Source organism: Ictalurus furcatus, chromosome 7 (genome assembly GCF_023375685.1).
Source record: "Ictalurus furcatus strain D&B chromosome 7, Billie_1.0, whole genome shotgun sequence".
NCBI lineage: Eukaryota > Metazoa > Chordata > Actinopteri > Siluriformes > Ictaluridae > Ictalurus > Ictalurus furcatus.
The window spans coordinates 24615327-24745887 of NC_071261.1; the positions used below are offsets into that span (position 1 = coordinate 24615327).

The 130561-nt window shown below is 39.4% G+C and overlaps 4 protein-coding genes across 6 annotated transcripts; 2 read left to right on the plus strand and 2 right to left on the minus strand.

Moving 5' to 3' along the window:
• Nucleotides 1-805: 805 nt before the first annotated feature.
• clcn5b (chloride channel, voltage-sensitive 5b) lies at nucleotides 806-30430 on the plus strand. The gene is made up of 13 exons (XM_053629402.1): nucleotides 806-1403; nucleotides 2796-2933; nucleotides 12291-12439; nucleotides 12520-12619; nucleotides 15125-15312; nucleotides 15899-16021; nucleotides 16716-16922; nucleotides 17436-17516; nucleotides 19884-20459; nucleotides 21235-21403; nucleotides 22510-22908; nucleotides 23248-23458; nucleotides 26888-30430. Exons 2-13 carry the CDS (start codon nucleotides 2804-2806, stop codon nucleotides 26976-26978), a joined length of 2424 nt encoding a protein of 807 aa, XP_053485377.1. The 5' UTR covers nucleotides 806-1403; nucleotides 2796-2803; the 3' UTR covers nucleotides 26979-30430.
• A 3680-nt stretch (nucleotides 30431-34110) lies between these two features.
• tnfsf10l (TNF superfamily member 10, like) lies at nucleotides 34111-57197 on the minus strand. Its single transcript, XM_053629403.1, has 5 exons — nucleotides 56125-57197; nucleotides 48971-49120; nucleotides 42307-42343; nucleotides 42080-42172; nucleotides 34111-38743 (listed from the first exon to the last, which is right to left on the minus strand). The coding sequence occupies exons 1-5, from the start codon at nucleotides 56317-56319 to the stop codon at nucleotides 38286-38288; spliced, it is 933 nt and encodes a 310-aa protein (XP_053485378.1). The 5' UTR covers nucleotides 56320-57197; the 3' UTR covers nucleotides 34111-38285.
• Nucleotides 57198-62434: 5237 nt separating this feature from the next.
• Nucleotides 62435-69325, minus strand: si:dkey-171c9.3 (uncharacterized). 2 transcript variants are annotated; one of them, XM_053629404.1, is made up of 3 exons: nucleotides 69274-69325; nucleotides 67376-67444; nucleotides 62435-66992 (listed from the first exon to the last, which is right to left on the minus strand). In XM_053629404.1, exon 3 carries the CDS (start codon nucleotides 66858-66860, stop codon nucleotides 65895-65897), a length of 966 nt encoding a protein of 321 aa, XP_053485379.1. In that variant the 5' UTR covers nucleotides 66861-66992; nucleotides 67376-67444; nucleotides 69274-69325; the 3' UTR covers nucleotides 62435-65894. The 2 variants fall into 2 exon arrangements, with proteins under 2 accessions (XP_053485379.1, XP_053485380.1); XM_053629405.1 differs by lacking the exon at nucleotides 69274-69325 and having other exon boundaries at nucleotides 67376-68081.
• A 4432-nt stretch (nucleotides 69326-73757) lies between these two features.
• On the plus strand, nucleotides 73758-86768 carry ccnb3 (cyclin B3). Of its 2 annotated transcripts, XM_053629406.1 has the most exons (13): nucleotides 73758-74005; nucleotides 74309-74410; nucleotides 74920-75003; nucleotides 75083-75157; nucleotides 75793-75896; nucleotides 76044-76164; nucleotides 77456-77554; nucleotides 78332-78424; nucleotides 78619-78756; nucleotides 79894-80049; nucleotides 83965-84114; nucleotides 85097-85227; nucleotides 86332-86768. In XM_053629406.1, the coding sequence occupies exons 2-13, from the start codon at nucleotides 74336-74338 to the stop codon at nucleotides 86396-86398; spliced, it is 1293 nt and encodes a 430-aa protein (XP_053485381.1). In that variant the 5' UTR covers nucleotides 73758-74005; nucleotides 74309-74335; the 3' UTR covers nucleotides 86399-86768. The 2 variants fall into 2 exon arrangements, with proteins under 2 accessions (XP_053485381.1, XP_053485382.1); XM_053629407.1 differs by lacking the exon at nucleotides 75083-75157 and having other exon boundaries at nucleotides 73838-74005.
• The last annotated feature ends 43793 nt before the right edge of the window (nucleotides 86769-130561 follow it).

The window sequence follows — 130561 nt, forward strand, 5'->3', positions numbered from 1 at the left end:
ATGTTAGTAGTTTAACTGGTCACATGACAAGAGACTTTTACTTCAAGAAAAAAGACCTGAGAAAGATTTCTGCAGCGGCACTCTATAAAAGTAAGTAATAACTTGTAATAATAATATGGGCACAAGTACTGTCATTGGTACATAATGTATAACGATGGACGAGTATTGTTAAAACTTTAATAAGATTCACTGCCAAATTTATATCATCCTCAGAGAAGATAGCTGAGTGGTATAACTCCTGGCTTATCCCTGCTGGAAAAAAACCCCAGTAGAAACCCTCAGGGATTTTTAAAATGGTTATAATGATTATAATGGCCATTATATTGGTTTTAATGGAAAGTGTAATCGTCCCTGTGGGTCTTTATTGGTAATTTATTTATTTCTGTTGGTCGCATGTTATGTCTAGTGAAGACCATTAAGCACCAATAATGCTAATGGTTTTAACATTTAGCTGATGGTCTGTAATGGTATTTGTAGTGGAAACCATTAAAATTTCTGTGAGGGTTATTATTATTGTTTGTAAAACAACTGCACTATGTTTTATTGGGAAAAAAAGGAATAAAGTTACTTTAAATGTAACAAAAAATGAAGTTACAGGAGGCTGAAATACATTGTATTTGACTTCATTTTCTTCACTACTGTTTACATTCGAGCAATAAACTGAAACCTAACTTGCTGTACAGTTGTGATTTGACCAAAACTTAATTCAAAAAGCTATACAGTTCATGTCTGTCCAGTGTGTAGATATATATTAGCGTGAGCTTAAAAGACACAGATACAGAGGGTGGCAGCATCGACCAAACAAAACAAATCAGCCATTTAATACAGGACGCGTCCCAATCTTCATAATAGGGCGCTCAATTCTGGTAATATAGTACACTCTTTAGTACGGTAGTATGCAGTTTTGGACGGAAGAACAGCTGAAACCCAAATGCCTCCTTTTTTTTCTTCTATATAAGAGCACTACTTAGGGTTTAAGATGATGGCGTCTATGCTGTATGTAGTGCACTACATTCCTGACAGTAGGCGGTTTGGACGCGGCCAGGCTGCTGTCATCAGGGAGGAAGTTTTTGTGCGCTACAAGTTAGTTAGTCAGTTGGAGGATTTACCTGCAGAGGAACTACATTACTTTACTTGCTTTTGTGAAAGAACCAGTCGATGTGAAAATGAGACAGTTGCATGATAACTCTTCAGTTCATTAGAGGAACTGGCAACAGGGAAGAGGATTAGTGGCGGCGCTCTCTCTCTCTCTCTCTCTCTCTCTCTCTCTCTCACTCTCTCTCTCACACACACACACACCCACACACACACACACTATCACAAATCCGTATCACAAGAGAAGTTGTGTCTCAATGGAAGCTGAAGCATTAGTGATCCTGTGACGCCTCTAAAACCTGCAGAAGGTATGTACAGAAAAGCTTCTGTTAGAAACTCCAACTTAACTCTAAAACTTAAAAAAAAAAAAAAAAAAATTCTTTTTTTCAGTGCCGTTTAAATGTAACTTCATCCTCATGCCATTCAACTGTGTAATAATCTTCCCTGTACTACAGTACAGCTGACCTCTCTTTCAGTTTGGAGCTCTTAGTTCAGTCCACACAGCTGTTATTTAAAGGGTGGGAAATAAATCCACTCTGAATGACGCATATTTATTTGTTGTTGTTGTTGTTGTTGTTATAATTAACACATGATCTTCTGAGTTGTCTGGTTTAGTTTAAACTGATTTCATTGGCAAGTTGGTCTCTTCAGATTCCTACAGTGGGAGTGCCAGCTGTGTGAGAGTGATGCAGCAGCGCTTTAGTCCTTTAGTCCGTCCCGCTCCTCATCTGTACACCCTGTGCTCAAACAGATCAGCTTCCAAAACTTCAACTTTCATACCAGTACCACCATCAACGTCATCATGCTCGTCATCTCATACTGTAGGTCACTAACTAGCTGAGCCACGTCGCTTGCGTATAGCTGTGACCTAGTGAACCAGTATCGGGATGTATTTATCGATAGAGACTTCAAAGCACTTCTGTAAGTCGCTCTGGATAAGGGCGTCTGCCAAATACCGTACATGTAAATGTCAATGTAAATGTACATCTCTGGAAAATGGTGAAGTTAGAAAAGAAGCTCTTGTTCTTTTGTTTTTTAGGAGCTAACAGTGAAACCTGACTGTTACACTGTCATGCACACCATTGTTACTCCACTGAATAAAGTCTCCCTGTTGTATCAGAGCAGCAGAGAACAACTGCAAACTCGCAGGAAGAATGAAAATACAGCGTTAACCAACAAATTCACACCACGCTCACTAAACACGTCACACATATTCCAATATAAAGACATTTAGTGTGTTTCAGGGTGGAGTTTTCCTTTAATGAACAATATTTTTTTCATTAAGTCGGCTCGTGGTGCGTGAATCATTTGGGTTAAGAGTGTCTATGGGGTTGGAAAAAGTGTGTTTTGTCGGAGTGTGTTTGTAATAAGGTGGAAGAAAACCATTATTTTTTTCAATGTTTCACAACCTTAGTATATAATCTAAACTCCTGCCTCAGATATGTCGCTGATTTTGTACATGCATATGAATGTATATAACATGTTTCCTGCTTCTTGTGCCTGTTAGCCTCATGTTTTGTTTCCCAGGTTCATAGTTTGTAGATTGAGCACATCACATTTTTTATGGTCATTTATAACTGGGAATCAACAAACATTCCCACACTCTGGACATCCAGAAGCAGGAGTCAGGCTCCTCTAGTTTACACCGTGTATCTGTGATTACTTCTCATAATCCCGTTTGCTTGTTTGTGCCTTGTAAGGAGAGAAGATGGAGAACAATGGCTTTTGTAATGACAAATACGGCAATGAAAGCAGTGATGATGACCTGGTTGACGTCAGTGCCAGTGCTCAGGATCTCCTGGAAGATCTGCCTTACGATGAGCAGTACTATGGTCAAGGTATGCCTGCAGCACCGGATCTGTGTTGTACTTCATCTAGAACCTTTATTGAAGGTTCTTGTGGTCTTTGCTATAGTCTGAATATAAATGGAGAAAAATATTCTTTGCTTAATCTCTGGTGACCGCTATTGGAGCACTGACAGGAACAGTGCATGATAATTTACTGGAAAACTGGAAATTGGGAAGATTTGAATTGAACAGAAAGCAGACTTTCTTTTTCTTTGCTCCATTCCTCTGCTTTTATGCTGCACATACACACAACATATCTTGTATTTCACATTGCAAAAATTCTCGAGCACACCAGATAAAATCTCGGCAGGGTACGGAAAGCACGAGGCGAAAAAAAGGGCATGGATCGAATAAAATCGGATAAAATAAATAAATGACATTTACTCACTTTGCTGTAGGATGTTCTAGTTTGTATTTTACCATGCACATAGTGTAATGATTTTAACAGTTCGGATATCCTGCTTGAATATCAAACAAATATAATTTTCGGGGAATTCTCCTATTTCAACTAGTCAATTTTTTTAAACCCTGTTCTACAGAATTATTGTAAATACCAGTTCCCAACCTAAAAGATGCAAGTTTTAAATTGCAAGTTTGAGATGATTGTGTTTATGACCTGTTACTAGCCTTTATTCTGTAGTGGACAGAAGTGTGGTTTTCATATTTCATATTTTTACATTTTTTTTTCTAAAGTTAGTACTCTCTGATTAGTCCTTAAACACTGTTCTACATCTCTAACTGTTGTATTGTGTACATTTACTATTTTTGGTAAATTGGCACAATAGACCAGTCTAGTTAATTAGCACCTAATAATGGTGCATGTTTAAAAACCGAGCAAAACCCGTTTGTAATTACAATTAGTCACATGAAGAGTATCTACACATGGAAACGTCAAAACGATGAGATTTGGACTCGGAGATTGTTATTCTCTCAGGTTGGTGTTATTTTGTCACCGTATCCTATTAAGACTGTAAACTTATCAGGCTTTTAATGATTGTGCTTGTATTTCATGGTTATCTAATTGCACTGTTCCATAACACAAGGCATATATCCAGTGCAGACACCATGTTCTCTCTCCAAGTTCCTGCTTCTTAGATACTGGTGACATTTCGATGACGTCAAACACATTTCATTAGATGACAAGGCAAATTCACTCATTAAAGATTGAAACGTTAGTTTCCCCGCCTGCATGAGGATAGGCACGGTTTTTCTTCCTCATTTCTCTTCCTTCTGTCACTGACACTCAGTTCCTGCTCCTCATTAAGTCAGTACAGTATTCAAATGAGAACCTGTACACCAGTGTGTGTGTGTGTGTGTGTGTGTGTGTGTGTGTGTGTGTGTGTGTGTGTGTGTGTGTGCGTGCCTTAAGAAACATTAAATCTGAATGTCCCGGTTGAGCTCAGAGCAACGTGACCTCGTCCTTGCCCAGGCAGGGGAAATTCTCAGCTACATTTTTTCTTTCAATGACTAGATAAAGAAGGAGAAAGTAAGTGAGAGTATTGTGAAAAGGTTTTTTTTTTTTATGATTTGTGGTTCTGCTATTTCATTGTAATGTAAAGGTGTTGAGTTTGTAACATGTCTGTACATCCTGCAGTGAGATTAGATCACAGTGTTTTGTGGTAAGATCTGATGGCTACAAAAGCAGAAGAAGAGGAAAGGACAATATGAGTATGTGGTGTAGGGGTGATAGGCTATCCTACCAGTGATAATTGTTAGGAAGGTTGTTGATGTGAACGTTGTCTGCGTGATATTTATGCATTGTGCTGCTGTCACATGATTGCTGGATTGGAGAATTACTTGAATGAGCAGGTGCTCAGGTGTTTTCAAGTAGGCAGAGAGTGTATATGGTACAAAAAGATGACTTTAATAGTTAATGAAAACAGGACTCTATTTTGATTGTGCAACTGAGAAGCATGCAAAGAAATGAATTTGTTTCTGTAACAGAGATTGATCTGTTTGGTAAAATTTCCAAATTATGTGGCCTCTGCTCTCAGGCCAGCAGCCAGCAGCTTTTATTATTAACAAATGCACATCACAAAATGATATTTTGTGATGTCACTTTGATTGCAGTCAAAGGCCCAAATGAAAACCAGTGATTGGGTGCTACTTCATGCACCTTTTGTTTGTTGATATAGGGGATCAGGGTTTATGAATGCATCGAACGCTGCGGGCACAATACTACTTCGTAATGGTTGAGATATAGCACTAAAAACTGAGGCCAAAACACTGAGGATATAATTATCTGATGCTGTTTCGTCAGTAATACTGGTTTTGCAGAATAAAATAACTTTATTATACACATCAATGTGCCTATCACAGTTCCTCAGTGAGGTGAAGGACAAAAATCTCTCATTTGCTACCATAATCTCACAGCGTGCTGGTGTATTTGATTGTGTCCACTAGTCCTAGAACTAGCATAGAAACTATTAACTCTAGTCGCTTCATGTGTGTATATTATGTTCTCACACAGCAACAAATGTAAGTAGACATCCTGGATGACTCATATTTTCCCCTCGCTGCAACACCACCTATTCTCCCCCCCATCCTCCCTGCTCTCTTTCTTTTGAAAAAACCCCCCAAAAAACAACTTCTATTAGTCACTACTGGACATCATGAGTTCACTAGCTAAAACAGTTGGGTAATGATGTCTTTTCCAGGACAAGGATTAATCAGCTATCATCTCTCATTCACCAGCTTCGCTTATAAGCTCCCCTATAGTAGAATATCTCTTTCACTCTCTCAGCCCTGGTTTGTTTATTCTCACCCTGTCGCTCTTACTCTGTCTCTCCTGATTGGCTGCTATCCTGACTCTCCTGACAGTCACCGTGCAGCCAGACTTTTTTCATGCCTAAGTTTGGGGTTTGATGATGTTTGTCATACAGTATATGAGCTGCTATATGGGTACAAATTTCCCACCAGTTTTAACCAGACGCCCCTGACACTGACTTTGAATTACTAGAACAGGATTGTCAGGGTGTCAGCTTTGCTCTACTAACTCATTAATCAAATTGAAAACAAAATAGTATGTGCGCTGTATCTTTAATGCAATTTGACATTAATATATTGCCTAATATAGATGTAACTCGATAAGATATAGATAACTCATAACTTGATAAGGAGAAAGACAATACTGAGGAGGTTAAAGACACTGCACCCACTGCAGAGATCAGGAACTTGCGTTTTCATTCGTTCCAGGAAAAACAATTAGTCAGAACTTTATTCTGGTTGCAACATAGCAGAAAGAACAGATCATGCAGGGAGTCACATAAATATTTTTCTCTCCCACAATTCCTCTTCCCTGTGGATTGATCTGGTCATCATCACAGGTCAGGCAAAGTCAAAGGTCACTATGATTTCTGATGTAGTAGTCTCATAAGGAAAGTTATTAACCACTCCGAGCTGTTTCCCATGCTCCCCGGGTTGTGTGTGTTTGGGTATTTCCAGGAAAGAGGAATTAGAATTGCACAAGAGCATAGCCCTGGAGGACAAATGACTGAGAGTCAGCACATTCATAGTGAATGCGCATTTCCAAGCTCTGTATTTAATATTTCTTTCCTTCTCCTCAGATCTCATATTACTGATGAGATCACACACTCAGACAAGATCATATTGTAACTGAACTGTGTGATGTTTGCTGACACACTTGTCAACACAACTCAACTGTCTGCTACAGTATATGTTTTGTGGACAACCGGTTATTCTTTGGCCACCTCTGACCTGTATAGATGTCTTTGCTTTGTTTTAACTGCACACTTCTTAAGTGTAATTCAAAATAAAGGCTCGATTAAAATCTGCGTTGTTCTCATAGTACTGTGTCATTCTTAAGGGTAAAAAATAAGAACTGTGTTCTTACAATGTGTAAACAAAATGTCCAAATGTAAGTCCTTCCAGTAGTGCCCTTGAACATAAATATTTTAATAACTCATAGGATCGTCACTTTAGAGTTTAGCTGAGATTTTGTTAGCAAAAGGCCAGTGAAGCTATATCGTAATAAATGGTTAGTACTGAGTTTTTTTATTTTTATTTTTAAGTTAAAGATTTATAAAGCTAGTGGTATGTAGTAAGGAGAAGGAGGGAAATTGAAACAATTGTCCAATGTTGAATCAATTATAATCTGATATCTGTTTATAGTGAATGGTCTCTTGTGGTTAATGATAATGAGTCTTTATTAATCACATATACATTACAGCACATTTACAGAAATTCTTCACATACCCCAGCATGTCAGGAAGCTGGGTTCAGAGCGCAGGGTCAGCCATGATACAGCGCCCCTGCAGCAGAGAGGGATAAGAGCCTTGGTCAACAGTGGAAACTTGGTAGCTTGAACCCCAGAACTGGGGGTTGAACCCCCGACCTTCCGATCAGTAACCCAGAGCCTTAACCGCCAAGCCACCATTGGTTGTGTAGTGACCGCTACTGTACTTACTACTGTACTTACTTGTGGATGTGGTTTGTAGGTATTCTGATATGTTATAATAGTAGCCATAATATAAACAGGTTATCTCATTACAATGGCTTCTTTCAAGGGGTGGGGTATATTAGGCAGCAGGTGTACAATCAGTTCTTGAATTTGATTTGATGGCAGCAGGAAAAATGCGCAAGCATAAGGATCTGAGAGACTTTAATTAGGCCCAAATAGTGATTTTCTAGACGACTGGGTCAGAATATCTCTAAAGCGGCAGGTTTTGTGGGGTGTTCCCAGTATGCAGTGGTTAGTACCTACCAAAAGTGGTGCAAGAAAGGACAACCGGTGAACCGGCGACAGGGTCATGGGCGCCTAAGGCTCACTGATGCGTATGGGGAGTGAAGGCTAGCCCGTCTGGTCCGATCCCACAGAAGAGCTACTGCAGCACAGATTGCTGAAACAGTTCATGCTGGCTATGAGAGAAAAGAGTCAGAACACGCATATGGGGATCTGCTGCTAATGCATTGGTGCCACAGCACACCTTCAGAAGTCTTGTGGAGTCCACGCCTTGACAGGTCAGAGCTGTGTTGGCGGCACACGGGGGACCTACACAATATTAGGCAAGTCCTTTTAATGTTATGGCTGATCGGTGTATACAGTTTACTCGTCAGTGTGTTAAAATGCTTCAAAATGGATTTTAATGTTGTACTAAAATGTACAAGCTCACAGTTACAAGACTCTCTTTGATGTTTCAAAGGTGCTGAAAAGGAACTAATCGCAGGAACTGAAGTTTTTAGAATAGATATTCTGGAAGACATCAGATGACTGGTGACATAGGACTGGTCTGAATTTTTACTGGATTATACTGCAGACCATAAAATTGAGAACTCTTGTCTCTGAAGTTGTGGCTCTGATATGGCATGCTTATCTAAGAATGGTCACCTGGTAGGGTTGCAAGATTCTCAGTGAAATCAGACTCATGAGTTTTGGGCTCAGAACTGAAATCACAATTCTCACTTCCATTTCTTTAACCAATTTTGTAAGCCAGTATGTATATCTATTATATTTGTGCATTACTGTAGTAGAATGTGCCATCTACGTTCTCCTAGCAAATGTTTGAGAATGATGGCTTATGAAGTAACTACTAATTAGTATAAAACTGGAATCATGTTCAGTGTGTCCTCCCAAGTTTAAATAGAAACGAGGAATGTGACAGTGACATTCATGGGTGTGGAAATTGTCCTTGAGTCATGCAGCCACAATTCACCCCATTCATTCATTTCATACATTTAGTCATTAGTTGTTTAGTAATTGGCAATTTAATGTTCAGTACATAATATTAAACATTTGTTCAAATGCATTCCTTCTTACTACAGCCAGGCATTTGGGATTTTTGGAAAAAAAAAAAGGTCACAAAACTTGTTTCTCTCCTTTTTGTTGTGTAGACCTGCTCTGCTTTAGGTTCCGTCTACATTAATCCGGATTGCATTTTTTCATTTTTATTATGCTCTCTGTCTACACTGGCATTTTCAAATGTTTTCCAAAAATTGCTCGTCCACACTGCAGCGTCTGACAATGCTTACACCCCTATACTGTGCACGCGTAAAAACATAAGCATTGGCCTGCATCATGTCCATCAGGCATTTATTTAAAAATGCAACTGAAGGTTGTGCAAAGTGTGATTAATCTTTAACAAAGCTATCAGACTGGAGAGCAGGCACAACAACTCCAGTGCAACATCGTCCACCATCTTGTTTGTTTTGAGTTGGGTCATGTGACTAAAAATACATCATTGTTTGTGAACATACTCGTTTTCGCTGGACAAAAATGCTGGCTCAGTGTGGACGGAAGACTGAAACGTAGAGGGGGAAAAAGATGCGTTTTCAAATTTATCTGGCTTAATGTGTAGCCTTTAGTTGTGTTCATGTGGTCGCGTGATACAACATCTACGGTCAATGGTTATAGTGAAGGAAGAGCAACAGTGCTGCTCTGTTTTAGGCAGTGGTTGCCTGAATGCAAATGCTGTCCTTGAATCAAATTATATTGAGAAATGTATCAAGATTGCAATCTGAATGATTGTCTTGTGCAGCCCGACTGCTCGCTAATGTTTACGCATGTCTAGCGTTATAAACTCGCTGACACCTGAGGATGTTGAGTGTTGAGGTTAATATATCATTATAATGATGCCAGAATTAAAGTAGAATCCAATATGAATAATCACCTAGTCATTTCAAGGAAGCTGTTTTAAAAAGATATGGTATTAGGCTTCACCTTCCTCAGAGGGCATATGCGCAGAGCTGGAACTTCTAGAAGTACAGTAGTGTCTAATTACAGTGTGATGAGTCATTGTGTCAGGCCCTACTCATGAGTTAAATATGACGTTAAAACAAAAGTCTGATAATGTTTGACACTGATGTGTATTTAGTGCTTCAGTTCACACAGCAAGCACTGGGGCTTAAGCTCTTTGCTGTTAAATAGTATACGATATACTGTCAACACCTTCAGTTCCCATTTTGTAGATATTTCCGGAACAGATTTTCGCTCGATATTAGCTATATATTTGTTTCATATATTAAACATTAACATACATTACGGTATTGTTTTGTATAAAAAGTCATGTTTTTACTAATTAAACTATTTGAGGTGGAATTAATTTGTCTGTGCAGGTTAGCCCAAGTATGAAAATTGTTATTGCTGCATTCTTTTAATTAACAGGTATAATATTCTGATAAAATATTATGGGCAAATCCGATGTAGTACTGAACACAGGCTATTATTATTAATAATAATAATAATAATAATAATAATAATAATAATAATATTATTATTATTGCATCATAAAATATAAGAGCCAGTCAGGAACCAATATGCAAAGTTTTATACAAATTTTTTTTTTTTTTTTAGGGTGTGTTTACAGTGTGCATAATCTTATAAATATGGCCTTCTTAATAAAGTTAAACATATAGGCATGTAGGCTTCTCTATCCGTGCTATGTTGTTAAGAAACTGCCATATCAATCAGTTTATTAGAGAAACAAAAACAATAACGTAAATGATATTTTATACATTTTCATTTATAAAATTTGTCTGTATGAAATGCTCTAAAAAAAAAAATAATAGCAGACTGAATGAATCTGTATTGAAGATTTATATAAATACGTGAGGTGCAGTTGATTATCACGATGAATATTTTAATCCAATGTTCTTTAACACATTACTTTCACACCCTTAATGTCACTAATCCTGTGAATTACAGAGCCTGCTCTACTTGTTTGTTACATCTTAAAGCCTTTCGATAATAAGCTTGTGTGTACCTTCGTTTTACATGTGCAAGGTCACATGTTCCTTATTTGATTTAGGGTATTAACATGGTGACGAATAAGATTGTAACCTTGGCACCCTGGTCAGTTTTCAAGCCATGGTTTTAGATAACAGCATGTTCAAGCTGATCTTCATTCCTAATGTTAATGTTGGCATCTTTTTTTGTTCAGTTATAAAGAAAGTTCACATGATTTTCATCTCTTGACTTCTTGTCGCTTTGTCATTTCTTGTGGTGTCATTGTTAGCCATCTAACTATGGGTTTAATGAATGTTGGAATTCCTCTTTTCATACACTGTGCCTGTTGGCACAACATTGATTTGGACTGTCTCATATGGTCGATAACATATACTCAGCAAAAAAAGAAACATCCCTTTTTTCAGGAGACTGTATTTTAATGATAATTTTGTCAGATCCAAATAAGCTTTACAGATCTTTGTTGGAAAAGGTTTAAACAATGTTTTTCATGCTTGTTCAATGAACCATAAACAATTATTGCTCATCCACCTGTGGAACAGTCCTTAAGACACGAATAGTTTACTGGCGGTAGGCGATTAAGGTCACAGTTACAATAAGTTAGGACACTAAAGAGACTTTTCTACTGACTCTGAAAAACACCAGAAGAAAGATGTCTAAGGTTCCTGCTCACCTGCGTGTACATGCCATAGACCTGCTGCAGGGAGGCATGAGGACTGCAGATGTGTCCAGAGCAATAAACTGCAACGTCTGTAATGTAAGACGCCTAAGACAGTGCTACAGGGAGACAGGGAGGACAGCTGATCGTCCTTGCAGTGGAAAATTACATATAATCGTGTGTCCCCCTCATAGGTGATGGAGAACTTGTAAATGCCTTGGTGGAAGAGTGGAGTAACATCTCACAGCAAGAACTGACAAATCTGGTGCAGTCCATGAGGATGAGATGCACTGTAGTACTTAAAGCAGCTGGAGACCACACCAGATACTCACTGTTCCTTTTAATATTGACCCCGTCCCCCCTTTGTACAAGGACTCGTTATACCATTTCTGTTCGTCAAATGTCTGTGAAACTTGTTCAGTTGATGTCTCAGTTGATTTCACATTACAGGTATATAGTGTCTCAGAACTGTGCATTTTATAGTACCCAAACCACCCCCCCCCCCCCCCCGCAGCACTATTTATTTATTTATTTATTTATTTATTATTTACTTATTTCGTGTTGTATTTATTTATTTTATTTTATTTTATTTTATCTTGTTTAATTTTTTGTACATGTTGGCACGGAACAAAAAGGAATGGCTCTTAATTTCATTGTACACGTGTATAGTGACAATAAAAGGCATACATTCATTCATTCATTCATTCATTCATTGTTGAATCTTTTTTATGTTCATACAAATATTTATACATGTTGAAATTTGCTGTAAGTAAAAGCACTTGCATGTGAGAGGTTGTTTCTTTTTTTTTTTGCTGAGTATATTTGTGGTGATTTGTACATGCCTAGTTCCTTGATTGAGTCTGTTGGAAATTGAGCAGTTGTTCCTCTTCAGGAACAGATGTGTGTTTTTGCGCTGCGGTCACATTTTCATTAATATGGCATTTTCTATTAATCAAAATGCGCTGCTGCTTTTTATTTTGGTCCCATTCAGGCTACAGTACAGGAGGCCGAGGACAGAATGGCACTGCTAAGCTGCTGGATCTGTTAGACGATGGGTTGCACGGGTTGGGAACGTACGATGATTTCAACACCATCGACTGGGTGAGGGAGAAATCCAAGGACCGAGACCGTCACAGAGAGGTAAGACTGCAGGACACAACCTGTGCCAGAGGTACACGGTATTCATGTGGTCATTAACAAACACTCTGTGTCTCTCTCAGATCAGCAAGAAGAAGAGGCAGTCTGTACTGGATCTTCTCTTGAGTGTGAGTGATGCTTTCTCAGGCTGGCTCCTCATGCTCCTCATCGGCCTCATGTCTGGTTAGTGATGCCTTACCCCACACGCACGCACGCACACACACGTTCATTTAACAGACGTTTTTATCCAAAGTGACTTGCAAATGAGGAAATACAAGCAAAGCGATATATCAAGTGGAGAACAATACAAGTAGTGCTACCGTGCAAGATTTTTAATTATGTTCTAGAGAAGCAAAGTGCGCAGAGTAGAGCTGTAAGAGACAGTGTGGGGTTTTTTATTTTTTATTTTTATTTTTTAAACAAATAATGCAGGGGTTGGCAGGTTAGGGGTTAGTTAAGTGTTCATGGAAGAGGTGGGTCTTTAGTTATTTTTCGAAAATAGTGACAGATTCTGCAGTTCGGATGGAGGTTGGAAGTTCATTCCATCACTGAGGGACAGTTAGTTTGAAGGTTCTGGAAAGGGACCTTGAACCACGCAGAATGGGTTCAAGGTAGGCACACACACACACATTTCTTCCTGCTTACTTTTTCCCACTTCTTTTTACCTATATTACATCACCACTTTCTAGTGGTTAGTTGGTTGTTCAATATAGAAAATGTCTTTTTAGATGTTAAATTGAAATTGCTTGTATACTGAAACCCCGCCTTGTGCCCGATGTTCCCTGGGATAGGCTCCAGGTTTCCCCGTGACCCTGAAGGAAGGATAAGCAGTATAGAAGATGGATGGATGTATACTAAAATCCTCTGTTTCATTATTTCACTCTACACAGTTGCTTCAGTCCACTCAGTCCTACAGAAGTACTGAAAATATTCAGATGTCAATCAAATACAAAAGAGTAGAAAATAATCTAAATGCTGTTGATTGGTAGAGACATCGGTAGAGACATTGCTTGGAGATAAGAGCAAGTGTACTATACACAGAAAAACAGATCTAATGGACATTTCTCAGCCAGCAGAGAGTTTCAAATACCGTTTGACAATACTTTACAAAACAGCCAGTAGTAGAGATGTAAACCAACTCCATTTTCTTCATTTTTAGTATGTTTGTGAATATCAGCATTTGGTGGTTTTGACCAATAACTGATTATCATCCAGTGCCGACATCCTCTTTGTGGCTCGCCACTTTCTAACTTGAGGCCAGTATCGGCAATGAGAACAATACTCCGTATCAGATTAATGAATTTCTACTGATTACATCATTTTCACAATATGACTACTCATGATGGCAGTCACTATAAATACACGCTTATAGTGAGTCTGTCAAGCATAAATTAAATGCCATGTTCAGCTGCCATGCAGAAAAACAAAGTGGGTATAACATCCACATTACCACAAGAAGACCAGGACTGGTTAAAATTGAGATTTTAGTAGGATTTTAGTAACGTATGCTGTTTTGCACTGATGCTAGATTGGTTTGTAGTGCAGTTTCTTTTGTTTTGTTTTTTTTATTGCGTATCTGCTCTTTGGTTTATGTCATTGCAGTTTACATGAAATAGATAATTACTGAAATAGAAAATGTCCCTCCAGGATTTTGTGATTCTTGAAATGAATGCAAAATCAAGGAAACGCTGCAATATAAATAAATTACAGCAGATTTTCATCAGATTTGGGCCAAGATGTGTCATGTAACATCATTATAATACATATTTGGTCAAAGCCCTCTTGATTCACATGCATCAAAAACATGAGTACAGCTAAAAGACCTCATTTTCTAAATACAGTGCAAAACAATTTCATGCAATTGCCCTTTCGCCAATTCAAGTAGTTTTCTGCAATTTTATCTTTTTTTTAAAAGCCGCAGCAAAATCAAGCATTTTTGGCCGCAACAAAAAAAAAGACTCGGCAAAATCCTGTACAGACTGATTAAGTTTGGGGTAGAGGTGCTAGTTGTTTGATTTAGTGTCGATTTAAGTTACTATAGGGGCCATTATTAGTAGCGATGAGTGAGTCGTTCACAAGCGATTCACAGTCGTTCACTTTTTTGGTCAATGAAGCCAGTATCGAATGAATTTTCTTAATGAAGCTCAGACACAATAACATTTGCGCAGGGATTCTCAAACATTCACTTACCTTGCAGATTTGTCAGTTATTTAAATGAACTTTATGAAATGCAAGACATAGTAAGGTTATTCTGTTATTTGGAATATAGAGGAAGATTTTAGGAAATAACTGCCACCAGAGTTATACAAAGAAATATTTTTGAAAGAATATTTTGACCTCTGGTCAAAATATCCCAAATGTTGTCCACTTCAAGAGGTGAAAAAAATAGCCAATCAACCATTTGAGAGATGAAAGAGTCTGCTCTTATTGGTGAAGTGAGCCAAATGATCCGACTCACTGAAAAGAGCTGGAATTTCCATAACTGGTTATAGGAATGTATTTTTTTTAAAAAGGCATACAGTGATGTATTATGTTACCATCTGATATTTTGAAAATTTTAAATTGTAGCTATGTGGCCAACTCCTATTTGATTATTGTGATACTTCTCTGATTGGGTATTAATTCTTCCTTTGCTCTCTCTCTCTCTCTCTCTCTCTCTCTACTCTCTCTCTCTCTCTCTCTCTGTAGGAGCATTAGCTGGAGGCATAGACATCGCAACTCACTGGCTAACAGACCTGAAAGAGGGTATATGTATGAACGGCTTCTGGTTCAACCACGAGCACTGCTGTTGGGACTCCAAAGAGACCACCTTCCAGGAGAGAGAAAAATGTCCAAACTGGAAGAGCTGGGCCGAGCTCACGGTGGGAGTCAATGAGGTGGGTGCTGATTAACTAGTACACACACAAATACAGGCAGACCGACAAGCTACATTATTACACACAGGTGCACACACACGGTTAATAAAATAAATAAATAAATGAATAAAAAGCTTGCCTAAAATCTAGTTTAAAAGCACACATACAGGTTTTTCACTGAGAAGTGAGTCTGGTTTCCGATGTGTGGTGGTCGTCACTCCCTCTAGTGGCGTAGAGTTCAAAACCACAACAGGAAATGACTGCAACTGAATATGTGAAAGTACATTTTACTTGCTTGTCTGAAATGTCTGCCCTAGAGCTTACAGTACAGAACGGATACAAGCTAAAGCACTCACTGATTTCAATTCGATTCTGATTTATTATGCGTTTGTTCTGATTTTACAGTAAAGCATCCAATCACTGGATATATCATCTTTTATATATTAACAAAAAAAGTCATACAAAGTAAGGAGTGATCCCCACCCCCTTTATATATTTATTTTTAGATAAGTGTGCTTTATCCAACATTACATTAGCCTAAATATTGTGCTTGTGCATACACGCACTAAAAAGTAAGAGATTGCACTGTTCCATGTGTGTGCACTAGGGGGCGAGTGCCTATGTGGTGAACTATCTGATGTATGTGAGCTGGGCTCTGCTCTTCTCCTACCTGGCTGTGGTCATCGTCAGAGCCTTCGCCCCATACGCCTGTGGCTCAGGAATCCCTGAGGTAACACGCTTGTGTGTTTGACCGTCTCACCCACTGATACACTTGTGCATACACACGCTTGTCATTATTATTAGTGACTGATTAGCCATATTTAAATGTAGTCAGTATGGTAAAAATGCTCTGTGGGTCTGTGTGTTCCACCCAATGTGCAGAGCAGCTGTGACTTGTTTTAGCAGCATGAAAAGAAAACTCGTGTGTGTTTTTAAAAAAAACAAAAAAGAAAAAAAAACCTTTGCCACTTTTATTTCAGAAATCTAGCAAAGTGTTTGCAGATGTTAAACTCTCATTATTTGCATACTATAAACACACACACAAAATGTTTTGTTTTTTTCCTGTCTGTATCAAAAGCCCCGAATGTCCTCTTCCAAATGTCATACATTTTTTTAAGATTTATGGAATTTCTCCTCCTTCTTAGCTGAGATCTCAAAATGATCCATTTCCTCAAACGGCCTTTTCAGCACTTGGTTCCTGCCAAGAGCAAGACACTGTCACATAAATGATGATCCAGGGAAAGTGAAAACTTTAGTTCCTCCCTTTCACACATCATCCTGAGTGGATTAATGGATTAGAGGTTGTTGACGATCATGCGTTTCCCAAGACACTTATTCATTAGTCTCTCCTGTGTTAAGTCACTCTCTGATAAGTAACGTTGAGAGAAATGGCTTGGTGTTAAACCTTTCTCGCTCTCTTTCAGATAAAGACTATCCTAAGTGGGTTTATAATCCGGGGCTACTTAGGAAAGTGGACTCTAGTGATAAAAACGATCACTCTGGTGCTGGCCGTGTCTTCAGGGCTCAGTCTGGGGAAAGAGGGCCCGCTGGTGCATGTGGCCTGCTGCTGTGGAAACATCCTCTGCCATCTTTTCACCAAGTACCGCAAGAACGAGGCCAAGAGGAGGGAGGTAGGAGACACGGGGCGACCGCGGGAGGGAGTGGAAAATGGAGAGGAGTGATTGAAAGATATGGAAGAAAGGGTGGGAGATTGATGTAAAGCACAACAAGATAAGAAGAAAGTGGATTGGGAGAGATTTGGGAACGGATGAGGAGGAAGACAGGACCCTTTGTGTCTTAAGCCAAGAAACAGTAATATAAGATAAAGAGATTTACTCCAGACACGGCGGTAAGAGAACACGGCAAAAGTTAATCGAGCTGGACGGATTACTGAGCAGGCAGATAGCTACGCTCTACTGCTTAAATTAGCTCCATTTACACTAGAATGTGAAATGAAAATAATTACTGTGTTTCATGGATGTGCCTTAATTAAACAGGATGTTGGGTGTATGGGTTAATTAGTTGGGATAATAAATTGAGGTAATCATTTGTATGCATTCTTTTTGTATGTGTTTGAGTGCTAATATATTTGTACGTTTGTGTGTGTGTGTGTGTTTTGAAATGTTTCTGCTGGATTGTCTCAGGTCTTGTCAGCAGCCTCCGCTGTGGGCGTGTCTGTAGCATTTGGAGCTCCTATAGGAGGCGTGCTCTTCAGTCTGGAAGAGGTCTGAATTAAAGCCGTGAATATTTCCAGTATTAATGTATTGTTAAAATGCTGTTTCATGTCATGCATACAGAATCTGTGTACCGCTCTGTGTACATCAATAATATGTAGAGTCAACTCCATAATTATTGGTACCCTTTATGTGCCATTTTGAGCTTAAATAGAGTGGAAAGTAAAAGTATGTGAATCCCAGTGGAATTGATTTTGGTTGGAATTGGAGTTGGTTTTCTGCATGAATTGGTCATACGCTGTGATCTCATCTTCATCAAAGTCAGAAGTGTAGACAAATACAATGTGCATAAACTAACAACACACAAACATAATTATAATCTTATAGTTTATATACTTCTAATCGTTCATGTCTTTATTGAAGACATCCTATTAAACCTTCACAGTGCTGTGGAAAAAGTTGGTCAATACTCCTTTTGGCAGCAGTAACCTCAACCAAGTGTTTGGACCACTCTTCCTTACAGAAGTGCTTCAGCTCAGCCATATTCTTAGGATGTCTGCTATAAACAGCTTTTTTAAAGTCATTTCTCGGTATCTCTATGGGGTTAAGGTCTGGGCTCTGAATGGGCCACTATATATAAAAAAAAGGCAGATTTTCTTATATTGAAGCCATTCTGTAGTGGATTTACATCAATGTTTTGGATCATAGTCCTGCTGCTTCACCCAACTTCTACTGAGCTTTAACTGGCACTCGGCCACCCTGATATTATCCTATAGGATATCTTCATAAACTTGGGAATAAATTTTTTCCTCAATGATGGTAAGTGGTCCAGACCCCAAAGCAGCAAAGCAGCCCTAAATCATGATGCTCCCTCCACAGTACTTAACCATTGGATGATGTTTTCACACTGGTATGTGTTGTCCCCTTTTTTTTTTTTTTTTAAACCAAATACGTAATGATGCATGTTCTTCCCAAACAACTTAATCTTAGTTTCATCAGTCCACAAAACATTTTCCCAAGTAGTGTTGTGGAGTGTCAAGGTGGCCTTTGGCAAGCTTCAGGCATGCAGAAATGTTTTTTTTTTGGAAAGCAGTGGCTTTATTCATGGTGTCCTGACATGGACATCATGCCTGTGTCTTGTTTTTCATATAGACTCATGAACAGAGATGTTAACCAGTTGCAGTGATTTCTTCAAGTCTTCAGCTGTCAATCTAGGGTTTTTTGTGTTTTTTTACCTCATTGAGAATTCTGCGGTGTGCCCTTTGAATAATCCTGGCTGGACGGCCACTTCTAGGGAGAGTAGCCAGAGTACAAAATCATCTCCATTTATAGATGGTATGTCTAACAGTGGACAGATGCATATTCAAGCTCTTTAACTTTAACTTTGTTCCAGCTTTATGCAACTTGATCATAGTCTTCAGAGATCTGATTTTTGCGAGGCATGGTTCACATCAGCAGATGCTTCTTGTGTGTAGCAAATCGAAATGTTTGAGTGCTTTTTATAAGTCAAAGTAGCTCTAACCCACACCTCCAATTTCGTCTCATTAATTGGACACCAGGTTTGCCAACTTCCGACTCTAATGAGCTTTTGTTGACGTCATTATCCTAGGCTTTCACATACTTTTTCCATCCTATACTTTGAATATTTGAATGACATGCAGTATGTGCAAGAACAATGCAGTCATTTGTGTGTTATTAGTTAAAACAAATTGTGTTTGTTGATTATTGTAACTTAGATGAAGATCAAACCAGATTTTAAGACAAATTTATACATAAATGCAGGTAATTCACATATTGGGTTCACATACTTTTTCTTGCCACTGTATATGGGTAAATTGAATAAACCCCCCCCCACACACACATAATTTTTGTGTTTCTGCAGCAATTTTTCGCTGATTTGTATCCACGTTTGGGATCATTATCTTATTGCAAGGTTCATCTCCAGTCATCTTTTAACCTTCTGGCGGAAGCAGCCAGTTTTGGACTGATATTACCTGGTACTTGGTAGAATTCATAATCTCATCAGTCTTTACAAAATCTGCTAGACCACCAGCTACAAAACAGCCCCACCGTCTCAAGGAGCCACCATCATATTTAATTGTAGTTATCTGGTTCTTTTCCATGTATGCATTTACCTTTTGCTAATGATAATGAAGTACAGGTGCTACATTATGTGGGTTGCCTTTGAGATGAACTTGTGCAACATATAGGTGTTTATAGAGTTTGGTTATTTTATACATTTATAATTTCAGCTAATTTTCTTGAAGGGTGTGAATAATTCTGGAGATGACTACAGCATCCCATGAGTATGTATCATTAGTGTCCACTGAGTGTCATACATCATTGTTATATTCTGAGAACTGTTTCCTGCTATAATGTCATATTGAGTCTTTTCTGTATTTCTGTCCCCTGGGCCAGGTCAGCTACTACTTCCCCTTAAAGACAATGTGGCGTTCATTCTTCGCCGCTCTGGTGGCCGCCTTCACCCTACGCTCAATCAATCCCTTTGGCAACAGCCAACTCGTCCTCTTCTACGTGGAGTTCCACAACCCATGGCACTTACTGGAGCTCTTCCCTTTTGTTTTGCTTGGTATTTTCGGTGGCCTTTGGGGGGCATTTTTCATCCGTGCCAACATGGCCTGGTGTAGATGGAGAAAGAACACGCGTCTGGGTCAATACTCTGTGTTGGAAGTGGTGCTGGTGGCACTGGCTACAGCGCTGTTGGCCTTTCCAAATGACTACACACGCATGAGTGGCAGTCAACTCATCTCCGAGCTGTTCAATGACTGCAGTCTGCTTGACTCTTCCCAGCTGTGTGACTACACCTCTCAAGTGAAGGGTGGAGCAATGAATGGTAACTTAAGTCACGGTGCTAACTTCAGCAACCGCCTGTCTGAGCGGGCAGCTGGGCCTGGAGTGTACACGGCCATCTGGCAGCTGGCACTAGCAATTGTCTTTAAGACGCTGACCACTGTGGTTACGTTTGGCATGAAGGTATTACTGCAGCTAGCAATATTTTTCAGACCGTTTTTTACAGCCGCATTTGTTATACTGGCCCCTTTTCTATCCAGTATAAACTTTGCAGACACCATAGGCCAGGTTAGAAGGTAGGGTAGATGTTATTTCTACATCGTTTGGGGCAAATATCTTTATATTTATTGAAGGCAGAAAATCTTTTGCCATTTTTGCCAGATTTCAGGCTTAGTGACATCCAGTGGGTTTCTGTCCCCCAGACCCACAGACATACATGATCAAGTTTATATTATTGTACATATGATAAAATTTTACATATGGTAAAATTTTTGGGGTCAATAATACTTTTACAACTACAACAATAAATTATTCATCAAAAAAGAGGCCGGGAAAATCTAGTACAAAACAGTTTTAATGTCCGAAAAACTAACGACGATGCTTACCTTATCTTTTGAAAATTGATGTACAACCCCAATTCCCCAATCGCCCCTGTCCCAACTTTTTTGGAACATGTTGCATGCATCAATTTCAAAATAAACATTTAAATTAAAAAAAACTATGCAGTTGATTAGGTAAAACATCAAAAACCTTGTCTTTATATGTTTCTGTTTAAATACAAGTCAAAGTACATTTACAAACCATTTCGCTTTGTTTTTATTAGCATTTTCCCTACTGTCCCAACTTTTTCGGAACTGGATTTGCAATTCATCACAATATTGACATTATATCATCTTATCGCCCAGCCCTAATCTCGGCTCCATCCATCTTCTGTTTCCTTTGCCCTTCTCTGTCATAGGTGCCTTCTGGTCTATTTATTCCCAGCATGGCGGTGGGGGCAATAGCAGGCAGACTGCTGGGCATCGGCATGGAGCAGCTGGCATTCTACCACCACGACTGGTCCATCTTCAGCGGCTGTTGCATTACGCCAGGCCTTTACGCCATGCTCGGGGCTGCAGCATGTCTGGGTATGTCTAACACACATCATTAAAGAAGATCACAAAATCACCCCATTTCATCTGCTTTCCACTAACCGGAATGTGCCTGCTCATACATTTAATCACAAGTGTTTGTTTCATCCTTACTGTTGCTCGTTGCTGCCCAATAAGTCCACAGCACAAGTTTCACAGCTCATAAACCTTCAAACTGGCAGGCACGTTTAAATCGTAAGCCATGCTGGAGACGTTACATGGAGGTCACTGGAGTATGAAAGCCCATCTGATGAGGAAAATGCCTGCCTGGCTGTTTGGATTTATAAAATGGTCTGTTGTAGTTATGGTGTAGCTGCAGCTCTTTGATGCGCAGCCCGAACGACATTTTCAGTGCTGGTCTTCCGTGACAGTGCAGGAACATTACACACTTCAGCATGGGACTTCAGATTCAGTCTGGAACGCTTGTTAATTCTACAGGGACAAAATGTTTGCATGCTAAATTGTTTCACATGGGTTCACAGTGGTTTTTGCACTCATTCATTATTTTCATTTCTTTTAGTTTTTAGTCTTTTTCTCTGTCTCTTTCCAGCCCTGATTGATATACAACATTTTGCATCTGATCTTGTTTTTATGGAGCCAAAAATTCTGATAATATAAAAATATATGGACAGAAATGATTCAGATACCAACAGCTTTAGTTAAGTATAGTTTTAGCGCCATGGTTAATCCAGTAATTCAAATCGAATTAATAACCTAATTCAAGTGGACTCTATGAAATGGATCAGTTTTTTCGGTGAACCCGTGCACACTGTAGCATCAGATTCCGGGTTAATGGCTGACAGGAGCGGAACCCGATGTCTCCTGCTGTTGTAGCACATCCACCTCAAAGGTTTGATGTGTTGTGCATTATGAGATGCTTTTCTGCTCAGCACGGTTGTAAAGAATGTTTATTTGAGTTACCAAAGTACAGTTTCTGAAATACTCATTTGGCACCAACAACGATACCAAAGTTAATGTCACTGAGATCACATTTTTCCACATTCTGTTTGATGCGAACATTAAATTGATTTTATGCATTGCTGCTCCTTGGCTAATCACATTCCTTTCCACTTCCCATCGTCTCTCTCCAATTCCCTTTACAGGTGGTGTAACTCGGATGACGGTGTCTCTGGTGGTCATCATGTTTGAGCTGACCGGAGGACTGGAGTATATCGTGCCCCTCATGGCAGCTACTATGACCAGTAAGTGGGTGGCGGATGCGCTAGGCAGAGAGGGCATCTACGAGGCACACATCCGGCTGAACGGCTACCCTTTCCTCGAGCCCAAGGAAGAGTTTGAGCACAAGACCCTGGCCATGGATGTAATGCGTCCACGGCACTCTGATCCTCCACTTTCTGTCCTCACGCAAAGCGGCATGAGCGTGGACCAGGTGGAGGCCGTGATAGCTGATACGTCATACAGCGGTTTCCCCATAGTCGTGTCCCAGGAGAGTCCAAGGCTGGTGGGCTTTGTGCTGCGGCGGGACCTGGTAATATCAATAGGTGAGAAAGGCTGACAGAGACGTGTGTGTGTGTGTGTGTGTGTGTGTGTGTGTGTGTGTGTGTGTGTGTGTGTGTGTGTGTGTGCGCATTCAATTGACAAGCATATTTTGTTTTTTTTTGTTGTTTTTTTATCTGAAGTACAATGAATTTTCTTTTGTGCTTTGTAGAAATATTATTATTATTATTATTATTATTATTATTATTATTATTACTCTGCAGTTTTAAAATATTTGTGTATTTTATATTTTTATAGTAGCTTTATCATCAGGACTGTGTAAGGTTTTCCTTAGACTTATCTGGTTCCTCATTCCCGTCTCATTTCTGCCTCCACTTTACCAGATAACGCACGGCGCTGCCAGGAGGGCATCGTGGGAGCATCGCAGGTCCTCTTCACCGAACAGACTTCGACTCCTGTTGGCCCTCCTCCACTCAGTCTGCGCAGCATCATAGACCTCAGTCCACTAGCCATCACTGACCACACACCCATTGACATCACAGTGGACATCTTCCGCAAGCTCGGATTACGTCAATGCCTCGTCACACAGAACGGGTGTGTGTGTGTGTGTGTGTGTGTGTGTGTTAGTCCTATAGTGCAATATTCCTTCAAATATACAGTACTGTGCAGAAGTTTTAGGCGGCCTATCTATTTATATAGTACTAACTTTGTTATAGATTTTTTTTTATTTTATGACTTCTACATTATCGAGTCGGTACAAAAACATTTTAGATCCAAACATTAGTTTTCCAGAACAAAATTAAATGTTACAGAAAAATGTTTGTATGTCATTAAAGAAAGCAGCAGATTAAGTGGTAAGAGACTTTTTAGACAAAAAACACAATGAAGGCTGCTGGGTTTTGCTGCAAAAATAAGAAGCAAAGTGCAACAGTCAAAATCTCCAGAAGAACCGTGACTGATTCTGCAAGATGCTCAATAAAACTTACAGCTCATTTCCTTATAAAACTACAGTAATTGTACTAGAGACTACTTTTTACAATTTATTTATTTATTTGTCACACCAAATATAGACTTTGTTTCATTTATTACTTTTTACTGTGCTATATGGTATTTTTTTAATGTACAAACATTTAATTTCATTATTTTGAAGTCATCTTTGCTCTACAGCATTTCTTCGCCTAAAACGTTTGCACACTACTGTACAAGTCAAATCAAGACACCGAGGGAGAGAGAGACCAAGAGAGACACCGAGAGAGAGAGAGAGAGAGAGAGAGAGAGACTGAGACAGAGAGGGAGCGAGAGTGACCGAGAGAGAGAGAGACAGAGAGAGAGAGACCGAGACACAGAGAGACAGAGAGAGAGACCGAGACCATCAATAAGAGGTCGTTTCTTGATAAACTGTTAAGGCATTTCTTTCGTGGGTCGGTAGTGTATGATAGTCGTCTGATTTATCCTCCTTATGGAATTTGTATCATTAACAAATTGTAAAATAGTTTTAGCTGAATAGAAAATGAAAGCTGGCAAGTGAAATGGTGTTTTGTGTGCTTCTGTGTTTTTTGCACTTCTAACTCTATTATATTGCAAACAGTATTTGTCTAGTATTTCACCATCCAGATGGGATTGTTTTCCCTACACTGTACTTTAGCTGGTTATCGTACTATCATTGGCCTTGGTCATATGTGTATCCTGTAGAGAAAACCGCACATTCAGCCTGTGGTCTGGCCCCAAGAAGCATGCTGTGAGATTACAGTGGAGCGACTAAATAGTATGCAGTATGCTGTTTGGAATACAGCCTTGAATTGTCTCTGACTGTGTATTGAATTTGCACTCATAGCCATGAGATTAATTCGTGCCATGGACAAGAGTGCAGCACAGCCCATGTTAATAAAATATTCTTCTGGATGTAGTTAGCAATAGCAGGGATAACAGAATTCCCAAATAGTGCATCCAGTGGAACTGGTCTTTTAAATGTTGTATATAAACAAAAATTAGACACTGAACAAATAGACAAACCAACAGTGGTGCAACCAAAGAGGCAACTAGAACCTGAATAGAAATCTTGTGATTTAATGTACTGAAGTTAATAATAATAATAAAAAAGATCTCTAATATTAGATAATTAGGTAACGTTAAGCAAACTCCTCAACATTGCAGATATTTTGTTTGATTGAGGAAGCTAAAAATTGTGATCCTGATTCAAATATAATGAATTATGCAATCCTAGTTAATACTGAAGTTAAGCTGCCTCTGTGTTTTAGCTGGTATACAATCTGTGCTATAGGCAATCACATACAGTTGCAATCAAAATGATTCAACCCCCAGTGCAAATCAGGTTTATTGTCAGAATTTACAGATTTTCAGCTGTTTGCAATGTACAAATCAAACAGAAGCAATTGAAATAGTTCAACACAACAAATGCTTCAATGGTTTCCCCAAATTCAACTGAAAATGCAACTTATAATGATTTCTCCAGTTTCAAAATTATTCAACCCCTTCATGGCAAGCATCTTTAGTACTTAGTAGCATACGCTATTGCTCTTATGACCTGCTGCAAACGAAATGCAGAGCTTCTGGCAGCGTTCCTGAGGAATCTTATCCCATTCCTCATGAGCAATAGCCTCCAGTTCAGTAATATTGTTCGGTTTGCATGTTGCAACCGCCTTCTTCAAATCCAACCAGAGATTTTCTATGGGGTTCAAGTCAGGAGAATCTTCCTGGACTTTTTCTGCAAACAAGCCTTGGTGGAATTTGAGGTATGTTTGGGATCATTGTCCTGTTTGAAGGTGCAATGACGCCCAAGCTTTAGCTTCCTCACAGACGGCATGAGGTTTTCTCCTAGGATTTATTGATACTTCAATGAATCCATCTTGCCTTCCACACACTGCAGGTTTCCAGTGCCAGAGGATGCAAAGCAGCCCCAGAGCATCACTGAGCCACCACCATGCTTAACTGTGGACAGAGTGTTTTTTCTTCATTCTTCTTCCTCCAGACATACCGCTGATCCATCATGCCGAAAAGTTCCAGTTTTGTTTCATCACTCCACAGAACAGAATCCCAAAACTTCTGAGGCTTATTTATATGATTTTGAGCTGAATTCTCTTGTGTTTTGGGTCAAACCTTCTGCGTTTAGTACACGCTTTACTGTGCTCACTGAAACCTCAGTGTCTGTTATCACCAAGTCTTGCTGCAGGTCTTTTGCAGTCACTTGAGGGTTTTTCACAACCTGCCTTCTCAGAATTCTGCTTGCAGCCGTTGATGGCTTAGTTTTCTTCCCCGTCCAGGTATTTCATACACTTTCTGCCCCTAGCCAGTTCAGGTATTTCATGTGTTCCAGCTCAAGCACACCTGGTGCAACTAAACAAGCCCTTGATTAGCTGCATCAGATGTGCTTGAGACAGCACCTGCTTTGCATATTTGTGCTGTTGTGAGGGATTCTATTCAGGGGATTTAATCATTTTGAAACTGGAGAAATCATCATAAGTTGCGTTTTCAGTTGGATTTGGGGAAATCACTTGAAGCATTCGCTTTTGTTTGATTTGTTCATTGCAAATAGCTGAAAGTCTGTAAAATTTGACAATAAACCTGATTTTCAATGGGGTAGAATGATTCTGATTGCAACTGTGTGTGTGTGTGTGTGTGTGTGTGTGTGTGTGTGTGCGCGCGTGTGTGCGCAGACACAAAAGGGAAAGATGAGCAGTCTGTTTATCTTTTTCTCCCTCCCTGGAGCCAAACTTCTTGCCAGCAAATGGAAATGACATCTGTGAGCGATTGAGGGTTGACTGACTGCTTAATACACACAGACACACGCACGCATGCACACACACACGTGTGGATTGCATATTCATTTATGTAGTCATGTGTACAAACATATTATATCATGGCTTTTGTCAGTCATGCTCTAGTGAGGACCTTTGTTCTTGTTTTCTGTTATTTATATGGTGCTGCCAGATGTTTCAATTAATGTGATCATCAAATAGATTTTACTCATTCTTTCTTTCTTTTCTTCCTCTTCTGTCTTTGTAGGCGTTTGTTGGGGATTATCACTAAGAAGGACATTTTGAAGCACATGGCCCAGATGACAAACAGAGACCCCGAGTCCATTCTTTTCAACTGAGAACCTGTTCCACCCCACTCAGCAGGAGAGACATTAAATCCCATTCCATCACATGGACACACTTCCCAGACTGGATCATCCCAATTACTTGGTGGAAAGTGTGTGAGTGTGTGTGTGAGTGTGTGTGAGTGTGTGTGTGAGTGTGTGTGTGAGTGTGTGTGAGTGTGTGTGTGAGTGTGTGTGTGAGTGTGTGTGTGAGTGTGTGTGTGAGTGTGTGTGTGAGTGTGTGTGTGAGTGTGTGTGTGAGTGTGTGTGTGAGTGTGTGTGTGAGTGTGTGTGAGTGTGTGTGAGTGAAGGAGAATGTTTTCTGTGACTGTCCTGCGGCTTTGGCGTAGATAGAGAAGCGGAGTTGGGCGACATGCCTGGACGGGAAGTCCTGTCTTCCAGGGGATCTGACTTTACAGCTTACCCTGAAGCTGTCACACACTCCACTGCTGCCTACTGCACACACACACAAGCGCACCACTGATCCACATCTTCCTTGGAAGACTGTCACAAAGACATTCCTGTGAACACTGACTTTGAACTTTGCCTTTTTTTTAATCCTGCATATGTCATTCCTGGATTCTCTTTGAGGGAAGCCATGGCAAGTGAAGGGCATTTTTGGAACGTCATGCATTTGGCTCTCTCTCTCTCTCTCTCTCTCTCTCTCTCTCTCTCTCTCTCTCTCTCTCTCTCACTCTGTCTCTCTCTCTCACTCTGTCTCTCTCTCTCACTCTAGCTGACATGCCTGAACTTGCCCAGGTCAGACAATCACTGTGGGAAGTAGATGGGAGATGAGACGAGAGTGTATCATGTTAAAAAGTCACACACTCTGTCTTCCTCAAACTCAGCCACCCTGTCAGACGCTCACGCAGATAAAAGCCAGAGACAGTGTTGTGTTCGAGCTTGGTAGAATCGAAGTGTTAATTTAAAGTGTCAGCGTCTGAATGTTAACGATCGAATGTAACTTGAAATTGAGCAGCCATTGCTGTTCTGTATGCTGAAGGGAATTATATAAGCCACTGTGGTCAACTTTATATGTTGCATCATTCAGAAAGATCTTTTGAGGAGATACTCTGCGAGGATCTCTTAGCATCTGCCATTCAGCTCGGATTATTTTACAAAGTTGGTCAGTTTGTGTAAAGTGTGTTAACAGTCGGTATGTCCTGCAATATCCTTTAGATCATGTTGGGATTTCTACCATTTTGTAGCAAAGTATACTAGAGAACATTTCTTGCACTGTGTAAATATGAGCAGCCACAGAATATCCACAGTATGTTTCTTGTGTTTTATGGACATGGGGGTTCACCAGTGGACCTGTGTTGTCTTTCCCAGCCCAGGCCAGTAGAGGTCACTATCTCTCTCACGATCTCACACAGCTGCACTGTGACTATTCTGATCCTTTTTGGCGAGCTTTCCTTCTCTTCTCATGACTGCTCACGTGCCCTTGTGTTAGCGAGTTACATGTCTCTGTCTCACTCCAGAGAACTGAAGTTTAAGGGAGTCGAAGTTTGTCCCTTCTGCGCCGCTTATCTTCCTGTGCTGCCCTCTGAGCGTGATCGTCTCATCTTGGGTGTATCCTCCATACTCTGTTTATCTCGTTTGCATTCATTATGACCCTGGACAACCTTGGTTGAGCATCATGTCTTTCCGTTCCCTCCTTTTGTTTTAGTGGTTGTGACAATCCAATAATGACCTAAGACGAGGCTCCTCCCAAAGGAAGCGTAGGCGGAGTGCGGGAGAGCTCCCTGGCCTTTATTTACTCTACTCCCCGTCCTCGGCACACTCACGCCACTTCTATTGTACTTGCATGTTTATCTACCTTAACATGATGTTAAAAGCATGTTAGTCCTTTCAAATGCATTCCGCGGCCACTTCTACTCTCTCTTTCTTTCCCTAATATTCCCGCGAGCAGGAGCGAGGGCGCGGAGGTCGGAGAAGGCTATTGTTCCCACTCATGCTCGTCTGGGCTAGTGGTCGCCAGGATGTTCACCGACGGCATTTCCCTGCCGCCCGGCCCTCTTCCACTCTTAGAGAGCCAATTTCCGTACAACAACAGCCAATTCTGCATTATTGTAATATAATAGAGGCGTGGAACGAAACGATCTCTGCCTCCGCTGATTGAAAGTAAATGTTTGTGTGCGCGCTTGCAAGGTGCGCGGGAATGAGAGATTAATCCTTTCTTTTCTGACCCCCTGAGAAAACAAGGCGAGAGTTGCTGGGAGAGGCTAGAGAGGAGGTTAATTAAACAGCGTGGCCGGGTCACATTCACAAAGGTCCCTTTTTGTGGCATCAGGGTTATGAGAGAGAGAGAGATTTGGCTTGTTGGCTTGCTCATTGCTGCTGGGTTACCGAGTGTCCAAGCTCTCTGTTGTAATCCAACCCTTGATTGGCTTTAAGGGCTCGGTCCAGGGCTGAATGAAATGTCATCTAGAGCAGGACATACCACAGACCCCCCCCCAATCCCCAACCCTCCGCCTGCCTTCTCTCCTCCTCCCCGTTCTTATCTGTACCAAGCTGCACACCACCCTGTGGAAGAATGTTCGACTTAGTGCTTTATCCAGCTGTGGTTATTAACCACCTGCCAAAAAAGCACTTTTGTATAACAAATGTGCCATTCAAACCCAGGAAAACAAACAAAGAAGGAAAAAAAAGGCTTGTTTTCAAGGCGCTTGTTTGAAAAGACGCCTGTTCTTGCTCTGAGAGCAGCAGTGACAGGTGGAGACATGGCAAACAAATTGTCGTTGCAAACACAAGACCAAATGCTTGTGTGTTGCGTCTGAAGCGCTGAAGATGCAGATTCTGGAGCGAGCAGTATACAGAGACTCCACCTTGCAGATGGATACACCTCTCAGAGTTACTGGACCATCAGTAGGTTTGTTTTATCCATGCACACGGCCGAACACAGACCTGCTTCCCATCCGAGCATTAATACCGTTTCAGTTTAAAGGTGAACGAGAACACTGAGTCCTCACAGTGTTCACAGTAGTATTATTCTGGGAAATCGGTCCACAAAGAACCTGAAGGTCAGTGTAATGCATTCTTTAGGACCTTTACACAAAATGGATTTCTAACTTTATTTATTTTGTAAAATGCTGACTGCACTGTGGAATTTGTAATCAAAAGAGTAAATGTGAAGCGTTTCGATTCTGGCCTATGTGTTCTTTTGGGGTGTGTGTATGTGCATGGTCAAGTATGTGAGGAATCAGGAATGCTTGGTGTTTTGTTTCAGTCAATCAAAAACTTGTTGAAGAAATGAAATAGACTGTAATATTGACATTAACTCATGTTTCTGCTCCAAGGAAAATCCCCAAAATTGTCAGCGCACTTCTGGCCAATTGCAAATTGGCCCCATATGCCGCTCTGTAAAATATGCATTATTTAAAGCAAATTGCAGAGCACATCCTACAAAGGATTACAGCTCTGGCTTCAGTCCAGAAATACCTCCTGTCAACCCCCGCATCTCCTCCCCAAACCCCCCCCCCTTCCCACCCCCCACCATGAGATATTGATCTATTATTTTCACTTGTTCATAAAGTAGCGAGTGCTTTTGACATCACGTGATGGAGGTGTCCTCTTTGAAAGAGTTGAGTTATTATTCCCAGGAGGAAATTCACAAACATGATGAACCACACACACACACACACACACACACACACACACACACACACACACACACACACACACACACACACACAGAGGCTATTTTAACCCATAAATCGAGCCCTTTGTCATCCCACATTCTTTTTCTGTTCAGGTGCAGCTTTTCTCTTCATGTGGCTTTAGCAGCACTGCGAGAAGTACAGGCCTAAAGGCTGTATCCCTCATCCTGTCTGATTCTCACCATTCCACAGTTTCACCTCAATGAGGCTTGGGTCTGTATCTCTTAGAATTCACTTCTGAGAATCATGCCAAGAGGTGTTTTTATGACTAAAATTCCTCACAGCTCAGAATAGAATCACTGAGTTACTTTATCATTGCTTACATTTTATCAAGGACTAGGTGCGACACTTATTATTAAAGAAATCCTTCTTGTTCACAACAGCATCATGATGTAATGGAGGATCTCCGGTTAGACTTTTGTCTATTTTAGAAATGTCTACCCCTTTTTTTTTTTTTTTTTTTTTTTTTTTTTTTTCTAACTTGGAAGTACAGACCACACCCTCTACTAAATGACATGAAGAGGTATTGTGAAACTGTAAAAAGGTGGAAAAACATATGAGAACTTGAGGGCTGATGATCTGGGTGCTTAAAGAGTCTTGAGTAGGAATTGTGAAATAGGGAGGACGTGGGGAAGTAGTGGGTGTGGAAACTCACTAGAGAGAGAGAAAGAAAGAAAGAGATGGGAATTTACAGGATGGTAATTAAGAAGTAGATGGAGCTTCAGGTGTGGTCTTTCTCCCAAATTCAAGTCCATTTTTGGCATGATGTACACTATATGGCCAAAAGTATGTGGACACATGACCTTTCTACAAACTGTTGGCACAAAGTTGGAAGCACAATGTCTTTGTACACTGTACCATTAAAATTTCCCTTCACTGAAATTAAGGAGCCTAAATCTGTTCCAGCATGACGGTGCACAAAGCGGTTTATAAAGACATGGTTTCCCAAGGAAGTGTGGAACAATGTTACGACCCCGGTCTAGGGTCGAGGTGTAACATAAAAAGTATTAAACATAAATCATAATCAAAATAATGAGCTCGACACATGTGTCATTCAATTTTTTGATTACCTTGCCAATTTAATGATTGCAAGAAAGAAAATAATCCCAAACAAACAGAATAACTCAGAAAGCAAAATCTCTTCAGGGTTGGGCAAGGCCAAAATAATAAACAAAACAGGTGCTATCTTGCCCCGTATTAATTTAAATAACCTAACAACAGAAAAGGTAATTCAAAGTAAAATACAGAGTCTAACCTAACTCCCTAGCTGATTCAAAAACAGAACAAAAGATCGACTCAAAATAAACGGCACCCAACCCCTACAGCTTTTGTGATACCCAGAAAATAAATATTTACAATAGGTACAATAGGTGTATGTACAAATAAGGTGTACACTCAGCCACAACATATAAGGCATTACAGGGGAATGGGACAACACAATATCCTACCTAAACACCACGATATGAAACTTCAGTCATTCGCTTCTTTCACTCGTACACAGTATAACGAACAAGCGAGTTTACTCAAGCACCAAGAAAACATTCGCTACTCAATCGTCCCAAAGTGAGTGTCCAGAAGAGTGGAGGTTATCATCACAGCAAAGGGGACTAAATCTGGGATGGGATATTTAACAAGCACATACAGGTGTAATTGATCAGGTGTCCACTACCTTTGGCGATATAGTGTACACTGTGTGTGTATATCACAAAGATTACGCCATTTCTAAATGGTATTACTTAACTAGCATTTAGGCTGTCAAATGTCTCTGTTCATGAATTTCTTTGTTCAGGACAATTCTTGACAATTTGTTAAAATTTATGTGGACTCTTATGTGGGGTTGAAAAGAAGTACTGAAAAACACTGAAAAAGTCTTATAGCCACTCAAAAACCAACATGTTGGGCTGTCAGCTGTCATGTTACAGAGACACTAGAAAGTGTAAAGTCATTTGTCCTGAAGATTCTGCAAGGGTAGAAAACTTCCATTTATCTCTCTACTGCTGATTGTTACAAAGTGCTGTCACTGGAGACCAAAAGTGTTCAATAAACGTCTCCTCACAGAAGGCATCATGATGAAACCAACTGCACACTCTGTTTATGTGGCATATCCACCATACAAGTTAATATGGAAGCAATAACATATTCGAAGAAGAGCACTGACAAAACCATTTTAATGTCCGAAAAATTACTGACGATGGTTACCATATCATTGAAAAGTGATGTACAACCCCAATTCCCCAATTGCCTCTATCCCAACTTTTTTGTAACATGTTGCATGCATCAAATAAACCTTTACCTTCAAAAAACGATGTTATTTGCCTTACAGGTGTCAGAGCTGCTGTTATAGAAAACTAATCAACACCTTCCGACTAATCAGAATTGATAACTCTGTGGAATAAATACAGTACATAAATAATGTGCATAAGTCATGCATTTGAGATGTGGAACAGGTATTTGGAACGTCTCCTCCAATGATGCTCAAGCACTTTTACTTCCATTTTTATGTATTATAAATCTTGAGAACTTGCTTTTACTTGTAACAGTTTCCTACTCAAATGCTTAATGGATATGGCTTAATGGATTACCACAAACCCTATTCAAATACTGAATATTTTTACTGAGGGATTTTTTTCATCAGTTACATACATTGTACACTCATTAAAGTCGCTCACTGGGTGTCTGCATGAGTTCTCGAGAGAACGAGACGTTCGGGAGCTGCTCTTGCACTGCCAGCTGGTCTCATCTGTTTGTTTGTGTTTACTGTCTGTCAGGGGAAGACGAGGTCGGTGCTTGTGTGTTGAAAGTCTGAGTGGTTTTAGACAGGTCTTGTTCCTGCGCATGGTATCTGATGGCATTCCAGCACAAGAAAGCAGAAGGATGCATTTATCTGACAGAATGTCTGGCAGTCTCGGAGAAGGACTCATGATGGGTTAAGATGACACATGCGTGTGCACAGTCGAACAGGCTGGTGAACAGAATGAGCCGGTGAGACGAGTGTGTGGGGTCAGTGTGTATATGAGGTTGAGTTGGACAAAGACAGGGTGTGTATATACATGTTTGCTTGATAGACAAAGAATAAGTAGGTGTGTGGTCACTGCTGAATAGGTTGGATTGGGGGTTTGTGTGAATTGGTTAGATGTGTGTGTGGTCTGTCCCTGTGTAAATGACCAAGTGTGTGTGTGTACAAGATTGCATGAGGGAAGATGAGGGGGTTGGGTCAGGACCCCCAACAAGTATGAGACTGATGGTGACTCACGTTTGGCTTGTCTCGGTGAGTTATGAGAGATGTGGGGGTGGGAGATGGACGGGGGCGTGATCTGAAACTCAGCATTAAGTCGGGGGGGGGGGGGGGGGGTATGTGGGGGAGAATGTGGGGGAGAGAGAGGAAAACTTTTAAGCTCTAAGAGAACATGATGTATGGCAACCAGATGAGTAAAACAAAATTAATGAACCCGTCTAGACTTTTAAAACACACTCATGAGTAAACTGTCTGCTGGAAAACAAGCAGTTTTATTGTTAGAAATGACACATGTCCCTCAAAATCACAGATCACAAAAGATCAAAGGATTGCTTTTTTTTTTTTTTACATTCATATAGAGAGAAAACAACAGTGGTAAACAGTGCATGTTATCTTTCATCAAAGGAAAAATGAGACCCACATATTGGTGATTTTAAAGATTATGAACAATTCGAAAGGAGAAAAAAAAAACATACACAGCCCTGGGCAGAAGAAAAACAAAAGCCCCTTTGTTCGGTATTGCTCACGGGGTTCGGACTACATTCATTTTTTTCCGCAAGGAATTTCACCGAAACACAGTCTGGTATCAAATAAAACTCATACAGTTCATGAATATTTCAGATCTGGGCATTTTAGGAATTACATCCACTATTTTGTGGATGCACTATTTTTACACACATTCACTTTAAGACACATTTCTTCCACCGATTTCACATTTGGTTCCTCACTGTATGTCGAGAAGGTGATCCTGTTTGGAATCTGTTTAAAGCCGCGGGGATTCTGCAGAGTGTAACAGTTTCAGCCTTTCCATGGAGACCCGCTACCTGCCACACACTAACGCTCGATATCAGGGTTAAAGGGTAGTGTTTGCTTGTTTGTAGTGGAGTTTGTGTGTTTAGCCAGTATTCCACAGTGAAATTCTAAATTGTTCAAACTCACACAGATACATGTGCTTTAGATTGGTGTGGGGTTACTCTTAGGTAAACATGTGGCCCTGTTGGGCTACTGTGCAACCAGACCTGACTGTTTCTAGTGAGGATCTTGACACACCAAGCTGACTGTCGGTAATTTGAGGACATTATATATGAGTGGCTAACTATCAGAGTTTTTATGTGGTTTGTTCTGTACTGTTGGTTCTCATCAACACCAGTTGAATTGGTGGCACAGAAAAAGGAGAAGAGAAGAGACGAGCTACATCACAAGACAAGAAACTACAATCACAAGACAGCACGTGTATATAAAAAAAAAAAAAATGAAGTGTCCAGCTAGGCTAGTTTGTCCCTACACACCAAGCAAGAAAGTCCTAGCAGGTAGAGAGAAAAAATATATTTTACCACAAAAATCTTTGCAGAAACTATATGGCCAAAAGTATGTCGAGACTTGACCATCACAAATTGATGTGCTTTCTGAACGTGCTTTTTCAGACCCCCCCCCCACTCTTTTGGGAAGGCTTTCCTTGTTTCCTTGCTCATTCAGCCACAAGAGCATTAGAGAAGCCAGGAACTGATGTTCAGTGAGGAGACCTGGGGTGCATTTGGCGTTCCAATTCATCCCAAAGGTGTTCAGTGGGGTTGAGGTTAGGGCTCAGTCTAGGCCACAAATTCTTTCATATCAACTTTGGCAAACCATGTCTACATGGAGCTCATTTTGTCTACAGAGGCATTGTCATGCTAGAACAGCTTTGAGTCTCTTGGTTCCAGTGAAGGGAAATCATAATGCTACAGCATACAGAACACATTCCATACAACTGTGTGCTTCCAACTTTGGGGAAGGAACACATGTGGGGGTGATGGTCAGAAATCCACATACTTTTGGCCATATAGCATATGTCGATTAAAGAAATGGCTTCATGCTAACAGCATAAATAATAAACAGCACCATGCACTTTTACACACACCAGAAAACATAGCTCCACCCACTTGTTTTCTATTGGCCACAAAACCACAGTGAATTCACAGGTCAAAATCCTTCATCCAGATAAAGATAGCGCAAAGCAAAAGTAATGCAAAAAATCTGCTACCCGGAGAAAATGTGTTTCTTTCATGCCCAGTGTCCTTTCCCCTTCAGTGAATAGACTTTTTCTGCTGCACGTATTTTATTTGTTTGCTCTGACTACTGCTTTAGCTGACGACGTTTTGATGGATCTCCTGTATTGTCATAGCAAGGAATCAAAACTCGTAAATAATATGGCAAAATTACAGATGTTGGCATCTCTGCATACTACTGTACTAAATCGTATGCTACTTTAGTAATCCAGGATACCTACTCAGTAGATGATGTGTGGTAGTTACATACTATTTACTGCAGTAGTGTGAGATGTGAGACCTAACTGAAGAGTCTTTGATTATGAAGACAGACTACTGCCACCTGCTGGTATGGAGAGTTATTTTCTTTGACACAAGAAAGGAACAGACATGCATGCCTACATGCTTTCAGCTGTAGTTTTGTGTTGTGTTTTAGTGTGCAGGATATAGGGCATCAGGAAATGATCACCAGTTAACCTTGTTAGTGCTAGTTCTTCGACTCTGACTTGGTGTGCCACGGCCCCAAGATTCACACAAAGCTGTAAACCTTATGTGTAGCTTTGCTAAAGATTTAGGAAACAAGTTATAGTTTAAACAGATAAATCCTAGCATACATGTTTGTGCCTTGTGCCTGTAATATGAATCCTAACACACTGTTTGAATCTGTATAGTCTTTTTTGTTGTTGCTCAGCCTCTGCCAAATCACTTGTAACACCTTCTCATAACCTCTGTTATACTGATTGTGCAGACCAAGTCCAATAGCCTCGCACGCTAACACATTCGGATCAATGCAGCACTGAAAGGCACTTCGGCATTTGAGTCTACAATGACTGATCTTGCGCATTCATGCTTACTCGAATCGATTATGCCTGTTGCACAATACGTCTCCTTGATGCATTTACTCCTTCCAAGATGTCGTCCCAGATGGAGATGATGATTTATAACGTTTGTTGTGGCTCACAACCAAGTCCTTGGGAAAGGAAACAGAAAGTGCCCGGGCTGTGCATTTCACTCTTGTGTGTATTGTGTATTGGCAGCAGTTGCTTTTTAAGCCTTGAGAATAGTGGCACTATCAGGGAAACTTCAGGCTGGAGTCCAGTCAGGAAGAAACATTTTTTTTACATTGAAGTCCAGCTTGGCCCTTTATCAAGAATCTGGCCATTTATATTACACATTATTGCCTCACCCTTAGCTCTGTTGTCCATCAAATGATATGTACAGGCAGAGACGTTGGCCTGCTGATTTTTCTTCTCATTTGCAGTCACACATTGCTTATTCAGAACCTCAGTACGTTGAAGTTGAGGTCACACTCCCAATATATGAGGCATGTTGAAAACTTAAATATCCATCATGTACTGTGTGTATATATAGATATATATATACACACACACACACAAAACTGAGAAGAGAAAGAGAGAGAGAAAGAGACAAAGGGTTACATACTGTACATACTGAAAATGTTTGCGATCATGTCCTTGTTGTTTTGGAGAAAACAAAGCATTAAAAGGCCACGGGTGTGACATTTAAACTGTATGGCACCCTGTGTGTTTAACCTTTCATACACTCTTATTTTTTAAATCACAGATGTCCAAGCTGAGTGGACTGCTTTCTTGTTGATTGAGGGCGTGTTTGTGTTTGGGTGAGTGAGGCGTGTCTGCTTTTAGAAAGCAGGACTTAAGCGGGAGTATATGATTTATGTGTATTCGAAAATAAACATGTCGCTGCCTTTGATTTATTGAGTCTGACTACTTAATGAAAGGATCAACAAATCTCATGTGCCTCCGTCTCTTGCTTACTGGGTTAAGTAAGTGCATTCTGTATTGTCTGTGTTTGTGGGTGCATGTGTGTCTGAGAGAGAAAGAGAGAGTCCAGGTGGTGGTATCTGTTTTTAGGTCTCTATCTGGGATTGTATGCTGCTCTACTGGTTGGACGGGCCACAGAGAATTCCTGCATCTGCACAGCATACGCCTCTCCTCTTTCCCCTGGCACGCGTTCCTCTTCTTGTATCTCAGTACATTTGAAAAAATGCATTATATCCGATGCCCAGTGGCCTGAGGTGAAAGCACAGTTTTTCCTCATATGTCAGACATGCACATGATTGGCACAGATTAAGCCTCGCAAAGTTCTGGCAATCCTACTGTCCTTTTTGCTACCATTTCCAAGATCCACATCTTTGATGTGCTTTTAAAAATATACATACATTCTTCCGCCTTAAAAAAACAAGGGGGGGTCCAATTGTCTGAACCACTTCCTTCACATATAATATAAAAAAAAATCTCAACCTGTTAAAAGAAAATAAAACAATGCAATGTCTGAGCTGTCTTCTGGGACCACACAGAGACAACGAAAGCCTCCCAGTGCCTCTTGGGTAATGTAACCTTGGCGCAGTCTCTCTGATCTGCCCTCAGAGGTCCAGCCGGAAAGCTCCGAAGTAGCTGGAGGAGTCCTCGGCGTGTACCATTGAGGGGGAGGAGACAGACACAAACACCTCGTCGCCAGCACGCAGCTCAAACAGACCTCCCTGGTAGACGGAGTGCAGGGCATATTCAGCGTCAGGTGCCCAGCACTTGGTGCCTACACCCTTCAGCAGCTGGATGGGCCTCAGGTATGATGTTTTCTTGTAGACACACTGAACCAGCTGGTGGCTGGTGCCCTTCTGCTCGCCCTCGCTAGGTGATGGGTAGCGGAAGTAGACCTGTGCGTACAGGTAGTAGCGACCGTCCTGAGGCACGCGGAGACGCCCATTGGCCAGTGTCATGTTGTGCAGGTGGGCGCCGAAGCTCTGATTGGCCCAGGAGCGCACGGGGTGGCGGCAGGACTGGTGCAGGTCCGCCTGCGGACTCGGATACTGAGAAGTGGCACCTGGAAGAGGGAGATATGTTCAGATTCAATGCATGTCTAGAATGCAGGCCATCTGACGGAGATGTTTTTACAATATGTGATACGCATCGTGATATTCATATTTGCTGAGTTTACAACTGGAACGACGCATAAAAACCCCGCAGAATCTCAATATAAAAAAACACAAATATTAATACGATATTTCATATTAATAACAACGTATTAAAAAGTCTAATATTGTTTGTTTTTATTCTAAAATACAAAAACAATTTGTAACACTTTCTTATGAATCTATTATTTATAGGACAGCATACATAACACCTTATGATGCCTGACATAAGCCTGTGTAAATGTTCATATAATGTTCACATGCGTCTCTTTTTTTTTCTCTCTTGATGTTAATAAGTAGAAAAAAGCTGCTTCTCATGTTACAGAGAAACTACAAAGCCCCCCTTCCTGAAAATGCTACCGTGTAACTAGAAAACTACAAGTTTTTCACTGACTGTTACAAAGTGCTGACACTGGTGACTCCTTCCAAAAATGCTTTATAAACACCTCTTTACAGAAAACTTCACCACATTAACAGTGCTTGTGTATCATCTGTCATACAAGACATTAGTTACTATGGAAACGATAGTAACGATAGTAATATTAGAACTAGTGCATTGATATAAACTTGTGATTTGCCATATACCTTCTGACCAATTAGACGTTTAAGAGTTCAACAGGATATAGTAATGACTTATATTTTTCGTCACTGTGCCTAACAACTCCATAAAAAGGAGTGACATTAAATGGTACAAAACTGCAGCAACTCTGTTCTATAGATTTGGTTAAAATGGACTTCAGAGAGTTCTCTTAAATTTCAGTAGATAACCATGCGAATGCAGAAATCTGACAGATGTTTAAGACGCTTTAAGACCATGTTTCTGAAAACCTTGCAGCTTAACATTAATGATGTAACTATTACAGATTTCCTCATCATATTATCGCGTAACAGGGCGAGACTGAAGAAAACAAGTGCTGGGATGTAAGGAGGACAGGATGGAGCTCAGAGAAGCTTGAGTGATGAATATAGAGGATTAGTGCTTAGAGGAAGGTATGGATCTGAAGCTGACAGAAAGCAGAAGAAGAAGAAGAAGAAGAAGAAGAGGAAGAATGTCCAGGACAAGTGAGGAGTATGTGTGTGTGTGTGTGTGTGTGTGTGTGTGTGTGTGTGTGTGTGTATGTGGGAGACACAGTGGGAGGTTATTCAAACAAAACAAGCAGAATTCCTCAATAAAGATCAATAGATCACGCAAGACGAAATCCATGACTTATATTCCAAGATTCAAAAGATTTCTTAACTGCAAGCTGCCTGAGACACAGAAACAAATCTGCAGATGAGCAGCAGATGTCTACATTAGACTTTTGCTTTCATCGCCAGCTCTGTGATATAAACATTTGCAGAGTCGTGGCATTTTGAGGTTTTTGAATTTAATACATGCCTGTAAGTGAGATTACTTACATACATGTTATAGAACAATTCTTTACTGTCTGTTGACATTTTTTTTGGAGTGAAATCAGTGCATATCTTTGCAATCAAACAGGAAAACACTTGAGGAAGTGAAACTCCAGCTTCAACTCTTTCGCAGTTTAATTATCATGCTTGTGACTCACGGTGTGGAACCACAGCCGTTTTGGCTTGCTTAGCATGTGTGTGTGTAACACTGCTGGCTAACAAAGATCAGCTGGTTTACTTAAAATCAGTTGAGGACCGTGCTTTTTGAATTGATATATGAGGTAATAAAGTATATTTATAAACTTATAAAAGTTAGTATTTACAGATACAATTGGAATCTTTTAAACAATGAATTCATAAATGTGATGGGTTTTTCTTCTTAAACGACCTTTTAAACTCTGCTGAAATGAAATTCAAATGTGTTTGTCTTGACCTTTAAAACTTTTTCAACAATTCTGAAAACAAGTTTCATCTCATTACTGAAACATAAAGGAATAATATTCTCTGCAGTATTTTGGCACAACCCTTAATATTTGACCAGGGAGAAGTGTTCAACCTTTTCCTCCATCTGGATCACATGGTGGGAGTATGTCCGGTGAAGATTTCGAAATAAAGCTTTCCAATAACGAAAATCTGGATGTGATTTAACAATATTTTACTTGCAAAAACACCTTTCATTTTGTCCTCATGCAAAATACAAAATGCATGAAAAATAAAATTCAACTGTGTTTATCTTCACTTTTCTAACAAAATCAATTGATGATAGTTTTATACTGTGTACAAATCTTACACAGTGATGCATTTGCTTGAATTGTCATAACCCAAAACCCATGCCTTCTCAGTACTGAATGCTTGTTTCCAGAATGACATTCAGTTGTCAGTTAAAGTGCTGTGTAAACGAGAGTGCATTGTACATAACGTTAAAATATGATGACACGTTGTTTCGCCCAGTGAAAAAGCGTTTCAGAGGCACTTAAACCAAAGCAAAGATGTCTAAGACTGAAAGATTGTCTTAATAGAGGATTAATACAGGATAGCACTATGTAAAGATTAGAAACAGAAAGGAAATAAATGTAAAGCAAAAACAAGAGTGAACATTGGGTCTGCAACTAACGATTATTTTCATAATCCATTATTTGCCCAATTTTTTGTTCTTTCTTTGATTCATCTGGGGGGGGGGGGGGGCTTACTTTCAGTACCATTTTCCATTTATTTAAAATAAAATCCACAAACTGAGTGTTGCAAATATAAACTTCAGACTAAAACTTTACACGACTGTCGGTCCAATTATATAAGACCCAATTATAGAAGAACTCAATACACACACACACCAGAAAATATATTATTCATTTAGGACTGTAGTTATTTCAGTGCTTTTTGTGCATCCATAAAAAAATAACGCATAAATACTAATATATAAAATAAACTAAGTATATAACTAAGTATATAAACAGTAAACTGAAGAAAGTCATTGTCGGTGACTCTGGGTATTAGGCTAAAGCTAGCGGCGTCACGTTACGTGCGTATGACGTCATGCGTCATCGACTAGGAAGCGGCTTATACTTCCGGGTAGTAAAAAAAACCGCTATTGATATATTTGAGACGATATTATCTTTCTAAAATTCATACACTAGACAGTAGAGTACACAGTGCATAGAGTTAATGTCTGAAAGTAGTTAAACTTGTAAATGTACATCAACTCCTTTCAGTGTATGCTTAGGCTATTTCTACATTTTGGTTACACTCCAACACAAAGCGGGGGAAAAAGTTAACTGGATATACAGTAGAATTAAAAGTACAAAACAACGACCTTTACTTATAAAGCTTAATTCTTAATTAAAGCAGACATGACTCACCTTGTAGGCTGCTGAGTGTAAGGTGGGCTGAAGGTCTCTGTGTCACAAACGTTGCCCCTGTAGTGTTGTAACTATGTGGTAAGGTTCTCGCTTCTGGAGTAGGAAAGAATCAAATCAGTGCAGGACTGACAAAACAAACCCATGTCCGAAGAGAAGCCTTGAGTTAATCAGTAATCAGTTTTACATGGCTGAATGAACATGATTACATACAATAATTTGATGCTCACCTTGTAATGTTTGTCTGGAGATGATATTCTCTGTTACCTGTGACAGACAAGACATATCTTGTTAGTGCAGGAAGCTCAGAGAGAACATGCAATGACTCATCAACATTCCTGACCATCTTAAACACCTGAGGATATTTTATCTGTTTTGTTTGTGTCTCTGTCCTGGCATGCAGCTCTGTGCAACCTAACACAGTACATTTCAGTTTTCTGAAAGTCCCCCCCGCCCCCCCAACCTTCTGTCTTATATCTCTCACGCATTCCGGGTTACTGTGTGCAGTTTTGGTTTATCTCAAGCGTGCCAACATTACAGCTGTATTTTAGAGTTTATTATACAATAGAAATTAGATTCGTTTTTGCAGCTACATGTACACAATTTTGGAGCAGTTTTGTGTTTGGGTACTTGCCAGCTGTGTAGGTGAAATTGGGGCCTGAGGTAGTTCATAAAGGCTGGAATTAGTTTTTTTTGTGTGGGGGTTATATTGCTCAGGGGGGTGAAATTTGCAGTAACCTGTGACAGTCATATTTTATACCAGTCATCCTCCAGTATCCAGTCCATTTGTCCCTGTCAGGCTGACCAGGATTTGAACCAGCAACTTTCAGCATAATGGGCTTGTGTTCGCATGCCTCAAGGCCAGTCCCAACCTATGACTTCATTTTGTTTTAACCCCACATGGAAACATCCGATTAAACTAATCACTCGCTTAATGACTTTTTGATTGTGTAGCTAAATGGAAACGCTCGCATTATACTTAAAAATGTGTTGTGAGCACAACTGTACGTTTCAACAAAGGCACGTGCGTTTAATGTCTTGCAGGTGCCTGAAAGTAAAAGTTTGGAAGAAGGAAATCTCTGAACATAATGCCAAGCATAATGCTGCAAGACATACAGTATGCCTATGTAGCACACATCAGTCTTCAAACTGGTGTCGAATGTGAAGTCTCAGCACACAATGGTGGGAAAACAAAATGGTGACTTGAAAAGCAACACTCAAAAAAAAAAAAAAAAAACCTACTCAAGGGCTAAAGAATGTCTTCTGTATGTATCAGATTTCAAGAAATTACTAAGTAGCATGTTCGGTGAAGCAACTCCTTTATGCTGGATTAGAAACCGGTCTTCCTTCTATCTACACAGTGTATTAGGCTGATACAGTGACAAACGTAAAACCCATGACTCTGACTAGTTTTTACCAGAAATGTGAAACACTTGGTATATTCCTAACAAGTGACTGCTTGCAGAAATGCAAAGCAATCATTTTTCTCCATAAGTAAAGTTTATTATCATTCTCTATTTATGGTCTGTTTCTGTTCTCTCCTGCAGATGCAGAACTCGCCCCCTCCTTCAGTCTTTTCTTCCTTTTCTCCGTCTAGCCTTCAGCGCTCTGTGTAAGTGCACTATGGAGACTCTGTTGATGTTGGCGCGAAGCTGTCTTGCTATTCATCAGACATAGAAGCGCCTACGCACACACTAAAATGACATAATCTCCCCGTGACAGCATGAGAGCCAGCGGATGGAGGCACGCTCGCCTCTGGAGTTCCTCTCCGTCGACTTGACATGAAATCTGCCAACACTGTTTCACACATGACACTGATTAAGACTATTTTGATTGTAATATACTGTAAATGTATTGTAATGTGATGAACTTACACGCAAGCTGTTTGTACTGTAATGGCAAAGATTTAGCTGCAGTACCGTCACATGCTAGTGTTGTAATCAAGCCGTTTACCCTTGTCTATGTTGAGTCTAAGTGATCTCACCCTTACATCCCAGTCAAGATGTTACTCACATCAAATTAAGTCCAGAATGGGGCTTCTGGCATGGGAATAATAGATTGCAGTAGACTGTAGCAGTGCAGTTTGGGCAAAGCTATTGATTGTTAAAGAAACAAATATTGATCAATCCTTCTTAAACAGCTTAAGTCGTATATAAATGAGTCCAAGTTGAATCTCTGGTCATATGTAAGTGAGACAGAGTCAAGCCTCAAGTGGTTGATAAGTGAGTCAGAAGTCATTGATAAGTGACAAATCAAGTCTCAAGTTATATATGTGTCATTATATAAATGAATGAGTCTGATTCAAGTGTCAATTCACAAATAAATGAGTCTGATAAGTGTGTCAGGGATGGGGTATCTCAAGTCATAGATAAGCGAGTCAGAGTTGAGTCTCAAATTTTAGATAAGTGAGTCTGAGTAGAGTTTCAAGTCTTACAGAAGGGAATCTAAGTCGGCTCTCAAGTCTTATATACGAGTCCAAGTCAAGTCTGAAGTAATAGATAAGCAAGCCCAAGCTGAGTATCAAGTCTTAGAGAAGTGAGTATGAGTAGAGTCTCAGGTCTTAGAGAAGTGAGTATGAGTAGAGTCTCAGGTCTTAGAGAAGTGAGTCTGCCTAGTGTCTCAGGTCTTAGAGAAGTGAGTCTGAGTAGAGTCTCAAGTCTTAGAATGATAAAAAAGTGAGTCCAAGTCTGAGTCTCAAGTCATAGATTAAGCAAATCTTAATCAAACGTCAAATCATATAAAAATGAGTCAGAGTACGAGTGTCAAGTCATAGAACAGGTGTGTATAAAAAGTCATTACTAACCAGGCTAAAAATTTGTGGACACCTGCTCATCACACTCATATGTGCTTGTTGAATATCTCATTATAGATTCAGTGCCCTTTGCTATTATAATAACCTCCACTCTTCTGGGAAGGCTTTCCATTAGATTATGGAATGTGACTGTGAGGATTTGCTCATTCAGCCACAAGAGCATTAGTGAGATCAGCCACTGATGTTGAGTGAGGAGGTCTGAGGTGCAGTCTACATAGAAAATTCATATCAAAAGTGTTCAGTGGGGTTGAGGTCAGTGCTCTGTCTGTGCGAGTTCTTGCCAAACCATATCTTCATGAAGCTCGCTTTGTACACAGGGGTATTGTCATGTTGGAACAGATTTGGTCCTCTTAGCTCCAGTGAAGGGAAACTGTAATGGTACACAAACACATCCTATACAATTGTGTGCTTCCAACATCTCTTTCGCATGTGGGAGGGGTGTGAATGGAGGTTTACAAATTCTACTCAGTGTTGCTATGTACATGGCTATGTAGTCCTGCTGGACTATTTTAGAAGATATTCAGCAATAAATATTCTCTGTGTCAAATGTATGACATCATTGTTAAGTAGCCGTGTAATAAGTGGGTTAATATCAACTCCTCCAGGGCAAGACAAGACCTCTGTGTTCTGCACCACGGTTTACTTTGTGATAATCACTGACTGTCTGTAGGTTATCCCTTGCCTGTTAGAGTACATAATGTTAATTATTCGGTCCACAAAAGAACGTTAATTCTGTTGGATGCTGGGCTCCGTAAAGCCTTTGAAATCTGTAATCCCTGAGTTTATACTCATAGGACTTACAGGAAGTTAGACAGGAAACAGGGATAATTGGTGTGCAGAGAAAACAGCTGTTTTGTAAACTACAAGACGCTGACGGTTGAGGTCAGGAATAGGAACTATAAATGCGCCCCAACAATAACAATAAACAAACTCGACGTGAAACCTTTGACCGCAAAGTGAAAGAGATGGGCAGAGGTGCTGGGGAGTATTTCTCGAAACACACACACACACACACACACACACACAAAAGCACACACTGTGGAGAAAACTATTTAGCTTCTTCTCTGCCTGAGCTAAGCAGATAATCTAATTCCTTAATATCAGCATGAGATTGGGGTTTGGAGTCAATTTTATTTTTCTAGATAACAATTTCTCCACTGTGCATTCTTAAGGAGAAGCATTAATAAGTAACAGTGGCTGTGCTTCAGGAAGAGAGTGACTGAGTTAACCATAAATCTCAAATAGCCAGACTTTGCACTGTGGAATGCACCAACAGAGATTGATCACAGTGTTGATTAGACGAATGAAAACACATATACACATAAAACTATGTCGTTCCTATGTTTTTCATGCACATGTATATGTGTGTTCATACACTGTGTATTTCTGCTCTGTTTTTCGGGTCAGTGCAGTTTGGCATTCACGGCTGCATGATGAAGCTGACCCAAAAATGGCGTCCCGCTCTGTTGCCCCTGAGCAGAGACCTCGTTGTTGATCTGATACACACTTTTTCAGACTTTTTCAATCTTGTTCGAGAATGCACCCTTGTCTCGTCTGGACTCGTTCCTTCCCCTTTACTTGACTTTTCAACACTTAATGCGGGTGTTAAAGACATGACAGTTTGCCTTCGGCCTTGGCAGTACACAAAACTGTCACGGTGGCTTCCAAACATTTTAAAGCGCTCTGCCTCTCTCACTCAGAAGGTCGCTGTAGTGGGTTAGTGAAATCTGACTCTAAGTAGAACCAGCTTTGAGCACTTCGAGAACATTTTTGGCAGGAGGCGAGCCCTCGCGTACTCCGCAGCAGAGCAACACGAGAGCGCCAGCAGGCCCCAGCTCCATCACCTTATTAACTTCTCCTTTTTTCTTCCCTGGCTTTTTGCGTTTCTTTCTAACTTTTTTTTTGTCCCTTCTCTTTCCCAAATGTCTCTTGCTCACGATCCCTATGCACACTCTCTACCTCAAAAACATCCGAAAAGAAGGTTAGAAAAAATGCATATCGCTGAGTGCAAAAGTTTGTATACCCTTAGGATAAATGAACCTCTTTAACCAAAGTGGCATTTAGTGTGTTGTGTTTTACAGATGTTCTTTTATGATCACAAATAAAAGAATTGTTCAAATAGTGTATGTAATAGGTATAGATTGAAGGACGGTACATAACTGTGCTTTAAGAGACAGCTATTGTACTTTACAATGCATTCCACTGTTTGTACCTTTGAGGAGAAAAAAATCATGAGAGATACAATTTGCAATAGTATATTCTTCCCCTTCGATTTTACTTATAGGATTTTGCTGTGGCATTTGAGCATTGCTTCTAACATTTAGACAGAAGGAGATTTTTTTGTATTTTTACTTTTGGATGGTGGAAAAGTGATTCTTGAGCTTGAAGAAGGAATGCTTTCTCTATGATTTAATGAGTCATTAGACTGAATCAAAGATGGACATGGGACCAGGATGAAGGGACAAAAAGTCCCATTGAGCAACAAGGGGGAAATGGAGCCTGGATTTAGGGATTTTCAGAGGGCTTTGTCGGCTTCTCCTCTGCTCCCACTTACTCAGGTAGAGTCAGTGTTCATGATATTAACTGGCACAGGAAGGCTGATATTATCAGTCTCGCCCTGGTGCATTCTGATGCATTTACAACTGCTCATTTCTACTCGAGGATATCCGTGCAGGTCTCTGTGTGCAGGATTAAACAGAAAAACTCTCTTTATATTGAAGTTGAGCAGCATATATTTGTTTTGGCTTCACATCAAATTTGAGCACAATTATTGCCGCAGTAACAAAGGCCTGGGTCGATGGTGTGTGTGCGTGTTCGAGGGGCGTTATAGCAATCTCACACTCTGCTATGTAATGTGTAAGAGTGAGACTGAGATTTTTTCTTGTTTCAATCCATTAGTAATAACTACCACGTGTGCTGGCGTTCACAACATTCTGAAGGCCTACTCTTAATAAACATTCCTCTCTCTTTCACTGCTTCAGTTGTTTTCTTGACTGTTCAGTTGTTTTGTTTCTCTTTCTCCTCCCTCTCTCTCTCTCTCTCTCTCTCTCTCCCTCTATCCCTCATTCCAACTGCTTACAGGACCTGTTTCTTTCTTCCTCTAAGCCCAAATCTCACTCGCTAACTTGTGTAGGCACGCAAGCAAATACAAACACAGAGTCATGTGTATCCATATATAATATTACATATCGTTCTCTGGTCTTGTGTCAAGGACATATATGTGTCCTCATAAGTTTTTTTTTTCCAGTGGCTGACCCCTAAGTCGATCTGGGTATTCTTTTGGGAGCCATAATTGCGTCCACATCTCTCTGAAAATGGCACATGTGTTTTGAATTAAGTGCCAAATGCCTCAGTCTCCCAGCACCAATAAATTGTTTGCAGCCTCACTCAATTAGTAGCGAAAGATTTGACAGAGCGGGAGGGGGTGACATGCGTCATAAAGTCTGTAAGTGTGGAGAAATGGAGGTGCTGGACTAGAGCAAACAAAAGAAATTGATTCAAACCATATATATTTGGTGCTTATGATGGATAGATGCACTTTTACACACAAAACACACGTGCGGTTAAACGTGTGGTCCTCCATCACCTAAAGATACTCGATGACAAAAACTTGCTCAGCGTTTTTCTACAGGATAGAACATGAAATAACTGAACACAGGATTAACCAGATGTTCCTGGGGAAAACCAAGTAGTTCCCTTTGAGCTGGGATAGTGAAGTAGTTCATGAATAAGGCACACTGGTGACTCACTTGGCATATTGCTGAGAAACACAGGCACAATCATGAAGCGCCTTAAAGCAATTAATGAGTCAGGCGTCTATATTTTATGCACTAAGAAATGACTGACTTGCTTTGACACATTTATGGTAACAGTAATGAAGAGCATAACTAGAAACCGCCTACTGGTTTCGCCACTGAGCCCAAACACTCGAGTGAAACATATTATTTAAAAAGCACTGATCTGTCGAAGTCAGCGAAATGAGCCGCCTGTTGATAAACAGGCCTGGCGACGGCACGGATCGGCTTCACAGGTTGTGTAATGGAGCGCTTGTGCTTCTTAACTGGTTCCAGATGTAGACTTACCTTAGAGATGTAGGCCTTGATGCCTTCAGCCAGTTTGATGCAAGATTCTCCTAAGAGCTGGGCCAGGTCCTCTGGAATATCCCGGTTTTTATCCAGGGCGTTGAGCAATCCCAGACATCGCAGCTCTTCTGTTACTCCTTGGTTCTTCACCTGTCAATGCACCAATCACAGGAAGGTTTCAATGATCAAGCTGAGTTTCTTATAGTTTGCCACAAATGATTCTTCACCCTTATTACCAATACCAATTTTTCAGTTAGCTATATATATTATTTTGGATAATGAAAAATTATAGATTGTGCCTGTGACACACGGAGCACACTGACATCCATTATATATTATACATTATATATGACCCCTTATAACTTTCACTCATCGGCTCTACACCCTCCAATACACCAAGTTTTATAGATCAGGCTGGCATTTCTTATTGTTTGACAGATTTGACTTCTTTTTTTTTTTTTTACACTTCTTTTTATTCGCCAGTTGCATCACACTCTACACCTGTAAATATCTTCATCTTTTATTGTCTATTCATTTTTATGCATTTCATATCCCCTATCCATGATCTGATTTAGATTTAGAGACATGTACCTAGAGAAATCAGTGGTACTATGTGTGCTTTGGCAAAGGAACACTATAACCGACTCAGATTGCTTTGTTCTCCCGCTGTCATGAATCTAACGCAACAAATTCTGAACAACAATCAAAGAACAATCCGAACAAGACCCAAGGGGTGGTTAACAATCGAGCAGTCTGAAACCCAGGACACGATTTGTGGCCAGTTTGAACACAATTCTTGACCTTTTCTGTGAGAAGTGCATATGAACATGCTAGGGCAAATAAGATAGGACATGTTAAACGCAACGACTGTGAGCTAGCTGAAGAGCTGTTACATCCTCGAGGGGGAAGATTAAGTGACCTTGCTAAGAGGCAAGTCCTTTCTCTCCCTTTCTCTTTATCCACATTCGCAAATCTTTGAAAATGATCTAGGAAGGAGGTCTGCATGCAATTTGAAGCCTAGAATCAGAAATTGCTTAGCGTCACGGTTGGCATTTGCTCTTAATGATTCTTTAGCAGTTGCCTCCAGAGCATGACAGAGAGGGCATGCAGGGTGAAGGGGTCTCTTTTTCAGAGCCAATGATGTTAAACAAATCAGGCAGTGTGAATCAAGCAGCTAATGAGTGGGCTTTACCCTTGCAGCATGTAGGGCAGGGCTGAATCGAGGCCAGTTTTATAGGTTATATCATGATTTTAGGGCTATGACTTGGGAGGCGAACAGACCCTCAATTAAAAACAAACGTTGGTTTACACTGGACAAGGCAACCTCAATGCTTTACAGGAAATCAAGCTCCTTTTCATGCATTTCACCAGTTTTTCAGTTACTTGTATAGATTGTAAATTGTGTCTGTGACATGCAGAGCACACTGAGGTCTTTAAAAAATGACCTGAGTACAGCTTTGTGGTTTTCTTGTTATTATTTGTGGATTTTTGGTAGGACTGTTAACGTTTTTCTTGGTTCATGCCAAACTGCTGGAGCCACTTTAATATTTTACTGTCTACTTGACAGATACAGCCTGGCTTTTACAAGTTCATGCTTGATTGAAGTTGCAGCAAAAAACAAGAAAGAAAAAATTCTACAAGTAGTAGCATATTTGTTTACTATATATTATATCTGAAAGCACTGTCCAAGGTGTGGTTTATTATTATATGCCAGTAATCTGTGGCACGCCCATGCCTTAAGATACAAAACAAGCTGTAGCATTAGAGCTATGTACCTAGTCATGCTTCCTTATAGAATCTGTGCAGCAGGCTCCATATCCACATGTAATGTATTACATGTATTGGTAGTAAAATATACAGTACAACAAAATGCTATAGAATCAACAGTAGTTGCATGCCGGTTGTAGGGATGCAAGTGTGGGGTCCAGAAATGGTGAGCAAGGATTTCTGATCCCAGAGAGAGTAGCAGGAAATGAGGAACAATGCTCTAGTGTTACTCCTGGTTTCTGGAGCAGGGGGAAGAGTGGAGTGGACCTGCCACTGCTGAACTTTATGCTTCACTCAACATATCGCTACTTTTTGGGGAAGGATTAAAAAGAGAAACCAGTAACTTAAAGCCCTGCCAGGATCTCTCTCTCTCTCTCTCTCTCCCCCTCTCAATCATCCTGTCTCTTTTTTAATGTGTAACTTTTTGTTGGTGCTTTTTTCCAAATTCTCACCTGTGATGTCAGAAGGAAACAGCAGGATTCATCAGGGTTTGTGGGGAAAAGTTTTTGCGCTTCTCTCTGTTCCAGCTAATCTGCTTGGCTTGAGCTTTGGGAAACTAAACTCAGGCTGGGGGAGAGCAGGTTGTCTGGGCAGGCAGGGCGAATACACTCAGGAATCAATCTTTTAGTTTTTTTTAAATATAGGCTACTCATACCGCTAAGTGGAAAAACTTTACGAAGAGCTTTCTTGTACTAGGAGCAAAACTAAATGTCAATAGTAATCATTAATAATCCAATGTCAAGGATAATAACTATTGTTTAATTATACATTATGTAACTGCACCCTGTAAAGGATAATAACTATTTAATTATTGTTCCTAATTGCTGTAATGCAAATGAAGTCTAATACTCCAGAAGTCTTGAACTGTTTTAAAAGTTGTAAACAGACGACTTTTTAACTTAAAAACTTGTCATTTCAAGGTATTATATATTTATTTCGATGTTATAACTCATTATTTCGACTTGTCATTATTTTGACATACATTACTGTGCAAAAATTTTAGGCACCCTATTTTTTTTTTAGTACAAACTTTCCAAACAGTAGTTTTCCATCACAAAATTAAATGTAACAGAAAATTTTTTGTATGTCAGTAAAGAAAGCAGCAGATTAAGTGATAAGAGACACTTTTTAGACAAAAAACACAATGAAGGCTGCTGGGTTTTGCTGCAAAAATAAGATGCGATTGCTACAGTCAAAATCTCCAGAAGAACCGTGACTGGGTCTGCAAGATGCTCAATAAAACTTACAGCTCATTTCCTTATAAAACTGCACTAATTCTACTGGAGACTATTTTTTTAATCATTTTTTTTAAAGCAAAGGGTCGTCACACCAAATATTGCTTTTGTTTCATTTATTACAGTTTACTGCTCTTTGTAGTATTTTTCAAACGGAGAAAGATTTAATTTCATTATTTTTGGAGGCATCTTTGCTTTACAGCATTTCTTTGCATGTGCCGAAGACTTTTGCACAGTACTGTATTATATTGTTTAGTTTGACTTAGACAATATAAAACACCCTACAATCGAAGTAAGACTAAATTATTGACTATTAGCTTATAAATCTTCTTGAGTATGCTGCTTCCCAGATGTTGCTTAAGTGGAATATACATCTACGTCTAATATACACGCATATACATCTACTAATATGGAATTCACCTAAATGGGTTCAGACATGATACGTCTAATTCAAACTGTCAAAATAATAGTCGGTCAGTTCAACTGTTAGAAATCGAAGTAATATGTCTATATAACAAGTTAAGTTGAAATTACGAGACATTAAATCAAGGTATTGACATAGCACTTAAACATACTTCCGTATTATAAGACTAGAAAGCCTTCCGGGTGGAGATTTTTCCATTTCTCAGAAATCACTGCACAACAAGGAGTGCCTGCTGATAAGCCCCAGAGGTGTAGTGAATGTTTAATTTTCGCTTCCCTGTAGATCGCTGAGTGAAAATTAACATGCCATCTCGGCAGCTCCATAACACCAAATCTCACACCTGAGTGCACAAGCACAAAGGCAATCACACAAGGCAGAAAGACGATGACCAAAAAAATCACCCACATGTTGCTACAGAAAACCATGCTTCTACGCATAATCTCCTTTCTTTTGCCTATTCTCATTGGCTCGTAAATCTCTTAAATGACCAGTGGAGACTGGCTCCTTTGAGACGCCATTGTAAGACGCTTTCAAAGAGATTGTGGTCGTTCGAATGCCTCTCAATTCTCTTGCTTTCTGTTCTGTTTGTCTTCAGCTCGGGTTAATCACAGAGAGTGCTTGCGGCATACTAACTATAGGCCTGACAGTGGAATCAGATCGATATCCTGCAGCAAAAACCACCAAAAGTTTCCCATTAAGGCAGCGAGGCGCTCAGGATAGGCGGTAATTCCCCTTGTATTTTAATTTATACAAAAATCAGTACAGACTCAAGCAGCTCTTGGACCGAGTAACAAACACATTTAAATCTTAAAGTGTTGCTTGTTGGGCCTGAAGGAATGCAGCCTGTCCAGCCTTCATCAGCTCTGAGCACATTCAAAAAGGAAAGTATGTGTGATATGATTGTAAAATGTAGTCTCCCTTCCTGAAGTTTTATTTCCAGCACAAGTGAGAGCCTTGAGAAGCGAGAAGAGCCTGCTGTGTGTGACGTGCCTCACAAATGAGCCTTAATGAAGAGATAGCATCTATCTTTTCATGTAGGGCTGGAGTAAACCAGAGGTCCAGTTAACGGCTGGGTCTTTTTATTTTGCCAATATTGTTCTTACGGGTTGTGATAACGTGAGCCTGAGCAGAAGTGTTTACATGCTTCTAGGACAACAGTGCTGGTAGGCCGACCCATCTGGCTGCTACGCCGTGTGTGAGCTCGGGATATTTACATTAGCTCTAATGACCCTTCATTAGGTTGCAGCTGGTCCACTTGAGGAACAAAAACACCTAAAATAGCATAAAGGATTCCTTTTGGTTACTAAGGTGAAGGTTAGGGTTAGGCTTAATTGTAGGCATAGCATTAATTATTAATTAGCCACATTAATAATTGTTAGTAGATTGTCCTCACATGGATAGTAAAACAAAGACGTGCGTGTGTGTGTGTGCGTTTCAAGTGCATGATTTGCAAACCCATCTCAATTCTTTCTCTTTTTCTTTAAACACTTTTTTTTAAACTGACTGCTTTTCACTTAATTAAACATAAAGAGTAAATTAAACATAAGAGTAAATTAATAGCTTGTGTTAATTAAAGCGATAAAAACTTCTGTGTGCGTTGAAGAATTGTATACTCTGGGTGATAAAGATTCAAAACACAATTCCATAAACAGCAAGCCCGTATAAAAAATATCGTTCATTTGTGTGGGCAGCAGTGTTGTGTTTTATTTTAAACTCCGTGAAACAGTTTCGATTAAATCTTGTGTCTCATTGGGAAACATCCAAGCCCTGCTTGAGGCTAGCTAACTTGGCGTAACATGAATCCACAAAGAAAGGCAGCCAAATTTAGCTGCATAAGGACTGTTCTGCATAAACCCCAAAAGTTCAGACTGACGGAGAAGAGCAAAAAGAAAAGAAAGAAAGAACAATAAATAGGCAGACATAGGAAGGTGTAAGTGAGTAAAATTTTTTTGTGGATCTTGGCAATCGAAACTGTCACAGAAGGCTTTGACCGAGTTGGAGGGAAAAAGCTAAACACTGCGTGCAGGATATAATTTTACACCAACTTTTGTTATTGCTGGTGAAGGTTTCTCTCACAGAGCACCTGGAGTAGAGCGCAGTGGCATTACGAAAGCCTCCAATGGGCGCTGACTTGCAAAAAAACAGCAGCATGTGGAAGTGGGCGCACCAGTCACACTCAGTGGTAAACTGGCTTAGTCACGGGCTCAGTCGAGCGCCATGACGTACCTAAAAGCAGACTGACTCCATTCTGGCAAGCACCTTCAGATTGGACCTCAGGAAGTAGACAAAAATAGGTCAGCTTTTGGTTCAATGCAATGTCAACGCCATACCCTTACGTACGAGTCCTTCCCTTTGGTCTTTTTCTACTGTTTACAGTCTTTGTGTCTGACCTTTTTCCCCTTTCCTTTTCCATTTCACTGAGCATGATGGAGCCTCGTCTATCGGCTAAAATGCTGAATCTATTTACACTGACTATCATTTCTGATGCAGGTATTTATTTAAGTCTTGTAAATGCAGAACCAGACTTATGTAAAGGTTCTGAGTGATCGAACATCTAGAATTTGTAAGTCAATGTAGCTGAATACAGCTTATCATCATCATGGGACCGTGAGGACAATACTGATGCATTACACATCACTCCATGACCTAAACCAAAACTGTCCTTGGTGTAGCCTCAGTTGCTTACAGCAGCTTACTCCCAAACCACAATGTCTATTTTTGAAAAGAATTATGGCTATCTCCCAGCAAGCATGGAAAAGTCCCTTTAAAATGGCTCAAAAACAGCACAAAACAACCACGGGCCGAATGTAACAAAACAAGACTGTAGCTCCTACTTCATATCATAAAGCATAGCCCTACAAATGACAAAGACAGTTTCAGATCTCTACAAATGTTAGAAAGTATCCAGTGCACAGATGTACAGTGTTCCTCAAGGATTTGTGCTTCAACAGTCTGGAGTCTTTCTCTGGCAGATTCACAGAAAAGGAAGCATAAGGAAGCATTTGTATCTGTTCTGCAGTATCAGATGGTTTTCTATGTGAAAAGCATACATGGGGACATAAGATCTCTATGTTACTAAAAGTCATATATGTGTTGCAGTGTAATATAAGCCACCAAAACGTTCTTTTCTGTCTAACTTGTTGCTAATCAGGAAGAGATCCTAAAATGTTTATGGTCCATTTTTGTACCTTATATAGATGTTAAAGTTACATTACATTCGCATTTCCAGGTAAAAGATGTATATCCCAGTAAAAACAGAAAGGCACAGTTTGGTACACTTTGTGAGAGTGTAAGATTGACAAAATCTGGTCTTAATAAATACTTTTAAATGAACTTAAATAAATAGCTTACAAAATATATTAGTATATATATGCAAGTATAAACATATACAATCTCTCTCTCTCTCTCTATCTATCTATCTATCTATCTATATATAAATCTCTCTCTCTCTCTCTCTCTCTCTCTCTCTCTATATATATATATATATGCACCAAAATATTATACTGCTACTTTCGAGGTGAAGTATAAAATGGCAAAATGGCTGTATATACACACAAAAATAAACAGACAGAATGAAACCTTGCACATGTTTGGATGTCAGTAACAAACACTGATGTGTACACAGATGTGTACAATTGCGCTCACTGTGATTAAACACAACTTTTTCTTTTTTTTCAGTTCTGTAAAAAGTTTAAGAGTGCAGGAGAATTTAAAAACAAACCGCCCACCTGGGACAGGGACATGTTTAGGTAGAGGAAGAGTCCGGTGGTGGAGGCGATCTGCAGCACCACCACCACAATCACCACCATGGCGAGCCACAGCTTGGACGGAGACTCTCTGCGGCCGCTCGCCGGCACCATCATGTAGGTAGTGGACTCGCTGCTGACCGAGCGGAAGTAGTCCTGGTTGGGCTGAGTGGCCATGGCATTCCTGGGCTCGAGTGACGGACCGAGCGAAACTAGGTGTGTGTGCGGACAAGCTCGGCGCTCATTGAGCTCAGTGTGTGGAGCCAGGCTGAGACTTTCTCCGCGTTTCTTGGAAAGCGAATAGAGGCAGGGCGAGTCTGTACGCGGGCCGTGTCCCAAATCACCCCTCCTCCTTACATAGCCTATGCTTTATGATAGCTACTTAGTGCACTAAAGTGATCGAATATGGTAGTATTTGGGATTGAAGTTAAACTTTGTAAACTAATGATGGGGATGTGTTTAACTGCTTTTCTGTTGAGTTCTATCTAGTTCATTCAGAGAATGGGTTCACAAACTTTTTCGGTGTAACACATTTCTGCAAATGTTATTATTATTTTATTTATTTATTTATTTATTTATTATTATTATTATTATTATTTTTATTTATTTATTTATTTATTTATTTATTTATTTTTTAGTTCCTTTTGCATTTCCTTATGATTGTCTTACATAAGTATTCACCTCCTTGAACTTTTCCATATGTAATGTTACAGCCAGGAACTGAAATGGACTTAATTGGAGTCGTGTGTCATGAATGTACACAAAATTGCCCCATAGTATTAAAGTAGGGCTGAAAATTCTATATGGTTTGCAAAATGATTTAGCTACATATAAAATGCATATGTATTAACCCCCACTGCTGTTTGACCCCTAAGTTTGTGATAGATTTTTTTCTAGTGTTTTATAGGTTAGATAGTTCTTATAACTAAAACCTGATTGGTACTTTTCTCAGACAAACTTTGGGGTCAGGAGCAGGTGTAGTTATATTAAAATCACGTGACACTTTAATTGCACACAGGTGCATCTAATCATGTGACTTCTGTTGACAGCTGGTGGCAGCGGAACTAATTTAGGTGTTACACAGCAACGGGGTAAATAATTATATATTTTAAAAAACATTATTATTATTAGTAGTAGTATTATTAATAATAATAATAATAATAATAATAATAATAATAATAATAATAATAAATAGCCTCAATATTATGGACTTTTTTGTTTAGACTCCTACCATATTATCCCAATTAGGTCCATTTTTCCCATTGGAAAATTCAAAGGGGATCAATACTTAGGCAAACTACCTTATTATCACATCACAGATTAATTTTATGAACATAATCAAATTATTAAACGTATTGAGCACAGCACTAATAATCGGATTTATTAGTCTAATTCTGGAATTTTTCTTAACTATGTTTTCCTTAACAAACTTTATTAAACCTGCAGTTATTTTCAAGCAAACATGAACTATACTTGTTTTAATGTTATTGAGCTTTTAATTTGCAACTTTATATAAGTGACATGTTTATTTTTTAAATCCATTCAGTTGCAGTGAGAAATATGCTTATAATTACTAAATAATAAATAAATAATAACTATAGACCCCTTGGGACTACTATATGAAAACCGTGGATTAAGGGGAAAAAAAGGAAGAAATAAGAAAAGGAAGTCTATGAATATAGCATGTTATATTATATCCCAGAGGACAATAAGTAATAAATTACTTATTTCATAATGCTTGTCTTATGTGTGGTCAAGAAAAAAAAAACAAGTAAAAATAGTAGGCATGTTTTTATTCCCCTTAAATTAACTTCATAAATAACCTTTTCTCCACAAGGATAAAGGTTATGGCTTATAGTCCACAACATGTAGATACTCTTCCTAATGCAAGATAAACTCTCTGTGGAGGAGCCATGAAACTTCCTCGGTCTTATCCGCACACTGTGAATATCAGTCAGCTCCAGTTCCCTGTCAGAAATGGAGAGAAAACAGCTGGATACGAGCATCATGGAGCGGGTTGGGAAAGTTTTTGGCAATGTACCAAACTGTACACAGTCGCACTAAGTAAAAGATTGAAATAGCACACAACTGATGGCATAAATATGACAAAAATTGCATAGCTACCAGAGTAAATACTAGATTATTAGATTGTGCTAAAAAGGTTGCATTTTCCACACACGGCAAAAGGGAAATGGAGCCTGGATTTGACCAAGGTCATCCTACAATATTTTTTAAATCTAATTTTTTTATGTCCTCCACACAGGGGCCCTGAAAAGCCATTTTTACTACTCTCCCTGCAATGACACCAATGTAGAATATCCATGTTCAGAAGTTTGCTGTTTTGTAAATAGACAATAAATACTGCATATATTACGCATAAATGCAACTGTTATTAAATATTTGGTAGCTTTAGTCATGGAAAGTTAGCTACTTACCAAAAAGGTTGGCAGAGTATAAACACAATACATCAGAAATTAAATGGTTTTGAAATGACTAACAGACATATCAAGTTCCCATGTGTAAATATCTCACTAGGTATATAAATATATATATATATAATGTTCCAAACTGCATTTAAAAATTAGTATGAGCTATACCCTGCTATTTTACAAATAGTTAATTTAAAAATTAATAATATAATTATTTGAAAGCAATTATAGACAGACCAGTGCAAGAATTTTTGTTTTACCACGTTAGCCTTTAGTTTAGCTTCAGTGAAAGACATCAAACATGTCTTTGCATTTAGGTTAAATGGAACATTGTGCAAATTGCATCCTTCCATCCTTCCATCCTTCTATTCATTTGATATCGGTGTGGTGTAATAATTGAAGCCCAGGCAGAGGAGTTCACAGAGAGAATATATATGGCCATTCCTATAAAAAAAAATACCTTAATTTAAGGTATAAATTAAAGTTAATCTATAAATGTACGCCAAGTAGCTATAAATCACGTTACATGTTATGATAACAGTAAATTTTAAAATGTATAGTGAGCTACAAGAACAACTTTTGCTTCCATTAAATGGGAAATTGATTATATCAAACTAGACTGCAAAATACCTGGTATCAGTCACATCTGTTTATTATTGCTTTTGAGCTACTCATTTACATGAATGATAATCATTATGCAACAGTGGAGTACTGGTTTCACATTAACACAGTTACATTTGCAGCATGACTGAACTGCATCTGAATTGAAGTTAATATTCAGAGAATAAATAGCAAATATTATGAGAGCAAATTGGCCATTGCTTAGTCCTATTAATAATGACTATTTGGAAGTGCCCTTGAAAACAATTGCTTTGTAACACTTGAGTTGGAAGCACTTCCTTTTCTGAGTCCCTAGCGTAGGCTTCAGTTATTTAGTTTGGACTGTGTTACGGGCTGTGATTTTAAAAGCTGTGAACAAAAGCCACCTTGCCAAAAGAGAACCAGTGCCAGAGCTGTGATAAGACTGTGATTGGCCCCAGGACTATAAACGTTGATGAAGGCGTGAATCAAAAGTTACTCCCACACATAAGATACATAAACACCTACTCACAGGTTAAAACAGAACATTTTCATATAACCATACCTGAAAGATAAATCATGTATGCAATACCCTAAGTAAATAAATACAACCAGGGATATAATCAGGGTCCAGATTTTAGTGAGGTCCACATTGCAGAAGTGTTTTATAGTTAAAATATCCCAATATTAAATGTGTACTACATCAATTGCTAAACAGCTCTGACTCCAGTTAGACCAGAATCTATTGAGTTAAATATTTTGGTTTCAAAGACAGCATGTTATTAAGAAAAATCACTGGCAAATACAGCAACTCAAAATGTAACTAACATTAAGTGTTTATTTAATAGCAAACTACAGAGCTTGCAATTAGCAAGCCGATTTACCTGCCATGAGAAGTTTAAAAAATTGGTTTGCATTTCACAAAAACCACCAATTGCCCTCATGAACACTCACATCTATATCATAGCTTTGTCAAATATTAGCCTATAATATTAGTAGTCTTGGACTGAACATTTTCCCCCCACAAAATAGACTACATTTTGCTGCCACATCATTTGGACGTCACTGTTTCCCTAATAAATTTGACAACTGGACATATGTGAAAGGGGAAAAAAGCAACCTTCCAAAAGTACTGAGATCCAGATTCGGTGTCCTCAGAGATAGTTATGGCTGTGAAAAAAACATTGGTCTACATTGATACATAGTGCATATGTATATGAGCTTATACTGATGAATCAGAGTGGATCTACCTAAAATTGTTTTTTGTGGTTTACTCCACAAAACTGTGGTGTGGCTGTGGCTCAGGTGGTAGAGCGGGTTGTCCACTAACTGTAGGGTTGGCAGTTCGATTCCTGCCCCATGTGATTCCACATACCGAAGTGTCTTTGGGCAAGACACTGAACCCAAGTTGCTCCCGATGGCAAGTTAGCGCCTTGCATGGCAGCTCTGCTACCATTGGTGTGTCTTGCTAGAGCTTGTCATCCCACACCAATAAGTCTAGTAGCCATTAAGATTTTTTTCTGAACTAAAGGAAAGTTTGGGAAAGACAAGTTTATAACAAGTTTGAGATCTTGAATCAATTGTTTCCTTGTCTTTGGCACTATTTTGAAATCTCCTTTCCTCTCATACCTCAGAGAAATGATTACACTTGGCAACAATTATTTAGGGTTGGGGAAGTGCCCTGGGTTTGAGACCATGAGTCCAGCGCAAATGTCATCATTTTAGCTTTGCAAATTATTTATTTATTGATTGCACTGTCATTCATTTTTTCATACAATCAGTAACAATTTTATCTTGGCCAGGGTTTTCCATTGTGGGACACAAAGCAGGAATACACCAAGGATGAGAAACCAGAACTCTGTGGCTGACCATAATAGTTTTGTGCTTTGTCTGCAGATTGTTCTGTCATTTATGATAGAATTCATATTGGACTTTGGATAACATTGCTTATTATTTGTTTTTTTGTGTTTATTAAAATGAATACTGCTGATATGCTGATTTTGCATGTGAAAGGAACATAGAGTGTTGTTATTATTGGCTTAAGCAACAGTATTGTCATGCAGTAAATACCTTGCCAAAAAAGCAACTAAGACTAGCGCGAGTTCGTTGATGCTTAAGCTGGTTAATGTTAGACAATGCTTTTCTGGTGTTAGTTTAGCTGATCAGTATGACCAGACTACATTCTGGAAAATAGAAACTACTCTGCTGGGAAAATAAAACAACCTATTAGACCACCACGAACTGCATAATTCATTCTGCCTTGAAGCATACATCCAGTATGGCCAGCTTCTTTAGAAGCAAGGTTTTGTTAACAAGTATACTCAGGATGGTTGCTTTCTTTCAACCAAGATTGTCTAATTTTTCCCCCCATTAGGTTCATTTCCAGGCTTATGGCTACTGACCTCTTGCAAAAGAAAAAAAGAAGAAGATCTTTTGCCTTTTAAAGTTGGCATCGCCAAAGGCTATGTCTGATGTAACACATTATATAATACAGCACAATGTGGTTTGGTACATAGCCTTTGTCTTGAACGGATGAAAATGGAAGACAGATGTTTGGTCAAACGGGACAACAGAGAGCTCTGGTTAACGTGTGTGGCATCTGAGCTGCCAGATTAGTTTCCAGCCCATGTTGTAACCTTCCAAATGAATGCAAGACCATAAAAACCACAAAGTCCAAAGTCCAAATTATATCTACCAGTCCAAAGGCATTTTTTCTGATTAAAAATAGCCTACATGGGTGGTAAAACTCCCAATCTGGCAACCTTCCATGTTAGTGTCTGTCACTGGCTATAAATGTATATGTGTGGTCTTTTTTGTGTGTTCACTTTGATGACATTATTTCTGAAGATCGTTTCGAAACAGGAATGAACTCAGAAACCTGCTCATTGTCCATCCATCCATTTTCTGTACCACTTGTCCATACTGGGTCATGGGGAGCCTGGAGCCTATACCAGGGGGCATGGGGCACAAGGCAGGGGATCCATCCCATCCATCGCAGGGCACAATCACACATTCACACACCCAGTCATACACTTTGTACATGCAAATCAGCCTACAGTGCATGTCTTTGAACTGGGGGAGGAAATTGGGGTACCCAGAGAAAACCCCTAAAGCACAGGGAGAACATGCAAACTCCGCACACACAGGGCCATGCCGGGAATCAAACCCTCAACCAGGGAGGTGTGAGGCAAACACGCTAACCACTAAACCACCTTGCCCCCCTCCTCACTGTCACTAGTGAGAACATTTTATTTCATTTGCTAATATTTATTCCCCTTCTATGTTAAACTGGCATGGATTTCCTTCTAGGTTGAATTGATGAATTGGCATGGTATGTGAATGTGTGTATTTACAGACATCCTTGAGGCCTGCTTGGGTGTAGAGAGCCCTTACGTAGATATTTTTGGCTCGTGGTGGAGAAAAATAAATCTGTGTGATATAGCTCCCAGGAAAAGCTGGGATTGGAGCTGGGAGATTTTCCAGGCCCCAGTCATCCAGTCAAACTCATACATCTTAGCTCTTTTGTAATCACCCTGTCCTTCTTTCCTTCTTTCCCTCCGTGGTCACGTTCCAGCACTCCTCGCTCGCTCTCCTGCTCCTTTTCTCTTTTTGTGGCAGTGGAATTCCCTAAGAAACTGAAATAAATACTTGTCCAGATGCACTAACAGGCGTGGACCCTTTGTGTCTTCTCTAAACCGCAGCTACGATGTCAGCAGCCTGTGTGTGTATGGTTGTTGTTACACTCAAATAGTGGTCGCCAAGAGTGGGAGCGAGTGGGAGGTGAGAGTTCACTAAAGCACATTCCTGCCATGTTAGGTATCTCTGCTCTGGGAGTATTAATGGAATGCTGTAAAAAGTCTGCTTTTACAGGCTCCAAACATCCATTTGAATCCCAAAGTAGAACACGATGGCGTCATACTACACACTTCAGCATTGCTTTTTTATTGTTCACTAACAGCATATTCAGAATATCACTGATGCATGAAATGATATTTGCAAATTCAATACAGATAGATAGATGGATAGATGTTACTCTTTTTCACCGATTTGAGATCAGAGTCAGCTTTTCATGGGTGTGATTAGCATTTGGGCTGGTCAGATATGTCCGGGTGTCCATATTAATGTGCTAATATGAAATGGGTTAGTCATCTGTGTTTTATTATTTCATCCTTGAACTGATGTCCAGCCTTTATTAACATAATGTGAAGGTTACGTAGGCGAGCACAGTTTCAGCAGATGTTCATAACGCTGTTGGCCTTGACTCATGTTTCCACCCAGATGAGTGTCCAGCTGGGTGTTGCGCTACGTTGATGAGCATCTTTCTGGATCAGCCTGGTGTTATATTCTGCGTGATGCAGTTTTAGCCATTTTCATGTTCTCCCCTGCAGATTGCTCCCATGCAGAGTTGATCATCGATATTCTTCCAAAGTGAGTTTGAGTGATTTCTATCATGAGTGACTGTCAGGTAATGATGTCCAACTTTAAGTGATGTAGCAGATTTAAGTACAAAATCGAATGCACATTTTGTCATGTTTTAATCATCACAAGTCCAGGAGAGAGTACAGATGTGTGTTAACATAGCTGAACCCAATTTATCATTTTTGGGGGGGATCAGCCTGCTCTTTTACTTATTCTGTGTAGTTCATCGATAATCATTTCCATGTTCTCATCTGTAGGTTTCACATTACACTGTGTCAATCACATGTTAATCCATAATAACAGAGAATCCTTTTTTAGACGGATATTCCGTGCTAATTGATTCAAGCTTTAGTCCAGAGCCACATGGCTCATGAGATGCCCCAGGAGAGAGGTAGAAATCTTAGAGTGCCCTCTGCTGGTGGCAGTCCACAGTATTGGAGGAGAGATGTCATCAGATGGCCCACGGTCCAGCCGGGAATCTGAGCTTGCAGAGAGACGCCGCAGAGCTGAAGTGCAACAAATGCATCATTAACATATGTATCAGAAAAGCAGGTATACTGATATTTACAATATACACCAATATAGATCAACACTTGTCATTTTTATATAAACACATCAACTCCATAATTTGCCATTTAAATGAACTTTACTTATAGTACAGCACTGTTGAATTCTCAAATCTGATTGGTCAGAATTCAGAACTTTCTGTAACAGCAGAAATTATAGTAAGGCCTGCTATAATTTTATAACAGGTTTATATTAATGTGCTCCTTTCTATGGTCACAGCTACGGTAATTCACACGTACCCTAGCACATGCTCCACATAAGACTACTAATAAACAAATAAACAAAAAAACATGCTATTATTGTACAAAAACAAATGTACTGTATCACCATTGATATGGTGAAGCTTTTTATTGGAGATGTTTATTGAACATTCTTGCAAGGAGTTTCCAATTTAAGCAATTTGTATCATTCAGAGATGAAGCTGTACATTTAGGTTTTCCACCAAAGGAAAGTCTTCAGGATGGAGCATGTTGTGGTTTGCAGTTTGTGAGTGGACAACTGTTTATAGCTATTATACAGTAAGTGAAAACAGACTAACTAGTTGACTGACATTCCAAACACGAAATTTAATCAAAAATTGCTAAAAAAAAAAATACAAATAAAAGTTTGATGTATCATTCTTTAATAAATAATAAAATGTACATGTCAGCAAACTGCTGTAGTATAAAACACCTAGAGATGTGCTGTTATAGGGAAAAAAAAACAATCAACTTTCAAGGTATAAGCAGCTTCATATCGTGTTGCATCACACCAACTCGTCACTGATTATTTTCCTATAGCAGCACACTCCCAAGTGTTTTATTCCTTATTTGAAAACACACAACACATACATATTACATATAATATCATTCATTAGAAATCATATTATATACACACATACATATGCTTTATACTGTATACAGTATGTTATGGGTTCTTTAGGGATTCATTAGGGTAGTTAATGGTTCTTCATTTCCAAAACAGTTTCTAATTAGTGCATTCTCTGAACCTCTTTTACCCACAGAATCTTCCAGTGTTAGACCAAATGGACAAACTGAAGAACACTTTGGGTCCCTAGATTTAACCTCTAACCTCATTCTGATTCGGAGCCCAAGTTCAAAACTGCAATATCAAACTTCACATATGGATTACATTCAGTGTGTAATTTTAACCAAAATATTTCTGTTGCTGAATGTGCTTGTCAGTTAGGTCAATTTGTAATATAGAAGTTCCCATTTGAGACGCTGCAGCCCAGATCAGGACACACTGCAGCTCCTGTGTATCATGGCTCAGTGTTTCAGATATGAAGGCCCTCATCACATCTTGTGATGCTATTGAGGAACTCACTTTGCATCTTAAGTGACAGTTTGAAGCTTCTCTTATGGAGCACTTGAGCACTTCGTGCACAATGTTCTCAGCAAAAATGTGCTCCAGTGTCCCAGTTCTGGAATCAAGTGGGATATAATTAGACTCTGATTTCACATTAGAGCATTCATTGGTTTTGGTTTGATGGGAGTTTGCGATGTGTACACTTGTATTTAAATATTGATCATTCCTTTGTTCCCGTAGCATTGGTTCTGATGCTGGATCAGGTAGCTGTTTGCTTGTGGCATGTTGTAATGAACCACTTCCCAGCTCTGAGAAAGCCTGGACCAGTGTGTTAGTGATTAGTCTGCCAGCCATGGCTATCAGAGCCTCCACAGGAGGAATATCTGGGATTGACTCTGACAATAAGGTATCACTCAAAGCTTGGGTTGTGTTCTCAAAATAAGATGGGATTTATTGGCTTGTTCTGTCCTCTCTCTTGATTCTCATAACCTCTGCTATAGATGTCATAATGATCTCCTCTGCCAGGTGGTTGGCCAGGACCTGCACACCTCTGACGGGTGTTTCTATATTTCTGTTGCTGACTGCTTGGGATGCAGTGATGCAGTGGATGATATCTGCTGAGAGCTGTGCCGCATAGTCTGAAATCTCACTCTGAAACCTGTTTTCAGTTTCTGTGCCATTATCTTCCCCAAGCTGTGAGCACGCTAGTGAGAGCGAACGCATCAGCCGAACCATAAACTCTGATTTGTCTACTGTGCTGTCAGTCAACTTGTCCTCCAAGAGAGACTGTTGATCTTTAGGGGTGGGTGGAGGGGTTGAGGGTAGGAACTCCTTTGCGAGTCCGCCTTTCAGCTTCCTGGTGAAGCTCGAACGGCTCTTCATCATCTCTGGCAGTAATGGTGTACTTGGAGGAGCATCAGGGTAGTCAAGGGAGCCCAGATGGGCCATATCATCCAGAGTAGTAGGATTGGTGGTAGACCTTTGGTGATAGATAAGATCTATTTCCCGTGCAGGCCCATCTTGGTCACAGTGGTGCATGGAGGAACAAAGGTAAGATGCAGGCTCACTGTGGACTTCACTAATGATCTCTTTTTCGTATTTCTGCCTTGTTTGAACATCTGGTTGTTCTTCATATTTCCTACCAGCAGGACAACCATGCCTGGCTAGTTCTTCCAGTGCATTGCTATAGATCTCAGCAGCTAGTCTCTTAGCTAGCTTTTCCTGATCACTCATTGTCCACCTGCTCACCTCACTTTGAGTGATGTTACATGTTTGATCACCATCTTTAGTGAACTCAATGTCTTGTTTCCTCACAGCTGCATCCAGTATGTCTCCGGATAACATCTCAGCAAAGTGGTGAACAACATCTGTCTGAACTGGGTTGGGTCCAAGAGCATTCTGATCCATGTAGTTCATCTTCCCTTCTGATCTCCTGCCTCGTAATTCACTGAAGGCACCACTAAAAGCCTCCAATGTCGGGAGGATAGAGGATGGATTATAGTGAGGTGGAGGATTTGACTGGGTGTTAATCACCACTTCCACTGGATCCTAGAAAATACAAGAATTATTCAGCCAAGGTTGTTTTCAATGGAGCATCTGCAGCAACTGCTGATAACATATTGTATCATGGGTAATTACTGTTCATATAGATTGACAGAGGTTGCCTTTTTTTTGTGTGCATACAACACTATTAGTATGTGGACATCTGACCATCACACCCATATGTGTTTGTACAGGTTTGGGCCTCTTAGTTCCAGTGAAGGGAAATTGTAATGCTTAAGCAAAGACATTCTGGATAACTGTGTGCTTCCAACTTTGTGGCAACAATTTGGGGAAGAAACACATATTGGTGTGAAGGTTAGGTGTCCACATGCAGGCCACATGTGTTATGCATTCTATATTACTTCATGTTGATTCAGTTAATGGGTTACCTGGACATTTGGACCAGTGATCAGCTGACAAAGATTCACTCGACTGCACAACAAGTCTTAAGTCATCATCTATCAAAACATCAAGAAATATTCAAACGATATGGAGCATTATAACAACAAATATTCCAATATTATTTTGCTTTTGTATTTAAACAGACAAATTATCTCCCACCCAAAAATGATCAAAATATTGTGTACTGACTTACCATTAGGATGTTTTTTTTACTAACCCTTCATCAAGTTTACTTAGATAAGATGTGTTTGACTTTGATCTCAGACATCACATATCACGTTTACCACAAAAACACAAGCATGAAAGCTGACTGTGATATTTGAACCTCATCTATGTTTACTGTGTCTTGCTGTGAAGATGTTATCACAGAAAAGAATGTGTGGACAAAAGACTCATACATTTCCTTGCTTTCAAACAGGCCCTGTTTTGCTTACTCCCACTTTCCCCATAACCTTTAAAACCTGAAAAAACTAAGCAAGGGTTTGTGTAAACATGAAACTAACAGCTTAACTCAGAACACAACTGATCGCTGGATAAAAGTCGTTCCAGGAAGTAGGTCATGTGACTGACAGGAAAGAAAGTGGGTTTTGGTGATGACAGACATTTCCCAGTTTTGCTCATCTAAGATCGCCTAATCTACTTTTATAGAGGTTGTGAGAGGGGCCATGTTCTCATTAAAAGAATATGCAGATAAGGTATATTGCAAAAGATTTTTTACATATTGCATTTTATATGGGCTTATGAATAGCCAAAGGAACCGTGTACCAACTGATTAAAAGGAAACTAAAAAGTGGAGGTGACTGTAAGGTGTAATGCACCAGCCTAATAAGCACTGATAATAACAAAATAACAATAGAAATCCTTATAATAAGGAAGAACTGCATAATAATAAGAACTGTATCTGTTTCGTGACCTTGTTTTGTGGTTTCAGTGAGAGACTGACATTTTATTTTCGCTTTATTTTCTCCTAGTGCACCCTCAAATAGATCTCATGCAGAATTTAATTTGAAGTAAACTGCATTTTGAGATCTGGTGGACAGCGAAGGGGTTGCTTTGTGTACAAAAAGTGCTGGGTGGATATTTATTGGCTTGTAAACATAATTCTATCTTGATTTATTTGATGAAGGCATGAAAAATGTGAAGAATAGAGATGTTTCAAGGAAACGTTCACAGTAGAGATGTTTCAAGGAATTACAAAATACTGAATTACGAAAAAAACACCAGGAACGTTTTTTTCATCTCTCCATCACTTGCAGTGTTAGATAATTTACGCACAGGAGCATACATCTGAGTTCAATTCAACTTTTAACTCAAAAAGATATAGTAGTGAAATAATGAAAAACAGATCCGTTCAGGACATGAGAATATGGAAACTTTTTTATATCTCAGTAAGACGATATTGCAAGGATAGCTTGATGGATTTTGTAATAAAGATTCAAAGATACAGAGATTACTTATCTAAACAGCTCTAGATAAGGGCGAGAGGTGGTAGAAGTGTAAAAGTTCCTATCATTTAAACGCCACAAAATTGCCTTTGAAAGCAGACTGTCTTATCTAATCCAATCACATAACGTGTTTAGTATAGTGTTCTGGTTCTCCTGAAGGTTTGACATTAAAACATTTGATGTGCACCTTTTCATTTCATAATGTAAGTGAACCAGATATATTTAGCTGAGGCTTTGTGATATTTAGATGCTAAGTATAATAATAATAATAATAATAATAATAATTATATATATATATATATATATATATATATATATATATATATATATATATATATATATATATATATATATATATAATATTATTAAGATATTAAACAAAGCCGATAAACTAATGCTTTATTGTAAGAGGAGTAAAGACGGTAATAAAATGATCATACCTTCACACAGGAAACTTGAATTTGATGTTAATGTGAGAGCAAGCGGAAGTGAAAATGGGCTTGCAGTTGCTTTCATAAGCCTACATTTACTTCCTCTGTGTGTGTTTAATGCAAATGTGTTTGACAGTATGGTGTATTCATGTGTGGGTAGAGAGAGAGAGAAACAGAGATAATTATAGAAACTTTTAGAAGGTTAATATCCTCCTGACTGACAATAATGAAAAGTATAATCATAATATGTATTTAAAGAGCTATGGTTTTTAAAGAGTTTGTGCTTCAAGGTAGGATAGAATAAAAAACAACAACAACAGTGAATTAAATCATGAAATCGATATGCCAATAATGTATTTAAGAAATTGATGTTATTTGATTAATCTCAAAATCAGTTGAATAGAGCACTCCAGAATCATACACTGCATATGTATCATTATGAAAATAAGTAGTGGGCATTTAATAGTATGTAGAATGATAATACTAAACTTGTTAAACCTGTTATATTACACAGTGTTTAGTGTTTTATTTAGAATCAGTCAAAAAAAAGTCGGTGTATATCATCTCTAACCATATTTAAGTAGTTTCAGCTTCCCAAGTTGCTGTTCTCTTGAACATTGCATCATACAGAGGGAAACAAGGGACACTGTGTTTCTGAGGAGGAAAGAATGATGTAGCGTAGTAGTAAGGTATAGGAGTAACCTGTGAAAACTTCTGCAGACAGTTGGATTCTTATGGTGTAAAGCAAATTCACTGTTCAAAACAACTGAACAAATTGGTGGGTCTCTCTATCAACCTTCGATGCCTCCTACCACAACCGTTGTATCTGCAAGGCCAACAGTATCGTGGACGATCCTTCCCGCCACTCTCATGAACTGTTCACCCTTCTGCCATCTGGCAGAAGGTACTAGAGCATCCGAACTGTCACTAAAAGACTCAGCAACAGCTTCTTCCCTTATGCAGTCAGATTGCACAACACACTGCTGCCTCCTGACACTCCCTACACCTGGAATAGTCAAACCATTCCCAACACCCACCACAGTACATTTTTCACTGCACATCTGCACTTTATATTGCTGCTTTTGGGCCATCTGACCAGGAGGAGGGAGTGGCCAGGGTGTGGGGATGCACACCTGCACACATTATTTGGCTAATCAGTGGGAGAGAGAGATAAAGGAGCACCTGGAAGCGCCAGTGAGAGGGAGAGAGACGCACATGCACTTTGTGTTCTGTTTGTGGTTCTGTTATGTTTGAGTTCTGTTTAAAATTAAAGTTTATGTTTATGTTCATCCGGTTCCTTCCTCCTCCTTGCCCGAGTTTAAAGTTTGTTACAATGGTGCCGACCCAGGAGAGAAGGAAGTCACCGCCATGGTGTCCTCACCTCTGGCGGACGTCATCACGTCCCTCGCCAACCTCCACCAGACCCAACATCAGGCCCTTGTCCAGCTGCGCCGTGATCAAGAGCAGCGGATTAGAGACCTGCTCGACGCCCAGTCCAAGGACAGGAAGGTGCTCCAGGGCCTGGTACAGCAGGCCAGTATTCCAGCTGTGTCCACAGCGCCCATGTCACTCTAACCAAGATGAAACCATAGGACAACCCGGAGGCCTTCCTGGAGCTGTATGAGTGCTCTGCGGTAGCATGGGGCTGGGCCAGGGGACAGTGGGCGGCCCACCTATTGCTGCTTCTGTCTGGTGAGGCCCAGCTCATGGCCCAACAGCTACCGGTTGGCAACATTCTGGAAAACCCGGACCTGAAACAGGCGATTTAGCACTGGGTCAGCCGAACCCCAGAACAGCACCGTCAGCACTTCCAGTTGCAAGTTGCATTTCCAGTTGACCCTCAGCAAGCTTGGCCGCCCGTTTGCCTTCGCCCAGAAGCTCCGGGACACCTGCCAGAGGTGGTTACTGGCCAAGGTACGTGGCACCAAGGATGTAACAGACCTCGTAGTGCTGGAGCAGTTCGTCACCCGGCTTCCGGAAAAGACGGCAGACTGGGTCCAGTGCCACCATCCAGTGTCGCTCAATGAGGCGGTCTAGCTGGCTAAGGACCACCTGGTGGCATATCCGGAGGCAAGCAAGCCCCCCCCCCTCCTTTCGCTCTCTCTCACCATTGTCTCTCTCCCCCGATTAGCCAAATCAGTGCCAGGTGTGCATCCTCACAGCCTGGCCACTCCCTCCTCCTCGTCACAGGCCACTTTTTTTTTTTTACTTGCTTCTACCTTTCACTTGATATGGCTGCTATGCTACTTTTACAGTCAATAGTTTATCTTAGTATATTATAATTGTTAATTTTTTGCACTGGTTCTCCCATACAACACTTCAGTTGTATGTCTAGTTAGCATGCATCATCCTATGTATTTATTATCCTGTGTACTCATTGAATATATTGCACTTGTCTCACACTGTTGTGTATCTACACTTGATGTACTTCTGTATACCGTGCTGCTGTATTGTTATGTGTTGCACCATGTTGCTGACATTGGCATTTCATTCCAGTCTATACAAGTTATATAGAGAAATGACAATAAAACCCCATTTGACTTGACTTGGTGTCTGTGTGTGAATATTTTCCTTACATAAGCTGGAAAAACACTTAATAATCAATAATAAATGCATTGATTTGAATATGGGCAGCATGATAGCTTTACCAGGGTCACAGAGTTTGGGTTGGTGTGGTTCTTTGGGTTCTCTGGTTTCCTCCCATTTCCCCAAAACATGCTGGTAGGTGAATTGGCTATGCTAAACCCCTAGGTGTAGAAGAGTTTGTAAATGTGTGTGCGAATAGTTTATAGTCCCACTTTGGGCTCAGTGTTACATTTACATTACATTTACATTTATTCATTTAGCAGACGCTTTTATCCAAAGCGACTTACAAATGAGAAAATACAAGCAAAGCGATATCAAGCAGAGAACAATACAAGTAGTGCTCCCATACAAGATCCATTAATTGAGTTCTAGAAGAAGCAAAGTGTGCAGAGTAGAGGTGTAAGTGCAATTTTTAATTTTTAATTTTATTTATTTATTTATTTATTTATTTTTTATGAGTTGGTTAGGTGTTCACGGAAGAGGTGGGTCTTTAGCTGTTTTTTGAAGATGGTGAGAGATTCTGCGGTCCAGATTGAGGTTGGAAGTTCATTCCACCACTGAGGAACAGTTAGTTTGAAGGTTCTGGAAAGGGACCTTGAGCCACGCTGAGTAGGAACTACTAAGAGTTGGTCGCTAATCGATCGCAGAGGTTCTCGGTATAGGCTCCGGATCCACCTTCATGCTGAAGATGTTTAAAATTAATACATTTATTTATATGAATATCACAAATGTTACTATAGACTAGTTTTAATTATACCTCGATATATATCATATTGTTAAACAAATGAACAAGTAAACAAATATATTTAATGTGAAGACCATCTTTTCAATTGGTTTATTGCTTTGGCATAATATTTCCTCAAAATACACAATGTGGACATTTGGGTTCTTCCCCAAACTGTTGCCACAAAATTGGAAGCACACAATTGTATATTAGTGTCTTTTGTATGCTGTAGCATTACAATTTCCCTTCACTGGAACTAAGAGACCCAAACCTGTTTCAGCATGACAATGGCCCTGTGTACAAAGTGAACTCCATGAAGACATGATATGTCAAGGCTGTTGTGGAAGAACACAATTGGCCTGCACAGAGACCTGACCTCAACCACACTGAACACCTTTGGGATGAACTGGAGTGCAGACAAGTGCCAGACCTCATTAATGCTCTTGTAGCTGACTGGACACAGGTCCCCACAGCCACACTCCAAAACCTAGTGGAAAGCCTTCCCAGAAACGTGGAAGTTATTAAATATAGGTGTGCTGGTCAGGTGTCCATAAACGTTTAGCCAAATACTGTAGTACTGGTGCACAACTGGAACAATCATGTGATAAATATTACTAGAAAGTGTGAGAAATATTACTAGAAAAATACTAAAAAAATAAAATGTGTTATTTGGGTAAAAATCACTACACTGGCTAAGCTAGAAATAGCTTAATTTTAAACTAGATTAATGTTTTAATATAAAGGAAGCAAACAAACAAAAAACAAACAAATAAAGTGTCTAATCTAAAGAATCGCACAATCAAGATAATTCTAATGTAGTTGTATATATGTATATATATATTGGGTCATTTACAGTATTTGTCCAAAACTTAAATTGCACACAATTAGCAGAAATGAAAAAAAAAATCTAAATAAAATAGTCCTTTTAATACAGTTTATTTGTATAGCTTTTCTTGCTTTTTCTTTAAAAAAAAGTAATCTGCAAATCTTATAATAATAATAATAATTAGGAAAAATAATATTTCCTCTCAAAAATGTGAAAAGTTTGAAGGTTGTATAAATCCTGTAGTATTAATGCCATTTTATTGTTCTGGACGGAAGTTCCACTCGCAGGAAGCAGACAGACTTCCGCATTGATGGAAACAACGACACATGTTGATTTCTATAGGTTACTGAGGTTTTTTGAAAAGTCTACAAACCCCGCCCATAACAACGGCATCTCAGCGACACGTTGATTGGTCGGCTGGCAGCAGCTCTTGTCCAATCAGCGCGTGTGTGCAGATTTTAGACGCACGCTGGTAAAAGTGCAGCGTTTCAAAAGCGCTCTGGGATAAAAACCAAAACAAAACAAAACAAAAATAGTTCGCCGAAAGCTGTTTGTTTGGATTTATGTTGAAACTTACTGGGAGTTTTTAAATTCGCTGGACGAAGGTAAGCGATTTTTTTTTGACTAAGGTATGTTACTTTTCGCAAAAGATGATCATTGCACATGCATATAAGTGAAACTAACTGGTTATAGAGGAAAGGTCACAGAGTTGGTCAGTATCTGTGCACTGGACTTGCCTCGCGCTATTTTGTTGCGACCAGTATGTTATGACTACTGTATGTATCCAGCGCGAGCTTACACCATGTTTACAGGATGCATGCACGCGCATTCAACTTGGAAGTGTGATTGTTGATGAGCTACATACACCTCCAGAGACCGGAAGTAATGCATCATCTTTGCTCTTTCAGTATCAAGCCCAAGTGGAAAACAAGAAGATGCCTTTTTCAAGAGGAAAGAAGCCGACAGTCTGCAAAATCCCAAAGCTCCAGTTTAAAAGCTCAGAGAATGTGGTAGGTTTAATGTACTAGAAACATTGCTTGCTCTGAACAAAACCCAGGCCAAGCTGCTCAAACTGGTAGGCTTTTATTGGCTTCACTATTACTTAAATAAATTGGTTAATAAATGTTTGAGATTTTTTTCTGATCGTTAGTAGTGGTAATTGTGGAAACCAGTTCCTTTCTACCAGCTGGTGAAGACCAGTTTGACCAGCTCAGGCTCAGGGTGTGGTTTGGTAACTGGTCAGACCAAGCTGGATTTTTCTGCATGGATCACTTTCACATTTCAAGATTTGTTCATTGCTACACAACAGTGTTGGTGGTAATTGAGTTGGGTACAGCTCAACAATAAATAAAGTGCTATACATGCAAGAAATGTTTGTTACTACTGAGTCAGTGCGAATTTGGCTGAATAGTATGTATAGAAGGTGCAGTAGTGATTGAAGTAAAGGCTGTACGTTGATATTTCCTTTTATTTGATGTTGGTGCACATTGAAACAACTTCTTCAATCTGTGCGTTCCAGGAGGATGGCCCTCATGTCAAGCGATCATCCTCTCCTGCTCAAGGGGCTCCCAGGAAGAGAACTGCGTTTATTGATATCACTAATGTAAGTCTGGTCTCTGGTGGCAAGACCTTTGCAGTGTGCAGTTTGCATGCCTCATTGCTTCCTTCATCTGCTTGACTAGGCTGTGTCTCAGTGTTTTGTGAAGCTTCAGTTCGATGATGCTGCTGCTGCTGCTGCTGATGATGATGTCAGGCGAGTAAGTGCTTAATGTGTGCCTGTACATTATTATGGTTTTTTATATATTTTTTTTTCTTGGTAAAATCGGTGCTGTGTGAGTTGGGCAGACTTTTGACAGATATTTTGATCATTACATTCACAACATTTAGCAGATATTCTTATCCAGAGTGACTTAAAAACTCTTGCACGCTAGTACAAATAGGCTACAGTTTAAGAATACGGTAAGGCTCGGACCCTTTTACGTAGGATTTAATGCGAGACTTGGAAAACAGTGCAAGTTACCCACAAGTCACATTTGTACAAAGTCTGCTTTGCTTGAAGCCATCCTTCACTCACTTTAAATTAAAATGAAATTTTAATTTAAAGCAACCACTAAAAGGTGAAAGGCAGAAGTTGTGAGTTTGGTGTGGGTGTTCCTTATTTAACATTTCCAAAAAGAGCACACTTTTTGCACTCATTCACTCTGCTAACGTGACCCGTTCCTTGCCGAACCCGTTTCCTGGCGAGTTGTTTTGTGCTCTAAAACACCTTTTGTAGGTTTCTGTTCTGTCTGATCATTACGTTAAGCCTGGTATCTCCTGAGGACTATTTGAGGAGGAAAAACTCTGTGTGAAACAGCGCACACTAACACCCGACGTTCTCCTTGTATTTCAGGCTCACAAAGTTGAGTTTAGCAATCCAATAAAAAAGAAAGATCCAACCAAGAAGGTGCAAAAGAAGACCTCTGTGACCACCAAGAACGATGCCAACCTAAAAATGTAATATCTTCATGCCATTTATGCCCAATGTTCTAATGTTATGTATTAGTACAGTAAAAAGTGTTTGTTATTGTGATATCTTGAATGAAGCTGTTTACCCATCCTTCGCTACCAGTATGAGAGCCCGATCTTTCGTTGTGTCTTCAGGTCGGCCTTGGTCACTTCTGAAAGTCCGGGTGAGGAGCAGGAGAAGGACGAATCCCCAGTAGAGAAACTGGAGGAGCCCCTGCCCAAAGCTCCCCTTCCTGCACACCTTCTGCCTCCACAGGTACATCCACCAACAGTGGCACCACTACAAATTGGTGGGGCAAAATTTCTGCTTTTAATGATATTTAATAAAATTTTTGCTATTAATGATGGTTAAACTAGATATCATGTGCCTCAACAAATATCATCATTTTGTCTCAGAGAAGAAGCACATCTGTCATTTGTCTATAAAAACATACAGACTAATGATGTATTTTGCTTTTAGCATTATATGTAGCTAGGGTCTGATTATAATACAAAAGCAGGGCACAACACACCTTTTAATGAACATCAGAGTAGTTTGTTTTGACCTCACATGTTTCATTTGGCATTTTACCCCTCTGGCAGCTAATAACAGCAAAGTTATATAGCACAAAGACATTCATGTTCCGCAGTAGGCTGTTTGTCACTGTAGTAGCCGTCTGTTTCACAAAACATATTTCCAGCAAGCCTTACTTACTTTATTTGAAGAATGTCATTTGAGGAATGTTTCTTTAATCGACTACAGAAAATGTGTATGTCACTTAAAATATTGAAACGTTAGCTGTACTGATTCAACACACGATTATTAAGCGCCAGTGAGCGTTAACCTGTTATCGCTCATAGGAGATCCCCTTTAGGAGAAATGTTCCACCCCTTCAGCTGAACTGGAAGTTTTTATTGGTTTTTCGATCGTGTCAGTCCTGTCTGTTATTGCCTGAAGTGCTGGGTCACCGCGCCAGTAGTTTTAAAAAGTGCCGGGTCAAATGCCAGCTCGTCCCCTTTACTCTGGTGGCACTGATGTCCACAGAGAGACTGTTTAAAGGAGGTGTGTAGTAGTAAGACATGGCAACTAAATGCATTATTGCCAGTCATCCCTTCATCTAATTTTTAACAACTTTATCAGTTCTGATTAAATGTCTTAATTTTCATAACACAGATCTACTGGCCTTCACATGACTATCCTCTGCCGCAATGTGTTTTATTTCTTATGTAAACTATTTATCTGTCATAGGTAAACACAGGAAAGTTTAAAGTTTTAAAGTATTCAGATGTCTGTTTGCATCTCAGTTACATGTTTATTTGCACTAATACTCAATATATTAAATATTTGCATGTAAATTTATTCATCTAGTTACTCTGATCATTTACATATTGTGTGTGATTGGTGCAGACTTGGCTATGTAAAGACCCCAGCATCGTTTTTTAATTTGGGTATTAAAACCGTCTGTTTTAAATGGAAGAAATGTGAATTTGTTGCTGTGTTAACAAACCCAAGTTGCAATCTATATATTAAAAAAAAATTATAATTTAAGATTCACATATTTTTGCAGATACCCCCAGAGTTTGACATCGACTCGGATGCTTCGAATGACCACACACAGACACCAGAATATGCCAAAGACATTTTTGATTACCTGAAGAAAAGAGAGGTGAATCAGTGTACTCGTTTGTTTTTTTATTTTTATTTTTTTGTAGTGGTATTTTTGTTAATACACTGATTAATCTTTGTATTAACACTTTATTACTTTACAAAAGTATTTCCAGATCTGCGTTGGACAGACAGCCAACAGTTATGATGTCTTGTTATTAAGTTCTATCAAGTTTCACAGAGATGTGACCTTTATGTATGGTTCTCCAGTAGGGTGTCAGTTAGGGCAAAATTTTTTATTTTTTTTATTTATTTTTTTTTCCTCAAGCATATGAATCATTTAGTCATTTTGAATCGAATACTCGTGTGTCCCCCCCTGTGCGGTTCTTTATACAAGTGAGAACCCAGTAACCGGTCTGAGGCCATCTGAGAGAGGTGGTCTTGTTTGGGTTTCAGGTGAAACTCAAGCATGGTTCGACTGCAGTGGGAAAGCGATTCGACTCAGAATCAACCTAGAATTGGCAGCATTTTTTTTCTGTAAACTAAGCTGTAAGGAGCAAACTGAACCACTGCATTGATCTGAAGAAATGCAAAAAATTAAGTGAAAATAAATGCTGGATGTGATAAAATATTTTACACTAGTAATTTATATAATCGTCTAATCATCGTAATTGCTTACCTTTTCCATCGCAGTATTTCTGACCAATGAAAAGCATTTTTGGATTGTTTTATGATGTGCCGTCGGACTACTGGGAGTGAAAGCACATTTAGAACTTGTTAAAAATAGCTTTTCAATGTTTTTCCTACCACAAACCGAATGGATTGTTTTATCCTTCAGGAGAAATTTGTGTTGCGCGACTACATGGACAATCAGCCGAGCCTGAACCCGAGCATGAGGGCAATTTTAGTGGACTGGCTAGTCGAGGTCCAGGTGAGTGCTGTAATGTGTGTGTTTTATAATATTGATCTGTTGTAGCGGTGTAATGTTTTATATCTCTCTAGAATACACTTGGGTCTATCCAGTTCAGATAATCCAATCTAACCTTTCTTTCTCTTTCTCTCTCTCTCTCTCTCTCTCTCTCTCTCTCTCTCTCTCTCTCTCTCACTCACTTTTTCTCTCTGCAGGAGAACTTTGAATTGAATCATGAGACTCTGTACCTGGCCGTGAAGATGACTGATCATTATCTGGCTGTGGCTCAGGCCAGCAGGGAATCGCTCCAGCTCATCGGCTCCACAGCAATGCTGCTAGCCTGCAAGTTTGAGGTGAGAGATGCCCATTTCCCTTTGTGTTCATTACTCACAAACCACACCCTGCTCGTTATATAGTGCACTGATTCGGAACGCAGGGATGTGCATAATCAGCATTATGCCTAGTATGCATTATACTGTTTGTAGAATTATATAGTAGAACAGGCTTGTGCACGTACACAGTGAAATGGCAGAGCACTTGTTATAACGATGACGTGTTTGTTGGAGTGTAAGCGTACCATGACAGGACGAGCGAACAACACAGTGCATGAACTCCCAATAGTTTCAAGTTACCTAAATGAGCGTACTCTCCAGGGGTTGGCACTATATGAGGTCATATAAGGTGTCCTCATTACTTTGAGAAAGCTGAGGCACTACACTGCTTGGATATTATCGATGTATTATAAAAATAGAATTTAGAGTTTTAGAATCTCACTGCATTCATAGCAGCACTGCATTCCTGTTTGCTGGTGGTAGGGTGATGTATTGATATGATATTGTGGTAAATGATTACGCAATACGCTTTTCTGAGATATCATTGGTATGTTGATTTTATATATAAAATATATATATATATATATATAATATATATATATACACACACACTTCTAAACGTTTTTAATAATTACAAATTAAATGGTACTGAATGGATGGTGTTGATTTGATGTATTTTTTTAAACGTACTTTTCTTTAATGCTTAACAAAGATGATTATCTCCCAGCCCTAGCTGGTGGTACTTTCAACAAATCCACCAGGAACAAAATATAGTTGACTGTTTAGAGGTCTTCAGATATTTTGATAAAATTTTAGCCATAATACTCGGTCCTAACACATGCTTAATTTGCCATTGTAGGATTAGCAATAGTATGCCATTTTGTAAAATTTCAAGTTTTTTGCTTAAATGTAAAAGGCATTTATATAGCCAGACAGCAGTGATGTCAGTGAAGCAGCTTCAAATCCAATAAACTGTGTTTCTGATTAGTATAATATGTACTGTGTGACCTGCTTTTTTTCCTTACAATGCTCATTCTTAAAATTGCTTTAATTGTAATGCAGACGTCTATGTATTTTTTCTTTTCTTTTTTTTTTTTTCTGACAGTATTTACTTAATGATAAATGTTCCCTAGTCATTCTTTCGGCTTTCTGTTTCAGGAGCGGCTCCCACCTTGTGTTGATGACTTCCTGTATATATGTGATGATGCGTACAAACGCTCTCAGTTCATCTCCATGGAAGAGAGAATCCTACAGGCGCTGAACTTCGAACTCAATATTCCTGTTCCTTATCGATTCTTACGAAGATATGCCAAGGTAAGTGAAAGAAACTGCAGAGAGGGAATGTGTGTGTGTGTGTGTGTGAGTGTATGTGTGTCTCAACTAGGTTATACAAGGGTGTATATGGAATTCTTTGAAGATGCATCAGATTCGATTGTCTGATATATAGGAGCCGAAAAGTTGACCTTTTTACGAGCGGGTCGATTTTCTACAACAGCAGCAGGTTCGAGTTTGTGGTGTGTAACAGTGTGCATATCTGATCTTCTGACCTTTCGTGGAAAACGTTGGCAATTATTCAGAAGTAAGCATTTCGTTTACGTGCAATTAAGTGATATTGCACGAGCAGGAGCGCTGTTGTACTGAATCAGCACGGCTACGATTTGGCCCAAATGTAATGAACTATTGCTTGATTTTGAATTTTATGTAATAAGCACAAGTAAAGTGATGTGAACAGTGAAATGTACCAGTGCTGTTCTACTAAATATCAGCGCTCTTGGAATGCCACTTGTCCAATCAAATTAGTGGACTGGAACTAACTGTTGTATAACAGTCTGTATATAAACGGTGTTATTGGGAGACAACATATTTTCACCAAATGCTTTTGGTTTTAAAGGCTTTGCAGAAAACATGAATCTCATTAGTACATTATAGAGACTTGTACAAATAACAACAACAAAAAACTTGTTTGTGTATATATAATACTGTACACTGAGTGTAGTGTGATGTGCTGCAATGCCCACTGCAGGCTGAAGAGACAAGAGCTGTGTCTCAAATTACATACTTTTCTACTATTCTGTTGTTTTTTGTTTTTTTTTTTTTTTTTTAAAGTATTAACACAAACCAATTCTTTTTTTTTATGTTTGAAGGCTACATGAGAAATATTCTGGATCCCCTAGACTAGTAAATACATTTGAATCAAAGCACACACTTTTTGATTTGAGACACCGATCATGACTACAATCTTGACGACAGTGGAATATCTTTAAAGAGAAACCGACAGAGCTAATCTGTGCATTTTAGCAGCTCAAGCTGTGGCTTAGTGGCAAGTGTGTCCCAGAATAGCTGACATGAAATCACTAAACTGTTTCTATGTTGACACATAAACTTGTCCAACAGGGTTTGGCCTTACAGCTTTGATTTCCCTTGTGACTTCCCCAAATCTATCCTCTTGTGGATATTGCTTTTAATCCGTCAGATGGGCAGTACATAAGGCACACAGGCCAGGATGTTTAACAGACACCACATGACTGTATGGGTAATTGTATGAAACTACTGGAATATGAATTACAAATAACCTACAGAAATAATTTAAAATAAAAAAATAGTTTTTCTATTTGCACTATTTTAATGGAATTTCACAACACAGAAGACGGCCACACTGTTGACTTGGGTATTATGAGAACTGTGTAATTTAATTAAGAATGATATTGTTGCATGTTGCATTATGTTGGCATTTTATTGCACATAACATATTGCTGTATTATTTTGTAGTAGTGTAGTATTGTATTGAAATGTATTATGGTTCGCGTTGTGGAGAGTACAGCATTGCTCCTGTTTAACGTGGAAATGTTAGTAAATCGCCGATAGCTGTGGATTTTAGCCATGCTGTGGAAATGGCTCCAACATTGCGCTGCACTTGTGCTCAATCACAGGAATTTCAGTTCACCAAGTTCTGTTCAATTGTAAAATAGGTAATGGAGCTGAAAATGTTAAGAATCAAGCCTGCATTCAGGGCGTGATTTTGAGCAATACTTCACAATACACAATGTGTATGCTAGTTGCACTGCTGTATGATGACTCTACTAGAGGAATTAATTTTTTTCATCCTTCTAAATTTTTTTTCATTATCCTACTGTTGGAGTTTTAATTAGAAGTTTTGAAGTTTCGAGGACTGACAGGTTTCCTCAGTGATTTGTGTAGGCAGTCAGTGACATGCTAACTGCTTAGTTTGCAGGTATGACACCGAAGACACTCTTGATTAATAACATTGCTGTTTATAGACATAAAGGGAGGGTCTGCGCCGTCCTTTCCACTCAATACGAGTCAATCCAATTGTCAAACTCCTGTACACCAATCAAAGCTGAGTCCCAGTGACCGAACAGGACTGTGCAGTATATTAGGCACATATTTAAAAAAAAAATACACTGCTTATTTGACACTTTGAAGCTGCTCCCCTGCTGAAAACTAACAAATGATTGCATAATAATGTCATTAAGTGACTTAAGCAGAATCTAGCAGCTTCCTAGCTTTTATAATGAGTGCTACTCATGTCAGCATCAATAGGAAAATCAGTGAAGTGTGAACTCGCTATTCAGAGATGTAGCACATTTGGTTGATACAGCTGCATGAGGGAGTGTGTGAACCGTGTGTGTGTGTGTGAGAACGGGATGGTTTCTAAGAGATGCTTCTTGTAAAACTGTTGAGTAGGGAGGCTTGAACAAAGACGTTGTATAACACTGGCCTTAAACAAAAAGATTATGAAGATCTGGCTTACGAAGTTCAGGATAAGTAACATGACTGAATGGTGACATTTTCAGCTTTTAATGCTTAACCGTTAGTAACTGGTTTATAGCTACGCAGATAGCAAGCACATCATTTTATAGTGGTTATGCTTCTGGTGCTTCATGTTGCAAATTTTGATTGGCGCCATTGCTTCTGATCAGATGAGGCATTTTGAACTGCTTCGGACTTAAAACGGGGGGGGGGGGGGGGGATGACGTGTACGTATCTGTCTGGTCATTTTTAAACATTCTGAATTCATTATCAACTTTTTTATATTGTGAACAAACCATGTCTTAAAGTGAAATAAAAAAAAATCTATGCAAGTAGATTCTTACTGTGATGAGCAGCTTCGGCTAAATACAGTGGATATGAAAGTCTACACGTCCCAGTTAAAATGGCAGGTTTTTTATCATGTAAAATAAACGAACCCAAGATAAATCATGTCGGATGTTTTTCCACATTTAACGTGATGGAGCAAGCAACAAATTTCAAGTGACAAACAAACAGAAATGTTTTGGGGAAAAAGAGAAAATTTACAGTTACCTGGTTGCGCAAGTGTGCACATTTTGTTAATGCACTTTTTCTTATATTGCAGTACTTTTTGCGTAAGAGTCCGCCAACTTCTATTACACTCTTACTTGCAAATTACGAGGGGATCTCCTGCGCCTCTTCAAGTCCTTCCACAGGTTTTTGATAGGATTTAGATCTGGGCTCTTATTGGGATATTCCAAAACGTTGACCACCTAGTTGAAAAGCCATTCCTCTGTTGACTTGGATTTGTGCTTAGTTTCATTATTGTTCTGGAAAGTTTCTTCATCTTCAACTGTCTAACAGAGGCCTGCAGGTTTTGTGCCAAAATAGAATGGTATTTGGAACAATCCGTAATGGAGCTATCTTGACTAGAGCCCCAGTCCCAGATGAAGAGTAGCAGCCCCAGAGCTTGATAATGCCACCACCGTGCTTCACTGAGGCTATAGTGATCTTTGGGTGATTGTTTATGCAGCAAACATATCTTTTACAATTATGCCTAAAATGTTCTACCTTGGTCTTATCAGATCATGACATATTTTGCCACATAGTTTGGGGTGATTTTAGGTGAGCTCTGCTACAGTATTTTTCAAGTACTTGGTTCGATCTACTGAAATACTTTCAGTGCTGCAAATTAATGGTGAAAATGATAATCATGATTATTGTGCTTAATACTGAAAGTATGATTGTTTTGTTTCTAATAATTTCTATGGTCCATGTAGTTGATAAGCGTCTATTCCTTTAACTGGATAAATATCTGAATTAAAATAAGACTGTCACATTAAGTTTTATTATTAATGAAAATGAACACAGAGAGGAAAGTAGTTTATTTATTTATTTTTTTGAATGAAGCGGTTTGTGGTACAGCAGCTGGAAGTTGTTATTCACTTGCGTGTATTTGTGTGTATGTTCTGTGTGCAGTGTGTGAATGCCGGTATGGACACTCTGACTCTGGCCCGGTTTGTGTGTGAGCTCAGTCTGCTGGAGATGCAGTTTGTCCCTGTACAAGCGTCTCTGCTGGCCTCCGCTTGTCTACTCGTCGCCCTGGTAACCAAGGACCTGGGGGGATGGGTAAGTGTGTCTGAGCACCTCGTAACATTGGACACAAATTTACACACACCACAGTATGAGAATCCAACTTATCTCCCTTTCTGTAACACACTCCTCCAATCATATTCATTAAGTCGCTATTCATCAGATTTATCTTTGGCTCATCTGTGTGATCAAACACACATCTTCATGGAAACTGAGCAGGACATTTTAAGAGTAACGATATGCAGTAAAATCATTGTCCATAATAATTACATCACTAACAGTGTTAACTGTAGTAATAATAACAAATGCAAAATTATGGAACAGGATGCGATTTAGTTTTGACGTATTTTTGTAAATTACTAATTTATTTTTGGTGCTCGTTTGATGCAAATAGCAAGGTTGCATTTTTTTTTTTTTTTGTAAGTCATTTTCTTCTGTATGCCACGTCAAGTAGGTTAGTCAAGATTATTCCTTTCTATCTTAAGCTAAGTTAATTTATTTGTTAACTATTTGTTATTAATTTAAGACTGACACACTGCGTTTTTATCAGTTTAGAGTTGCGGTAAATGTTGTGGAACATCCATGAAACTAATTGGGGGGGTGCTTCCCCCTCTTTTCCCCTCGCTTTTAAATCGCTTATGAATGCCCATTCAGCCGTGCGCATTTCGCTTTCGAATTAGCAGACACGTTCAGTGTTTAATTGTAGCGTCTGTTCTCCAACTGAACTAAATGATTTTTATTGCTATAAAAAGGCAAAACGACTGTGGGGCGGTGGGCAAGTGATGTAATCGGTGTGTGGCCCGAACACCGTGCAACACAGACTATCACAGCAAGCCTAATACCTTACATACCTTCCAAGAGTATAGCCGGTAACCTCCTTATATTTTGTATGCTCACAAAATGAAAGCATTAAAGCTTGCTGTACCTCTTTACGACCGCTGGTTGCTGGTCCTGAAAGCCTTGTTGACGTGTATGCTGTCTCTCTCTCTCTCTCTCTCTCTCTCTCTCTCTCTCTCAGACGCCATCTCTGCAGTTCCACTCGGGCTACAGTGTGGAGGATCTGGCGCCCGTGGCTCGAAAGCTCCAGCACATGCTGAACAGTCCGTCTGACAGCAAGCTTGCCACTGTCCGCAGCAAATACTCTCACAAGTAAGCTCATTCAGCCAAGCCTTTTAGTGTGCTGCACATATGACTGCACATTCCATCATTTATTCTTATGCTCTTGTAGCACTAGGACTATACTGTACGTTAAATTAAACCTGGCCAGGAAGCTGCCTTTTAACATTCTACTAGTTACATTGTGTTTACCGTAATTTTGGAACATTAAGATAAGACAAGATTAAAATGTGTTAGTTCAGCTAAAAAAAATCTAACTAGCCATGGTTTTCTTTATCACTTTAGCAGCTTTACTCCAGTAACTTGCAGATGCATATATGATGACTATTAATTTGTTGTTGCACATCACTTAGTTATGTTGGTTGTATAACACTTTAAACACTTCGGGACTGCTGTTGTTCTAGGAAAATAATCCAAGATGTGGTGTGAAGTATGAAATACACCTGCTCTTCCCACCCCAATATGCATTATTTTCCTATTACAGCATCTCCTGATGTGTTTTATTCCTTTTATACAACAGAAGTTTCCAGCGAGTACAATTTTAAATGTATTAATGAAAGACACTGTGCTTTTTAACCCTTTAGAGTTGTGAGCAGTCTGCCAGACAAGTTAATTCCTGTTATCTCCGATATTATAGCAGCTATAAACGTACTGACTTTGGAGATGCCTTCCATAAATGTTACAGAAAGCTTCATGTCAGTCCTACATTTTAGTTTGTAAAATAAGACATTTTCTTAAGCATCCACCATGCAAATCTCTGTCTAACTTGTTGTATATAGAAATTATAACATTAGAGTCATATTGATGAGCTCCTACTATTATATCAATGCAGCTGGCATCATTATCAGAGCTGCTGTTATTTGAAAATGAATCAAGTCCTTCTGACCAATCTGAAATGAGAATTCAACAGCACTGTGGTATAATTAGAATTACAGCGCTCCAAAAAAACAAACACCACCACCACTTTGAGTTTCATTTAAAATGAATGATCCCATGTCTCCAGAAGATGTTTGAAAATCTTTGAGCTGTTTGACTGGCGCAGCAGTTCATTCATATTTGATGGCGCAGATGACAGTTGACATGTCAGTGTGGATTTTCCCTCCATATTGTTTAACATCCAGCTTCTTTTTCTGACAGGGTTTTCTTTGAAGTTGCTCTGATGCCTACCGTGAGCTTGGAGACGCTTGAGAGGTTTCTGAAGTGAGCTTGAAGAGATCATTTGTAATCAAAAAACCATGTAAATATTTGTACTTAATGTTATATATCTGCTCGTGTATAAGGCATGCGGTTATGCAGGAAGCATGTTTGTTTATGTTTGGAAGTTTTCTTAGTGCAGTTTTAGATCGCTGAAAACAGTAGACAACCTAGTGTAATAACACATACGAATATGTTGTTAAAATTGTTAAATTGTATTTTATTGATAATATTTCTAGGTTGTTGATCAGTGTTTTAAAAGAAGTGTTCAAGTGCTGTTCTTAAAATGCGTGTTTTATGTATTTGAACCATGTTATTAAACCATGTATATGTATTTCTGTAAATATATATTTTTTCAGTATTATAACAACCCTATTGTATGTGTTGGTTGTAATATTTCTATGTTTTAGTCTTTGCATTTGATTAAAACAAATAACATATCGTGTGTGTGTGTGTGTGTGTGTGTGTGTGTGTGTGTGTGTGTGTGTGTGTGTGTGTGTGTGTGTTGACTTTGTGTTGTAGTAACAGGGCTTGACCAAAAGAGGGCAACATATATTTGACCGATGTGTATTGAGTTGCCACTTTATCTCTACTTTGTACCTACAGTAATTAGCCCCTTTATTAGGAGATGCTGCCATGTTCGCTCAGTTACTGACAGCAGGTCAGAGCCCTCCAGAATTATTGGACCTTTCATAAAAATGAGCAGAAATTTATCGTGTAAAACAAACATAACACACAATTCAAAATCTTCACTCAAATGAGGAGACAGTACGAGATTGATCAACCAACTATAATAATATCTGCTTGGTGGTGGTTCTCTGATGGTCCCTTTTTGTTTTTGGGCTGATGCGTATAGAGACAGAGGAGCTGCAGTTGGGAATTGTGCACCCAATATGTAACCTATATTGTAAGTACAGTGAAAGGTTGTGAACCCTTTTAGAATTTTCTATATTTCTGCATAAATATGAACTAAACCATCAGACTTTCACAGAAGTAGACAAAGAGAAGTTAAACAAATGAGACACACATATTATACTTGGTCATTTATTTATAGAGGAAAATGATCCAATATTACATACCTGTGAGTGACAAAAGTATGTGAACCATTTAGGATTAGCAGTTAATTTGAAGCTGAAATTCTAGTCAGGTGTTTTCAATCAATGGGATGACAATTAGATGTGTGTGAGAGTGCCCTGTTTTATTTAAAGAGCACCTATTATGATTTTGAAACGTGCCTAATTTTGTTTTAAAGGTCTCATACAATTGATTTACATGTATCCAAGGTCAAAAAACACTTTAATGTGCTCATAATTTAAACTGCAGGTTACCCCCCCGCCCCCCGTCAAAAATGGCTCGTTTAATGATCCGTTGTAAAGGATTCGTTCTGAACTCCTCCTTTCAGAGAGCATACTTTGCTCTGATTGGTCTGATGTCTCAGCGTGTGACTAAAAGGAAATGCCCATTACTATAACGAGTTTCAGCTCCGTCAGTGAAGACCAGAGGCAGGGCTTTTTGTTACAAACCTAAATGGTCTGCACTTACATAGCACTTTTTATCCAAAGCACTTTACACTGTGTTTCATTCACCCATTCACACACACACCACTGGTAGCAGAGCTGTCATGCAAGGTGCTAACCTGCCATCGGGAGAAACTTGGGGTTCAGTGTCTTGCCCAAGGACACTTTGGCATGTGGAGTCACGTGAGCCGGGTATCAAACCACCAGCCCTATGATTAGTGGACAACCCGCTCTACCACCTGAGCCACAGCTGCCCGCAAACCTACGTAGGTTAGTACAGGAAGTAAGTCTGGAATTACTAACGACTTGTTTCAGCTGTTCAGAATTGGTTCCTTCTTTTGGAAGTCAATAACTCAGTTTATAGTGCGCTTTGATTTTTTTGAAACTTTGCAGACATTTTTACATTTACAAACAGCTCTATAACACACTACATGAAAGGTAATATTCGAAAAACCATAATAGGTGCTCTTTAAAGAACAGGGACCTGATCTTCACAACACGTTTGTGGAAGTGCATCATGGCACGAACAAAGGGGATTTCTGTGGTCCTCAGAAAGAGTTGTTGATGCTCATCAGGCTGGAAAAGGTTACAAAATCCACACCACCAATCCACAGTCACATAGACTGTGATGGCAATGGAGGGCATTTAAGACCATGGTTACCCTCCCCAGGAGTGATTGACCAACAAAGGTCACTCCAAGGTCACAAAGGAACCCAGGGTAACTTCTAATCAACTAAAAGCCATGTTCATGAGTCCACCATTAGGAGAACAACAATGGTGTGCATGGCAGGGTTGCAAGGAGAAAACCACTGCTCTCCAAAAAGAACATTGCTTCCCTTCTGCAGTCTGCTAACAAATACGTGGACAAGCCAGAAGGCTATTGGAAAAATGTTTTGTGGACAGATGGGACCAAAATAGAACTTTTGGTTTAAAAGAGAAGTATTATGTTGGGAGAAAGGAAATGATGCATTCCAGCATATGAACCTTATAACATCTGTGAAATATGGTGGTCATATCATGGTTTGGGGCTGTTTTGCTGCATCTGGGCTGGGATGACTTGCCATCATTGATGGAACAATGAATTCTGAATTATACCAGTGAATACTAAAGGAAAATGTCAGGACACTTGTCTGTGAACTGAATCTCAAGAGAAAGTGAGTCATGCAGCAAGACAACGACCCTAAGTACACAATTTGCTCTACCAAAGTATGATTAAAGAAGAATAAAGTTAATGTTTTGGAATGGACAAGTCAGTGTCCTGACTTTAATCCAATAGAAATATTGTGGAAAGTCCTGAAGGAAGCAGCTCATGTGAGGAAACCCACCAACATCCCAGAGCTGAAGCTGTTCTGTACTGAGGAATGGGATGAAACTCCTCCAGGTGCAGGACTAATCAGAAATGTTTAGTTGCAGTTATTGCTACACAAGGGGGTCACACCAGATTCTTTTGCCAGTCACAGATATGTAATAATGCGTCATTTTCCTTCAATAAGTAAATCACCAAATATAATATTTTTGTCTCATTTGTTTAATTGGGTTCGTTTGATCTGCTTTTAGGACTTGTGTGAAAATCTGATGATGAACCACAAACTTTCAAGCACCACTGTATGCAAGGAGTAAAACATGACAGAGTGTGCTGTTCTAGGAAAATAATCCATGACAGTGTGATGCGAAGCGAACGTCCCCATGTGTTTTTATTCACCTTATACCACAGCGACCTGCCAGCCATTACAATTTTTCATTTATTAATGAGCAGGATTTATAGGAACATATAATGTTGTGGAATGGCTTTGAGACAAGTCTTCAGTTGCATTATTGCAGCTATAAACAGTCATTCCCTCACCAGTCTCTCTCTTTATCTCTCTCAAAGTTGAGAGAAAGTTAAGAAAGTGTAGCTTGTCATGTTACTGTGGATAAAACACAAAATGGAGGAAAACTTACTGACTGTTACAAAGCGCTGACACTGGAGACTCCATCCATACAAGTTAACTAAACGAGTCCTAACAGAAAGCTTCACCACTTCAACGATTATACATTTTTCTTTGTTAAATAACATGGTTTTTTTTTTATTTGTTTATTATTATCCTTAGATTATGTATATTGTTTGCCCTAAGTCCCTGTGAATGAGCTGTTACTAAATAACAATGACTTATTAAAATGAGCACATTAATATAAACCTATCATTTGAGTTACATCTGGAACTACTGTGAGGGTTGTGCTGTATTAGAAAATTATTTTTTAAGAGTATTAAACAGCACTGTGATGTAAATTAAACTAACAATCACTAAATCAGCACCATCAGCCACTGTACTGTAGTACTGTAGTATTATTTCTTCCTGCCTCTCACAGCAAACCCGTCCGGAAGCAATAATGTTTGTTTTTTTTGATATAGGTGCAAAAACCAAACGGGAAACATAGCTCCTTCAACCACAAAGTTTTATTCAAGAGAAATTCAATTTGTATTGAGCAACAGAGGGCACATTTTTTATTCTGTCCAGGCCCTTGCTTCAGGTAATCAGCATTCTGCGACCCTTGATTATGTGCTTTAGGATTGCTGGGAGCAAGTATATGCCAATCCATTACAGCTGCTGCTACAGCTTGTCACTTTGCTCTGTTCAGAGATCAGTTCGGTGATTATACGCAGAAGTTTAGCTCAGGCTTCGGACAGATGATGCTGGCTGGAGATCTGCAGGATCAGGAACGTTGAGTGGACATGGCATGTTTTGACCACATCTTGTTTCTGTTAAGTATTCAAGGAGCTGGACGACATGCTGTGTTCAGTCGGTATCTTAGCTATCTCTTTGGTGGGTTACTATTCTGCTGTTATCAACAGTTTGTGCTTTGTGTTACTAAGTGGTGGCTATCAATAAAAGAACACTAGTGAGACAAGTTAGCATGATGTATTACTGCTGAATTAATGGAATACTCCAGCACTTTTCAATCTAATCTTTCTTCAGTGTACGTGTAGTGCATGTGCAAATACTGTGGACAATACGTGTGTACTGAGAAAGAACAGAACTCTAGTTTACTCCAAGTGCTCTTGTAATGGAAGTCTAAGGGCAGTGGTTGAAAATTGTTTAAATATCCGACTATATAGCTACCATAAACCTAAAACTACACTGTCAATATACTGTACTGTAGGTCTTACCTCTACATCCACATGTGAGTTGTATTGCATTTTCCTGTGTTTAACTACAGTATGAAATATATTTTAACATGTGTAATTTTTACAGTAGTGTGTATACATTTTGGCCACTAACATCTCATATAAAAACTCAAAAAATGGACAGCTCACTCCAATTATTGACAATCGCAAACTTTACACTTCCACAATCGACAAACTGGCTAATGTGAACATAGACCTTCAGACTTTTGGATGAGACAGGCATGAGAGAAAGTCTAATCAAAACTGTTTCTAAGTAGCTTTCTCCAATTTTGTCCAATTTTCCTACACTGGATTGATGCAGTAAACAATAATTCCAGTAATACCACATTATGTTCGTAACACAATCACAAATTCTTCCATCTGAAAATGTAGTCCCATGTCCTAAAGGACAATTTGTAGAGATTTAAAGCTGAACTGACCAAATCCCCACCTTCCTAACAAGCTGGGATATGTGAAGAAAAGAATTTCACTATGCTGTAATGTATATGAGACAAATAAAGGCTTTCTCTTCTTTTTCTTCTTCTTCGTTTTCTTCTTCTTCTTCTTCTTCTTCTAATTAATGAATGCGTTCTACAAAAATAGGTTCTTCTCATTAATGAATATTGACTGCCCTAAAACTGCCATTATACCATATACAGCTCTGTTGAACTCTTGAATATGATTGGTCAGAAGGTGTGGATCAATTTTCTATAACAACATCTCTGATTCTGGCTGTAAGGCAAATCCCAGTTTTAACATGCTCATTCTAATACATTATCGTTTCCATGGTATCAGCTCATTCTCGAGGACTTGCAGTGAATGGTGGACACTTCACATAATCTAAGTCTAATAGTCTAATAATGAATGGCTTTAAAAGGTGTTGTTATGAAACACATAAAACACATAATAGGGGTAAGTGGTTAAGATGGCGGCCTGCTGATTGGAAGGTTGTGAGTTCAAGTCTTAGCATTACCAAGCTTCCACTGCTGAGCCCTTGAGCAAGGCCCTTAACCCTCAACTGCTCAGTTGAGTAAATGAGATAAATGTAAGTTGCTGTGGATAAAGGGCATCCACCAAATGATATGGTGAAGCTTTCTGCAAGGAGATGTTTATTTAGAATTTATGGATAGAGTCTCCAGTGTCAGTGCTATGTAACAATCGGAGGTGTAACTGAAAGTTTCCTGCTATAGGAAAGTTAAGGACAGAAGATGGTGGATGAAGGTGAGCTTTGTGGTTACTCGGTAAGAAGCTGCAGTTTTTGTCTTAGTAACATCAAGAGAAGTTTCAAAACTTGCTTTGTGGATGTTCCATAAACATTAAACTTAAATATAAAATAATAAGAACTAAAAAAAAAAGAAGTAATGAGTAAAACGGCATTGCCAATTTACTGTGGTATAAGAGGAATGAAACACTGTTCCAGGAACATAGTCAACATTGGGGGTGGTAACCTTAACTCCACCTCATATCAGGCAGCATCACACCACCCTATCATAGATTATTTTCCTATAACAGCATACCCATCATGTTTTCTTCCTTACTGACACTTCAATTATAAGTGTGGCTCAAGAAATCCAGTTTTCTTTGTGCAGGGAAACGTGAAATTCTTGCTACAGACATAGGAGGCAGATATTAGTTTAAAACCCCTCTTGTGTATTCCTTTAACGTGTATGCACAAGTTTGTAAGACTCCTCATCCTGCATTTTATTGAAACAAACGAGTGTGTATATATAGAGGAGGTCATACAGTATAAGATGGATACTGCAATATATTGAGGAAAATTAGTTCACAATAAATGGTGCAAGACTTTATATTTATATTTTGTAAAATATCTGTTTGGGAGGTTTTAATATTTAGTATTTTAATAGCAAATCACAACCCTAATCATCTTCCATGATTAATGTATACTGTCTCAGTTTTATATAGTTCGCAAAAAAAGCTCTTCCTTTAACCAGTCTTATAAACAACAAATGGACAGAATCCCATTTTTTTGTGACAAATTGCTAGATGAGTTTTTTTTTATCCATTATTCCAGTGTGTCTGAAAAAGCATCATCATGAAGCAATAACAGACCAGCCCTAGCCACTATAACACATGGGCTGGTGTGGAGAGGACAAATAAATCAGTGGTTCAAGGAAGAGTAAAGTATAGTCATTTAGGACAGTGAGAAATTCTCAGCAGGCTAATATGTAGCTGGATATTTGTCCCAGAAACCAGGTTGCATACATCTGCTTGAGTGACCTTGATGTGTTTTATAGCCTGAATTACAGACAAATCCGTCAGCTAATGGTGTGTGGTGCACTGTATGCTCATTGTGTTTAATGATTCTGTATATCTGTCTTTTCGGTGAAGTGACCTTGATAGCGAGGTGATGAGAAATTGTGCACTTTGTGTTCTGCATTTGATGTGGGTGTATATAGATAATTTCACACTGTGCACGATTAAGTGACGCAAATGTTTGACGTGATGATGCTCTTGAATCGAAACAATAGATCCCTATGGAGCTGTTCACACCGGACACGATCATTCGCGCCACGCCAAAGTGACACTTTTTTTCGTCCAGTGTGTCAATTTTTTTCCTGTTGCTCTGCGAGGAAACGGGCCGTCCAATTAGATTTGAGCTTTAGATTAGTGCCAGGTGTGCATCCTCACAACCTGGCTTCTCCGTCCTCCTCTCAAAGTTAGTTTCTGTGCTTCTTAACAGTTTGTGTTGCGGTGTTTAACCACCAACATTTACGTGATTCTTCTTCTTTTAGTGGTCAAAGACGGTAGGCTGATCAGATGAATAGTGGGTTGCGCCACCTAGTGTGCAGGTGCAGCACCGTTGGTCGGCGATTCGATTTGCTTTATCGCGTGGTGCTCAATGAGAAAGGAGAGTGTGAGAGAGAAGAAGAGAGGGTTCTGATATGGAGATTCATTGCCTCATTGTTCTGTTCATGTTCTTTTAAGATGGGCATTAAAAAGGCTTTGTTTACATCAAGGTGATATATAGTTACAGCAGTAAGTACTGTGGGCTTTCCTTTATGCAGATAATGTAAAACAAAAACATTGTCAAAAGAAAATCTAACGGGGGCATGGTGGCTTAGTGGTTAGCACGTTTGCTTTGCCCCTCTGGGGTTGGGGATTTGAATCCCGCCTCTGTCCTGTGTGTGCGTGGAGTTTGCATGTTCTCCCCGTGCTTCAGGAGTTTCCTCTGGGTACTCTGGTTTCCTCCCCCAGTCCAAAGACATGCGTTGTAGGCTGACTGGCATTTCCAAATTGTCTGTATTGTCTACCGACCCCACACCTTCTGGACAGCGGTCAAGTGGTATTTTGGGATAGTCCTTTGTACAAGACTCACAACATGCCACAACATTTCAAAGTGATAGAGGTCAAGCCTTTTTTCTCATTTTGAAATGAGAAATTTCTTCAGTTTGTGCCACTCAGTAGTCCTGTCATTGTGTGTGACCCCATCTTCTTTAAATGCTGTTGGACTCCAAATAGAACAATGTGTATTTTTCACAAGGTTTTTTACTTTTGCCACAGAGTGTATTTTGAGCAGTGTTGATGAAGTCTACCTAATTTATTTATTTATTTGTTTGTTTGTTTGTCTATTTATTTATCTTCAAGCAGGACGGTTAGTACTGTATGAACCTTCTAACCATTCCAGTCTTGTTCAGTGTTTCTTTCTCAGTGCGACTGCATCCTTCTGCTAGCTTTGGGTACTATTATCTATAATTGCCCAGGAACTAAGAGTACTTGTGTGTGGTGCTTGTACTACTGTTTGTTCCTGATTGGTTATAAGCACTCCATCACACAATTTGCAACACTATACACACTGACTAGAGATGTACTGATCGCGATACTGGTCTGATGCCATGCTCATTTACTTGCACTTGTACTTGTGAAACATTCTCCGATACCATATGATACTATGTGACATAATCCTAGTGTAGATTTTCACGCTAATGAACAGACAACAAAATGACAGTGATCTGGACATATTTCACAATTAATGTTGAAAGCAAAGCAGACTGCAAACTGTACTCAAAAATATCAAGAGAAGGAGCATTTTCCTACCATACCTGATAAAACGTGTATCTTTAATAGAAAGTGTGAAGGCACACACACACACATTTATTTCTGAGTGTGGAGCAGTGAAGCAAGTGTTCACACAAACCGTCACTCGTGAGAGCACTTCAGTTCTGCGAGCACTAAGCACTGAATCACACATGCTTCCTTTCCCCTGGCTTGCCAGGAGAAAGCCTGGCTTTACACTCTGCTTGCGAGTCAAGGTGAATTTCATGGCACTTTTGTACACAGTTTTATTGACCATGCTCTCTGATGCTGCTCTGTGCTCTCAGTTTGTTTGCACTCATGCTCTTTATCAATGCCCTTTAAATGCTATAACGTTTTAAAAATAAATCTTAGCACCAGGACTTCACTGCTAGCAAGACAAGGCAACCAACATAAAAAGAGCTAAATAAAATGTTGCATGATGCCCCTGAATGCTTAATACCACAGAGGTTAATTATTTTGTTTTTATCAGTATCAACAAGTACTATACTCGTACTCTGTGTGGAAAAAATGGTATGGATTCATCTCAAACACATCTCTATGACGGACAAAAAAAAAACCAGTAGTCTGGTTTATATAGGGCCATCAGAGCAACAGGGACGAGCTGGTATTTGACCCGGCACTTTTCAAACTGCTGTGGAGCTGACCCAGTACTTCAGGCAATAACAGACAGGACTGACTCTGTTGAAAAACCAATCAAAACTTCCAATTCAGCTGGGGGTTGGGACATTTCTCCTAAAGGGGATCTCCTGTGAGCGATAACGGGTTTAACCACACTTTGGTGCTCACTGGCACTTAATAATAGTGTCATAATAATAATCAGTATCGCTAACTTTTTCAATATTTTAAGTGACATCCGCTCATATTCTGTATTCTGAATCGATTATAGGAACTAACAACTCTAAACGACCTACTCTGATATTCATTAAAAGGTTTGTGTATCATTAATAGCTCAAATTTGTAGTAAATATCATTAAAGCATCACATTTTTCCCAACCACTTTTGGAGTACTGACTCCACCCCTGGGTTTATTGTTTGTGCTGGTAAAAGGTGTGCTGTTTCTGTCACTTTAAATAAACCTTCAAAGTTTGTTTGTCCTCAAAAGTCATACAAAACAAATGATGATTTTTATAGCACAAACATTTTCACATTCTCGCAAAAGTTTTAGTGCATTAATCACATCCGTACAATGTTATTTTTCTTTGGCCATGTTTTGAAATTAGGATCATCTTAAATGTTGATGTTTTGTTCTTATTGCAGTTATTACTACTGAATTTCAGCATCTGCCCATGAGTTTTTTCCTGGGAAATTTGTTGCAGCTTGTTTAAGTTGAACTTAAACTGCTCAAGCTGGATCACCAAATGTCTGATCAGATAAAGGAACAACATTAACCAGCACTTTTTCCTGATTTAAAATGATGATGACAGACACTTACTGTTGTCTCCTTTAAATTCATGAAAAATGAACTAAAACCCCTAATTCTCTTGTTAACATCCAGAATGATCTGTTCCTCTCAGGATTTCATCCTCAAGTTGTCTCAGACAGGGAGTTCTTCTTGCCACCGTCATCTTGGGGCTTGCTCTTCAGGAATCCAAATCTACATCCACATTTCTGGAAAGCTGCTTTGTGAAAAAAGCTATTGTTAAAAGCACTGTACAGATAAAACTTAAATGAATTGAAAGGTCCTGCAGATCACCAGCTTTTTTTTTTCTATAGTAAGCTCTTGCATTTATCCTCGTTGGAGGTCTACAGTTAGTGACAGCAGCAATAGACCTAAATGTCTCCCCTCTGTAAAATCCCTGCTTGACTGAGGACTGATCTCTGATTCAGCAACTTCTCAAAGGTCCTTTGAAATCTGTTCTGATCACAGCTGTACTACACTTGACAGAATTCTGTTTTGAGCATTTCTGTAGCAGAGCAGGACAATATGATGTGTGTGTGTATGTATATATATATATATATATATATATATATATATATATATATATATATATATATATATATATAAAACCCAAACACTGGCTGTAGTTCAGCAACTGTATTTTCTTGTTGTTGTTGGTTTGTTTTAAACAAGAACCAGTACAGCTTCTGTAGTAGATCCTTGGTTGCATTTATCGAATGAGATGCATTCATGTAAATTGTTTAGCTGAAGGCAGGTCAGAAAGAAATTAGAAAGGTATGCTTTGACAAAAATACAATATTTAAAGATGAACAGACAGAGAGATTATTCCATAGATGTGGAATATATGAAGAAAGGCCAGTGTCCTTCATATTACATTAAACCTTTTTCACCGACTTTCCTGTAGAGATGCTTTGTGTGACATTGCACCAAAAGAAATACACTGTACACCATGTACATTCAACTATTCATTCAAATTGTATCCCCCCCCCCCCCAAATAGTCTTTAAAAAAAATTGTTTCTTTATGTACAATCCTGATCACAAGCTGGAGTGCAATATCATGGACCAACTAACACTTGGACCACTGTTTTAAAGACACTTTTTTTTTTTGCTTTGGGCGATGTTTTCTAATTATATCGAAGCAGCATCATCATCATCATCATCTCTTCATAATCACATGCATGAGTAGCTTTGCGGTGACTGTAGTTAGGTCTCCTGCAGATGGGATTCATTTGGAAAAATGTGGTATGTTCAGTCAGTGCTGTTAATCAGCTCGCCCCAGCCCCTGCTTTGCAGAGTGGGTGGCCAAATGACAAGTAAACAATGAATTAATTTTTAATGCTTGTACAGAGCAGCATGGCATTAACTCTGGAGAAGAGTGCACCGCCCTTCTGCCACGGGAAGATTTGTTGTGAGGAACTCTGGGAATGACAGGAAGAGAATTAAGAACATCGAGCCTCATTGTTTGGTGGAAATCACAGAGAATGGAAATAGGGTGTGAGTTTTAAGTAGGGACACATGCCAGTCTCTGGAGTGGGTGTCCTAACACATCACATTTACATTTAAGGAAGTCATTTATTTCTGAACCGACACTTCCTTGTCTCCTTATTTTTTTATTATATATTTTTTTTTTCGTTTTTTGCTTGACAGACCAGTTTTCATCAACCCCCTTCTTTTAACCATGTACCACACCCACAACTCCTTCTGCCTTTTCATTCTCTCATCCCTGCAGCTTCATGGTGTGTAATGGTACAGTTGTGGCCTGTTTCAAGTGGAACACTGAAAGGTTCTGTTTGTCTGCCAGTGCTAATCACTAGGTAGACAAATGGAGGTAGACACTTTGAGTCAGTGTTTATTTCACCTGTCTGCATGGTACGAACTGCTGGGAAATGCAACAAGAGAACACAGCATTGGCTCTGACTGCATTGGCTCTGGAAATTATTCGAGTGGATGTGGGGAGAGAGAGAGAGAGAGAGAGCGCAGTCTTTTATCGGATGTAGTGGAAATCCTTCTCTTTCTTATGCAACTAAATATGGAATGGTTTACCAAATTGAGAACAAACTGGTAACTACAGTACATCATGTTAAAAAGCAGATAAAGAAATATTTTTATACACTTTTTTTTTTTTAAAGAATTTCTTTCACGTCACAGTGGAGTCGGACGCTATCCTGGGAACACTGGGTGTTGGTTGGAAATACACCCTCCAGTTCATTCCAGGACACCATGCACACACATTCCCATCTAGGGGCAGTTTAGCAAAGCTAATTCACCTAATGGCATTATTCTGGGGGTGGGAGGAAGCCAGAGAACCCAAATTAAACCAACAAGGGCGCAGGAGAACATGAGAAACTCCACACAGACAGTAACCTGAAATCAGGATCGAACCCTGGATCTCATTTTTGTTTTTCTTTTATAACCCCTTTTGTTATTAATTCCTATGTTACTACTTACTCTTATTCTTCTTTAAATTTGTTCATATCTTCTTATTAATGCTGCTCATGTTGTGTTTCTATCTCTTATCACTTTTATTATCTTTTCAATACCTTTGTGAAGAATGTTTGCATTTTATGTATGAAAGGTGATATACGTATAAATTTTATAAGTATTATTATTTAAAACCTGTAGATATCATTCCTGCAACAGAACACTCTACTACAGGTTGGTTGGCTATTTAAATACTAAACCACTTATTCCTTCCACTACCATTTTGATCTTTATCCTTTTCTTGCTCTATTTCAGAAAGCACAGCTGAAAACAAACATTGTTTTTTTGTGTTTTGTTAGTTTGTTTGTTTTTTGCAATATTGCCAGAATTACAGCCAAATGTGCTAAAAGAATAATATAGGCGCATTAACCTTGTTGGGAATCTTGTGGCATAATCAACAGTGCTTATCTAGCTTTTCAGAATAACCCAATCTGAAGAAATCAATGCCTTTCCAATTATGGTAATTATATCTAAAAAATGAAACAAGTAAAACCTGTGCATCTCACAGAATGTTTCATATTTCACTGTAAACAAAGTCTTGATTAAACTTGACAAAACATTGGCACATTATTTGCATGAAGACAAGATAAAATAGGCTTTTGTCAAAGCAGCCTATTTACTGTTTGCAAAAAAATGACAGCTATTACAAAAAAAAAACCCCAAAAATAAATGAAAACGAGACAAGTCTTGCATAAAAGCTCCAGCGCAAAACCAAAGAAGCAAAATTTGTACAACAAACTTTTCTTGGCTGATCGAACCTATTTGTTTAAGATGAGAATTGTGTACATTTCATTTCTGGCCTGAGTGCTTTTCGAATGAGATACAATACAGTTCAGGTTTTGCCAAACGTTACTGCTTTACTGGACCTGACAGCAAACCTGTAAGTAAATTTTTTTTCATTAAAAAAACCCCTACATATCTCAAATCTTTAGGGACCTGGTAAGTTCCTGAGTTCAGGTTACTATCAGTGTGGAGTTTCATATGTTTTTCCTGGGTCTATGTGGATTTTGTGTGTATCCTCCAGTCTCTAAAAATGTCAGCAGTTGGATTGAATGTAAATTGCCTCTTGTGCGGTTGTGTGTGCATGGTGCTGTGATGGACTGGTGTATTCCAGTCGCACAGCCAGTATTCTCAGGATAGGCTCTGGATCTATAAAAGTCTACAGTATAAAGAAAATAAATGGATGAATATTGATTTATTTCTTCATCTCTCATACCTTCTCCTTCTTCCAATATTCCAGTGTTTACCAGCCCTAATCGTGGAATAGTATTTCTTTGCACATGTCCTTCTCTAAAACACTCATGTAGACCTGGGAAGGACTGTTTAATAGCCTATTAATTTGATCAGGTGTGGTATAACTGGGGGGCATGGTAGCTTTGTGGTTAGTACGTTTGCCTCACACTTCCAATTGTAGGCTGATTGGCATCTCTAAATTGTCCATAGTGTTTGATTGTGCCTTGCGATAGGTTGGCACCCCATCCAGGGAGTCCCCTGCGTTGTTCCCAGAGTCCCCAGGGATAGCCTCCTTGCTCCCTGTGTAGGTACAGAAAATGGATGGATGGATAGATGGATGGTATAACTGGGTTGGATACCACTTAAGCATCATTGTTCTTGTCTTATTTTGGATTTCCCTCCATTTTCTCTCAGTTTGGTCTTGCCAATAACTCCCCATCACATGACAGCTTCTAGCCAGGGAGGGTGAAGGCTAGCACATCCTTCCTCAGAGACATGTGAAGCCAACTTCTACATCTTTTCAAACTGCTGCTGATGTAGCAGCACAAGACAGCGTAACACACCATGCGCTATCCACCCTCTTCTACATACATTAGCTTCCAATTGGCTAGTCTTGCTGTGATTGACAGGACAAACAGAGCATGGCCAGTTTTGCCATAGATGGCTGTGGCATTGTCAGGATTTGAATAATCTCTCCCGACAATAGGGTGAACATGTTTCTGTTTCTGCTGCCACTCAGAAACCCGAATATTTCCTCTGCTGGATTCACATGGTTATTTATAGCATGTCGCCTATTTTATCTCATGTGTTTCTCTCTCTGTCTGCTTCTTTCTACACTTTGCTGAAACTTCTTTTGATGCATTATTGGGGTTGTTCACTGAAATTATGCTACATATCTCCCAATTACAGCTATTCAGCAGCACCACTCCACCCACATCAGTAACACAGAGAGAGGAGCAATACAGGAGGGAGGGAGGGAGGAGAAGAAGGAGTCCACTCCACTTCCACACCTGATGTTACTCAGTACACCAGAGCACTGATGAATTCTAAGTATTGGTTCATTTTCTTTGTACAACAGTGGTGTTGAATTCTCAGATCATAAGGTGTGGATTCATTTTCTACCCTGAAACTAGTTCCGGCTGCAACATAACCAATGGGTTTATATTAATACATTCATTCTAATAATTATTGTTCCTATGGTAACTGCAAATTCACAGCAACCTGTATGAGTGGACACTTTACATAATCGTACATAATAAACAGATAAAGTGTGTTATTTAACAAAGGAAAATATATAATAGTTGATATGGTGAAGTTTTCTGTTAGGAGATTTATGGAAGAAGTCTTCAGTGTCAGCACTTTCTAACAGTCAGTAAGTTTTTGCCCTGGGAGAGTCTTCAAGTCAGGAGTTCCTTTACTTTCTGTACTTTCCGGGTTCTAGGTAACAGCACAAACTGCATTTTTTTTTGTCTTATTATTTCAAGAGTGAGAAAAAAGGACTGTCTATAGCTGTTATAATTGATAAGAGGAACAAAAATGTTTTTGTGGACATTGCACAACATTAAATATAGCTATAAATGATAATTATTATGAATGAGAGTTTATTGCTGATATAAGCGATAACCTGAACTAACTCTCCTCATGGACGTTCCATAACATTAAATCTAACTAAAAATAGTTAAAAAGGCTTTTATATCATTCTGAATTATATCATATCATCAATATATATCAATGTATATATTATATCATCTCGTTTACATGGGGGTTTACCCCATTTCTCTTTTAGTCACACCATAACCTTTGGCCACAATTAATTCATCATTGTCATATCTTATTTATAATTGTAGCATGAGGTCAGTCAGCTTATTATTATTTTTTTTTTAAAAACTATTTGTTTTTATAACATTATCACAGTTTAAATGCTGGTTTGTCATCCAGTCACTCTTAAAATGCTGATTGTTTTTCAGTCAGTCTTAGGGTATGTTTACACCACAACGATGTATAAAGATGGAAAAGTTTTTCCTTTGCTTTTTTGAAAAGTTTCGCATACGGACAACTTTGTCAAAACAATCCCTGTTCACACAGATCCGGGAAAACGACTAAAAACGCTGTATTATGCATGTCAGGCACATAACCATTCACATCAACATGTCCGCCACATTGATCCGGGCAAGACCACCCTATAAAAAATACAAGTAAACGGGGGAGCTGTGGTTTTTCTGGATAAAAAGCACAACAACATTTACATTTCTCAAATGATTTCAGTGGTTTATGATCTATGTGGAGTAGAAAATAGTTCTGTCTCCAGTTACTTAGAATCTCGATAGTTAGACTTGAAAAATTGTTCATTGTCATAAGGAATTGTGAAAACTCACGCTTGTCAAGCATAGATTCGTCTTATTTTTCTTGGTTAATAAATGCTGAGATGTCCCTAATGTAATATAATTTAATTTACATTAAATGTTTTTTTTTTCATTGTGAGAATGGATTTCCACCCCATCTTTTAGCTTTTCTTGTGCTCCAGATCAGAATTCTGTTAACAAACCTTGCTCATTTTTGAATACTGAAAAAAATGTAAATAGTGCATCTTCAAGTAATAATTGACCATCACTGTACCAGAATGGAACAAAATCGGCAAATACAAATCAAACAGTGAAACACTGGCAGTCAGTCTGCATTCTATATTTTATTAGCAATAAAAGGATACAGATATTCTCCAAAACAGACAATTCCAAAGATAATTACAAGATTTTGAATACTCTTCGTCGGTGTAGATGTGGGTTAATAATATGGCGTATGTAACAAATGCTGTTCGTAGAAGTGATGCAGTAAATCTACACTTTGATGGAGAAGCGTCAATAAACTCAAAATCTTGAGCAGCACAAACACAGTCCTGTACTCCACCACTGTACTTTTGAATCTCTCGTGCGTTGTTTTAAATTATATGTGCGCATAACTATAGACTGAACACGTAATACACGTGTGCATGACGTCATTGTTTTCACAAATTCTCGTTTTTGTACGTTTACACAGAGATGATAACGGCATCGTTTTCAAAAAGTTGTACTCCGAAACCCGTTTTCAAAAGTTTGCGTTTTCAGGCCCCAAAATGCCGTTGTCGTGTAAACGAACAGCCAAATCGCATAAAAGATTTTCAGTTCTTAGTTGAAAATGTTGTCGCCCTTGAATCGTGTGCTTAAATGCTGATTTAACATTCTTTACATTACATTTGGCAGACGCCCTTATCCACACACATTTATCTCATTTATACAACTGAGCAGTTGGGGGCTTTGTTCAAGTGCCCAGCAGTGGCAGGGGGGTGCTGGGTTTTGAACTCATGACCTTCCAATCAGTACTCCAGTGTCCATCCATCCATCCATCCATCTTCTATACCGCTTATCCTTTTCAGGGTCACGGGGAAACCTGGAGCCTATCCCAGTGAGCATGGGGCACAAGGCGGGGTACACCCTGGACAGGGTGCCAATCCATCGCAGGGCACACATACCCATACACATCGGGGTACACCCTGCATGCACACCGGGGTACACCCTGGACAGGGTGCCAATCCATCACAGGGCACACATACCCATACACATCGGGGTACACCCTGCATGCACACCGGGGTACACCCTGGACAGGGTGCCAATCCATCGCAGGGCACACATACCCATGCACACCCATTCTCACACTATGGACACTTTAGACATGCCAATCAGCCTACCATGCATGTCTTTGTATCCGGAGGAAACCCCCGCAGCATGGGGAGAACATGCAAACTCTGCACACACAGGGCCATGATGGGAATCGAACCCCCGTCCCTGGAGGTGTGACCACTTAACTAACCATTAAGCCACCATGCGCCCAGTAGTCCAGTGTCCCTTCTTCTTAATCTTTTAGATTGTCCTCTAGTCTTCTACATTGTCTGTACTAACATTTTCATGATTAAAGCACATGCAAAGTTATTTTTAGGCCTTTGATAGACACAAAACACTTCTTGCTGATTAATTCACATTTTTGATCGAAGCTGATGGATTATACAATAATCATACTCAAATCAAACTTTGATCAAGGAAAATACTCTATAACGTCATCACAACGTGTATTCAGCCAAAGCCCTCTTTGATTCATGTGTGTCGAACCTGAGTACATAAAAGGTCTCATTTATCAACAAACACCGCTGTGAAAAACTTTGTGCAATTGCAATTTTGCAAATTCAAGTAGTTTTCCGCAAAAAAAAAAACCTCCGCAAATTGCATCGCAAATTTTGAAAAAAAAAGCAGCAGCAAAATCAAACATTTTTGCATGCAACAATCACAAAAAAAACTCCAGGAAAACCTGTACAGATTGTCAAAATCAGGGTTTAACGGCCAAGTATGCTTACATATACAGCACAAGGAATTTGTCTTTGGTTACACTGTAGCTCACAGTACACATACGTGACAATAAACATCACACACTAGTACAACAGCAAACATTCCTACCTAGGTTTAACTGTGCCCATACCCACAAACTCCCACCCAATCCCACATTCATTCCTGTAAACCTTTGACATGCATACTTTGACATTGTTTGAGGTGCTGAGTGCAGCAGGTGGATTAGAGGTAGTCGGGTAGATTAAACTAAAATAAATATGAAGGAAATACAATAAAAATGAGAATAAAAAGAATGAAAATTAAAAGTTCAGAAGATGTGGAGTTTTGTGCAATTCTGATGTTCAGTTGTTCACGAGTGTGATGGTATGCGGCAAGAAGCTTTTCTGCAGTCTGGCTGATTTAATCCTCAGCGCCTGCCTGAGGGAAGGAGCTGGAACAGGTAATGGCTAGGGTGTGATGGGTCAATGATGATTTTCTCTGCACGCTTCCTAGTTCTGGAGATGTGCAGATCCAGCAGGGTGGACAGCTTTTCTGCAGACCTGATGATGCACTGCAGTTTGTGAATGTCATGTTTGGTGGCTGATCTGCACCAGACTAGATGGTGGTGGTGGTGATGACAGACTCTATGATGGCTGTATTTAACTGCACTATCAATTCCTGAGGGAGGTTGGGGTGCAGGAAGTACATCCTCTGCTGGGCTCTTTTAGTGATGATGGTGCTGATGTTATTGTCCCACCTAAAGCTCCAAGTGATTGAAGGACTCCACAGCCATCGCATCATGGTTCTACCAAGGATGGTGATGCTTTATTCACATTTATTCAAGGAACAGATCCAGCAAAAGCAGTTTTCTTTAAAACAGATGAGCAACAGAAAAAGGTACAATGAGATCAAATAGCTTAAAAGACAATTTAAAACACAACTCTACTTCCAATCTGTGAGAGACTCTCCGAAAGCTTGTTCTTTTCATTCTTCTGTCAGTCGCAAGAATGAAAATATATTTTTTTAGCAGAGTCTCTGGTGACCTTTAGACAAGTGCATGCTTTTCTTACAGGCAAATGAAGTAATGAATTTTAGACTAGTCAATACTGATTACTGAGAGTGATTAGAGAAATGGAGAGAAAAGCTCTTCAGTGTAATTATTTGTGCTAGGCATCGTTGTTCTCAAAATATGTCATGAGAGTGTCGTTACATTTGTGCGCAGATTTCAAGCACAATGAAGTGCTTTGCAAAAAAAAAGTGTGTAGTTTGCTTGTAATGAGAGTAAATGCCTGCAAAATGTGTTTAGAATTTAACGTTGTAACGTGGTTAAGTTGAGGCAGGATGCGTGTGTAATCTCAGTTTATTGTTAATCAGGCTAATCCAATAATCAGCCAAGTTTGTGGCGGAAGTCAAAACATGGACGCTGAGTGAAGGAATCAGTTTGTCATCGGAAATATTCTTTAGGGATGTCAATATATCTGTTCCTCCAGGATTTTCTGATTTTGCAATCGCAGAAATGAACGCAAAATCAAGCAAATTCCGCAACATTACATGGAGCTTGCAATTTTTCAAAATTACCGCAGATTCGGGCCAATACGCATCATATGATGTCATCACAACGCACATTCAGCCGAAGCCCTCTTCGATTCACGTGTGTCAAACATGAGTACAGCTCAAAGGTCTCATTTACCAACAAATTTTGTCAATTCGAGTAGTTTTCCGCAGAAAAGCACAAAAAACTCAGCAAGGTGCATCACAAATCAGGCATGTTTGGCCGCAACAATCACAGAAAAAAAACTCTGTGAAGTCCTGTGTGGACTGATATATCTGCCGCATACCATTTTGAGAGAAAATACCATTATTTAAACAAACTTACTTTCTTTCTCAAATTCTTAGTTTGGAAAATTTGAATAACATTTACTTGAATCAATATTTTATTGTCCCCTATTAATGGGTGCCAATATATTTGCGATTAAATTTGCCATCCCAACACACACACACACACACACACACACACACACACACACACACATGCTCTATTTCTATCTCTGTCATTTTCCCTGTAATTGACTGCAAACATTTAACTTCACAGTCTTTCCACCAGCAGCAATCAATGCAGCCAGCAGGGCTGCTGTTAATGGGTAGTGCACTAGCATGTTATTATTCCTGAAAGCTGTTCTGAGGGCTCAAAAAATAATCAAGCAATCATGACAGAACTACGCCGAAGTGTTATTTTAGATGCTTTCTGACAATAAAAACGACTCCTCTTGCCCTGTTATTATTGGCACTGGAAGGTGATGATTGTGTCTACGAATAAAAAGAACAACCCTGTTTAACCATAAACTGCCAATGAACTGAAGCCTTTATAATGAACAAAAGGCTTAGTCAGGGCTGATGATCTCGTCTCAACACTGAGCTGCTCCTAGCTGCATGACGGAGAAGTGGAGAAGCTGCAGAAACTCACAGGGAGGAGAAACAGGAGGAATTTGGTGCGAGAGAGGGTTCATGGGGAAGTTTTAGCTCTGAAGGGCATTGAGGTCAGTGCCTGGTTATGTTGTTCTTATTAAAAGCACCTGGGATCAACCTGATGTTCAACAATGCGTGAAGAAAATGGAATGTTTTTGAACAGAGACGGTGTCAGTATATCATCAGTTGATTTATAGAATAAAACATGTTGGTAGTAACTCAATCTACATCTCACTCTACACACAAACAATTATCAGGTTATTGTGCTTTGCTGGCCTTTAAGGTTCAGTCGAGTCACTGTGTGTGTGTGTGTGTGTGTGTGTGTGTGTGTGTGTGAGGCAGAGATTGCAATGGGACCTCGCCTTCAGGCTCTGCCTCAGGCGTGGACAGAAGGACTAGCGATGGGCTAGCGATGTCACTGGAAGACTCACGGAAACTCCATCCCTGGTTCATTATTCATTATGCTATTCATAAGACGTGATAATATCAGTGCTGAGAAGAGTGTCACAGGAACGTGTGCTTATAATATATCCGGGTGGAAAATAGATAAAACACAATGGGGTGTATGGTTATAGAACAATAACCCACTATAGGGTGGGGTGATGTGGCCCAATGTGAAGCGAAGTGGTAACTACTACAGTTATTTTCCAACCATTGAAATTTCTAGTTAATATTAAAACACATGCTTTTAAACCATTTAGAGGTACAGAACTGTGCAAAAGTCTTAGGCACCCTATTTGTTTGGTACAAACTTCTACATTATCAAGTCAGTACAAAAACATTTTAGATTCCCAAACATTAGTTTTCCAGAACAAAATTAAATGTTAGAGAAAAATGTTTGTATGTTAGTAAAGAAAGCAGCAGATTACGTAAGAGACACTTTTTAAATAAAAAAAAAACATAATGAAGGCTGCTGGGTTTTGCTGCAAAAATAAGAAGCAAAGTGCAACAGTCAAAATCTCCAGAAGAACCGTGACTGGGTCTGCAAGATGCTCAATAAAACTTACACCTCATTTCCTTATAAAACTACACTAATTCTACCTGAGACTGCTATTTTTGTTTCTTTTTGTTTCTTTTTTTTTTTTTCCAGTCACACCAAATATTGACTTTGTTTCATTTATTACTGTTTACTGCTCTTTATGTTTTTTTTTTGTTTTTTTTTTTAAATGTAGAAACATTTAATTGAATTATTTTTGAAGGCATCTTTGCTCTACAGCATTTCTTTGCATGTGCCTAAGACTATTGCACACTACTGTACATTTAATGTTGTGGAATGTCCGCAAGGCAAGTTAGCAGATATAAACAGCCATTCTCTCAGCAGCCTCTCTTTTTTTTCTCATTCTTGAAGTGACTAAGGGGAAAAAATGTAGCTTGTTACTGAGCATGTTACTGAGAAACTGCAAAATGTAAAGGCTCTAAAGTGAATTTTCATATAAGTACATGGTCTGAGGCATTCACTTTTATACTGCAGTGATTTGCCAGTTATTACAATTTTTTTTATTTATAAATGACAATTTTTTTTTTTTAAAACCTTTCTACATTTTTTTTAAATTATATTTTATTTTTAGATTTTTTGGAAAATGAGGACACAGCACATTGGTATTTGACCCAAATCGTAATATATATATATATATACAGAAATAGGAAGCAACCATCGAAATGTTTTTTTTTTTTTTAATTCAGGGGTTAGTTAACATGCCTAAATCTAACTGCATACATCACTCGTGTAATATTTCTTTGTATCCCAATTCATCCTGAGTGTTAGCACTAGACTTATGCTGGCTGTAATCTGTACTCTTTCTGTAAAATCCTCCACTCTGACTGTGATATTCATTTTTTATACAGTACATTTGATATATTGAGGGATCTGATCATGGACATCTTACATTATCTTACATCTAACATTTGTTGCATCTTACTTCATACATGGACATTGTGCTCTTGACTTTTTTTGCCCTTGAACTAATTCCATTTTCAAACCAGACTGTCTCTGTCTCTTGCCTAACTTTTCGTTCATGTTGGAGTGGTGTTGTCAGCCTGTATTTTCTCCTCCCTCTTCCACCTCCGCTACCTCCTTCAAGTAATGGTATTTCTGTGCATCTTCCTGCTGACATTGAACGGCAGAATGGCCGCGCTCACACCCTCTCCCACCGCCCATGCCTTGCTCTCACGTTTATCTCTGACAGCCGTGATGCTGATGGAAAAAGCCTCTGTCAGGTCGGATACAGAGTGACCACACAGCCAGCTATTAGATGGAATCTCTCTGGGAGAGTATATATGGTGGTGGTCTACACGTGTGTGTGTGTGTGTGTGTGTGTGTGTGTGTGAGTGTGAAAGAGTGAGTGGCCCAATGGACAACAATGTGTGTTCAATGACATGTTCAATTCTGCTCAAAAGACCTGCATCATGCAGCATATTGAAGTCAGTTTGTGTTCATCACAGCACATGCATTATTCTGTGTGTGTGTGTGTGTGTGTGTGTGTGTGTGTATTGACTCATTATTAAATTCAGTGTGGATTCATTGCTGATTTAAGCCATTTCATTATTCTTTATGCTTGAAATTTGTTCAGTTTAGTTCAGTCTTGTAACACTGGAGAAATTGCCTTTTTTTTTTGCTTAATAATGTGTGATCTGAGAACAACAGGAGGTTGGATATTGGTCAGCCCTTCACCTGAGACAAGGAGATTGGCTTTCTTTACCTTAAAGAGAGGGAATGGTGCTGGGAAAGTCACAGACAAGTCATATTTCTGCAAGCCCCGCCCCCTGCAGAGCATTTAACAAACATGTCTAACACAAGATAGGATGACTCATAAAAACGTTTAAAGTTGACCATTTCTATATTGCCACAGTTCTTAAACTAATCTGGGACCTGTGAAGCAAAGTCCATGATTTTTTTTGTTTTGTTACAGTGGTGGAAATCACAACGCAACATTATCAAAAGTTATTATTTAATACTGATTTACATTTAATTGAATGAGTATAATCCAATCCTCAGTAATTAAAAAAGATACAGGTTTTAGATAATGCTAATAATGTTAATAATAATAATAATAATAATAACTTGAACCTAATGATAAATTGAAATTATTTCATAACATTTTAATAAAAACTAAATTTAACCTTCTAGTGCATGAATCATTACATTTAATAAAAAATGTTAGAATAGGTTTTTATTACTTAAATGAGCTCTAAATAAATAAATAAATAAATAAGGTGGTGGTAGATTGTTGCTATATGGCAACAATGTGCAATGGTGCAAAATATCATATAGATTACATTTCCAATTACTGCATTTTCCAGTCTATATGTTGCTAAGTTTTTTTTTGCCACCTGTATGCATGTAAAGGTTATGGATGGATAGTAGCTTTTTTTGTGATGTCAAAGTTAAAGCCCCCTTTTCCCAGTTACATAGCAAAAATATTTGTTTTGTATTATTGCTTATCAAAACATTGGAGGTAAATTAATAGTTGCTATATGGTAACACCATGTAGTAAAGGGCTAATAAAAACAGTAAAGGAATGTTCATGAATAACAAGCTATACTAGGGCAGTGGAGGCTTGGTGGTTAAGGCTCTGGGTTACTGATCAGAAGGTCGGGGGTTCAAGTCCCAGCACTACCAAGCTGCCACTGTTGGGCACTTGAGCAAGGCCCTTAACCCTCTCTGCTCCAGCGGCACTGTATCATGGCTGACCCTGTGCTTTGACCCCAACAGCTGGGGTATGTGAAGAAAAGAATTTCATTGTGCTGTATTGTATATGTGATCAATGAAGACTCATTATCATATTGGTAACCAATAAATAGCAAAAATATTGTTTGAGAAAGTTTGAGTCTATTGCACACTGTAGTAACAATGTAACATACAAAAAAAAAAAAAACTGTCCACACTCACGGAAATGCAAATAAAAAAGCCATGAAAATAGTGTCCTAGTAAAGGTGTAGTATGTAGTACTGGATTTTGGACACGCTGTCAAACTGTATTTGCAAGTGCTGCAGCAATATCGGCATAGATGTCTCTCAGAATTTTCTCAGAGCCACTGATCTGTGTGTGTGTATGTGTGTGAGAGTGTGGGTGTGTGAAGATGTGGAATTGTATTTTGTGTATTTTCTTTTTGGTAGTTGCTGATCTTCACGTCTTTGATGCCTTCTGCGCCTTTTTGCTTCAATAAATGGCCCTTTAAACACCAAGGGCACCGTGTTCATGTAAAAGCTTGGTGCTGAATAAGAATATTAAAAATAGACTAAATAGAAGCATCCTGTACTGTACTCAAGGTTACAGCTTACCTGAATTCTAATCCTCTATGTTCTCCCTCCCTCCTTCACATCTTGCCTCGTGTTTCTTGTGAATAATCAATTTCAGGAGAATTTAACTAAAATTTATGATGGTACAGTTACATAAAATTCCTTCTAAACAAACGTTCCGATAAGCCATGAACATGAATAACTGAATAAAGACAGCAGTTACCTTTTAATGCTTAACCATCAGTGATTAGTTCATGGCTTTCAATAAGGCAATTCCAAATGTTAATGTTTTGTTTCATAGTGTGGCTTCACACCCTGTGAACAGATGAGATATATTGATTTTTGAATCTGCCACAAGGAGAATAAACACATACGTAATTCTCTGTTCAGTCATTTGTAAACATTGTCTTCATCATCGACATCATCATTTAAAAAAAAAAAAAGCCATGTCATCACTTCACTAATCAGACTGAATAAATGAAATGGAAAAATCTATGAAAAGCCATGAAAATTCTTCCCTTTCTGATGAACTGCCTTCAACTAAATAATTTATACACACTGATCAGCCATAACATTAAAACTACCTGCTTAATATTGTGCTCTGTCCCGACGAGCCATGGACTCCACAAGACCTCTGAAGGTGTGCTGTGGTCTCTGGCACCAAGACATTAGCAGGAGATCCTTTAAGTCCTGTAAGTTGCGAGGTGGGGCCTCCATGGATCGGACTTGTTTGTCCAGCATATCACACAGATGCTCGATCGGATTGAGATCTGAGGAATTTGGAGGCCGAGTCAACACCTTGAACTCTTTGCCATGTTCCTCAAACCATTCCTGAGCATTTTTTGCAGTGTGGCAGGGCGTATTATCCTGTGCAAAGAGGCCACACCATTAGGGAATACTGTTACTATGAAGGACTGTACGTGGTCTACAACAATGTTTAGATAGGTGGTACGTGTCAAAGTAACATCCACATGAACACCAGGACCCAAGGTTTCCCAGGAGAACATTGCCCAGAGTATCACACTTCCTCCACCGGCTTGCCTTCTTCCCATAGTGCATCCTGGTGCCATCTTTTCCCCAAGCAAGTCGTGCACATGCACCCAGCCGTCCACATGATGTAAAAGAAAACGTGATTCATCAGACCGGGCCATGTTCTTCCATTGCTCCATGGTCCAGTTCTGATGCTCACATGCCCATTGTAGATGCTTTCAATAGTGAACAGAGGCAAGCAAGGGCCCTCTGATCGGTCTGCAGCTACGCAGCCCCATATGCAATAAGCTGTGATACAGTGTGTGTTCTGACACCTTTCTATCATTGTACTCATTATTATTTGTTTTTAATTAATATATGAATTATGACATTAATGTAATCTCAGTAAATACTACCAGAAGAATGAGGACTAAAACACTATAAACTACAGTATAGCTGTTTCTTATAGAATGATTCCTCTCAGCTGGAAAACGCTTTCCCAAACTGGAGAAATCAGAAAAACCATCTCGAGCTGCAGGCTGGTGCTATCATACACCTTACTGTTTTTTCTCAAACAGGAGCAGTGACATTGCTGAGGTAAGTAATCTGGCTGATGATAAACAGCCTTCTGTGTTCAGGATGGAAGCTGGGTAATGGAAACAGGTATAGACAGTGTGTGTGTGTGTGTGTGTGTGTGTGTGTGTGTGTGTGTGGGTGTGTGTGTGTGTGTGTGTGTGTGTGTGTGTGTATGAGAGAGAGAGAGAGAGAGAGAGAGAGAGAGAGAGAGAGAGAGACTTGGCAATGGTGCTTACAGGTAATGACAAAGAGCCTCTATGGCTGAAGGCTGAGGTGACTTTGTCATAAAGTCCTGATCTTAGATCAGTTTCTGTGCAATTTTTTTTATGAACCTTTTCCCCAAAAGATATGCCCCCTGCTGGTTACAGAGCAGCTTATTCAGGCACCTGACACTAGCTCTTCCATTTCTCGTGCCAACATTCTCATTTCTGTGCTTGTGGAGATGGAACTGTATTATTTCAGCGTGAGAAAGCAGGAAGAAACTGGGGGCGTTGTTGAAAGAGCAGCATTATTTGTGTGTTTGAGAGAATCACCTTGACGCTAGAGAGTAATGTGTAGGCGGTGCAGGCTGTACGTTTGTGTGTGCCATCAAGCTGTGCCCATCTCGATGATTTAGTGCCACTGACAGCCAACAAAGTGAATAAACTTGGTCTAGCATGACCTTTGTGATGACTGTCTTCAGGCGCTGCTGGTTTTTTCAATTAGAGATCAGAAGACAGCACCTATTCAGAAAGTCTCTGTATGCATACAGTAGGAATAAACAGATCTATTGGGACCTTGGTTTGCACAGCATTGTAATAAATGTCTTCGTGATATAACATTTGGGTTACATCCAACTTCCTCTATGGGTGACAAATATGTGGAACAGTACAGTTCAGTTTATGTTTTATTATATGGACTCCCCAACATTTAATATTAAGGAAATGTGATTAAAACATTTTTATTGTCACAAGATTCATCAGTCAAAAATAACAATTACATTTTCAGATAATGTCAAGGTTTTCAAAAAGGTAGCATAGAGCCAAATCAAAGATAGACTAGAAGACAGAGAATAATGGACATGTTTCAAATATCAAATTAAATGAACAACAGACGGCTTAACAATTACTAAATAATAAGTACAGCTATTAACTTTGCAGGATTAACATCTAAAATAATGTTTTTAATTCTAAAAGAGGATTCAATATTGTAATAATATGTCTCAGATTTTTGGTGGAAGACATATGCTAATTTCTCAAGGGGAGACGGGTGGCCATAAGTTTAGGGAAGGAGCTGCTAAAGGAGGAGATGACCATAAGAGTGAAAAAACAACAATAACATTTTGTTGCAATAAAGACCAAGAGAATAAACATAATTACTGCTACTGTCCTTACTGTCCTTTAAATAATTAAAAATTATACAGATAGGAAAAAATTCCTATCAATTTGAATATAAATCCATTCACAATATACAGATCTGTACAGATTTGAACACATTTGATTTAATATTCATCTGCCTAAAAATGCAAAGTAGGCTGGCTAGCTATTTACCTAACTATCTATGCAACCGAATTGATAATGCTATAAGAGGAAAAAAAACATCAAACATCAAAACATTGAAGCATTGATATTTTTCTACTTAAATGAAGCAAGCTCAATGACTATAAAACAGCTGGAAGGATTAAAAATACGTTTTGCTGTTGTCTCACAAATCCCAATATCCCCTATCTCTTCTATTTCCTCTCCCTCTGTCCAGGAAGGTCTGTATGCCTATCTTCCATCTCACCCCTTTCCAGAGAAACTTGATCTGTTGGTAATTTGTACCTTGTTTTTGTTGCTTGTGACCATGGAGTGCTCTCTGTGAATTTGATAGCCCTAAAATGCTAGAACGAGTTTCCCGCTTGGGCCATTTTGTCGTCTGCGCAGGCTGTAATGTTCCTCTAATGGCCTTGATTTGATGTTCTTGCTCCCACTGGCCTAGCGATGGAGCTCAACATGCCTGCTGTGGGAATAGTGAATTCCCGGTGTTTCTTCTCCCTGTATGTTTCACCCTCTAAATACATTATAATCATTGTGGAACTAATGAGGGTTTGAACTGACTGATATTTTGCCAATTTCTTCTCTTCTTCTCATTCTGCTCTAATTGCAGCTCTAGCCTCTAGGCAATTTTGAAATTCAGATTTTTGCCTTATAATTGTGGTGAACCTCAGCTGAGAGGGGTATCAAACTGATATTGTGACTTCCACTTTAGAATTTTTAGTCAAGATGACCCCGAGATGTCAAATTTGCCATGTGAAGATGACTTCAGTCTCTCGCTCCATCCACCATTTTTATTCATTCATTCTTTCCCTCTGCTGTATACACTCACTGGCCGAAACACCTGCTTTTCAGTGGCAGTCATGTGGCAGCGGTTCAATGCAAATAATTCAGGTACATGTCTAGAAAACTGCTATATAAATGTAATTGTAACTAACTGACTAACTAACAACAGTCGCTAGAGTTTACACAGAATGATGTGAAAACAAAAACCAGCCAGTAGCATCACAACTTTCAGAACCTTGAGGCTACATGGGGTCTCAGTGACTTTAAGTTTGAGTATTTCACAAACTGACTACAGTAAATAAAAACTCACTACTCAAATAAGCACTCTTTACAATCATGGTGAGCAGAAAAGCATCTCAGAATACACAACACATCAAATCTTGAAGTGGATGGGCTACAACAACAGAACACCACATTGGGTTCCACTCCTGTCATCCAGGAACAGGAATCTGAGGCTACAGTACGCACAGACACACTGAAAGTGGGCAGTTGAAGATCAGACAAAGACCAGGTAATGTGAACATTAACTGAAGTTCTTCATCTGTCTTGCGCTGTTGCCCAATGATTGGCTGAATGGATAATTGCATGAATTAGCAGTATATTGAATGTAAAATTGCATGCCTTGATACACAGACTGCTAAAACACCAACATTTATTGGCTTCAGCTCCTACTTTTTCTTTCTCTTGCTGTATTTCTGTGCCAAAGTCCTTAATTCGGTGAAAATTAATTGTTGGATTTACATTGAAATTTATGTGTGAAAAACTGATTTGTCTAACTCTTTTAAGTTAGACAAATTCCTCATTTCCTCATGTAAGTTAAATGGCAGATTGAGACACACAGTTGTCTCTCCTTATTCATCTTCTCCGAGTAGCAGTGAAAGAGTGTGTGTGATGACGATAGCATAGGGCAACGTGACAGCATGAGATCCACACTGACAGACACCGCGTCTATTCATCTCACTACGTCCTAGAAAAAAAAACCCTAACCCTGCAAAGAAAATGTGAACATTCTAAACATTCTGAACAATCACTATAATTGTGCATTTTGGATCAACTATAAAAGCATGCCATGTACGACTTGCCCAGTTTTCCTCTAAATGGCATTGTAATTAAGCTATAATTTTACACTAGGCACAGGAAGACGGGGAGATATACGCATCCTGACAAAGGCAGTTAATTAAGTGCTGCATTAATTGGTGCATGTCGATTTAAATGAGGCCTTCAGCACAAGACACAAGCCTCTTATTTCTCTTCATGAACTATAATGATTTTGTCCTGCTCTGGTATTTTTGTCATCCCACTCTGCATATTATCCTTGGCCAAGCATTTAAGGGTGCGTGCCAAGGCCAGAGATAATCGAGGGCAAATCTGATATTCAAATGCATTAAGTTCGAGCAACGTTCCTCAGATCCGGACCACAACACTGCAGAATCGAGTGTTCTCTCCACTATGCTAACGTGCTTGATCATTAATAATTAAGTGCCTGGCAATTGGATTATGAGTTACAGCAGATCTTTTAACCCAGTGTAAAATCTAGGGCAGTCAGAATGCATTTTACAATTTAAACACTATATGAAATAGTATAAATTGTAAGTATTTGAAAGCAAACAAATCCATATTCAGATTTATAAGATGTTCTATTTTTACACTCACCAGCCACTTGAATAGGAAACACCTGTACACCTACTCATTCATACAATTATCCAATCAGCCAATCATATGGCAGCAGAGCAATGCCATACAGATACAGATCAAGAGCTTCAGTTAATGTTCAGATCTAAAATCAGAATGGGGAAAAGGTGAGATCTCAGTGACTTTGACCATGGCATGGTTGTTGATACCAGATGGGCTGGATTGAGTATTTCAGAAACTGTTTGATATCCTGGAATTTCCATGCACAACAGAGTTTACACAGAATGGTGTGAAAAACAAAACCATCCAGTGATTGGCAATTCTGTACAGTAGGTGGCAACACCTTATTAATGAGAGAGATCAGAGGGGAAATGCCAGACTGTTTGAGCTGACAGAAAGACTATTGTAACTCAAATAACCCCTCTTTACAACAGTCTTATAACTGAAGACTGCATCAGGTTCCAATCCTGTCAGACAAGGACAGGAATATAAGGCTACTTGTGTTAACCATTCAGGCTGCTGCTGGTGGTGTTATGGTGTGGGGAATGATTTCTTGGCACATATTGGCACACATTAGGCCATTTTATACAGTATGTGATGCAATCATCTCATCATGGACTAGAATCTCAAAGGAATGTTTCTAAAACCTTGTGTAGAGCCTTGTGTTCTAAGAGCAAGGGGGGCTCTTAGAGCCGCCCTTGAATTTAAAATTCAGAGAATTTAAAATTCAGTGGCTGAATTTTGATTTCATTAGAGGAGACAGCTGTCACGAATCGAGGTTGAGCCAGAAGCAAGTGCAGATAATGACATTTATTGAAACAAACGTACTATGAAACAAAGACATGAACACAACTTGGTATAACACTGTGGCATGAAACAAAAACACAGAGACATAAACAACAAGAGTCTAAGACAAGCAAACAGTGCAGACAAGGCCTATTTATACACACGAGTGCTCATTAACAAAACGTGAGTCAGGTGCAGGTGGTCATGTGACAGCTAGTGCAGTGCAGTGGCTGATGGGAAGTGGAGTCCAGCGTTTCTTGATACGTGACAGAACCCTCCCCCAAGGGCGCTACTCCCGGAGCACCCAAAATTATACGTCCTCCATCGGGTGGTCCTGGCCCCCTGGAAAAAATGTCCCCAGCAAAACCAGGAGGCCGGGCGGCTTCCACAACGGCACAGGGAGGCTGAGATACTTCCTCAGCTGAACATGAAAGCGGGGCGACGTCCTCGGCAGAGCATGAAAACGGGGCGACGTCCTCGGCAGAGCATGAAAGCGGGGCGACGTCCTCCACGGGACAGGAGAGGGGAGCGATGTTCTCCATGAGACTCAAGGGGGGAGCGAGGTTCTCCGTGAGGCCAGGAAGAGGAGTGAGGTTCTCCGCGAGACTCAAGGGGGGAGCGAGGTTCTCCGCGAGGCCAGGAAGAGGAGCGAGGTTCTCCGCGAGGCCAGGAAGAGGAGCGAGGTTCTCCGCGAGGCCCAAGGGAGGAACGATGCTCTCCGCGGAGCATGAGGGGGGAACGATGTCCTCCGTGGAGCAGGAAGGGGGAGCGACATACTGAGAGAAGCAAAGAAAAGGAGTGACGTCTTTAGCGGAACATGGAGGCAGAGTGACATCCTCAGTGAAGCAGGATGGCAGAGAGACGACCTCAGCCGAGCAGGAAGTCAGAGCGATGACCTCAGCCGAGCAGGAAGGCGGAGCGACGTCCACAGCTGAACAGGGAGGCTGAGCGACGTCCACAGCTGAACAGGGAGGCTGAGCGACGTCCACAGCTGAACAGGGAGGCTGAGCGACGTCCACAGCTGAACAGGGAGGCTGAGCGACGTCCACAGCTGAACAGGGAGGCTGAGCGACGTCCACAGCTGAGCAGGGAGGCTGAGCGATGTCCACAGCTGAACAGGGAGGCTGAGTGACGTCCACAGCTGAACAGGGAGGCGGAGTGACGTCCACAGCTGAACTGGGAGGCGGAGCGACGTCCTCGGCGGGGCATGAAAGCGGAGCGACATCCTTGGCGGAGCATGATGGCTGAGCGAGATCCATAATAGGGGAGAGAGGGTGGGAGTGGGTCTCCGCCCTGAGCACCGACTCCCCCTCCGGTTGGCATGACTTGACGTAGTCCTTTATGAACGCCGGGTGTGGCCTGGTGCATGGTCTGTCCAGCTGCGGCAGGCCTAGCATGCGGTTATTCTGAGCGAGCAGTTCATCTGTCCTTCTTCCCTGCTCCAGTAGTCCTATATACCACTCCACATATGCTGCAAACCAGGTGTCCATCGTGGTGATCTGCTGCTTCTGATAGTGGGTCTTTCGTTCTGTCACGAATCGAGGTTGAGCCAGAAGCAAGTGCAGATAATGACATTTATTGAAACAAACGTACTATGAAACAAAGACACGAACACAACTTGGTATAACACTGTGACATGACACAAAAACACAGAGACATAAACAACAAGAGTCTAAGACAACAAAAGACAAGCAAACAGTGCAGACCAGGACTATATATACACACGAGTGCTCATTAACAAAACGTGAGTCAGGTGCAGGTGGTCATGTGACAGCTAGTGCAGTGCAGTGGCTGATGGGAAGTGGAGTCCAGAGTTTCTTGATACGTGACAACAGCACCTTAATTCGAAACATTGCTTCTGTCAAAGACATAAGCAATGTCTCTGGTTTTTGCATTGCTTATGTTTTATATTGCTTATGTTTACTGCTTTTTTATTACTTATTGCTGAGGAATAATTAAATTATTAGTACACTTACTTGAGCTGCAAACATATCAGATGATTGCTAGGTCAGCTTATTCTTTAAATATTTTCTTTATAGGGGAGCACATTGACCTTACTAACACACTGGCAATATTTTATTTTATTTGACAGTTCAAACTAGCGAATTAAAAGTGTGATAAAATAGCCTACATCCCGCACACACTTTACAGTTTCATGACCCTATTTAGTGTCTTGTCAGAGTATGATATAAATAAAACAAATATTTTGTACTAAAAATTGCTGTGTCTCTCAAGAGCAGAGACAGTAGACTCACCCCTGGCAAGCTCAACGTTTTTTGCCACAAATAATGAAGCTGGAAGTCATACTTTAATATTTAGACACATTTGCAGTGATTAATCTGATAATAACAACTAGGGTTATTCATGCAGAAAAATATTGGCTATATACTAGCCACCTTTTAGATGTTTATTTGAATGCTTGCCATCTTCTTATTCATACGGTATATCATCATTTAGAGTGGGGGAAACAAGTATTGGACGCATCAACATTTTTTTCAGTAAATATATTTGCACTGAGGTTATTCACATGAAATTTTCACCAGAGATCAGTATTAACTCAAGAAATCTGGAAATATAAAGAATTCACAACAATAAAGTCCATAAATAAAGCTACGTGTAATAAAGTGGAATGACACAGGAAAAAAGTATTGGACACGCTAACTGAAATTTATTTAATACTTAGTGGAGAAGCCTTTGTTTGTAATGACAGCTTCAAGACACTTCCTGTATGAAGAAATTAATCAGCTGCAGTATTCAGGTGTGATTTTTTCCATTCTTCTGAACATATGGTCTTTAAATCTTGTTCAATTGGATTCAGGTCAGGTCATTGACTGGGGCATTCTAACACCTTGATTTTTTTTCTCTGAAACCAATTGAGAGTTTCCTTTGCTGTATGCTTTGGATCGTTGTCCTGCTGGAAGCTGCACCCACGTCTCATCTTCATCATCCTGGTAGATGGCAGCAGATTCTTCTCAAGAATCTCCTGGTAAAGGGCTCCATTCGTTGTTCCTTCAATTATATGAAGTCTGCCAGTACCATGCGATGAAAAACAGCCCCACACCATGATGCTTCCCCCTCCAAACTTCACTGTTGGTATAGTGTTTTTAGGATGATGTGCAGTGCAATTCTCCAAACATGGCGTGTAGTACGACAGCCAAAAAGTTCAATTTTGCTCTCATCTGACCAGACTACACTCTCCCAGTATTTCATAGGCTTGTCCAGATGAGTTGTAGCAAACTTTAAACAAGCTTCGACATGCCTTTTCTTTAGTAATGGAGTCTTGCGGGGTGAGCGTGAGCAGTGGAGTGCATTACCTATTGTTTTGTCTGTCATGATGGTACCTGCTGCCTCCAAGTGTTTCTGGAGCTCTTTCCAAGTGGTCCTTGGCTATTGGGCTTCTCTTCTGACTATTCTTCTGAGTCCCTGCTCAGAAATCTTGCGAGGAGCTCCTGTGCATGGCCGGTTGATGACAGAGTAATGTTGCTTCCACTTGTAGATAATGGTCCCAATGGTGCTTACTGGAGGATTCAGAAATTTTGAAATACATCTGTAACCGATTCCATCAATATGTTTCACAACAATAAGGTTGTGAAGGTCTTGGGAGAGCTCTTTGCTTTTACCCATCATGAGATGTTTCTTGTGTGACATCTTGGTAACGAAATTTACTAACCCTGCTGATATTAATTTGCATAGCTAGGGGGTATAATTACTTACGGATTTCAGCTGGTTCCTTGCCTTACCTTGCCTTGGAGAACAGCTTTTTCTTAGCGTTTTCAATACTTTTTTCCTGTGTCATTCCACTTTATTACACATAACTTCATTTATGGATTTAATGTTGTGAATTCTTTATATTTGTGGATTTCTTGAGTTAATACTGATGTCTGGTGAAAATTTCATGTGAATAACCTCATTGGAAATATATTTACTGAAAACAATGTTCACGCATCCAATACTTATTTCCCCCACTGTACATTTATATTTATGGCATTTGGCAGATGCCCTTATCCAGAGCGACTTACATTCATCTAATTTATACAATTGAATAGTTGTATAAATGCTCAAGGGCCCAGCAGTGGCAGGTTAGCAGCTAGGATTTTAACTCATGACCTTCCGATCAGTAGTCCAATGTCCATGCCCACTGCCATCATATTAGTCTTGATACTTATTGTCATGTATGTGTTTGTGCATGTGTTTAATCAGGATCTACATTTTGTAAATAGTTAGAAAGTTTGACTGGCTTTTAAACACTGTGTTGTGGCAGGATTGTGGAGGTGAAAGGAGGATATAGCAGAAGGGACATGTGTGTGCAGTAGCATAGCAAGAGTGCTGGAAAATGCCAAGGGTTGAACTTTATTCCACTGGGGGGAAACATTTTGTCTTTCGGTCATGCATCTCCCCATTCTCATTGTTAGTAGTCTCGGTTTGTGTTTTTCTTGCGACAACACTAAAGACCTTCTCATTAGTAAAAAATTTTAGCTCCTAAAGTTTCTAAATTTAGTGTGTTCATGCCAGTTTTCAGTCATTAGTATTCTTGATATGTGTGTTTGTGTGTGTTTATGCGCATGTGTTGTTACCCCTTGCCCACTCTGAGGCTGACTTGGATGTGTGACAGTTTTACTCCCATCTAATTGCCTCCCTCGTTGCCTCCTCTTCAGTCTGCAGGCTTGCCGAAAATAACAGACTAATTGATTAAGGCATCATTTGGGACAAGTGTCACAGGGGTCAGTGTGCTGTGTGTGCTGTGTGTGTGTGTGTGTGTGTGTGTGTGTGTGAAGAGCAATACTGACATTCGGATGTCAAAGTGACAGACACAGTATCCAGAACCTGAAGCCTAAAGTCACGTGTCAGAGCAGCTGGGCTTCTTGGACCATGTCAGGGCCTGTCTATGTCTGGGATCAGCAGTCTGATCGGGGTGCTCCGGTGATAGGCAATATCTTCTGAAGTGGAAGTGCTGTAGTTTCATGGTCCCTGAAGACTGGTTATTAAGTGAAAGTAAGTGAAGGACACATGGTTAAACCTAAGGCTGGACACACACACATACACACATTTTCACTGCCAGTCACTCACATATAGGCTCAATTAGATGCTTTATTTCAATGTGCTGATATGTTTTTTTTCTTTTTCACTCTCCCTGTGGCTACCACACTTTATAGTTTGACTTTCCCAGAGGTTCTGCGCCTCTCACTAAACACATGCAGACTAATTAAAAGTGTCCTGGAACATACCAAAAGGGCAGATTCAACAAAACCGCTGCAGTAAAGGGCATATGGAAAAGAAAGAAGCAGCCTGTATACACAGACAACACACATTATTATTCAAAACACCATCGAGCCATTATTCATACACGCATAAACACATACTCACAAACACGAATCACATAATGCGCACATTGATATAGCACTGCTTTAGCATGAATGCATCATCATATGCATCATCACGGACAGCACAGGCATTCGCTTCATCTGCTATAACTGCAAATAGATTACACATGTATGAGTATGACAGCTTGACATGTTAAGATTCACACCGTGTAAGTAGAACAGTTCATGCTAAATAAAACACCACCTAATAGATGCTGTGTATTTCATTGTGCTGTTTGAATCTGAAAATTGACAGGCTCTGTCAATTACAAAACACATATGCGTATGGTTGCATAAATAGAGAGTGCGGGTGCTAGCATGGCCTGTCTCCAACTGAAAATGTGTGGCCCGTTATGAAGGGCAAAATAAGGCAACAGCAGCCCCGTACAGTTGCGCAGCTGAAGAAATGCATAATGGATGAATGGGGGAAAATTCCGCTTGCTAAACTTAACCAACTGGTGTCTTCAGTTCTCAAACACCTGATTAGTCGTTATTAAAAGAAAAGGTGATGTTACACAGTGGTAAACCAGTCGACTGTCCCAACTTTTTTGGAGTGTATTGCAGTCATCAGATTTGAAATGAGTGTATGTTTTCATAAATAAATAAAATTCACAAAGTAAAACATCAAATAATGTGTTAGTGTTTTCACATTACTGAATTTTCAAATGACTCTTTTTTAAATGAATTAGATTTTCAAATGACTCTTTTTCAAATGAATTGGATTTTCAAATTAACTCTTTTTTCAAATGCATTGGATTTTCAAATGACTCTTTTTCAAATGCATTGGATTTTCAAATGACTCTTTTTCAAATGAATTGGATTTTCAAATGACTCTTTTTCAAATGAATTGGATTTTCAAATAAACTCTTTTTCAAATGCATTGGATTTTCAAATGACTCTTTTTCAAATGCATTGGATTTTCAAATAAACTCTTTCAAATGCATTGGATTTTCAAATGACTCTTTTTCAAATGAATTCGATTTTCAAATAAACTCTTTTTCAAATGCATTGGATTTTCAAATGACTCTTTCAAATGCATTGGATTTTCAAATGACTCTTTTTCAAATGCATTGGATTTTCAAATGACTCTTTTTCAAATGAATTGGATTTTCAAATGACTCTTTTTCAAATGCATTGGATTTTCAAATGACTCTTTTTCAAATGAATTGGATTTTCAAATAAACTCTTTTTCAAATGAATTGGATTTTCAAATGACTCTTTTTCAAATGAATTGGATTTTCAAATAAACTTTTTCAAATGAATTGGATTTTCAAATGACTCTTTTTCAAATGAATTGGATTTTCAAATGACTCTTTTTCAAATGAATTGGATTTTCAAATAAACTCTTTTTCAAATGCATTGGATTTTCAAATGACTCTTTTTCAAATGAATTGGATTTTCAAATGACTCTTTTTCAAACAAATGCATTGGATTTTCAAATGACTCTTTTTCAAATGAATTGGATTTTCAAATGACACTTTTTCAAATGCATTGGATTTTCAAATGACTCTTTTTCAAATTAATTAGATTTTCAAATGACTCTTTTTCAAATGAATTGGATTTGCAAATGACTCTTTTTCAAATGAATTGGATTTTCAAATGACTCTTTTTCAAATGCATTGGATTTTCAAATGACCCTTTTTTTTTATATATATATCCATACTGTCCCAACTTTTGTGGAATTGGGGTTGTAGAATGAGCACTCTAATAAATGAACAAACTTGTGTCATTGGCCTTGCACTACTGTCATAGATGCTGTTCTAGAAATTCAATCAACTGACCAAACAGAATAGAGAATTTAACCACACTGTGGTATAATAGTATTTATATAGTATTGTAATTTGTGTTTCAAATACAATGTGCAAATACACATAGTAGAAAAACTGCATGTTGCTGTGTAACTTCCTACCTATGGGCTGTCTGTGTCTGTAGTCCATTGCTCCATTATTCCATTCTGTTTTACTAATTTGTCAATAGCACCACAGTGAGAATTTGCCTGTGGAGCTACTTCAGCTTCCAAGCTGGATGTCACATTCCATAATTCATGGCAAAAAACATGCGTGACTGTGAGACTACATTTATTTATCTTCAGATGAAAAAGTAACTTTTGACATTGATCTGGCTGCAATTTCCTATAATCAGCAGAAAGAACAGATTAACAGTAGGATCGTTCTCTGTTTATTCGCTCTGTTGCCAAATGGAGGGGCAGAAAGCACTCGAGTCACGGGGAAATGTCTCATTACGGCTCAGTTCGGCCAGCTCTGAAGGACGGCAGCCAGCAGTCTCAGTCAATTACTCTCATCTCCGAGCCCCCAACCGCGCCTCAAACTGCCGAAATGAACAAGTCTGTCTTTGGCGAAGTGCTCGCCACTGATAAGCCACTGCAGACTTGAGGAATGACAAGCAGGCAATTAAAAATTTTGAGCTTTGTCTGATGAGATGGGAGGAAAACGAGAACTCATCGAATGGATTTCTTGTTGCTTATCGGACAGGGAAGAGAAATTGATTAACACTTCTGTCTGAAACGCTGCAGCTCCCACCCATTAAACTGTTCAGTGGTAATGGAGAAACATTCTTTTTTGTGCGTTCGCTTGAGTGGTAAAAGCCTTTCCACAAATTCATCTTATGAATAATGATTACAAATTGCAAGGGAGATTTATACTACTACATGGGTTCATGTGGATGTCTTTATTACCAAGTAACTGGGAGCTCCAGCTGTCATATCTAATGGTAATTGGTAAATGGTCTGCACTTATATAATGCTTTTTCTAACCTTAGCGGTTCTACAAAGCGCTTTACACTGGTTCTCATTCACCCATTCACACACTGTCACACACCAATGGTAGCAGAGCTGCCATAAATAGTAAATGGTCTGCACTTATGTAGCATTTTTTTTAACCTTAGCGGTTCTACAAAGCGCTTTACACTGGTTCTCATTCACACCCATTCACACCCACTCACACCCACTCACACACCAGTGGTAGCAGAGCTGCCATGCAAGCGCTCGCTTGCCATCGGGAGCAACTCAGGGTTCAGTGTCTTGCCCAAGGACACTTCAGCATGTGGAGTCACGTGGGCCAGGAATCGAACCTCCAACCCTACGATTAGTGGACAACCCGCTCTACCACCTGAGCCACAGCCGCCCCTTCCATTTACAATAGTACATCAGTCAGAGGCAGATGTACACACACTACTGTTTTATCAATACATGCTGTGATATGGTCCCCTTTAAAACAGAGAAATTACATGCCAACCCACACCAACAATTTTCTTCTGTATCATGTATAAAGCAGAGGGATAACTCAGCTGCTCCTGCTGCGTAATTGATGCTAATTGTACTGGCGGTCATCCAGCATGGTCCATCCAGAGACCCAGAGATGATTGGTCAGTGTGTGTTGGCAGCCCAGTTCTCAACCAATGGGAAACTGGTGGTGACCTGGATGACCTAGCCAGATGGCCTCTGTCAAGTCAATCTCAAAAGTCTGTGGTGACTTTCAGCATGCCCTTCATCTTTGTTATCTTAGTCATTCTGGTCACTTTTTCTTTATTTCATCATTTCAAAATAAAATACAAGCACCAGCCACTTTAATAGGAACACGTGTACCCCTGCTCATACATGCAATTATCCAATCAGCCAATCATGTGGCTGCAGCGCAGTACATAAAATCACGCCAATAAAGATTCAGTTATTGTTTATCTTCACATCAAACATCAGAATGGGGAAAAACTGGGATCATGGTCAAGGCATGGTTGTTGGTTTGAATATTTCAGAAGCCGCTGATCGCCTGGGATTTTCACATGCTCAACTGTCTCTGGAGTTTACCCATTCAATGTTCATGAGAGGAGAATGGCCAGACTGGTCCGAGCTGAAAGGAAGGCTGTGGTGAGCTGTGGTGAGCGAAAAAGCATCTCAGAATGCACAACACATCACACCTTGAAGTGCATGGGCTACAACAGCAGAAGACAATAACAAGTTCTACTCCTGTTAGCCAAGAACTGGAATCGGAAGGAACAGGTTCACTGAATGTGGACAGTTAAAGAATGGAAAAAACATTGCGTGGTCTTTTTCCAATCTTCATCTGTCCAGTATGATTTAGCATGATTTTTTTTGCATTGTGCTGCAGCCACATGTTCGGTCAATTGGATCATTATCGAATGAATGAATGAGCAGGTGTACGGGTGTTCCTATTAAACTGGCCAGTCAGTGTAAATCAGTAATTTTTTTCATTCTAGTCGTTACCCAGGCAGTTATTATCAAATCACTTGTTGTAGTGAAATGCAAAATGTAGCTCATTTGAACAGCTGCATTAAATGGCGTGAGCACATGCACACTCCAGCACTGAATATAATCAGTGCTGAGCGGGACTGCGGTAAGCCAACATGATTTGATGCGTCTGCAGACTGCACAGCCTTTTGGTCCCATTTGAAATGGCAGTTTTTAATGAAGATTTATTCTGAAAAGCTAATGAATAACTCGCACAGCACAGCGGAATGTAACCGCAGCACTGCTTTCAATCACAGAGTGACACTGAGATACATTACAAACTCCCAGACTGCAGGATGTGATGGAGTATTCATGTGCGGATTTAATGTGCAGCCTAATTCTCATCTCAGTCTCCAGGTGTAAATATTCATCCCTTTTTATTCGGCTTTCATATTCATAGGAGCAAGCGTTTTGATATCGTTCAATGGACCTGCCATAAGCAGGGTGAAACTTCTGACTGATTCCAACAGTTGAGGTGTCATTTGTGTTCCACTGATATTACACTTACAGATCTGTATATAAAGGAAAGCTAAAAGACGTTTAAACTGTCCGTCATAACAATCTGATAAAACCTATCACTTACAAAACAGCATTATTACCTGTCCAAGCCACTATAACTATACTTTATATCTTAATTCGCATTCATGTGTGAATTCATTTAACATCTTTTTAGCTCCACAACATTCACTCAACCGTTACCTAAAACACAATCACTCCTATGAAACATGTTTTCCAAAAGGAAGTTGCATCATACATAATCATACAAATTTCCTGAAGATCATGAGAAGAAAATGTGTTATCTTGTTATTTTCTTCTTCTTTTTTTTTTTTAATAAAAAATAAAAATACAAGAAATGACATTGTGATATTGACTGACATGCTCGATTTGAAAGCATAAGCCTGTTACCCGGATTATAGACTGAAAGTAAATTTGGAATGAAAGAATGTCCTTAATGTCCTCATGCAATTAGAATGAATGCTAGTCAACCACCAGTGGTGTGTATTTTCTAACTGTATGATAAAAAAAACCCTCAAGCCTATTATTTATTTAACACTAAAATGAAGGCATTGTCAGCAAAGTAACCTTGTAAAACATGAGTCATATGAGATTTTTTTTTGAATGTTTTTTTTTTTTTTTTTTTTTTTAGATTCATGAAAAATAAATACGGAGGGGAAAAAAAGGAAAGATTTTTAAGTGTTACAAAGGATAAATGGTACCCCAATCATGGAATCTTTATTTCTAAAGCACTTTCTCTCTCTCTCTCTCTCACACACACACACACGCACACATAGGCTACACACACGCAAGAAGGTGATTAGCGCACAGTCCAGTATGAATTAGCTTTGTCGTTGCTGAATTAACTGGAAGTGTGTCTCAGCTGCTCCTCAAGAAAGAGATCGTTTTTGACTGTGTAGCTGTGTGTATCAGTTGCCGGTGGCTGCCAAGGCATCAAAGCCAAAGTGTGTGTAATTGCTTTGGAGTTAATGACATGAGAACCTGGCTGGAGGAACATGTTCACATGGCTTCTGTTTAGCACCCTCAAACTTCTTATGACTCTGCAAGCTTTATGAGTTTTATAGTAAAGCATGTTGCCAGTCAACAGTTTATATTCTCTCTCTCTCTCTCTCTCTCTCTCTCTCGCTCCCTCTCTCTCTCTCTCTCTGTGTGTATGTGCATGTGAATGGCACTGATAGTCCATGCAATATAAATCCCACCTTGGTGCCATTATACCACACGGTTACACCATGGCTCATTTTTCTCCGTATTGTTCATTAAGACAAAAGGCACATTGTGTTCTGCGCTTTTTGTCCTTTCACCTCCTCCCCTATCCTCAGTCACGGATCCTGCTCTCCTGCCCATCCTGACACTTATAAAATGCAGGAATTATCACCACCTATTCAGAACTCATTAGTCTGGTTTTTGCTTTATCAGACGTGTGTCTGAGGACAGGCTGAAATGAACTTCTCAAGGCCTGGAGCATTTATGCTTTTTAAAAACAGTGGGAGGTTTGTAGCTCTTTGCATACCCTTTATCAAACAGTAGGGGAGGACGTTTTGAGGATATTTACATTTTTTGGTGGTCTCTTCTGAGAAAGTCTAATGGGAAGACACATGTTTGTTACAAATCAGTGACACATACTATACTTAAAATATAAGTGAGACAAAAGCTTCAAATTCTATTCAAACTTTGTTTAAAGTAGAATGCTTGTCCTGTATTGCGGCCTGGAATGGGAGAGCTATGTTAAAAATGCTATATATATATATATATATATATATATATATATATATATATATATATATATATATATATATATCTGAGTGCAAGGGATGGCATACTCTCTTTGCTGTCAATCATAGTGATACTAGCCGATCACAGGCATTTGTGAGCCCATGTATGCAGAAGAGGGTAGATAGTGATCAGACACTTTCCTCTGATCACTCTTTCCTCTGTGTTACGCTGCCCTGGGAAGCAGCATGGCTTCATGCGACGGTGAGAAGAGCATCTCAGAATGCACAACACATCAAACATTGAGGTGGATGAGCTACAACAGCAGAAGAAACACATGGTTCCACTCCTATCAGCCAAGAACAGGAATCTGAATCTATCACAAACTGGACAGTTGAAGATTAGGGGGAAAATAAATCACTTGGTCACTTTTGTGCAGGTGTACAGGTGATCCTAATAAAGTGGATGGTGAGTGTAACACATTCATCTTCTAGATGATGGGTAATTATTGGATTATATACCCTTTTCACAACAAATTATAGACTTTGTTTTTTCCCTTATAGTTTTCTAAAAAAAATAAAAAATAAAAAAAATCTAGTAAATGGGTACTTGGCTTATAGAAAAGGTTACTGTGCTAAAAAAAAGTTTAAACAGAACTGCCAAACATTGCCACAGACCTAAATGTATTTTAGGAGAGGTTTTCTGATATGCTGGTTTCCACCACTCTCCATGTGTTGCTACTTCAGGTAATGGACAGGATGTTTGAACATTTCCATTTTAGAAAGTACTTTTCCAACCTCTTTAACCCTGAAGTGCTTTTCCAACCTTCCAAAGGCTTCAGAAGCCTTTTTTTTTTTTTTTTTTTTGGAATGAAGACCATTTTGTCTTTCATTAGAAATGGCCCTAAACCTATTTCACTGGTCATTGGCTTTGAGGGTCTTATTTAAAGCCCTTTGATATAAATACTACTAACTACACCTTAATGTCTTTTCTTTTCCTGTTTCCTCTGACAAACATGTGTCCTTTTCTATTTCTTGTGTAAAAAAAAAAATCTTTATTATACATGTGATGTAATTTGTATGAAAGATTGCAAAAGATAACTCTCGGGTCAGAGTCCTGAGTGCATCAGCTCAGTTGCTAGCGAGTCGTTTCAGTAGTGAAGTGGTCTGAT

Excerpts from the sequence above, each read along its gene's own strand:
- clcn5b (XM_053629402.1), top strand. The coding sequence starts at position 2,804 with ATGGAGAACAATGGCTTTTGTAATGACAAATACGGCAATGAAAGCAGT. Across the intron at positions 12,440-12,519 it reads ACCGAGACCGTCACAGAGAG|ATCAGCAAGAAGAAGAGGCA; the intron begins GTAAGACTGCAG and ends TGTCTCTCTCAG. Across the intron at positions 16,923-17,435 it reads ACGAGGCCAAGAGGAGGGAG|GTCTTGTCAGCAGCCTCCGC; the intron begins GTAGGAGACACG and ends GGATTGTCTCAG.
- tnfsf10l (XM_053629403.1), bottom strand. The coding sequence starts at position 56,319 with ATGGCCACTCAGCCCAACCAGGACTACTTCCGCTCGGTCAGCAGCGAG. Across the intron at positions 42,344-48,970 it reads TCAAGGCCTACATCTCTAAG|GTAACAGAGAATATCATCTC; the intron begins GTAAGTCTACAT and ends TGTCTGTCACAG. Across the intron at positions 42,173-42,306 it reads CTCCAGACAAACATTACAAG|AAGCGAGAACCTTACCACAT; the intron begins GTGAGCATCAAA and ends TTCCTACTCCAG.
- si:dkey-171c9.3 (XM_053629404.1), bottom strand. The coding sequence starts at position 66,860 with ATGAACTACATGGATCAGAATGCTCTTGGACCCAACCCAGTTCAGACA.
- ccnb3 (XM_053629406.1), top strand. The coding sequence starts at position 74,336 with ATGCCTTTTTCAAGAGGAAAGAAGCCGACAGTCTGCAAAATCCCAAAG. Across the intron at positions 74,411-74,919 it reads TTAAAAGCTCAGAGAATGTG|GAGGATGGCCCTCATGTCAA; the intron begins GTAGGTTTAATG and ends TGTGCGTTCCAG. Across the intron at positions 84,115-85,096 it reads CCAAGGACCTGGGGGGATGG|ACGCCATCTCTGCAGTTCCA; the intron begins GTAAGTGTGTCT and ends TCTCTCTCTCAG.